We start from the raw sequence: 143,176 nt of genomic DNA on the forward strand, positions 1-143,176 counted from the left end.
TGAAAATAAATGCCACTAAGAGACTGCTGAAACTCAGGGCTGGTGCTGTGGCATAGCAGGTAAAGCCGTTGCCTGCCATGCTGGCATCCCATATGGGTGCCAGTTCTAGTCCCAGATGCTCCACTTCTGATCCAGGTCTCTGCTATGGCCTGGGAAAGCAGCAGAAGATGACCCAAGGCCTTGGGCCCCTACACCCATGTGGGAGACCCAGAAGAAACTCCTGGCTCCTGGCTTCAGATTGGTGCAGCTCCAGCTGTTGCAGCCATCTGGGGAGTGAACTATCAGATGGAAGACCTTTCTCTTTCTCTCGCTATCCCTCTCTCTTTCTCTGCCTCTCCTTCTCTGTCTGTGTACTCTGACTCTAAAGTAAATAAATAAATCTTTAAAAAGAGACTGCTGAAACTCTTAAGAGAGTTTGGTAAAGTTGCAAGATATGAAATCAACACACAAATATCAATACCCTTTGTATACACAGAAAAATGCCATGGCAGAGAAAGAACATGTAAGATCAGTATCATTCACAATAGCTACAAAATATTTCAATACCTTGAAATAAATTTAACCAAGGATGTCAAAGTTCTCTATAATGAAAATTACAATATATTAAAACAAGAAATCAAAGAAGACACAAAAAAATGGAAGAACCTTCCACGCTTGTAGATTGGAAGGATTAACATAATCAAAATGCCCATACTATCAATAGCAATTTACATATTCAAAGTTATCCTAAAAACAGATAAGCAAAAAAAAAAAAAAACTCAAAGTGGTCCAAATCAAAGTACCAATGACATTCTTCTCAGATCTACAGGAAACAATGTTAAAATTTGTGTGGAAGTACAAGAGACCCCAGATAGCTAGAGCAATTGTAAATGAGAAAAAAAAGCCAGAGGCATCACAATAACAAACTTCAAGTTATCTTGCAAGGCACTTATGTTCAAAACAAGCCTGGTACAGGCACAAAAATAGACATATAACCAAGGGAACAGAATAGAAACCCCAGAAATCAATCCACACCTCCATAGCCAACTAATCTTTGACAAAGGAACTAAAATTGATCCTTGAAGAAAGGCCAGTCTCTCTCTTTCTTTTTTAAAAATGATTTATTTATTTGAAATTCAGCATTACATACAAGAGAAGGAGAGGGAGAGAGAGAGAGAGAGAGAGAGAGAGAGAGAGAGAGAAAGAGAGAGGTCTTCCATCTGCTGGTTTACTCCCCAATTGGCTGCAATGGCCAGAGCTGCTCTGATCTGAAGGTAGGAGCCAGGAGTTTCCTCTGGGACTCCCACAAGGGTGCAGGGGCCCAAAAGCTTGGGCCATCCTCCACTGCTCTCCCAGGCCATAGCAGAGAGCAGGATGAGAAGTGGAACAGCTGGGATACGAACTGGTGCACATATGGGATGCTGGCACTGCAGGTGTTAGCTTCACCTACTACAAAGGCATTGGCTTTTCCAGCTATGCCACAGTGCCAGCCCCCAGGCCAGTCTCTTCAACAAAGTGTTGCAAGATGATTGAATCTCCACATGAAGAAGTATGAAACAAGACCTCTATCTTATATGTTATAAAAAATCAACTCAAATGGATCAGGGATCTAAATCTTTGATCTGATACCAGCAAATTACTAGGGAACATTGCAGAAATTTTGGCATAGGCAAAGACTTCTTTGAGAAGACCCAGAAGCACAGGCAATAAAAGCAAAAATAAACAAATAGGACTACATCAGGCTAAGAATCTTCTGTACTGCAAAGGAAACAGCAAAGTGAAGAAGCAACCGATAGAACAGGAGAAAATATTGCAAACTATGCAACTGATAAGAGATTAATATCCATAACCTATAAGAGCTCAAGAAACTCATCAAAAGAAAATGAACAATCCAGTTAAGAAATGGGTAAAGGACTCGATCAGGCATTTTTCAAAGGATGAAATTCAAATGGCCAACAGACACCTGAAAAATACCCAGGATAATAGCCATCAAGGAAATGAGAACAAAAACCACAATGAAGTTTTCCCTCATCACAATTAGAACAGCTACTATATTAAAATCAATAAACCATAAATGTGAGTGAGGACGTCAGGGAAAAGCTGGGAATGTAAACTGGTACCGCCATTGTGGAAGACAGTATGAAGATACCTCAGAAATCTGAAAACAAATCTACCATATGACCCAGCCATCACACTTCTGGGAATTTACCCAAAAAATGAAAGCAGCATATGAGAGAGTTTATCCGTACCCCTATGTTTAATACAGCTCAATTTGCAGTAGCTAAGCTACAGAATCAACCCAGATGCCCATCAACCAATGTTTAGATAAAGAAAATGTGGTACATATAAACTATGGAATGCTACTTAGCCATAAAAAACAATGAAATTTTGTTGGTTGCAACAAAATGGATGCAACTGGAATCCATTATACCTAGTGAAATAAACCAGTCCCAATGAGAAAAAAAATGTTTCCCATGATCTGTGGTAACTCACAGAGTACAAAAATGTAATGTATATGAGTGAAATGGACATTTTGTGGTTTGATTATTGTTTATAGCTCTTGTCTCTACCTTTGAAGAACAGTGTTTTGTTTGTTTCTCCTTCTTACTGCTTGTTACATGTGACTTGTTACTACTTGTGTTAGTGGGGGGTTAAGCTTATGATTATAAAATAAACTGAAAGTAAGTCACTGCAAAAATTAAAAGAAAGAGTAAGAAAGGAATGATAAGGGAGGGTAGAGTAGGAAGTATCACAATGCACCTAAATCTGCATATGTGAAATACATGAAATTTACTCAACTTTTATAAGTTTAAAAATTATTTTAAAAACCCAAAGTACTGAGTTTCTTAAAAAATGTTAAAACTATCACTCCTTCAAATGTCACTTACCTACTGGCAATGTTGGTTATTTTTTCATCCCTAACTTCCCCCAAATAACTGCAAGTCATATAAGATCAGAAGCCATTTCTCCCTTTCATACCTTACGTCATCCCTCACTCCATCCCAACACCAATGGTGGTATTTCAATATATATGGTCACTAATACATTCCACAGCAAGTAAAGTAAATGTGATCCTAAAAGTTATTGAGATTTTCCTGTATGCTTTATTTTAAGCACTTTAGAAAGATTAGCTGCTTTATTTCTCACATTTATCCTAGGAATTGCAGCTTTTAATGCCTCCATTTTACACATGAGAAAACTGAGATTCATTAAGTAACCTAAGGAACAAGTGAATGACAGAGGCAGAATGAAAACCCAGATGGTTGAGTCCAGGTTCCATGCTGCTACTCCACATGGGCTCTGAAGGGGCCTATTTATTGAACTCTGTAACTGTGTGGCCAGGTTCCTACAACCTGAATTCTGATTTGGAAGAGCTCAAAGGAGGAGTGAAGAGGAGGCAGACATTGAAGGGGAAACACCTGCAGCCGTGAAGCTGGATCATGTCTTCTGTGACAAGGACAGCAACTTCCACACTTCCAGAACGACCCTGATCCCAGAACCCTGACAGAAGAGGCAAAGCAGCTCAGAGAGCAGTGAGTTGTCTTTGAGCCAGGTGATTAAACCCCTCTGATTTTGCTGGCCCTTATCATAATCCAACTGGTCTAGATGCTACCCCTTGTGCAAGCCTAAGCTGGAGCTTCCTGAGGAACTTCTGGGCCTCAGAGAACATGGCCAGGAGCTTCCCAAAGCGTATGAATGGAGGCACAATCCGGACAGTGCAGACCTTGGCTCCTGCCATCAAAAACAGTGCAGTGTCCACTGCCCACCAAGACAGTCCCTGGGGCCAGCACCAACAAGGAGTCTCGCTGAGTATCAGAGGCAAGAAATAGGTGGCAACAGCCATGCAGGTGACAAACAGGCAAACAGGAGACCATTTTCCTTCCTTCTGACCAAGCTACCCTGAATATCCTTGTCCAGAAATGAAGTGAGTTCCAGCCACCTACTGCCAGTCTTCAAGGGGGGGTGATGGTGCTGTGGGAAAATTCCCTGTGATGAAACTCCAGAGTGCCCCTGTCCAGGACACAGTGACCAAAAAGCTTGGTAAAACCAAGGGCCAGTGGACCAGAGTCCCTTCCTCAGGGAACCCCAAAACCAAAGACCTGGAGCTCAGACAATAGTGAGAAGAGCAGAAACAGTTCTTCAGGGAGGGAAGGGCCCCAGATGGCCAACTCAGCCCCCAGCTTGGGTTCAAACCCTACTGGGAGGGAGTTGATTACAGAGAGTAACCCTAGGCTTATCCTGACCTGTTCTCAGGTGTCAAAGGCTTCTCCCAGGCCAGACATCAACCTTCCAGTTCCCTCTACTCTAGACACCAGATTCCCTACATGTCAAGCAGCAGACACAGTCCCAACAAGCAACAGTGATCATGTTTCCCAATGCAAGTAGAAAAGAGGCCGCATGAAGCACCGCAGCTCAGAAGCCCAAGAAGTGGGTCATGGGCCTCTGAAGCACAATCCTTCTAATCAATAGTTCCCACCACCTCCTGTGAAAACGTAGTCCATGAGTAAAACCAGATGCAGGCCTTGGTGGGCAAGGTCCTGATGGAGTTGCTGAAGCAGGAAAGAAATGACCATGGACATCACCAAGATCAGCAAGAATGACCACAGGAGCTGCAAAGCAGGAGCTTCCTGGGTCCTGTTGGCAACGAAGGCCCCCGGGAGCAAGCAGAAGCAGAAGCCGAAGGCTGGGGAAGGTGGAGATGGTGCCGGTTCCCAAGAAAATGCCTCTAGGATTCCAAGAGGAAACAAAAAAGCAGTGCAAGTGGTAATGGCAAAGAAAAAATGAAACTCCAGAGTGCCTGGGAGTGTCTGACACCCACGGATCCAGGGACAAGCCATAAGGGGATTTGGGAATGGTGAAGATTAAGGGTGGAGGTCAAAGCAACCTGAAAACAAGGAGAAGCAATCTAAAAAGGAAAGACAAAGGACAGCACAAAATGGAGAAGCACAAAGCAAAAAGAAAACCTTCATCCCACAGCACAAATATAAATTTCCCAAATCCAATATAACAAATATAAAATAGGAAAACTCTAAATTAAACTAAGCAAGTTGAATCACAATTTAAAGACTACCAACCAATAAAAAGTTACAGAAACAAAATTTAAGTTTTAGAAATACAAAATATTCCAAACATTTAAGAAAAAAAAACAGGCACACTTATATTTCCCAGACATGCCAAGGTAGAAATAAGCACAGAATATTTTCACATATTTTAGAAAGCCAGCATTACATTGATTATAATGCAAATTGATCAGAACTTGAAATATGAATTAAGTGTAAGCCTGTCTTTTAAAAACACATGCATATCTCCTTAGTAGTTTTATAATAAATGAAATACATATGAAAATAAAATGAATAACAAGTGAGATAGAAGAAAAATGCAAGAGGTGGTAACATTTTGAACAAGCCATGTAGATTGTCCAGGTAGTTGAAAAATTCAAGAAAATCACATGACCATTTAGATTGAATGTTGAAAAGCATTTAAAAAATTCACTGGAGGGTGAACCAATGGCAAAGGAAGACCTTTCTCTCTGTCTCTCTCTCTCACTGTCCACTCTGTATGTCAAAAAATAAAAAATAAATAAAAAAAATCAGCATGTAATCAAAAAAAACTTACTGGCTTTTTAGTAAAAATAAACTGTGGCTTCCCTACTGTGATCAAGGTTGTTTAAAAGGATCCTACAACAAACAACATAATTAATACGGGATCATTGACAGATTTCTCCCTTTAGAAACCTAGACCAGCTGACTCCACTGTCTCCAACTTCATCTTTTTTCATTCCATATGCATTTATTCCAAATAGAATTAATATATTTATACTGAAAAGTCAGGCATATGAAATTCACATATGCACTTGTCTGCATTAGCATAGAGTTAGTGAACCTAAGAATCCTTAATTCCAGGCTGTGGTACATTTTTTTTTTTTTTTTGTCTCCAGCTTCTTACTGGAGGAGTAGTCGGGGGAGGGGGAAAAGAACAAAAGGAAAAAATAAGGTGTAAAGATCAATTTCTAAGCAATAAAATCTCAGTATATTGGAGATCTTTATTTAGAGAGAATCCATAAAATCTAAAAACAAAAACTGATACATGAATTGAACGAGCTTTCAGGAAAGATCAATATCTTTAAAATCCACTAGATTACCAAGCACCGGCAAGAAACAAATAGAAGATATTAAAGGTCAGTAGGCAGAGTAGAAAACATATATTGACAGGAGGGAAAAAAAAGGCTTCAATTATGTGATGCCTTTAAGCATTCTTCAAATCAATATTAAAACATGATACAAACGGCCCAACAGAAAAATGAGCAGAAATACAAAGCAAAAGCCCCTAAGCCAAGAAGCAGAATTTTAACTCACCTGAAGCAGGTGACCGCCAGCTGCAGCCAGGATCCGCCTGTGAGAAGCACGGGGAGACCCCGGGGCGACCCCAGCGGGTGGCAGGTGCACCACGCGGAGAGGAGCCCAGGAGGAGGGCAGGGGGCCGCTTCCCACCTCTCCTGATTCACACCAAGCACAGACCAGTTAGGGAGCCACGCCTTGGAGGATGCTGATTGGCTGAGTCTTTTGTGACGCTGTGGGCGCCCCCGTCCAATCAGCCACGGTGATGTCATCACGCGGGATCTTGATGTCACAGTGGTGTTAGAGTTCCTAGGCAGAGCGAGTTCCTAGGAGATGGCCGCGCTGCTGAGAAGCTAAAGAGCCAAGTCGGGGTCTGCGCTCTCCACCTTCACAAGCTGGGAGTCACCGGGTACCTGGGAGCTGACGACCGCGACATGGTGAGTGTGTGGGCCCGGGGGTCCCGACAGGGGGAAGCGGAACCAGTGGAAGCTGCCTGGGACCCCGGACCCCTTCCCTGGCACCCGGGACCCCCGACGCCCAGCCATACCAGGACACCTGGGACCCACGACACCCAGCCTCTTCCCTGGTACCCGGGACCGTTGACGCCTGGTCCCTCCCTGGCACCCAGGAACCCCGACCCGTTCCCTGGTACCCATGACCCCCGACATCCGGCCCCCTCCCTGGCACCCCGGATCCCCAGAGCCCGGCCCCTTCCCCGACGCCCAGCCCCTTTCCTAGCACCCATGACCCCTGATGCCCAGCCCCTCCCTGGCACCTGAGACCCCCGACCCCTTCCCTGGCACCCATGACTCCCAACACCCGACCCCTCCCTGTCACTTGGGATCCCAGAACCCGTCCCCCTCCCTGTTATCTGGGACCTCCTACCCCCTCCCTGGCACCCATGACCCCAGACACCCCGCCTCTTCCCGACGTCCAAGATCTCCCTGGCTCCCACTGCCCCGACGCCTGGGCTCTTCCCTGGCAAACGGGACCCTCGACGCCCGACCCTCCCTGGCACCAGGGACCCTGAAGCCCAGCACCTCCCTTGCACCCGGGACACCCGATGTCCCACCCCTCCCTTTCACTTGGGATCCATGACGATCGGCCTCCATCCTTGCACCCAGGACCTTGACGCCCGGCCCTTTCCCTGGCACCAAGAACCCTCAATGCCTGGCCCCTCCCTGTCACTTGGGACCCTAGATGCCCAGCCCCTCCCTGACACCCGTGACCCCCGACAGCCAGCCACTTCTGGTACCCTGGACCCCAGATGCCCAGCCCCTTCCCTGGTACCCAGGACCCAAATCACCCGGCTCCCTATTGGGCCCCAGGATCCCTAACACGTGGACCCCTCCTTGAAACCCGTGATCCCTGAAGCCCGGCTGTCCCTGGCACCCAGACCCCTGACGCCCAACCCCTCCCTGGCACCCAGGACCCCCAACCCCCTCCCTGGCACCCGTGGCCATGACGCCAGGCCCCTCCCTGTCCCTCAGGACCCCAGACGCCCAGCCCCCTCCCTGGCAATGAAGATGCCTGACCATTTCCCTGTCACTGGGACCCCTGATGCCCGGCCCCTCTCTGGCACCCAAACCTCAATGCCCGACACCTCCCTGGCACCCTGGACAGCCAACAACCTCCTGGCACCCGGGACCATTGACAACCAGCCATACCAGCACACCCGGGACCCATGACACCCAGCCTTTCCCTGGCACCTGGGACTGTCGACGCCCGGTCCCTCCCTGGCACCCGAGAACCCCGACCCATTCCCTGGTACCCGTGACCCCGATGTCCAGGCCCTCCCTGGCACCTCGGATCCCCAGAGCCCAATCCCTTCCCTGATGCCCTGCCCCTCCCTGGCACCCGGGACCCCTGATGCCCAAATACTCCCGGGCACCCGAGACCCCCAACCCCTTCCCTAGTACCTGTGACCCCTGACTCCCGGCCCCTCCCTGTCACCTGGGACCCCAGACACTCAGCCCCTTCCATGGCACCTGGAACCTCCAACTCCATCCCTGGTACCCAGGACCCCCAACGCCTGGCCCCCTCCCTGGCACACAGAACCCTCAATGCCCAGCCCCTTCCTGGCACCCGGAACCTCTGACCCCTTCCCTGGCACCAGGGACCCCTGACACCCAACCCTCCCTGGTACCCGGGACCCCTGATGCCCGGTCCCTTCCTTGGCACCATGGACCCCCATCACCCGGCTCCATAGTGGGCCCCAGAATCCACAATGCCTGGCCTCTCCTTTCACCCAGGGCCCCTGACGCCTGGCCTCCTCCCTAACACCCATGACCCCCCGACATCTGGCCGCCTCCATGGCACCCATGAACCCTGGCGCCTGGCCCCCTCCTTCTCACCCAGGAACCCTGACACTCAGCCTCCCCTGGCACCCTGGACCCCCAATGCCCAGCCCCTTCCCTGGTACCCGGGATCCCCATCGCCTGGCTCCCAACTGGGACCCAGGATCCCTGATGCCTGGCCCCCTCCTTGACACCCATAACCACTGAGGCCGGCCCCTTCCCTGGCACCCAGGACTCCTGACACCCAACCCTCCCTGGCACCTTGGACCCCCAATGCCTTGCCCCTCCTTGTCACTTGGGACCGCAGATGCTCAGCCCCCTCCCTGGCACCCGTGACTCCCAATGTCTGGCCCCCTTCCTGGCACCCAGGGACCCTGCCACCTGGCCCCTTCCATGGCACCCAGGACCCCTGAGGCCCAGTTGCTTTCTTGGCACCCAGGATTCCCACCGCCCGGACCCTTCCCTGGTACCCAGGACCCCCAATGACCAGCCCCCTTTCTGCACCTGGTACCCCAACGCCCAGCACCTCCCTGGCACCCGAGACCCCCGACCCCCTCCCTGGAACCCATGACCCCCGACACCCGGCCCCTTCCCTGCACCCGGGACCCCGACATCCAGCCCTATCCCTGGCAACCTAACATTGACACCCAGCCCCCTCCCTGGCACCCATGACCCCTGACACCTGCCCCCCTCCTTGACACCCGGGAACCCTGATGCCCGGCCTCCCCCCAGGCACACTGGACCCCCAATGCCCAGCCCCTTCCCTGGTACCCGGGACCCCCATCGCCTGACTCCCTATTGGGCCCAGGATCCCTGACATGTGGACCCCTCCTTGAAACCTGTGACCCCCAAAGCCCCGCCATCCCTGGCACCCGGACCCCTGATGCCCGACCCCTTCCTGGCACCCGATACCCCCAACCCACTCCCTGGCACCCGTGAACCATGATGCCCGGCCCCTCCCTGGCACCTGGGACCCTGACGCCCGGCCCCTCCCTGGCACCCGGGTCCCCCATCTCCTGGCTCCCTCCTGGGCTCCAGGATCCCCAATGCCTGGCCCCTCTTGACACCAAGGACCTCTGACGAACGGCCTCCTCCCTGGCATCCCAACGTCCAGTCCCATCCCTGGCACCATGGACGTTGACACCCAGCCTCTTCCCAGGCACCAGGGACCCTGGACACCCTCCCTGGCACTCGTGACCCTGTCGCCAAGCCCTCTCTGCCATTCGAGACCCCTGACGTCTGGCCCCCTCCCTGGCACCCCTGATTCCCAATGCCTGGCCTCTTCCCTGACGTTCAGCCCCTTCCCTGGTACCTGGGACCCCCATTGCCTGGCCCCTCACTGTCTCTCAGGAGCCCAGAAGCCCAGGCCCCTCCTGGGCACCCGGAACCCCCATCACCCGGCACCCTCACTGTCACTTGGAACCCCTGAGGGCCGGTCTCCTCCCTTGCAGCTGGGACCCCTGATGTCAAGCCCCTTCCCTGGCACACAGGACCCTCGATGCCCATCCCCTCCCTGTCACCCTGGACCCCTTGCGCCCGGCCCCTCCCTGGAACCCAGGAAACTTGACGCCTGACCCCACCCTGGCACCTGGGACCCCCAACCCCCTCCCTGGCACCTGTGACCCCCGACTCCCGTCCCCTCCCTGTCACATGGGACCCCAGATGCCCAGCCTCCTCCCTGGCACCCTGAACCCCCGATGCCCACCCCCTTCCCTGGTACCCAGGACTCAAATTGCCCAGCTCCCTCATGGGCCCAGAGATCCCTGATGCCTGGACCCCTCCTTGAAACCCCTGACCCCCGACATCCGGCCTCCTCCAAGGCACCCGGGACCCCTGACACCTGACCGCTACCTTGCACCCGGGACCCCCAAACCCCTCCCTGGCACCCCTGATCCCCAATGCCTGGCCCTTTCCCTAATGCCCAGCCACTTCCCTAGTACCCAGGACCCCCATCGTCCAGCCCCTCACTGTCTCTCAGGACTCCAGAGCCCAGGCCTCTCCTGGGCACCTGGTACCCACATCGCCTGGCCCCCTCCCTGTCACTCAGGACCTCTGATGCTCAGTCTCCTCCCTTGCACCTGGGACCCCTGATGCCCAGCCCCTTCCCTGGCACCCAGGACTCTCGACACCCATCTCCTCCCTAGCACCCAGGACCCTTGATGCCTGCCCCCTCCCTAGCACCCAGGACCCTCAATGCCTGACCCCTCCCTGGCACCCAAGACCCCGACCCCCTCCCTGGCAGCTGTGTCCCCGGACGCCCAGCCCCTCCCTGTCATTCGGGACCACAGACACCCGGCCCCCTCCCTGTTACCTGGGACCTCCAACCCCTTCCCTAGCACCCATGACCCCAGACACCCGGCTTCTTCCCCCGATGTCCAAGATCTCCCTGGCTCCCAAGACGCCGATGCCCGGCCTCTTCCCTGGCTCCCGGGACCCTGACGCCCAGCCCCTCCCTTGCACCCGGGACACCCAATGTCCAGCCCCTCCCATTCATTCAGGACCCATGACACCCGGCCTCCACCCTTGTATCCAGGAACCGTGACGCCCAGCCCTTTCCCTGGCACCCAGGACCCCTGAAGCCCAAACCCTCCCTGGCACCCGTGACCCCGGACACCTGCCCCCCTCCTTGACACCCAGGAACCCAGATGCCCAGCCTCCTCCCTGGCACCCTGGACGGAAATCACCTGGCTAAGTCCTGGGCCCAGGAATCCATGACGCCTGGAACTCACCTTGAAACCCGTGAACCCCAACGTCCAGCCACCTCCATGGCACCTGTGACACCCGATGCCCAGCCCTCCCTGGCACCTGGACCCTTGAAGCCCGACCCCACCCTGGCACCTGGGACCCCCAACCCCCTCCCTGGCACCTGTGACTCCTGACGCCAGGCCCCTCCCTATCTCTCAAGACCCTAGATGCCCGGCCCCTCCCTGGCATCCGGGACACCTAAAGCCCGACCCATCCTGGCACCCGAGACCCCCGACACCCTCCCTGGCATCCGTGAACCCTGATGCCTGGCCCCTCCCTGTCAGTGGGACCGCAGACGCCTGGCCCCATTCTGGTACCCAGGAACCCATCGCCCAGCTCCCTCTGGGCCCCATGACACCTGAAACCTTCCCTGACACCCGTTACCCCCAATGTCCGGCCCCCTCCCTGGCACCCATGACCCCTGACACCTGCCCCCCTCCTTGACACCCGGGAACCCTGACGCCCGGCCTCCCCCCAGGCACACTGGAACCCCAACTCCCAGCCCCTTCCCTGGTACCTGGGACCCCCATCACCCGGCTCCCTATTGGGCCCCAGGATCCCTGACGCGTGGACCCCTCCTTGACACCCAAGACCCCTGAAGCCCGCCCATCCCTGGCACCCGGACCCCTGATGCTCGACCCCTCCCTGGCACCTGGGACCCCTAACCCCCTACCTGGCACCTGTGAACCATGATGCCCAGCCCCTCCCTGTCTCTCAGGACCCCAGATGCCCAGCCCTCTCCCTGGCACCCGGAACATCGACTCCCAGCCTCTTCCCTGGTACCTGTGACAAATGACCCCTTCCCTGACACGTGGAACACCCGATGCCCGGCCCCTCCCTCGCATCCAGGGACCCCTGATGCCCAGCCCCTCCCTGGCACCCGGGACCCTGATGCCAGGCCCCTTTCCTGGTACCCGGGACCCCTATTACCTGGCTCCCTCCTGGGCTCCAGGATCCCCAATGCCTGGCCCCTCTTGACACCAAGGACCCCTGAGGAATGGCCTCCTCCCTGGCACCTGTGACCCCTGACACCTGGCCCCCTTATTGTGACCCGGGAATGCTGACGCTCACCCCCCGGCACACTGGACCCCCGACACCGAGCCCCTTCCCTGGTACCCCGGACCCTCATCACCCAGATCCCTACTGGCCCCGGGATCCCTGACGTCTGGCCTCCTCCTAGACACCTGTGACCCATGTCGCCCAGCCCACTCCCTGGCACCCAGGACCTTCGATGCCTGGGCCCTCCCTGGCACCTGGAACGTCGACTCCCAGCCTCTTCCCTGGTACCCAGGAATCCTGACCCCTTCCCTGACACTCGGGATCCCTGATGCCAGGCCCCCTCCCTGACACTCAGGACCCTCAACGCATGGTCCCTCCCTGGCACCTGGGATCCCTGACAATGACCCCTCCCTTGCACCCGGGACCCCCAACTCCTTCCCTGACACCCGGGACACCTGATGTGCGGCCCCCACCCTGGAACCCAGGAACCCTGCCGCCGGCCCCCTTCTGTGGCACCCAGGACCCACGAGGCTCAGCTGCCTCCCTGGCACCCAGAACTCCCACTGCCAGGCTCCTTCCCTGCACCGGGGACTCAGACGCCGGGTCCCTCCCTGGCACCTGGGACCACCGACCCCCCTCCCTGGCACCCATGACCTCTAAGTCCAGCCTCCAGCCTGGCTCCCGTGACCCCTGAAGTCTGGCCCACTCCCTGGCACCCCAGGCCCCCAACACCCAACCACTTCCCCTATGCCCAACACATTCCCTGGTACCCGGGACCCACACCATCCGGCACCTTATCAGGCACCCAGGACTCCCGATGCCCGGCACCTCACTATCACTGGGGACTCCAGATGCCAGGCCCCCTTACTGGCACCAGGGACCCGTGATGCCTGGCTCCTCCCTGGCACCCGGGGCTGTTGACAACTGGCCCTACCTGGCACCTGTGACTTCCGACACCTGGCCCTCCATGTCGCTTGTGACTCCCGATTTCCAGCCCCCTCCCAGGCACCCGGGATCCCTGACACCGGACACCTTCCCTGAAGCCCAGCCCTTCCCTAGTACTCGGGACCCCCCATCCCTGGCCCTCTCCTTGTCTCAGGGGACCCCAGAAGCCTGGGGCCCTCCTGGGCATCCGGGACACCTGACATCCAGCCCCTCCCTGTCATGTGGGACCCCAGACGCCAGGCCCCCTCCCTGTTTCCCGAGACGCCCGACCCCCTCCTGGCACCCATGACCCCAGAGGCCCGGCCCCTTCCCTGGAACCCGAGAATCTGACGCCAGGCCTCTTCCCTTGCAACTAGGATCCTCGATGCCAGGCCCCTACCTGACACCCAGGACCCTGACACCTGGCCTCTTCCCTGGCAACCGGGACACCTGACGCTTGGCCCCTCCCTGGCACCCAGGACTCCTAATGCCCGGCCCCTCCCTAGCACCCGTGACCCCGGACGCCCGGCCTCTTTTCTGGCACCCTGGACCCCAGATGCCCAGCCCTTTCCCTGGTACCCAGGACCCAAATCGCCTGGCTCCCTATTGGGCCCTGGGATCCCTAACACGTGGACCCCTCCTTGAAACCCGTGACCCCCGAAGCCCAGCCGTCTCTGGCACCCAGACCCCTGATGCCCAACCCCTCCCTGGCACCCAGGACCCCCAGCCCCCTCCCTGGCACCAGTGGCCACGACACCAGGCCCCTCTCTGTCTCTCAGGACCCCAGATGCCCAGCCCCCTCCCTGGCAACCGAGATGCCTGACCACTTCCCTGTCAGCGGGACCCCTGACGCCCGGCCCCTCTCGGGCACCCAGAACTCAGTGACGCCCAACACCTCCCTGGCACCCGGGACACCTAACAACCTCCCTGGCACCCGGGACCCTCGACGCCCGGCCACACCAGGACACCCGGGACCCATGACGCCCAGCCTCTTCCCTGGCACCCGAGACCGTCGACACCCAGTCCCTCCCTGGCACCTGAGAACCCCAACCCATTCCCTGGTACCCGTGACCCCCAACGTTTGGCCTCCTCCCTAGCACCCCACATCCCTAGAGCCTGGCCCTTTCCCCGACGCCCAGCCCCACTCTGGCACCCGAGACCCCTGATGCCCAAACACTCCCTGGCACCGAGATCCCCGACCCCCTCCCTGGTACCCGTGACCCCCAATGCCTGGCCCCTCCCTGGCACCCTGGACCCCTGATGCCCAGCCCCTTCCCTGGTACCCAAGACCCAAATCACCCAGCTCCCACCTGGACCCAGGGATCCCTGATACCTGGAACTCTCCTTGAAACCCATGAACCCCGATGTCCAGCTGCCTCCATGGCACCCGTGACACCAGACGCCTGGCCCTCCCTGTCACCCGGACCCCTGAAGCCCAACCCCTCCCTGGCACCTGGTACCCCCAACCCCCTCCCTGGCACCCGTGACTCCTGACGCAAGACCCCTCCCTGTATCTTGGGACCTTAGATGCCTGGCCCCTCCCTGGCACCCGGGACACCTAACGCCTGACCCCTCCCTGGCACCCGTGAACCCTGATTCCTGGCCCCTGCTTGTCAGTGGGACTGCAGACACCCGGTCCCTTTCTGATACCCCGGACCCCTGACACCCGGCTCCTTCCCTGGCACCCGGGACCCTCGACCCCTTCCCTGTTACTCAGGACCCCAGAGGTCTGGCCATCTCCCTGGCACCAGGACACCAATGCCCAGCCCCTCCCTGTACCCGGGACACTCGACCCCCTCCCTGGCACCTGTGACCCCAGACATTCAGTCCCCTCCCTGACACCCTAGACATTGATGCCCGCCTCTTCCCTGGCACCCAGGCCCTTCACACCCGTCCCCTCCCTGGCACCCATGACCCCATCATGCAGACCTCCCTGTCACTCGAGACCCCCAACGTCCGGCCCCCTCCCTGGCACCCCTGAAGTCCATTGCCCAGCGCCTTCCCTGACGCCTGGCTCCTTCCCTGGTACCCAGGACCCCCATCTCCCAGCCCCCTCCCTGACTCCAAACCCCTGATGCCTGGCCTCCTCCCTTGCACCCTGGACCCCTGATGCCTGGCGCCTTTCCTGGCACCAAAGAACCTCGACACCCATCCACTCCCTGGCACCAGGGACCACTGACGCCTGTCTGCTCCCTGACACCCGGGACTCCTGACCCCTTCCTGGCACCTGGGACCCATGTCACCCAGCCCCCTCACTGGCACTCAGTAACACTGGGCCCAGATCTTTCCCTGGCACCTGGGACCCCGATGCCTGGCTCCTCCCTGGCACCCAGGACCCTGAACACTCGGCCTCCTCCCTGACACCCAGGAACCCTGCTGCCTGGCCCCTTCCGTGGCACCCAGGACCCATAAGAGTCGGCCGCCTCTCTGGAACCCAGGACTCCCACCTCCCGGCCCCTTCCATGCACCCAGGACCCCGACGCCAGGCACCTCCCTGGCACCGGGGACCAGTGACCCCCTCCCTGGCACCCATGACCTCGAAGTCTGGCCTCCACCCTGTCTCCTGTGACCCCCGAAGTCTGGCCCCCTCCCTGGAACTCCAGACCCCCAATGCCCAGCCCATTCCCTGACACCCAACCCATTCCCTGGTACCCGGGACCCACACCATATGGCCCCTTCCTGGGCACCCGAGACTCCCGACGCCTGGCCCCTCACTGTCACTGGGGACTCCAGATGCCAGGCCCCCTTACTGGCAAAGGGGACCCGTGACGCCTGGCCCCTTCCCTGGCACCCAGGACCCTTGATACCCGGCCCTCCCCGGCACCTGTGACTCCTGATGCCTGACTTCCATGTCACTTGGGACCCCCGAATTCCGGCCCCCTCCCAAGCACCTGGGATCCCTGATGCCCGGCCCCTTCCCTGATGCCCAGCCCTTCCCTGGTACTCTGGACCCCCATCGTCTGGCCCTCTCCCTGTCTCTGGGACCCCAGAAGCCCAGGCCCCTCCTGGGCATCCGGGGCACCCGACATCCAGCCCCTCCCTGTCACTCCGGACCCCAGACACCTGGCCCCCTCCCTGTTACCCGGGACGCCCGACACCCTTCCTGGCACCCATGACCCTAGACACCCGGCCCCTTCCCCGATGCCCAGCATATCCCTGGAACCCAAGAATCTGATGCCTGGCCTCTTTCCTTACAACTAGGACCCTCGATGCCAGGCGCCTCCCTGGCACCCGGGACCCTGACGCCTGGCCTCTCCCTGGCACCTGGTACCCTCAACGCCCGATTCCTACCTGGCATCCGGGACCCTGGATGCCAGGCCCCTCCCTGGAGCCCGGGACGCCTGATGCCCAAACCCTCCCTGTCACCCAAGACCCCCGACTCCCTCCCTGGCACCCGTGACCCCCGACGACCGGCCCCTCCCTGTCACTCAGGACACCAGACGACCAGCATCTTCTGGGACCCAAATCGCCCGGCTCCCTCCTAGGCCCAGGGATCTCTGATGCCTGGATCCCTCCTTGAAACCCGTGACCCCCGATGTTCTGCCATCCTGGGCACCCAGACCCCTGATTCCTGACCCCTCCCTGGCACCCGGGATCCCCAACCCCTCCCTGGCACCAGTGGCCCCAACGCCAGACCCCTCCCTGTCTCTCAGGAACCCAGACGCCCAGCCCCCTCCCTGGCAACCGAGATGCCTGTCCACTTCCCTGTCACTGGGACCCCTGACGCTGGCCCCTCTCTGGCACCTGGACCTCAATTCCCAACACCTCCCTGGCACCCAGGACCCTCAACAACCTCCTGGCACCTGGGACCCCTGACTTCCGGCTCCTCTCTCTCACTTGGGACCCCAGACGCTCAGCCCCTTCCCTGGCACCTGGAACCTCCAACCCCTTCCCTGGTATCCGGGACTCCCAACACCCGGCCCCCTTCCTGGCACCCAGGACCCTTGACACCCAGCCCCCCAACCCGGCACCCGGGACCCCTGATACCCAACCCTCCCTGGTACTCAGGATCCCTGACGCCTGGCCCCTTCCTTGGCACCCGGGACCCCCATCGCCCGGCTCCCTCCTGGGCCCCAGAATCCCCAATCCCTGGCCCCTCCTTGACACCCAGGACCCCTGAATCTTGGCCTCCTCCCTGATACCTGTGACCCCTGACGTCTGGCCCCCTCCATGGCACCCATGAACCCTGACACCTGGCCCCCTCCTTGTCACCCCAGAACCCTGACACTCAGCCTCTCCCTGCACCCTGGACCCCCAACACCTAGCCCCTTCCCTGGTACCCGGGACCCCCATCACCTGGCTCCCTCCTGGGCCCCAGGATCCCCGAGGATGCCTGGACCCTCCTTGACGCCCAAGACCCCTGATGCCTGGCCTCCTCCCTGACACCTGTGATCCCCAATGTCCGGCCCCCTCCATGGCACCCATGAACCCTGGCGCCTGGCCCCCTCCTTGTCACCCTGGAACCATGACACTCAGCCTCCCCTGGCACCCTGGACCCCCAATGCACAGCCCCTTCCCTGGTACCCGGGACCCCCATTGCCCGGCTCCCAGCTGGGCCCCAGGATCCCTGATGCCTGGCTCCTCATTGACACCCAAGACCCCTGATGCCCGGCCTCCTACCTGGCACCCTTGACCCCGGATGTTGGCCTTCCCTGTCTCTTGAGACACCCGACATCCAGCCTCTACCTGGCACCCCTGATCCCGGATGCCTGGCCCCTTCCTGACGCCCAGCCCGTTCCCTGGTACTCAGTACCCCCCTTGCCCAGCCCCCTCCCTGTCTCTCAGGACCCAGGAAGCCCAGGCCAATCCTGGGCACCCAGGAACCCCGAAGTCCAGCCCCACCCTGTCACTCGGGGCACCTGATGCCTGGCCTATTCCCTTGCACCAGAATGCCTGATGTCCAGCCCCTTCCCTGGCACCCAGGACCCCTGATGCCCATCCCCTCCCTGGCATCCAGGACCCTCGATACATGACCCCGCCCTGGCTTCTGGGATCCCCGACCCCTTCCCTGGCACCTGTGACCCCTGACACACGGCCCCTCCCTGTCACTTGGGGCCCCAGATGCCCAGCCCCCTCCCTGGTACCCAGGACCCCTGACCTCTTCCCTGATATCCGGGACCCTCGTCGCCTGGCTCTATCCCTGGCACTCAGAAACTCTGGGCCCAGATACTTCCCTGGCACCCATGACCCCAGTTGTATGGCCCCCTCCCTGGCACCCAGGACATTGCCGCCCAGCCTCTTCCCTGGCATCCGAGACCCTCGATGCCTGGCCCCTCCCTAGCACCTGGGATCCACAACCCCCTCCCTGGCACCCTTGACCCCGGATGTTGGCCCTCACTGTCACTTGACACACCCATCCTGCCCCTACCTGGCACCCCTGATCCCAGACACCCAGCCCCTTCCCAGTGCCCAGCCTTTTCCCTGGTACCCAGTACCCCTGTTGCCCAGCCCCCTCCCAGTCTCTTGGGACACCAGAAGCCCAGGCCAATCCTGGGCACCCAGGAGCCCCCAAGTCCAGCCCCACCCTGTCACTTGGGACACCTGACGCCTGGCCTATCTCCTTGCACCGGGACCCCTGACACCTGGCCCCTTCCCTGGCACTCAGGACTCTTGATGCCCATCCCCTCCCTGGCACCCAGAACCACTGATGCCCATCCCCTCCCTGGCACCTGTGACCCCTGATGCCTGGCCCCTCCCTGGGACCCCAGATGCCCAGCTCCCTCCCTGGCACCCGGGACCCCTAAACCCCTCCCTGGCACCTATGACCCCCAACACCCAGCCCCTCCCTGTCACTTGGGGCCCATGACGCCTGGCCCCCTCCATGGCACCCTGGACCCCTGATGCCTGGCCCCTCCCTGGAACCCAAGACCCCCAACCCCCTCCCTGGCATCCATGACCTCCGACACTCAGCCCCTCCCTGTCACTCGGGACCCCAGATGCCCAGACTCCTCCCTGGCACCCTGGACCCCCGACACTCAGCCCCTCCCTGGTACCCAGGACCCCCATTTTCAAGCTCCCTCCTGGGCCCCAGGATCCTGAGCACCTGGCCCCTCCTTGACACCCAGGACCCTTGACGCCCAGCCTCCTCCCTGGTACCTGGGAACCCCAATGCCAGCTCCCTGCTGGGCCCTGGGATCCCCGACACCTGGCCCCCTCCTTGACACCTGTGACCCCTGATGTCTGGCCTCCTCCAAGTCACCCGTGACCCCCAACACCTGGCCATCCCTGGCACCCAGGACCCCTGACAGCTGCCCCTCCCTGTCTCTAGGGACCCCAGATGCCTGGCCCCTCCCTGGCACCCAGAACCCCCAACCCCATCCCTGGCACCCATGACCCCTGACTCCCAGCCCCTTCCTGTCTCTCAGGACCCCAGACGCCTGGCCCCCTCCCTGGTACCAGGGATCCCTGATGCCAGGCTCCTTCCCTGGCACCCTTGACCCCAGACTCCTGGCCCCTTCCTGTCTCTCAGGACCCCAGATGCCTGGCCCCCTCCCTGGTACCAGGGACCCCTGACGCCAGGCTCCTTCCCTGGCACCCGGGACCCCTGATGCCCAGCCTCCTTTCCTGGTACCTGGGACTCCCATCGCCTAGCTCCCTAATGGGCCCTGGGATCCCTGATGCCTGGCCCCCTCCTTGACACCCATCACCCCCGACACCGGCCCCTCCCTGGCACTCAAGTCCCCAGACGCCTGGCCCCTCACTGCTTCCTGGGACCCCTGACACCTGACCTCTTCCCTGGCATCCGGGACCCCCAACAACTGGCCTCCTCCCTGGCCCCCCAGGCCCCAGACTCCCAGCCCCTTCCCTGGTACCTGGGACCCCTGGCAACTGGCCCCCTCCCTGGCACCCCAGACCTCAGACTTCCAGCCCCTTCCCTGGTACCTGGGACCCCCATCGTCCAGCTCCCTTTTGGGCACCAGGATCCCCAATGTCTGGCCCCCTCCTTGGTACCCAGGACCCCTGACGCCTAGCCTCCTCCCTGGCACCTGGGACCCTCGACGCCCGGACGGACCCTCCCTGGCACCCTGACCCCAACGCCCAGCCCATCCCTGGCACCCAGGACCCCCAACCACCTCCCTGGTACCTGTGACCCCTGACACCCGACCCCCTTGACACCCATGACCCCTGATGTCCGGTCCCTTCCCTGACACCAAGGAACCCTGCCACTCAGCACTTTCCCTGACACCCAGGACCCCCGAAGCCTGGCCCTCTCCATGGCATCTCGGAACCCCGATGCCCCACCCCTCACTGGCACCCGGGTCTGCCGACCGCCTCCCTGGCACCAGTGACCCCTGACATCTGGCCCCATCCCTGGCATCCGGGACCCCTGACCTGGCCCCCTCCCTGGCATACCGGACCCCCAATGCCCAGCCCCTTCCCTGGTACCTGGGACCCCTATCACCCGGCTCACTCCTGGGCCTGGTGACTCCTGATGCCTGGCCCCCTCCTTGACACCTGGGACTCCTGATGCTCGGCCTCCTCCCTTGCACCCTGGACCCCCAACGCCCAGCCCCTCCCTGGTACCCAGGATCCAAATCGCCTGGCTCCCTCCTGGGCTCAGGAATCCCTGACGCCTGGACCCCTCCTTGAAACCCATGACACCCGACGTCCGGCCGCCTCCCTGGCACCCGTGACCCCGGATGCCTGGCCCTCCCTGGCACCCGGGATCCCTGATGCCCAACCCCTCCCTGGCACCTGTGTCCCCCCATGCCCGGCCCCTCCCTGTCTCTTGGGACCCCAGATGCCCAGCCCCTTCCAGGATGCCCGACCCCTCCCTGGTACCCAGGACGTCGATGCCCAGCCTCTTCCCTGACACCTGTGACCCCTGACGCCCGTCCCCTCCCTGGAACCCTGGACTCCTGACCCCCTCCCTGGCACCTGTGACCCCCGACACCCAACCCCTCCCTGGCACATGGGATGTCGACACCCGGCCTCTTCCCTGGCACACAGGACCCCTGACCCCTTCCCTGACACCTGTGACCCCTGACGCCTGGCCCCTCCCTAGCACTCAGGACCCTCGATGCCCGGCCCCTCCCTGGCACCTGGGACCCCTGATGCTTGGCCCCCCGGCACTTGGGATCCCTGACCCCTTCCCAGACACCTGGGACCCTCTATGCCTGGACCCCTCCCTGGCACCCAGGACCCTCGAAGCCCGGCCCCTCCCTGGCACCCAGGACCCCTGACGCCTGACTCCCCTTGCACCCAGGACCCCTGTCACCCTACCTGGCACCCATGACCTCCGACACCCAGCCCCTCCCTATCACTTGAGACTGCAGACACAACCCCTTCCCTGATACCCAGGACCCCTGAAGCACGTCCCAATCCCTGGCATCCTGGACCCATGACGCCAGGCCCCTTCCCTGGTACCCAGGACCCCCATTGTCTGGCTCCCTCCTGGGCCCCTAGGATCCCAAGTACCTAGCCCCTCCTTAACACCCAGGACCCCTGACACCCAGCCTCCTCCCTGGCACCCATGACCCCCGATGCCCAGCGCCTTCCCTGGTACCCAGGAACCCCAATGCCAGCTCCCTACTGGGCCCTGGGATCCCCGACACCTGGCCCCCTCCTTGACACCCATGACCCCTGATGCCCGGACCCCTCCGAACCCAGGACCCTCAATGCCCGGCTCCTCCCTGGAACCTGGGACCCCTGTCACCCAGCCTCTCCCTGGCACCTGGGACCCCAACACCCAGCCCCTCCCTGTCACTTGGGACTGCAGACGCCCGGCCCCCTCCCTGGCACCCATGACCCCTGATTTCTGGCCCCCTTCCTGATGCCCAGGACACCCGCCGCCAGGCCCCCACCCTTGCACCCAGGAACCCTGCCACCTGGCCCCTTCCGTGGCTCCCAGGACATCCAAGGCCTGGCTGCCTCCCTGGCACCCAGGACTCCCACCGCCCAGCCCCTTCACTGGTACCCAGGACCCTTGATGCCCATCCCCTCCCTGCACCCGGGACCTCGATGGCCAGCCCCTCCCTAGCACCCGGGACCCCCGACCCCCTCCCTCGCACCCATGGCCCTGATGTCTGGTCTCCACCCTGGCTCCTATGACCCCCGAAGTCCAGCCCTCTCCCTGGCACCCCGGGCCCCTGACGCCCAGCCCCTTCCCTGATGCCCAGCCCCTTCCCTGGTACCCAGGACCCCCACCACCCGGCCCCTTCCTGGGCACCCAGGACTCCCAATGCCTGGCCCCTCCCTGTCACTCGGGACCCCAGATGCCTGGCCCCGTTACTGGCACCCGGGACTCGTGACCCCAGGCCCCTTCCCTGACACCTGGGACCCCAAAGCCCAGCCTCTTCCCTGGCACCTGGGACGCCTGACACCTGGACCCTCCCTGTCAACCGGTCCACAATGCTTGACCCCTCCCTGGCACCCAAGACCCTCGACCCCCTCCCTGGCACCCATGACCCCTGATGCCTGGCCCCTTCCTGTCATTCAAGACCTCTGACTCCATGCCCCCTCCCTGCTACCCAGGACCCCTGACACCTGACCCCTTCCCTGGCACCTGGGACCCCAAGGTCTGGCCTCCTCCTTGGCACCCGGGACCCCCGACAACTGGCCCCCTCCCTGGCACCCCGGACCCCAGACGCCCAGCCTCTTCTCTGGTACCTGGGACCCCCATCGCCCGGCTCCCTTTTGGGCACCAGGATCCCCGAAGCCTGGCCCCACCCTTGGCACCTGGGACCCCCAAGGCCCGCCCCTCCCTGTCACTTGGGACCTCAGATGCCCAGCCCTTTCCCTGGCACCCAGTACCCCAACATCTGGCCCCCTCCCTGGCACCCAGGACCCTTGATGCCTGGCCCCCTCCCTGCAACCCTGGACCCCCTGCACCCAGCCCCCTCCCTGGTACCTGGGACCCCCAGCGTCCAGCTCCCTCCTGGCCCCATCCTTGACACCTGGGACCTCCATCGTTCTGCCCCCTCCCTGGCACCCATGACCCCTGATGCCCGGCTCCAACCCTGGCACCAGGACCCCCACCGCCCAGCCCCCTCATGGCACCCAGGAGCCCAAAGCCCAGCCCCCTCCCTGGCACCCGGGACCCCCCCACACCTGGCCCCTTACCTGCTTGCAGCGACTTCGTGGCCCTGGAGCCATCCCTGGGCAGCTGTGTGGAGGCAGCCCTGTGTCCTCCTTCCTCAGTTCCTCCTTCCTTCTACACTGGGACCTGATTCCCCCGAGATTCTAAATATGTGGGCAGCAGGGTCTCCTCCAGGATGCTGACCTCTCAGCACAGATGTTTCTGGAAGGTCTTGCTCTGTTTTCTGTTTCCAGTAACACAGTAACATGGATGGGGTGAGATAAAGGCAAAACTGTTATCTGACTCGGGGTTTTTGTCCAGGGTTTAGAGGGGCAGGAGGACCCTGTACTTTGGCACTTGGGTATCACCTTAACCCTTACTGTTCCCTCAACCAGCTGCCATCTGTCTTTGCACTTTCAAAATAGAAAGTTTGGCTATGCAAATTTATGAGTGTTTTAAAAATTATTTCTGTTCCATGAAAGCCTTCTCAATCCTAAAGATATATCTAGTTTACTAAGTTATTTGGAGATTATATTTTAATATAGGAGCTTGTTTACTTTCGCTTGTTTTAAAATTTTCAAGTATTGTTGGAGTATGGTTGACAAAATTTGTGCATATTCAAGGTATGCAACCTGATATTCTGATATGTGGGGGCCTTTTGAAAAGTTATGGAGAATTCACATTATCTTTTAATCCCTTTTTGTACTGGAATAATCCCAGCCTTTTTTTCATAACCTTTTTGGAGTCCTCTTTTACATGTACATTATGAAGTGATTAGGATAATCTAACATATGCATCTCCTTTCATTGCTATGTTTTTAAGAGAATACATAAGATATTACCAAGTTGTGAGTATGTAATAGCATATTCATATAGTAACGGTGTTGAGTATTAAGATCTGGAGTGGTTAATTTATCTCATAACTGCAAATGTGTGCTCAGCTAACATTTTCCCATTTCCTTCACTCTCAGCCCTGACAGCCACCACCCTGTTCTATGATTAAGTGTGATTTTCTTAAATTCCACATGAGTGAGATTGTGGGGCATTTATCTTTCTGTGCCTTGTTTCAAATAGCCTCATGTCCACATTCATGTTTTTGGATCCATGTTTTGACAACATGCAGAATTTCCTATTTTATGAGAGTATTTGTTTTTATCAACACTCAATACTAGTACATATTTATGGGGTGAAATGTAATATTTGATACATGCTCACTTTTTTGTATTTATTTTTTATTTAGTAAATATAAATTTTCAAAGTACAGTTAATGGATTACAATGGCTTCCCCCCCCATAATTTCCCTCCCACTCATACTCCTCCCATCTCCCGCTCCCTCTCCCATTCCATTCACATCAAGATTCATTTTCAATTATCTTTATATACAGAAGATCAGTTCAGTATATATTAAGTAAAGATTTCATCAGTTTGCACCCACACAGAAACACAAAGTGTAAAATACTGTTTCAGTACTAGTTATAGCATTACTTCACATTGGACAACACACTAAGGACAGATCTCACATGAGAAGTAAGTACACAGTGACTCCTGTTGTTGACTTAACAATTTGACACTCTTGTTTATGACATCAGTAATCTCCCTAGGCTCTAGTCATGAGTTGCCAAGGCTATGGAAACCTTTTGAGTTTGCCGACTTCGATCTTATTCCAACAGGGTCATAGTCAAAGTGGAAGTTCTCTCCTCCCTTCAGAGAAAGGTACCTCCTTCTTTGATGACCTCTTCTTTCCACTGGGATCTCACCTGCAGAGATCTTCCATTTAGGTCTTCTTCTTTTTTTTTCCAGGGTGTCTTGGCTTTCCATGCCTAAAATACTCTCATGGGCTCTTCAGCCATATCCAAATGCCTTAAGGGCTGATTCTGAGACATGCACACATTTTAATGATCAAATTAGGATAATTGGAATCCATCACTTCATATATTCAAGATTTATTTGCAGTGTGAACATTCAAAAGTCTTTCTTCTAGCTATTTAGAAATATACAATATATTACAGTTGACAATTGATACTCTACTGTGTAATAGAACACAGGAAAGGGGGCTGGTGGTGTGGCACAGTGGGTTAAAGCTCCAGCCTGCAGTGCCAGCATCCCACATGGGAACCAGTTTGAGTCCCAGCTGCTCCATTTCCAATCCAGCTCTAGGCTATGGCCTGGGAAAGCAGTGGAGGATGGCCCAAGTCCTTGGGCCCCTGCACCCACATGGGAGTCCTGGAAGAAGCTCCTGCCTCCTGGCTTCAGATCAGCACAGGTCCAGCCATTGCAGCCATCTGGGGAGTGAACCAGTGGATGGAAGTCCTTTCTCTCTGGCTCTACCTCTCTATAACTCTTTCAAATAAATAAAATAAATCTTTTTTTTAAAAAAAAGAACACAAGAAGGATTATTTTTACAATAAGGAAAATACTTTTTCAATAAAAGTAAACCTTTCTGAGCTTTAATTAATTCAATTTTAATTTTTTTTTATTTTAAGCATTTTTTGAGAAACCTAATTAACCTTGAAGAAACCAAAAATGATACATCTGTTAATACACGAAAACAAAGTAAATCTTTGAGAACAAGTTTTACTATTAACTCTCATAATCCAACTCTTTGAGGACAGGGGTCCTGGATGGGAAATTAGTGCACAGCAACTCCTGTTGTTAATTTAACAATTAATGCTCTTATGTATGTGGTCAGTGATCACCCAAGGCACTTGACATGCTCTGCCTACGCTGTGAAAGCATTTTTTAAAAAAGATTTATTTTATTTATTTGAAAGACAGAGTTACAGAGAGAGGTAGAGACAGAGAGAGAGGTCTTCCATCTGGCTGTTCACTCCTCAGATGGCCACAACGGCCAGAGCTGTGCCAATCTGAAGGCGGGAGCCAGGAGCTTCTTCTGGGCCTCCCACATGGGTACAGGGGTCCAAGGACTTGGGCCATCCTCCACTGATATCCCAGGCCATAAGCAGAGAACTGGATTGCAAGAGAAGCAGCTGGGACTAGAACCGGCACCCATATGGGATGCTGGCGTTTCAGGCCAGGGCTTTAACCCACTGCACCACTTCACCGGCCACAAGTGGAAGCCTTTTGAGTCCACTAACTCCTTCCGTATTTAGACAAGGCCATGAGCAAAGTGGAAGTTCTCCCCTCTCTCAGAGTAAAGTACTTCCTTCTTTGATGACCACTTCTTTCCACTGGAGTCTCACCCAGTTAGGTCCTTCATGTAGGACACTTTTTGCCACAGTGTCTTGGCATTCTATGTTTGAAATACTCTCATGGGATTTTCAGCCAGACCAAAATGCGTTAAGGGCTGATTCTGAGCCCACAGTGCTACTTGAAGTGATTGTCATTCTATGAGTCTGCTGTGTGGACTGCTTCCCATCTTGGAGCATTCACTCCTTTTTAATTCTATTATTATTACCAAACACTTAATCCTATTTATATAATCATTTTAACACTTAATCCTCTCTATATGATCACTTTAACACTTAATCCTACCCATATGTTCAATTTAACACTTGAAGTGCTGTTTTTTCCCACCTAGCTCAAGGGGACTTGGGGTCCCATGGCAAGTTTTTAAACTGTACCCTGAAAAGTAGGTCTGTAATAATGTATGGAGAACTATACAGTTTTACAGATATAAACTTCATAATTTCACAATTAAAACATTAGGAACCTGGTGATTCTTCCCACTGTGCCTGCCCTCCCATCCACACTCCCACCCCCTTCCTCCTCCCTCTCTTATTCCCACTCTTATTTTTTACTAACATTTATTTTCGATTAACTTCCTACACATATGATTATATCTATATTAAGCAAAAAGCTCAACAACTAGCATGGAAAAAAAACTGTTCCTCTGTAGTCGAGACAAGGGCTGTAAAAAGTCATTGCTTCTCAAAGTGTCAATTTTACATCTATACCTTGCCTATTAGGTGCTCTATTAGTTACCACAGGTCAGGGAGAACATATGGTATTTCTCCCTGTGGGACTGACTTATTTCACTAAGTGTGATGATTTCTAGTGTCATCCATTTTGTTGCAAATGATTAGATTTTTTTATCACTGTGTAGTATTCCATGGTGTACATATCACATAATTTCTTTATCCAGTCTGCAGTTGATGGGCATTTTTATTGATTCAGTGTCTTAGCTGTTGTAATTGAACTGCAATAAACATAGGGGTGCAAATAACTCTTTCAAATGCTGATTTCCTTTCCTTTGGGTAAATTCCCAGGAGTGGGCTGGCTGTGTCATAGGGTGGGTATATATTCAGATTTCTGAGGTATCTCCATACTGTCTTCCATAGTGGCTTTGCCAGTTTACTCTCCCACCAACAGCGGATTAGGATGCCTTTTCTCCCACATCCTCACCAACATTTTCTGTTTCTTGATTTCTGTATGAAAGCCATTCTGAAGAAGGTGAGGTGAAACCTCATTGTGGTTTTGATTTGCATTTCCCTGATGGCTAGTGATCCTGAACATGTTTTCATGTGTCTGTTGGCCGTTTGGATTTCCATTTTGAAAAATGTGTTTAAACCTTTACACATCCTTTAATTGTGTAGTTTGTTTTGTTGTTGTTGAGCTTCTTGATCTCTATATATTCTGGTTATTGATATTTTATCAGTTGCAGAGTATGCAAATTGTTCCTCCCATTCTGCTGCTTGCCTCTTCACTATGCTGAGTATTTTGCAGTATAGAAACTTCTCAATTTGATGTAATCCCATTTGTGAATTTTGGTTTTGATTGCCTGTGCCTCTGGGGTCTTTTTCAAGAACTCTTTGCCTATGCCAATGTCTTGCAGGGTTTCCCCAATGTTCTCTAAGAATTTGATGGTATCAGGTCATAGATGTAGATATTTAGTCCATTTTTGAATGGATTTTTGTGTAAGGTGTAAGGTAGAAGTCCTGCTTCCTACTTCTGCATTTTGAAATCCAGATTTCCCCAGTACCATTTGTTGAAGAGACTGTCCTTGCTCCATGGATTGATTTTAGCTCTGTTGTCAAAGATAAGTTGGTTGTAGATTCTTGGATTGATTTCTGGTGTTTCTATGCTGTTCCATTGTTCTATTCATCTGTTTTTTATCAGTACCAGGCTATTTTGATTATTACTTCACTGTAGTATGTCTTAAAATCTGGTATTGTGATGCCTCCCACTTTGTTTTTGTTGTATAAGATTGCTTTAGCTATCCAGGGTCTCCTATGTTTCCATAGGAATTTCAGTATCACTGTTTCTACATCTGAGAAGAATGTCCTTGATGTCTTGAGTGGTACTGCAATGATTCTGTAAATTGCTTTCAGTAGTACGGGCATTTTCATGATATTGATTCTTCCAATCCATAAACAAGGAAGATTTTTTTCCATTTTTTTGTATCCTCTTCAATTTCTTTGTTTGATGTTTTATAATTCTCATTGTAGAGATCTTTGACATCCTTGGTTAAATTTATTCCAAGCTATCAGATTTTTTAAGGCTATTGTGAATGGGATCAATCTTGGAAGTTCTTTCTTAGCCATGGAATTGTCTGTGTATACAAAGACTGTTGAATTTTGTGTATTAATTCTATATCCAGCTACTTTGCCAAACTCTTCTATGAGTTCCAATAGTCTCTTAGTGGAGTCTTTTGGATCTACTATATACAGAATCATGTCATCTGAAAATAGGGATAGTTTGACTTCCTTTTTCCCAATGTATCTCTTTGATTTATTTTTCCTGCCTAATGGCTCTGGCTAGAACTTCAAGGACTATATTGAGCAGGCATGGTGAGAGCGGGACTCCATGTACGGTTCTGGATAATGGTGGAGATGCTTTCAACTTTTCCCCATTCAATATGATGCTGGCCATGGGTTTGTTATAAATTGCCATGGTTGTTGAGGGATGTTCCTTTTATACCCAATTTGCTTAGAGTTTTCATCATGAAAGGGCATTGTATTTTTTATTTATTTATTTATATTTTTTGACAGGCAGAGTGGACAGTGAGAGAGAGAGACATAGAGAAAGGTCTTCCTTTTGCCGTTGGTTCACCCTCCAATGGCCACCGTGGCCGGCACACGGTGGCCAGCGCACCATGCTGATCCAATGGCAGGAGCCAGGTACTTATCCTGGTCTCCCATGGGGTGCAGGGCCCAAGTACTTGGGCCATCCTCCACTACACTCCCTGGCCACAGCAGAGAGCTGGCCTGGAAGAGGGGCAACCGGGACAGAATCCGGCACCCCGACCGGGACTAGAACCTGGTGTGCCAGCGCCGCAAGGTGGAGGATTAGCCTAGTGAGCCGCGGCGCCAGCCAGGGCATTGTATTTTATCAAATGCTTTCTATGAATCTGTTGATTAATTATATGGTTTTTTGTTCATCAACTTAACGTGATGTATCACATTGATTGATTTATGAATGGTGATTCATCACTGCATATCAGTGGTAAATCCCACTTTGTTCAGGAGAATGATCTTTCTGATATGTTGCTGGATTTGGTTGTCTAGTATTTTGTTGAGGATTTTTGCATCTATGTTCATCAGGGAAATTGGTCTATAGTTCTCTTTCTCTGTTGTATCTTTTTCAGGTTTAGGAAGTAAGGTGATGGTGGCCTTTTCTTTGTTTGGAGCATCTTTATTATTGATTCAATTTCTGTCTTGGTAATTGGTCTGTTTAGGTTTTCTATGTCTTCATGGCTCAATTTAGGTAGGTTGTATGTGTGGAGGTATCTGTCCATTTGTTTTGTGTTTCCCTGTTTTTTGACATACAGCTCTTTGTAGTAATTTCTGAATTCTTTTTTATTTTTGTGGTGTCTTTTGTTACATTTCCTTTTCACCTCTAATTTTATTGATATGAGTCTCCTGTGTTCTTTTTGGTTAGTTTGGACCAGTGATGTGCAAATTTTGTTTGTTTATTTGTTTTCAAAAAACCAGCTCTTCATTTTGATGATCCTTTGTATACTTTTCAATTTTGTTTATTTCTTTAATTTTAATGATTTCTTTACTTTTACTAGAATTGGGTTTGGTTTGCTTTTGTTTTCCTAGGTCTTTGAGATGCATTAATAGCTATTTTATTTGGTGCCTTTATAATTTCTTGATGTAAGCTTCAACTGCTGTAAATTTTCCTTTTAGCACTGCTTTTGCTGTATCCCATAATTTTGATATGTTATATCATCATTTTCATTAATTTCCAAAGATTTTATCTCTCTTGATTTCCTCAATGACCTACTGTTCATGCAGGAGCATTTTTTTTCAGTCTCTGTGTGTTGCCATATATTGTAGACATTCCTGAGTTGCTGATTTCCAACTTCATTCTATTGTGGTCAGAGAAGAGGCATGGTATGATTTTGATTTTCTTTATTTTGCTGGGACTTGCTTTATGGCCTAGCATGTGGTCAGTCCTAGAGAAAGTTCATGCACTGGTGAGAAAAATGTTTATTCTGCAACTGTGGGGTGAAAAGTTCTGTAGATATCTGTTAGATCCATTTGGTCTATTGTGTCAATTAAATCTGCTATTTCCTTGTTGATTTTCTTTTTTAAATGATTCTTTTTTTGATAGGTAGACAGTGAGAGAGAGAGACAGAGAGAAAGGTCTTCCTTTTTCCATTGGTTCACCCCCCGCCATGGCCACGGCGGCTGGTGTGCTGCGGCCAGCACACCGCACTGATCTGAAGCCAGGGCCAGGTGCTTCTCCTGGTCTCCCATGTGGGTGCAGGGCTCAAGCACTTGGGCCATCCTCCACTGCACTCCCGCGCCACAGCAGAGATGCTGGACTGGAAGAGGAGAAACCAGGACAGAATTCAGCACCCTGACTGGGACTAGAACCTGGTGCATCAGTGCTCCAGGCGGAGGATTAGCCTAGTGTGCCGCGGTGCCGGCCTCCTTGTTGATTTTCTATCTCATTGATCTGTCCATTGCTGAAAGGGTTATTGAAGTCCTCCATTACTATGGTATTTCAGTCTATGCATCCTTTTAGGTCTTTCAATGTTTCTTTTAAATAGCCAGGTGTCCTGTAACTAGGTGTGCATACATTTATAATAGTCATGTCTTCCTGTTGAATTGATCCTTGATCATTACATAGTGCCCTTCTTTGCCTCTTTTAATAGTTTTTGTGTTAAAGTCTATTTTCTCTGATATTAAGGTGGTTACACCAGCTATTTTTGGTTTCTGCTAGGATGCAGTATCTTTTTCCATCTTTTCATTTTCAGTCTATGTGTATCTTTATTGGTGAGATGTGTTTCTTGTTGGCCATAAATAGATGGATTTTGCTTTTTAAACCATCCAGCTAGTCTGTGTCTTTTAACTGGAAGGTTGAGTCCATTTACATGCAAGGCGACTATAAGAAATGATTTGGGGTTGCACACGGCCTTAGTGTACAGCCCTGGTGGGCACCCCTCCATGGGAAGATGAGGAAGCTCTGAGAACAGGGGAGGAAGAGGATGAAGACAAGGAGGAGAAGGTGGGAGACAGCAAAAGCTGGGGACCCGCTCCATGCCTCAGCCTCTCACCCCTCCCCCAGCCTTTCTCTTGCCACCTTCTCACATTATGGCTGGTGCCTCAGCTTTGTGTGAGGAGATGGTGTAGCCCCCAGCCCACTGAAGGAAGAGCTGGGCACTTGTTTCATGGCTCCTAGCTGCATCCCCTACCCCTGGAGCAGAAACTCCCTTAGCTCATGCCTCCTACATCTCCCAGCTGCTGAGGAAGCCTTGGCACTGCCGGAACCATGAGTTACTAGAGCATCTCTCAAGCAATCTCTCAATCTGCTGTGATGGTTTATGATGATTCTAGTAAGAAGCTGGTGGCTTTGCTGGGTTTAGCAGATTTCACATCTATCACCATGCAGGCAATAGCACATTCAGAACCATCAAGTTGTGATAAATTGTGCCATTCCTAAAGGGTTGAAATACAGTCAAGCTACACAGACCTTCCACCAGTGGTGAGATGCTAGACAGGTGTATGATCTCAACTTTGGCAGCAAAGAGGATGCCAGTGGCTGCACAAGTACCATGACACATGGCTTAGAATCATTAAATTCACAAGAAACAGGGCCAACATTGCCTAGACAAAATTCACCACAACCTGCCCAAGTTCAGAATGGCCCAGTAATCAATGCTGTAGGCTTTTGAAGATGCCACCATCATTAGGAAATGGGGGGGGCAGAAAAACTTGTTCATAAAATGATTTATACCAGGGGTGGCATTTGGCATAATGGTTAAGGTGCCTGCACCCCTATCAGAGTGACTTGATTCCGTGCCCAGCTCTGGCTCCTGATAGAAGCCTTCTTGCATTAGAACACTAGCAGACAGTGGTGATGGCTCAAGTGCTTGAGTTCCTGCCACCCACATGGGAAAACTGGTTTGAGTTCTGGCTCCTAACTTTGGCCTGGCCCAGCGCCAGCTGTCATAGGCATTTGGGGAGTAAACTAGTGATGGGTGCTCTCTTTGTCTCTCTGCCTCTCAGTTTGTTTCTTTCCTAATAGACTCTTCTTCTTATCTCAAATAATGGTCTTGTCTTTACAATCTTACATTGTCTCATGATGGTGTTATCATTTTCAGAAGTGTTTGATTAATCATTTTTATGAAAGGCAGTGTGACAGAGAGAGAGCTACCCTCTGGTTCACTCCCCAAATGCCTGCAATAGCCAGGGCTGGGCCAAGCTGCAGCCAGGAGTCAGGGACTTCATCCTGGGTCTCCCATGTGGGTGGCAGGGGACCGAGCACTTGGGGCATCCTCTACTGCCTTCCCAGGGAAGGGAAGCTTCAGCAGGGAGCTGGATTAGAAGTAGAGTAGCTGGGACTCAAACCAGTACTCCAGTGTGGGATGCCAGCATCTCAGATGGTGGATTAACCCACTGTACCATAACACCAGCCCCAGAGAAAGAAAATTTTTAAACAAAAAGATGAGCACATTGGTGGGAGTAACCGTAATGCATTAAAAAAAGGATTTAATTAACTTATTTGAAAGAAATACTGAGAAAGAGAGAGAGAGAGGCATTCTATCTGCTGGTTCACTCTCCAAATGGCTGCAACAGCCAGGGCTTTCTCAGGCAGAAGCCGAGAGCCAGGAGCTTCTTCCGGGTCTCCCACGTGGGTGCAGGGGTCCAAGGCCATCTTCTACTGCTTTCCCAGGCACATTATCAGGGAGCTGGATCAGAAGTGGAACACCCAAGACTCAAACCAGTGCCCATATGGGATGTTGGCACTGCAGGCAGAAGGCTTAACCTTCTACACTACAGTGCCAGCCCCTATCATGCCATTTTTTTTTAAAGGCACCAACAATAAGCTTCCTCAGGCACCCTTTTCATCATGCTAACCCTGTGCTTGAGAGCCTAGGATGGCTTCTTGCTCATCAGCTTGTCAAATCTATATCTACATCCCAGTCTCCACACAGAATCTCCCATTAGCTTCTGCTTCCTAGCCTACAAAGGTGATTTGTTTACGTCCCATACAGATAGTAATGATCTGCTCTTTCCTGCCTGAGTCTGTGTCCTCACTCTGCCTGAATCCTCTCTGTCCTTCAAATCCATTTTAAATAAGAAGTCTCCCTCAGAGACAAATTTAACTAATCCTAGCCAATCTGAACACTTTATGTTCCCGGAGTTTCTATGTCCCTTCTGCGGACCAACACATTTTAAGTCACATCCTGTGAACACCCGCCACAGAAGCAAGTTTAATAAAATGGGCAGACCATGCCCAGGGATCCTTTGTATTTTCCTGTGGAACCCAGTTCAGAACCTGCATAACCTACGTACACTACACTGCGGGCCGGTCGGGACATTATGGTATCCAAAGATGCTTAGGAACCAATGAGAATGGGATGCAAGGGGCCTCCAAAAGGGGCCTTCGTGCTGGTTTTCTGGAGGTGGTTGGGACTGGTCCCCCACTGCTACAGAAACACGGCTGTGTCCTTTATCTGCGCAGCCCTCCCCCGCCTAAGGCAGCGAGGACACGGCCAGCAGTGCTCTTGGAAGAGGGGAGCCTGTTCTAGCGCCCAGTTTTCCACGTTACCCCGGGAGGACCAATTCTCGCAGAGGAACAAGGAGGCACTCCAACCTCTTCCCCAGGATTTACACCCAACATGTATGCAGGAAGGCAAACTACAAACACCGCCCCGCCGCTCACCACCACGGACACACGTGCACGCCCAGCCCCACAGAGCAGATCACATGCCTGTGCGCCCGCGCTCAGAGTCCCCTCCCCGGGCCCAGGAGATGCCCCAGGCCCGCGGGGCCAGAGAAGAGCGCTTCTCTATAGCGGGATAGGAGGTCCTCCCGCCCTGGCGGAAGCGCCCTGTGCCAGCCGGGCCAACTTCGCTTTCGTCCTGGGAACATCTGGAGCGGACTGGGAGGGGCGCGCACCCGGGATGAGCGCGGATTGGCTGCGCTGGAGGAGAGAGGCGGGGCCTGGGTGAGGGGCGGGGCTCCCTGGCCCCTTTAAAGTCTTGACGCGGGAGGCGGTTCCTGCACCCGCTTTCTCCACCCCCACCCCCAGCCTCAGAGCCGCGTTCTTGGACCCGGCGCATCCGGCCTGCCCTGGACTTCTGATTTCGGTGAGTTCCAGGCCTACTTCGATTTAAACGGCGACAATGGGGCGGTGGCGGGGGTCTGTAAGCTCTGGCGGAGCCTGGGGTTGTGGAGGGTGAGTCTCTGGCGGCAGCCCTGGGTCCGAGGGGGCGCCAGGGCTTTCTGCTCGCACCTGGCTGCGCGCCCCTCGCTCCGCTGCACTCTCCCCTCGCCAGGTGGGGGTCACACTGGGACTTGTCCTCCCCACCTCACCCCGCCGCCCCCCCCCCACGCTATCCTCGGGCACACTCTGAGGCCCCATAAGTGAAACTTTCGGGAGTGGAGGATGCTCCGGGGGCCTGCCTCCCTCTTTGAAAGACTGACCTTGTCCCAGCCGTGCACCCCACCCATCAGGTGCCGCTTGGCGGAGAGGGGGTGTATGTGTGTGTGCTGGAGGGTGGTGGTGGGGTGCTGTCCTCAAAGCGCAGGCGCGGGAACCAGCCTGGGGCTCCTCTGCGCACTCCTTCAGTCCCCGTGGCCGGGGGCAGCTGTGGGGGAGGCAGGAAGAGGCCAAGAGAGACCCGGTGTTCACGCGCGACCCTGCCGAGGTTTCACAGGGCTGCATGCTGAAGAGAAGCTGAGGGAGGGAGGCAGGGGATGGGGGAAGCGCTTGGGAAACAGGCCCACAGGTCCTGGCTGCCTTGCTAGAAGAATGCAGAGAATGTATCTGTGCCAGGCACTCCCTTGGCTCAGCCCCACTAGGAAATCGACCCCAGCTCCTCTCTCCTTCCCCAAAGCCCTGGCACTGCCCCAGGGGCACAGAGAGCCCTCACTTCCCAGGGGCCTGGTTTTCCAGGCTGCTCAGGCCTGCATCACTGAACCCATCCAAGCCTGCTGCTTGCTAGAGGCCTGCCTGCCTGGGGAGCCAGGGGTCCCCCAGCTGGAGAGGCGATCCCTTTATTCCCTCCTTACTGCTAAGCCCCCAGCCCGGGGTGGGTCCTCCTTGCCAGCCAGAGGAAGTGGTTTGCAGCAAGAGGTCTGGGAGAGGCAGTGACAGGGTCGGCGTCTAACCATTGTGTGCTCAGTTCTTTGGGGAGAAGGAATCTAGTGCCAGGACTTGGCTGCAGACAGACCAAGGGCCTGCTGGTTACCCACCCCCCCCCCCTTTTTTTTTGTAGATTCCTTTTCTGGCGATCAGAGAGACACAAAATTCACTTCTCAAATTGATACCTTCTCCCCCTTTCCCGCCCTCCCCTCCACAGTTTGGGATTAGTGGTTTCTTGACCCCCAGAAAAATCAAGTGTATTCCTGTCTGGGGAGATGGATACTGTCCTGTATAGTTCAAGTTTGTTCTCCAAGTCTGTGTTCTGCGTCTGGGGTGGCTTCAGCCCTTCCAGTGTCTTTCTGCAGTTCAGTGCTTCCTGGGAGACATGGAAAGGTCAGAGAGGCCCCTGCCCTAGGCTGCAGGCACTAAGGCTCTTTTTCACCAGCACATCTCAGCAGAGGCAGTCGGAAACACACGTGCTCGGGTGCAAAATGCTGTCAGTTCAGACTGAGTCAGGGGCTCTGCTCTGGGTTCCTGCTCTTCCAAGCTTGCTGTGTGACCTTAGCCACCATAGATTCCTCTCTGGGGCTCATTTGCATCCATTTTTTTTACAGGCAGAGTTAGACAGTGAGAGAGAGAGAGAGAGAGAAAGGTCTTCCTTTATTCTGTTGGTTCACCCCACAATGGCCACTGCGGCTGGGATGCTGCGGCTGGCGGACCGTGCTGATCCGAAACCAGGAGCCAGGTGCTTCTCTTGGTCTCCCATGTGGGTGCAGGGCCCAAGGACCTGGGCCATCCTCCACTGCACTCCTGGGCCACAGCAGAGAGCTGGACTGGAAGAGGAGCAACCTGGACAGAATCTGGTGCCCCGACCAGGACTAGAACCCGGGGTGCCTGCGCTGCAGGAGGAGGATTAGCCTAGTGAGCTGTGGCACCGACCAGTTGCATTCATTTTTAAAACCCAGCGTCTGGACTAGAAAGCGCCTCCCTTCCACATCTTGGCCTTGAATTGAGGGGGGAGAAAGCTCTTCTGGGACCAGGGTGCTGGGTGATGTGCGTGCATCTAAATCACAGTTACTTGGAATGAGAACTTGGGCATGGCCGGTGCCATGGCTCAAGGGGCTAATCCTCCACCTTGTGGCGCCGGCACACAGGGTTCTAGTCCTGGTCGGGGCACCAGATTCTGTCCAGGTTGCTCCTCTTCCAGTCCAGCTAGTCCTGGTCGGGGCGCCGTATTCTGTCCCAGTTGCCCCTCTTCCAGGATAGCTCTCTGCTATGGCCCGGGAGTGCAGTGGAGGATGGCCCAAGTGCTTGGGCCCTGCACCCCATGGGAGACCAGGAGAAGCATGTGGCTCCTGGCTTTGGATCAGCATGGTGCGCCAGGCACAGCACACCAGCTGTGGCGGCCATTGGAAGGTGAACCAATGGCAAAAGGAAGACCTTTCTCTCTGTCTCTCTCTCTCACTGTCTCACTGTCCACTCTGCCTGTCAAAAAAAAAAAAAAAAAAAGAAAGAGAGAGAGAGAGAACTTGAGCAGACTCCCTGCTCCTGCCCAAGAACAGCCATTGTTCTGCTCTTCCCTGGGCTATGAACTCCTGCTGGCTGAGGTTTAGCCCACCCATCAGGGCCTCTGGAGAGACATACTGACCCAGCTAGTCTTTGAATTGGGCCTTTGGGGAGGGGTTGAGAGAGGAGGAGGCAGCCAGGGGCAACAGGGTAAGCAGATTCCCAGGAGACAGTTTGCATCTCAGCTGTTGGGACTTGTTTTAGGATCTGGGCCAGGGAACATAGCACAATCATCCACCCTCTTAGGAAAGGAGGGTCCCACTGCTCTTGCCCATCCCACACCCTGGCCCTACCCAGCTCACCTCTGCACTCACAGCCCCAGCTCCCAAGCTGGCCAGCCTGCTAGGTACTGCCATGCCTGCCATGCCAGCCCCACCGCAGCCAGGAGAAGCAGCCCTTGCCCTACCTTTGCCAGCCTGCTTCTTGCAGGTTGGGACTTGCTCTCCAGCCCAAGAGCCAAAGACCTTTGCTGCTCTGTTTGCACCCTTGGACCCGCAGGTGAAGGGGAGGAGGTGGTTAGAGAGGCCCTGGGGTTAGACACAGGGCATGTTTTGCATTACTTTTTCCTCTATTGGCTCTTTGGGGAAAGCCCTGCTGCCTATGGGGGTATGTAGGTTAGACCCAAGGAAGCGGCCCTCACAGCTGTGAGCTCTCAGGGGGGATAATGGAAGCTCCCAGAAAATAGTTAATGGTGGAGGGTCACCTATTGCTAGGCAGAGCTGCTGTTCCCTCCTGCAGTGTGGCTCTGAGGCTCGCCAGCCAGAAGCCTGTTAGAAGCAAGAGAAAGGACTCTTGCCTGATAGCCGAAGCGGGGTTCTTGGCCCCATTGCTCCTGGATCACTGGATCCACTTCTCCTTGCACGGATGTCCTTTCTTGCTCCTGTTTCTCCCAGCCCCTACCCCAGTCCACAACCAGTACCACCGGCCGGCCATCACCCCAACTCAGCAGGCTCCTCCAGAACTTAGTCTGGCTGCACTAATGGACTGATTGGATTTTCTATCTTTGGAGCTTGGGATTTCCAGTTGAACATGCAAATTTATGTAAATCAGTCTGGGATCTGCCACTGCATCAAAACAACCTGGAGCCACAGACTGGAAGGGATCCTGGAGACAGACTCCACCACCCTTGTGCTAAGAATGGAGGCACTGAAGGCCAGAGGGGGACGTGACTCATGCAGTGGTGAGCGTAGGAGGCAGGACTCCTGACTGCGGCCTGTAGTTTCACGTGATACCAATCTGCCTTAATTTTTCACTCATGAGGGAGATTTGGGCAAATGTTGCCTGCAGTTGCAGAAATCTGGGCTCTTGAAGGGTCAGAGTGTTACACAGGGTCCCCAGGAGCTCTGTCAGCTAACATGCTCGAGAAAACCAACTTTAAATTCCTTAGGACAAGACTCTTCATACTTGCCCCAGACACTGTTCTGCAAGGTTGGAGGACAAGGTCATTGCTTTGCTGCCTGTTTTGGCCCTTAGGGTCCCCCAGGGCTGAGCATGTGTCTGTCCCCACCATCTGTCACAGTACCAGGCGCGTGGTAGGTTTTGGGTGGATCTGCACTGCAGGTTCTCCTGCTGCTTCCTGTGTGGCCACAGTGGTGAAAGATCTTTCGCCTTCTGTGACTCTGCCTATCATGGCTATCAGCCAGCTGGGCCTCCTGCAGGAGTGACCAGAAAGGAGAAGGACCTCATGATTCTAGGATCAGTGCCAAGGATAGAAGAGGTTTGCAAAGACAGGCTGGGGTCTCCAAGAAGCAGTCTTCCAGGTCTATTTTTCTTAATTAAATTTAAAAAATTTACAAGAGAGACAGGAGTGTTCTTTCCTCAAATACCCACAATGCCCCTGGCTCAGGGCTGAAGCTGGGAGCCAGGAACTCACTCCAGATCTCCCACATGGGTAGCAGGAACCACTACCTCTCAGAATCTGCATTAGCAAGAAGCTGGAGTCTGGAATGGAATTGGGCATCGAACCCAGGTTGTCTGATATGGGGCCCAGGTGTCCTAACTACAGACTAAACGGCCACCCCTTCCCCACTTTTTTAAAGGTGTATTTATTTATTTGAAAAGCAGAGTGATGGCACAGGGAGGGTGGGTCTTCTATCCACTGGTTCATTCCTCAAATGGCCCGGGGCTGGGCCAGGCTGAAGCCAGGAGCCAGGAACTCCGTCTGAGTCTCCCACATGGGTGTCAGGGTTCCAAGCATTTGGGCCATCCCCTCCTGCCTTCCCAGGTGCATTAGCAAGGAGCTGTATCAGAATCAAAACAGCCAGGAATCAACTAGCACTCTGATACGTATGCCAGCATTGTAAGCAGCGGCTTAACTGGCTGTACCATAACGCCAGTCCTTCTGCCCCACCACCCCCTCTGATTTCTTTCTTGACCTGAGCCACCTTCCTGGCTGCAAGTACCCTCCACAGTCCCCCCACTCATGGACTGTGCCTGTGGCATGGCGCTGCTTGGAGGGCTGAGTCCTCCCTTACCCTGGGCTCCTGAGCACACAGTGAAGACTGCAGGGCTGCCCAGGCAGCCTGCTGTGCAACCCCTTGGGACCAGGGTGCGTGAGCTCAAGAACTCCCAGCCCAGGTTGCTGCAGGAAGGAGGCTTGGGACACATATGTGGAGCCTCTCCTCATCTTCTCCCCAAGCCCAGGTCTGGATGGCTCTGGAGTACATGTCCCTGTCATCAGCATCTTCCCAACACACAGCAAGTGTAGAGCTGGTCCCTTGGGGTTCCCACGGCCCAGCAGCCCTTGGCACCCATAGCCTTGGATCTGTGTGAGGGGAACTGCTCCCCCGGCCTCAGTTTCCCAGCCATTGCTCACATCACTGGGGTGTGGCAGCCTCTCAGTCATTACCGTTTTCTCAGCTCTGGGAGTCACGCAGATGAAAGAGGCCTGGGGAGGCCAGGCTGTTATTAAGGTGAATTTTCATTGCTATTTTCACTGATTTCTGAAAACCCAGCAGCTGCTGGGAAACAGCCCGTCGGGCACAGCACCCTGAACCTTAAGGCCAGTCCTTGCTCTCTTGGAGTGCTCCAGCAGCACCAAGCTGTTAGACAAAAATGTGTAGAGATTGTAAAGGGACAGAAGCCCAGTGCTGCTGCACCTGCCGTGGCCTGCAGGGCTGGGGGCCTGGGCTTCAGCTCTCACTCTCCTGTAGCTCTGTGGCCCCCGGGGCCCTCCAGGTAGGGGGTGAAATTTTCCTAGACAGGGCTGTGAGGGCCCCCTGGAACTCCTGTAGTGTGGCCCTGAGGTTTAACAGCTGCAGCTCCCAGGGCCTGGAGCCCACCTCCTGCCCAGCTAGCTTGATGTGGGGCCTGCAATTGCCCTTTTGTGCAACTGTCTGCTGAGACACCCCTAGAACCTGTCCACAGCAGCCACAGGCACTTGCAGGAATCATTCATCCTGCCTCACCCCCACCTGCCCCAACCAACCCCCCTCTGCCTCTGCCCTTAACTTTCTCCCCATCCCCAGGGAGGTAGAAGGAACCCAGCTGTCACCCCAGCAGAAGCCACCCTGACCTACTCCTGACTCATGGAGAGGCCCACAGCACACCCTGGGGGTAGCAGGGCCTCGCTCTCAGCCCAGGGTGAGGTCTCAGGGACGAACCGAAGTGGAGGTGCTGACATCCCCTGGTCTGATCTCCACGTGCCTCTGGCCACAACCCCACAACTGCTCTCTTGTCCCAGGGCCCTGTCCCCACCTCCTCCTGTAGGAAGAGGATGGAAAGCCACAGCTGGGAGCCTTACAAATCTCCTGGTTGAGTGGTTTGATTCCTTTAAGGTTTTATTTTTTTCCCACTGGATCATTTTTTAGATTCTTTAACATAGTTTAGAAATTAAAATGGTATCAAAAGGCATGCACTGAGAAATCCCATTCCCATCAACATCCTCTCCAGCCCCATGGTAACCACTTATTGTTTTCTTATATGTCCCTCCAGTTTCTTTACACAAAGACAAATAAAACTATGGACTCTTTTTCTCCTACTATTATCCAAAGCACCACAGTCTGTCGCCTGTCTGCCGGCAGCACCCAGCTGTGCACGGATCTTTCCCACAGCCCCTGTCAAGTCCCCAGTTTCTGGCTGTCGTAGTCTTTTCAAGCTGCCGTAACAAAATGCCATAAATCAGTGGCTGATAAACAGCAGACATTGATTTCTCAGTTTTGGAGGCAGAGAAGTCCAAATATGAAGGCATGGGCAGCTTGGATGTCAGTGATGGCTCACGAAGAGATGCCAGAGCTGGTTCACTGCCCTCCCTTGATGGAAGGAGTGAGGTCTCTTGGGTACAGATTTCATTCATGGATGGACAGGGCACTGTCCCCATGATCCAGTCACTTCCCATATGAGTTTTGGGGGGACAGATGCATTCAGACTGTGACACCAGCCTTACCACCCATCCCCAGGCCCCCCAAGTGGATCCCAAGCCATGAGTAGGGTTCATCCGCCTTCATGCACTGAAATTCCTTCCAAGGCCAGGATTAAGGCCCAAACCAGAGGTCTCAAACTACAGGCAGCCCATTCATTCCATCAGCAGAGACTTTAGAATCTCCTGCATGGGGCCGGTGCGGTGGCGTGGAAGATAAAGCCACTGCCTGCAGTGCTGGCATCCCATATGGGCACTGGTTCAAGTCCCGGCTGCTCCACTTCCAATCCAGCTCTCTGCTATGGCCTGGGAAAGCAGTGGAAAATGGCCCAAGTCTTTGGACCACTCCACTCGTGTGGGAGATCCAGAGGAAGCTCCTGGCTCCTGGCTTCCGATGGCTACAGCTCTGGCCATTGTGGCCAATTGGGGAATGAACCAGCAGATGGAAGACCTCTCTCTCTCTCTCTGCCTCTCCTTCTTTCTCTGTGTAACTCTTTCAAGTAAATAAAACAAATCTTTAAAAAAAAGAGTCTCCTGTGTGCCAGTCTAAGGATATAATGGTGACCCAAAGGTCCCCATTAATCAAGTAATTATACAGTTATTATACTGCAGGCGTGACAGGAAGGGAAAGGACACGCGCACCTGGGCTGGGGGCTGGAGTCAATGGCACAGACAGCGCCACATGACCTGGAACACTGCTGTTTCTCAGCCTGATTTCTTTTGTTTGTTTTTAAGATTTATTTAATTTTAAAGTCAGAGTTAGAAAGAGGCAGGGATGTGCTGGGGGCCTTGAGTTTTATTGCATCCAAAACAAGAGGACCAGATGATAATGCCTCCACTAATGCCTCCGCCCTCATCCCCACCATACAGCCTCTTGAAGCTGGAGCTTTGCTCTCCACTCCACTGAGGGGAAGTTGGGGTGGGGAGTGTTTGCTTCTCATTTCCTCTGTAGACTGCACCTCTCTTCCTGTCCCTCAGGAGAGAGAAGAAAGCTAAGGCTCTTGGCTTCACTGTTCCTTTCTCTCTCCTCCCCCACTGCCTTCCTGGGAAGTTTGCAGGCCTTGTGTGGAAAGGCAGCATCAAAGCCAGGAGCTCCTCCCCGGTGGCTCTGCTGTGCTCTGCAACCTGGTGGGAGTAAAGCTTGGAGGAATGGGTACTGGGAGCAGGCGTGAGGGACTAGGAAGATATTTGCCCAAATCTGAGTCTGCAGGTGCAGCCCGACAGGCCATAAGCCCTTTCTGGTTCTCAGATCTGAGCGCAGGTGGCTGAAGCTCCAGCTGTCAGCTCTGCTGTCGCCTCTGCTGTCCCCCTCTGCCAAGACTCTACTGTGGCACCCGGCAGCTAGCCCTGGTTACACCCAGAACATGGTGAAGTTGTGAGAGCTTTGAGTCCACCAGAGGATAGGAGAGGAATACTGGCTTGAGCCACAGAGCAGGAAGCACTCACCTTGAAATGCCCTCAGATCCTGCTGCCCTGAGTCACTGTTTTTGTGTCTACCCATGGTTTCTGCCTCCTTTCTCTGTGTCTGCCTTTCTTTCTGCCTGGAGAGGCTCCTTCTGCTTTCTCTCACAAAGATCTAAACCCTGTCTATCTTTAAGGGCTCTGTGTTTCCCTCCTGATTTTAAAAATCCTCCCAACACCTGCATTTGTGGAACTTCCCTCACAGTACAACTCTTTACTTACATGTCCTTTTTTTTCTTAAATTGACTAGCATTGTGTATATTTATAGCATACAACATGATATTTTGATATATATATACATGTGTGTATTACACAATAGCTAAATCAGGCTAATTCATATAGTAACATCTATTCTCTCATATACTTTTTTGTGGTGAGAATGGGGAAAATTCGTTTGTTGGCAATTTTCAAGTGTCTTCCATATTCACTCTGCTCACCATGCTGTGTGGTTCATCTCTTAAACTTATCTCCAGTTGAAAGTTTGTGGCCTTTGACCAATGTCTCCCCCATCTGACTGCCAGACTGCAACTGACCATCAGTCTGTTCTCTTCTGTGGCTGAATTGGGCTTTCGTAGACATGTAAGTGAGATCATATAGCCAGTATTTGTCTTTCTGTGTCTGCCTTATTTTCTTTTTATCTATGCTGTCACAAAGGACAAGATTGCCTTCTTTTTTTAAAGCTGACTAGTATTCTTTGAGACATATATACCACACTTTCTTTCTCTATCATTTGTCAGGAGGCACTTAGGTTGGTTCATAGTGTGAGTGAAGCTGCAATGAACATCAGACTGTAGATATCTCTTTGACATACTGATTTCAATTCCTTTGGATGTATACCCAGTAATGGGATTGCTGGGTCATATGTTCTGAGGAGCCTCCATAATTTTTTCCATAATGGCTGCTTTAATTTACATTCCCAATAACCATGTGCAAGCATTCCCTTTTCTCCACATTCTTGCCAACAATTATCTTTTGTCTTTTTGATAATAGCTCTTCAAACAGGTGGGAGGTGATGTCTCATTGTGGTTTTAATTGATTTCTCTAGTGATTAGGGATGTTGAGCTTTATTTTTTTTTCTTGTAGCTGTTGGCTGTTTGTTGTGTTTTTATCTTTTTTTAAATTTATTTTTATTTATTTGAAAGGCAGAGTTACAGAGAGACTGGTAGAGAGAGAGAGAGAGAGAGAGAGAGAGAGAGAGAGAGAATCTTCCATCCACTGGTTTCACTCCCCAGATGGCTGCAATGGCCAGGGCTGTACCAGGCTAAAGCCAGGAGCCAGGAACTTCCCAGTTCTCCCATGTGGGTGCAAGGGCAAAAGTACTTGGGCCATTGTCAGCTGCTTTTCCATGTACATTAGCAGAGAGCTGGATTGGAAGTGGAGCAGCTGGGACTTGAACCAGCATCCATATGGGTTGTCTGCCTCCCAAGCAGCAGCTTTACCACAATTCCAGCCCTATTTGTTGCTTTTGAGAAATGTCCAGGTCAGGTTCTTTGCCCAATTTTTTAAACTGGGTCGTTGGATTTCTTGTTATTGAGTTGAATTCCTTATATAATGTTGGCTGTTAACTGTTTGTCAGATGTTTGGCTTGCAAATATTTTCTCCCATTCCACAGGTTGTCTCTTCACTTTGTTGATTGTTTCCTTTGTTGTGAAAAACTGTTTGGTTTGATATAATCTCATTGGTCTATTTTTGATTAGTGTCTGTGTTTTGGGGTCATGCCCACAAAAAATCATTAAGACCAGTATCGTGGAATATTTCTCTTATATTTTCTTCTAGTAGTTTTATAGTATCAAGTCTTATGCTTAAGTCTTTAACCCATTATGAGTTCATTTTTTTTTGTACAGTGTGAGATAAAGGTCTAATTCCATTCTTTTGCTTATGGGTATCCAGTTTTACCAACACTTTATTTTTATTTATTTGAAAGACAGAGAGACAGAGACATAGAGAAGTCATCCATTTGCTGGTTCACTCCCCATATGTCCACAATAGCCAGGGCTGGGCCAGGCCAAAGCCAGGAGCCAGGAACTCAGTCAGGGTCTTCCTTGTGGGTAGCAGGGACTTAGCCCTCACTTGCTGCCTCCCAGGATGATAGTTAGCAGGAAGCGGGAATAAGGAGCTGAACCAGCACTCAAATCCAGGCACTCTCTTGCATGACATAAGGGCATACCAGGTGGTGTCTTAACTTCTACACCAAATGCCCCCATCTCCAGTACTGTTTGTAGAAGAGACTATTCTTTCTCCATTTTGTATTCTCGACATTTCTGTTCAAAAATCAGTTGAATGTAGATGTGTGTTCTGTACTCTTTATCATTTGGTATCTGCTTTTATGCAACATGCTGCTGATTACCGTAGCTTTGTACGAGACTTCAAATCAAATAGTATGATGCCTCCAACTTTGTTCTTTTTGTTCAAAATTACTTTGGCTGTTTGAGGTCTCTTACAGTTCTTATGAATCTTTTAATAGATTTATTTATGTATTTGAAAGGCAGAATTACAGAGAGGGAAGATGGGAGGAAGGGAGAGAGAGAGAGCGAGAGTGCAAGCAAGCTTCCATCTGGCCCCAAGTGGCCCAAGGATTAGGGCTGGGCCAGGCCAAAGCCAGGAGCCAGGAACTTCTTCTGGGTCTCCCACATGGGTTCAGGAGCCCAAGGACTTGGGCCACCTTCTGCTGCTTTCCCAAGTGTGTTAGCAGAGAGCTGAATTGGAAATGTGGTGGCCAGGAAACTAACCAGCACCCATATGGCATGCTGGCCTCATGGATGGTAGCTTAACGCACTATGTTACAACACCAGTCCCCCTCCATATAAATTTTAGGAATTGTTTTTTCTATTTCTGTGAAAAATGTCATGGGACTTTTGATACGGATTGTATTGAATCTGTATATTGCTTTGGATAGCATGACTGTTTTAACAATATTGAGTTTCTAATCCATAAGATGGGATATCTTTCTTTCTTTGTGTCCTTTCCAATTTCTTTCATCATTGTGTTTTAGTTTTCAATGTAGAGATTGTTCACCTCCTGGGTTAAATTTATTTCTGAGTGTGCTATTATTTTGTAGCTATTGTATATGGAATTTTCTTAATTGCTTTTTTAATAGCTCATTGTTGATGTGTAGGAAATGCTACTGATTCTTTACTCTTTCCAAATTAAAAAAAATATGAGAGAGAGTGAGAGAGAGAGAGGAGGCTATCATGCACTGGTTAACTTGGAGAGAGAGAGAGAGAAAGAGCTCTCATCCACTGGTTCATTCTCCAAAGGCCTGCAGTCATTGGGGGCACTGGGCCAGGGCCAGGGCCAGGAGCCAGAAACTCAATCCAGGTCCCCCATATGGGGGTCAGCAACCCACTTACATGAGCCATCACTGCTGCCTTCCAGAGTCTGCATTAACAAGAAGCTGGAATCCTCAGTGGGAGCTGGTGCTGTAACTCAGGCACTCCAGGAGCAGATATGGGCATCCCAAACAATGTCTCAACACTAGCTCAGATGCCTGCACTGAAATACTACTGATTTTTTGTACCTGCCTGTTTAGTCCCTTACTAGACTAAAAGCACCAAGAAATCCAAAAAAAGAGCTGCCCCTTCTCTGAATTGCTCCCCCAACTGATACCCAGCGTTGAAGCTCATATGAGCCATTTTAGAATGGATAAATTAGTCCTCTTTGCCTAACTAGGAGATACCACAGGACAGTCAGCAAGGCTTGGGAGTGGGTGAACAGCTTCAAGAAGGCCATCTCAATGTCAAGGACAGATCTGAAGATGCCCCGTGCCTGTCCCTCAGCATGGTTTGTCACATGGGGATGAATGGGGGATCTCTAGGAGGACCCTGTGAGCCCAGTGTGTTCTCTTAGCTGTCCTGTCTTTCTGGTTTTTTTCTGGTTTGAATGAAAGCAAATCACCCATCCCTGGGTGGGGCAGGGTAAGTGGGGGCATGGGTCAGGGGTCTCTGGGCCTCAGACTCCTTGTCAGGAGTGGTGCACTGGCTGGTGCAGAACATCCAACAATACAGGCAGGGAGTTTTTCATGGAGCTCCCACCCCCACAACAGGAGGACTGAAGAGCAGCATGCCTTCCGCTTTGAAACACGGGTCCTACAGGCACTTGCAGAAGAGAGGTCTGTGTGCATTGCCTGAGCCCAGGAAACCTTTTGTGAAAGAATTGTTTTGGGGCCAGACCACAGCGAGACTTCTTGGTTACTCCCAAACAGTAGGAGATTGTGGATGATTAAAGTTGGAGGGACACAATCAGATCGATAGTTTTAGAAGCATGCTCTGATAGCACTTCTTGGAAGAGTAGTTATGGCAGGGAAAACACAAGCTAAGCACGGGACATCTTATGGTGTCAGAAAGCAAGGATGAAGGGTCAGTGCTGTGGTGCAGTGGGTTAAAGCCCCAGCCACAGCATGGACATCCCATATGGGTGCAGTTTTGAGTCCTGGCCACTCCACTTCCAGTCCATCTCCCTGCTAATGTGCCTGGCAAAGCAGCAGAAGATAACTCAAGTCCTTGGGCCCCTGCATCCACATGAAGACCCAGAAGAAGCGCCTGGCTCTTGGCTTCCGATCAGCACAGCTCTGGCCATTGTGGCCATTTGGAGAGTGAACCAGCAGATGGAAGACCTCTCTCTCTCTGTCTCTACCTCTCTCTGTAACTCTGTCTTTCAAATAAATAAAATAAATCTTTAAAAAAAGACAAGAAAGCAAGGATGCACTCAGGTGACAGTGGAGATGTGTGAGAAGTGCACAGAACCGACCTGAATGAATTCTCAGTGGCCAACGCTGGAATTCAAGCTATGAAATAAGTGATGATGTCATTGGATTATAACCCAAAGAACAGAATCCATATCCAGCGAGTCCATGCAAATATAAATGTCTAATCAAATGAACGGAGGTCGAGGCACAATTCTTCCTTACAGAAAACTTCCAGTTTACAAATGTAAAAGGAGTGGGGAAAATGGAAAATCATCATTAGCACACTGACAATTATTGCCACCAGCAAGATCCATGGATCAATCCTAAAATTAGCAGGTAGAAATTGGAGAAGCAAGATACTTGCATGGTCTCAAAGTATTGCCCCTCAACATATGTGTTACAGAAGGAAAAACAGCAAACTTGACAATGGCCAGCCCCGTGGGAGACACCTCCCGACTGAAGGATCACGGGTAATCCACTGTCTTGACATAATGGACATCCCTGGGGGGGGCACTGCTTCACCTCCATGCTAGCCCCCTTCCCCAGAATCCATAACCTCAGACTCAAACTGGACGACATTCTCCAAAATGCCAGCCAGCTCCCTCCGGCAGCGTCAGCTGATAGAAGTAGAGGAGAGAGTTGGGGAACAGTCATGAATTCATGGTAGGAGAACCTGGGGACTGTACAATGTGGCATCCTGGATTGGATCTTGGAACAGAACCTCAGTGGAAAAACTGCTAAGAGCCAAGTAAAGTCTGTGGCTTCATTTTCTAAAAATGGTTCTGCTAAAGAAAGATGTGTAGAACAGGGAGAAGAACATGCTACTGTGCTTCATTCAAGCATGTGTGTGTGCATGTGTGTGTGTGTGTGTGTGTGTGTACACGGAAGGGTGATGTTTGTGTAGACACCTCCAAGGGAGATAGATGATCCATCATCTGCTCAACATGCTGGGTCATCTGAACCGCTACAAACAGCCCCACAGTGAAATGCCACTTTGCAATTACTGGGGTGCCTGGAATCAGAAAAGCAGGCAATAGGGGTTGGTGTTGCGGCACAGTGAGTTAAGCCGCCGGTTGCAACACCAGCGCTTCATATCAGAGCACTGGTTTGAGTCCTGGCTGCTCCACTTCTAATCCAGCTCCCTGCTAGTGTTCCTGGGAAAGCAGCAGAAGCTGGGCCCGAGTGCTTGGGCCCCTGCATTGGCATGGGAGACCCACATGGAGTACTTCACTCCTACAGTTGACTGGTGATATTGTGCATGTAGGAGTATTTCCATTGATACTAAAACCCCTGAACTATAGATTTTAGATGGGTGGATTGTCTGCGATGTTGCAAGGCTTTCTGAAAAATTCAGGATGCAGTGGCCACCTAACACCTGAGAAGGCTGTGAAGATGGAAAGCTATTGGTTGGGTTTACCATTGTGGTAGTTACTGCGCTTTTTTCATTGGAGAAGTTTGGCTTGGAGTGGGGGTGGGGGTAGAGGTGGTGTGTTGCTGTTTGGCCTAAGCTTAAAGATGCTTGGGGCTCCCAGGAGAGGGCTGCCTCTGGCTGCCCACTCCCGCTTGCTGTGCCTTGCTGACCCCAAGAGGCAGCCCAAGTAACTGGGTTCCTGCCACCCATGTGGGAGTCTGGATTGAGTTCGTGGCTCCCAGCTTCAGCCCAACCAAGCACCAATTAATTGTTGGGGGGCATTTGGGAAATGAGCCTGTGGAAGGAAGGTCTCTGCCTGTCTCCTAGCTCTGCCTCTCAAATAAATTTATCAATTTAAAAATAGTTTTAAAAAATCCAGAGAAGTTTGTCTTTGGAGGGCAGAAGAAGACAGTATCTGGAGAAATGTCACAGGATGATTTTTTAAAAAGATTTATTTATTTGAAAGTCAGAGTTACGGGGCCGGTGCCGTGGCTCACTAGGTTAATCCTCCACCTGGGGCACTGGAATCCCATATGGGCACCAGGTTCTAGTACCAGTTGCTCCTCTTCCAGTCCGGCTCTCTGCTGTTGCCCAGGAAGGCAGTGGAGGATGGCCCAAGTGTCTGGGCCCCTGCACCTGCATGGGAGACCAGGAGGAGGCATGTGGCTCCAGCCGTAGCAGCCATCTGGGGGGTGAACCAATGGAAGGAAGACTTTTCTCTCTGTCTTTCTCACTGTCTAACTCTATCTGTCAAATAAATAAATTTAAAAAAAGAGTTACACACAGAGAGAAGGAGAGGCAGAGAGACAGAGAGGTCTTCCATCCAACTGGCAGCAATGGCTGGAGCTGTGCTGATTCGAAGCCAGGAGCCAGGAGCTTCCTCTGGGTCTCCCAGGTAGGTACAGGGGCCCAAGGACTTGGGCCATCCTCTATTGCTTTCTCAGGCTACAGCAGAGAGCTGGATCTGAAGTGGAACTGCTGGGGCTCGGACCAGTACCCATATAGGGTGCTGGCACTGCAGGTGGCAGCTTTACTCGATATGCCAGTGCTGGACCTGGGATGATTGTTTTCAAGGTGAGAGATGCCTGAGAAGTTACGGCCAATGGCAGAGACCCCTTCACGGAGTGGAACCCTTTGGAGAAGGGAGGTCTGGGGCAGGGGATCTGACCTTGGCTGGGGCAAGGGCAGCCCCCTGCAGTCGTTGGAGATGAGTCAGAGAGAGGGCCCATGGTTGGGTGGGGATGGTGGCAGGAGGCTTCTGGGGTTCCCCTCAACTGACAATATGCCTCTGGGGGAAGAGAAAGGGCTCTGAGAAGTTTGAGGACAGTGGAGAAGGGTGCAAGAGAGCTGCTGTCACAGAGAGCCATGGGAGCCAGGTGGGACCGGGGTGGGCATGGGAAGCTTTCTTCTGGCACAGAAGAGAGCGAGAAGCAGTGTTCAGTCCAGTACAGAGAAGACAGCTGTATGTGGCTTTCCAGAGCTAAACTCGGCACTCAGTTCCTCCCTTAGCCACATTCCAGGTGCTCAGTAACCACAGGTAGCTCCTGGCTGCCATATCGGCCACAGACCACACACTTCATCATCACAGAAAGTTCCATGGACAGCCCTGTTCTAGAAAAGCAATTTTCTAACTTTGTTTACCTCTCCTGGACTTAGGGAGCTATGCTGGAACTGAAGAGTTTTAAACATCTAGTAAATTCATTTAAAAGTAACAATCAAAAGGCTCGTTACACTTCAACACATTTTATGAAAAGCGTATATATTTTCCTGGATAGGTGTTTGGCATAGCAGTGAAGATGCTATTTGGAATGCCTGTGTCTCAAATCAGAGTGCTTGGGTTTGAGCCCTGGCTCCACTCCCAATTTTAGCTTCCTGCTAATGTGCACCTGGGAAGGCAGCAGATTCCAGTCTTGGGTCTCTGCCAGCCATGTGGGAGACCTGGCTAGAGGTCCTGGCTCCTGACTTCAGCTTGGCCCAGCCCTGACTGTTGCAGGCATTTGGAGAGTGAACCAGTAGGTAGGAGATCTTTGTCTTTCTGTGTTTTTGTTTTTCTTCTTTCAAATAAATACCTATAATATAGATTGTATATAAATATATACACATATTTTCCAAAAACAAATTGAAAAAGTGAGAAGACCATCACTACTCTTCATTTTATTGTTGTTGTTTTTAGGATTTATTTTAGTTATTTGAATGAGTTATAGGCCGAGAGAGGTCTTCCATCTGCTGGTTCACTCCCCAGATGGCTGAAACAGCTAGAGCTGAGCCAATCTGATCTGGAGCCAGGAGCCAGGAGCTTCCTCCAAGTCTCCTGCATGGGTGCAGGGACCCAAGGATTTGGGCCATCTTCTACTGCTTTCCCTGGTACATTAGCAGGGAACTGGATTCACAGTGGAGAGCTGGTGCCCACATGGGATGCTGGCACTGCAGGCTGGGGCTTTAGTCCACTGCTCCACAGCGCCAGCCCCACTGCTCTTTGTTTTTGAAAATCTCTCCTATCTGACTTAGCAGAAGGTGGCTGGATTCTGACATTTACTTCTGAGTTCAGTTAATTGTGTTTTCACAAAACATGGCCTTTGTGCATTGGTGAGAGAATGCGAGTACCAAGGCTGATCATTTGGGTCACACTTCTGGAACCATGGTTCCGTCTAGACCAACCTTACCCTTGGTCAGAGCCTGAAGGGACTGAGCAATGGGCTGGAAGTCACAGCAGTCATGACAGATGGCAGAGTTTGGACTTAGATGCTGGGGCCTCAGTCCCCTAGGCCGGGCTAAGATGGGCTGGCTGGGCAGCTGGGCTGCAGAGCCCCTAGTGTAGGGCCCTATAAATAAACCCATTGTATCAGAGCCCTTCCCCTCTCCCCACCCCAGCAGCTGCTATGTTTGTAGTTGGATCATGCTGCAGACAGGGAACTAGAGGGCTCAGGGAGAGGACACGAGGGACATGGAACCTGGAAGGCTTTGGGGACAGCCACAGCCTGGAAGGGCAGAGACAGGTCTTTGCGGGTTTGGAAAAACCCACATCACAGTAACCCAGGTTCCTGGAGTGCCCACAAAGAGGAAGTTGCAGGAGTGTGCAGCTGACCCCTTCCCCAAGATCAGCCTCTCTCAGATGATGTCTCCCAGGGCCTGTTGGAAGGAAGGAGATTGTCCTTGCCCTCCCTCCATGTGGGGGAGGAGACAGCTGGAATGCTTAGGGCTGCTGGGATGCCCTGGGCCAGGGATTGAGTGGCTGGGCTGCTCCCAGGCTGGAGCAGCCCTGGGAGCCTTTGCACCCCTGCCCACAAGCCCAGGGCTGCTCCTGGCTACAAAGCTGGATGTGGGTGCAGGAGTCACTGTTTACAAGTGCACTCCTGGGCGTGACAGCCCTGGGACAGGGACAGGAGCAGATTCCAGAAGGCAGCTGGGGAGGCAAGTGGAGAGGCTGGGGCAGCTTTAACAAGTCTCTGCCTTCCACAGCTGCCTGCCCCTCCCCCAACCCTGCCCCTAGGGAACTTTAGGGGGAACAGCTGGTGAGTGAGGGCTCCTAAGGGACCAGAGGATCCACGAGGGGGCAGTGGTGGGGCACAGGCTTGCTGACTGTTGTGTCTCTGGGCCCTGCTCCAGGCATGGACTCTTGTTTCAGGGAGGGGTCCTGCCTGTGCCCTGGCTAGGGGGCTGGGAGCTGCAGAACCCCCCTCCTTCCCTGCTGGCTGCCTGAGACCCTGGAAGCTTCAGTCCTCTTCTGGCTAGAAAGGGGGAGAGGCAGCGGGGCCTGACCAGGCTGAACCCAGGGCTGCCCAAAGGTCCCCTCAGCACTTGAGGTCACCTCCCTGTGAATCAGGCCTTGGTGGGGGAGGGGCCCCACGGTGCTGTGGCCCAGAGAAGCCTCTAGGGCAAGGGGAGCCCTGCAGCCTGGTTGGGGTCTATGTTTCCGACCCAAAGTGTCAGGTACGCAGTGGGGACCCCTGGAGCCTGGGGTCTATGGAGCTTGGAGACTGTGAGCAGGAGGAGTTGGGGGTCCCCAGGGAGGAAGAGGGTGCTCAGCCTGGGAGGGGCAGCCACACCCGACAGGACAGCCATGGGGCACCTGGCCTGGGACCGCTGGCTCACAGCCTGGGAAGGGCCAGATCCCCACCGGGGTCAGGTCTGGAGCTCCAGGTGGTGGTGTCCTAGCTATGGGTGCTCCCTAGATGAGGACCCAGGAAGCTGTCTTTGAGCCACCAGGAGCCCACCCTCTGGCCCCGCCTCTCTCCTGTGAGCCCTCTGCGGCCCAGGCTGCCTGCGTGCCCTCTGCTGGGGCAGTGCTGCACACACAGGCAGGGCCAGGGCCTGATTCACAGCCTTCCCTCTGCAGGCTCCAACCTGACACAGAAACTCACGAAGGAATCAGAGGGCCTCCCCCAATTGCGGGGTTCCACGTGTTGGGGCGCCAGCGTGGGATTCCACCCTCAACACAGAACTGCTCCATGCAACATCTATGGTCCCTGCCAGGCCTCAGGGTCCAGGCCTCCCTCCCAACCTGGATGCCTTCCTATTTCTTAAAATTATTTTTTAAACCATGCTCACACTTTTTTTTTTTTCTTTCCGGTTTTGTGTGAAGAACACAAAACCTCGGGCTCCCCCTACCTTTATGTGTGTGTGTGTGTGTGTATGTATGTGTGTGTGTGTGTGTGTGTAATGTTTGTCTAAATTTCTGTTTGTTTATTTGAGTGCCAGTCAGAGAGGGAGGGTTCACTCTCTGATGCCCAAAACAGCCATGGTTGGACTGAACCAGGAGCTGGGAGAAGGGACTCAGTTCAGGTCTGCCACGTGAATAACAGGAACCCAGTGACCTGAGCCATCACTGCTGCCTCCCAGGGTGCAGATGAATAGGAAGCTGGAACCAGGAGCCAGGGCTGGGATGCAAACCCAGACACTAGGATGTGGGATGGAGGCGCCTTAACCCCTCCCACTGCTGCTGCTTCCCCCACCCACCCCCACACACTCCCCATCTTTGTCTTGGTCCTTCTCTGGGCCATGAACATTGTGATGCTCATCCCAGACCCTGCCCTCACCTTGCCAGTTTTCTTCCTCCCTCTACTCCACAGCACCCCCCCACCTCTCCCCAGCCACCTCCTTCCTATCCTGGAAGTTTCCATTAGGGAAATAAATGTTGAGGGATTGAGGGGAAAGTTAGTGATCAACAGGGGCAGCCTCTGTGTGGGCAGGGATGAGGGTGATGGTGGTGCAGAGGCCAGATTTTAGGGTGCCAATGGTGGTGGGGAGCTGGCTGTGTGGGGGAATAACCTAAAGCCACTTTTGGTTTAACACCTATTTGTGTGTTGGAAGGAGGATTTTTTTTAAAGATTTATTTATCTGAAAGAGTTACAGAGAGAGGGAGAGCCAGAGAAAGAGGTCTTCCATTCTGTTGCTTCACTCCCCAAATGGCCAGAGCTGAGCCAATCTGAAGCCAGGAGCCAGGAGCTTGTTCCATGTCAGATGCAGGGGACTAAGGACTTGGGGCATCTTCTTCTGTTTTCCCAGGCCATCCAGAGAGCTGGATCAGAAGTTGAGCAGCCGGGACTCGAACCAGCACCCATATGGGATACCAGCACTGCAGGCTGGGGCTTTAACTGTGCCACAGCACCGGCCCCAAGGAAGGAGGATATTTCTTAAGGAGGATATTTCTTCACTGGTTTATTTTCCAGGCCTCTGCATTTCTAAACACAATCACGTTATGAACACACACCGAGTTGTGCATGACACATTTTTATGATGTTAAAATAACAATGGACTTTCGATTGTTGTGGAGTGGTAAGTCAGCCTCGCACAGTGTCTCCTTCAACAAGGGTTTTCAGAATCCCCCCGTGCCGCCATGCTCCTCATAACCAGGAAGAAGTGCTCCCCCCTTGTCACCTCTGGTCTCAGGCACTCCAGCTGCCGCATCCCCCCATAGGGTGGGAGGCAGAGGGCAGAGAAGACTACAGTTCCACAGGAGTATAAAAAAGGGATAAAAACAATAATTAAGTACAATTAAGTACAATTAAGTACATAATTATTGTTTTTATCCCTTTTTATACTCCTGTGGAACTTTAGTCTTTCACTTTTTACTTGTTGAATAGCAAAGTCAGTAGTGAATTAAACCTGCGATTAAAGAGTGGAATTAAGTTTTGTCTTTGAAAAAATTAAAGAATAAAAAGAAGGAAGTGAATGGATGGAGGGAGGGGGAAGGGAAATATGGTTATCACCAGATTTGTAGCTATGAAATACATGAAAGATCCCTTTATACTAATAAAATTTTTAAAATATAATTAAACTGCTTAGCATTTCCATGACTTAAGAGACTGCAAATTTTCTGTATTTTTAAAGGTGTTTAAAAACTATTTATCTATATCCATTACATCTCTTTGTGATCCTATTTCTGCTTCTACTGAAATTTTCATTGATAAACACAATTATCAAAATACAATGTGTGTTGAAATTACACATTTGTCTATTTTTCATATTATATTTGAATTTGTTACTACTACCTGAGTAAATTGTCAATAAACTAATTTATGTCAGTCTTTCCATAGAGGCTTCAGGCTATCCTAGTTTTCTTTATCAGTTTTAGGCCATCAGTTCTATAAATTAGGAAGGTGTCCAATCAAATATTATGTTCATAGTATCTGAGCACAATCTATGGCTGATTTCATCTCTCTGATTAGCAGGAGATTGCATTTTAGCCTTATGGACATTCATGTAAACTGAAATACAATTTCAGTGTAGAAATGTAGGATTTTGTTTGGTCTTCAAAATCATTGAGCTCACTTTTTTTTTTCCAAAATATTCTAATCTAGACCAGTTCCAGCCCTGTGAACATGACATAAATTTTCATTGTGAGGTCATCATCAGCTCCAACATTCTATAAGCTGTCCTGGAAACCTTCAGATTCACAGTGCCTCAGAGACATCTTAGTCAAGGGTAATGATTCTCCACAAGTGTGTGTGTGTATGTGTGTGTATACACATATATATATATATATATATGGGCACATATTATCATTGTACCTTTCGTGGTGATAAAACTTTTGACTTTTTTCTGGTGGCTTATATGAGCGTAAATAAACTTTTTATTAGTGATTGTTTTTAATTTTGTTTTATTTATTTGAAAGACAGAGTTACAAGGAGAGTTAGAGACAGAGAGAGGAGTCTTATATCCTAGTCACTCCTCAAATGGTCACAATGGCCAGAGCTGAGCCAGGAGCCTCTTCTAGGTCTCCCATGTGGGTTTTCAGGGGCCCAAAGACTTGGGCCATCATCTGCTGCTTTCTCAGGTTCATTAGCAGGGAGCTGGATTGAAAGTGGAGCAGCCAGGACTTTAATCAGTGCCCATATGGTATGCTAGCACTGCAGGCTGGGGCTTTAACCCACTGGTGCCACAGAGCCAGCCCCTATTGATATCTTCAAAGTAGAGCTAAGATGACAGTATCTTTAATTTAAGAGGTTTTCTTTTTATTGGTAACTGACATGGTATTTTTTTTGCTTATTGTTGACTTTTTTTCTGTTATTTCTCAAGTTTTGTGTATATCTAATACATATTGCTTCGCCCAATTCTCTTGTGTTTGTCTTGCTATTATTGCTCCTACTTTGTTGCTTACTGCTATTTCCCATCATCAGAATATAGGTTATATACTCACATGCATATTCCTTTTTTGATTTTTTTATGTTTTATTAATATAAGAAAACAGATTTAAGGGGCTGATGCTGTGGTGCAGCAGGCTAACTTCCTGGCCTGCAGCGCTGGCATCCCATATGGGCGCTGGTTTGAGACCCGGCTGCTCCACTTTCGATCCGGCTCTCTGCTATGGCCTGGAAAAGCAGTAGAAGATGGCCCAAGTCCTTGGGCCCCTGCATCCACATGGGAGATCCAGAGGAAGCTCCTAGCTCCTGGCTTCAGATCGGCACAGCTCTGGCAGTTGTGGCCAACTGGGGAGTGAACCATCAGATGGGAGACCTCACTCACTCTCTCTCTCTCTCTGTGTAACTCTGACTTTCGAATAAATAAGTCCTTAAAAATAGATTTAATGTATTTCATAGTTACGGTTCTAAGAAGACCACCATGCTTCACCCTCCCTCCCTTAATTCTCTCTTTTCCTTTTTTTCTTTAACTTTTGCAATAAAATACTTTCAATTTACTGTATAATTACAAGTATAATGCACCACTACCATAAGGTTTAACAAGTAAATAGTAGAAAGGTCACTTTTATTTCTATAATATGTATACATCAATGATGTGTAGTATAAGTCAATCCTAGTACATAGAACTATAGATAATCATGGTAAACTTTTATTGTGGCTTCATAAATTTCACAAAAACTTAAATTTTCAAAAATCTATGATTTTAAACATTTTCTGGGAGTAAAATAATTTATGAGACTCTTAACAAATATCTTCATATCTGCTGATCACACTATTATTTAACCTGTATATTATTAAATATGTATTATTTTATTTATCATTTTTAATGCACTTCTGTGAACTATTTTTATCATTAGTATCTGATTGTGAATCAGTCATGCTATTATTCATCCCAGGCCCTCTTGGGGGGCTTTCTCTTTGTGACATGGACTTGATGGAAATAATCTAAAGTGTCTTTGCAACTATTTCGTGTCCCCAGATTCTTAGAGTCATCTTGACCCATTCAGTATTTCTTAGTCCCCAGGGGGTATATTATTTTAGTTTGGCTGAAATTCTAGAGGATTATCAATTTAACTGCCATGTTGAATGTTCAAAGCATAGCTGTAAATATGAATATTGTTCTCTATGATGCTCCTGGTAATTTCCAAGATCTTTGCTTTATTTCCATTCACTTTTCCCCCTTATTTTCCACTTTAAAGATAACTCAATGAACTATTTTTTAACAAATTCTCTTTTATGTGTTTATCACTGTATTATTACCCCTAAAAAATAACAGTTCTACCCTCAGTAACCTCAATGTAATTTATATTCTAATAAGCAAAAAAGTTTTTAAGCTTTACTTTGTATTTGAGTTTATTTTTTATTTTTTAAATTTTTTACAGGCAGAGTTAGACAGTGAGAGACAGAGACGGAGAGAAAGGTCTTCTTTATTCATTGGTTCACCCCCCAAGTGGCTGCTACGGCTGTCGCGCTGCCCCGATCCGAAGCCAGGAGCCAGGTGCTTCCTCCTCTCCCATGTGGGTGCAGGGCCCAAGGACTTGGGCCATCCTCCACTGTACTCCCCGGCCACAGCAGAAAGTTGGACTGGAAGAGGAACAACCAGGGCAGAATCCGGCACCCCAACCAGGACTAGAATGCGGGGTACCGGTGCTGCAGGTGGAGGATTAGCCTAGTGAGTGAGCTGTGGCGCTGGCCCTGTATTTGAGTTTCTGATATTTCCCAATTATATCATCAAATCATAGTGCATACCAGTGCTATCACCCTGAGCATGTGACCATGTTTGTTAGCTTTTCATTGTGCTGTCAATTCACTCCAAATTCTGGAACAAGCAATTTCTATCTTCAAAACTTCTCAGAGACATCTAGGGCCAGAGTACTCTTTGCTTCAAGGATGCTTTTCACCCTTTACGGATTTTTTATGGGATTACTTTCCTATTGATATTGAAATTTACTAGTGCTCATGTTGTCCCTTTAAGATCACTCTGGAAAGGGCAAGATCTGTTCTGGATTTTAGTTCCTGCAATTTTTTATATGATTTTGATTATATTTCTAGGCATTCATTGTTTCTGCCAAAATACTTTATTCACTCATGGTTATCACAACATCATTTTATTATAAAAATTACACCCATCCATTTTTGTCTTTGAATTCAAAGATATTACCTACATATAATTTCTATAATTTCATTTTCTTAGTGTATCTTGATCTAGCATCAAGAGCCCATAAACAGCTTTGTGGGCTTTCTCACTGTAAGATTATTAGCCCTCTGAAAAATGTCTAAGTTGTCTTGGAATCCTTCATGTACACAGTATCTCTGAAAGGTTTATCACCAAAGTATTTGTTCATGCTATGAGAATCACACATTTTTAAACTATTTTGTGGTTTTAGGGAACTCCGAATTTATCACTGGTACTGAAATTTTTGAAAGCATCAGTCAACACAAGACAATACCACAGATATTATCCTGGTAACTGCCCTGATGTTTACTTGATTTAACTTTTTTAGCCTTTTTGTAATTATCTAATTATTATTTAATTGTAACAGAAGATTGTGTAACAAATTGCTTTTATTGTCTCTTACTCTACCATTGCTCCTATACTACTTACAGTAATTAGCATATAATTGTAACAGCTGTATTCTTTTTTATTGGTGCTTTTTGCTTAATTAACCATGAATGCAGACCAGGGGCCCTAGCCCCAGCCCCAGCTGGGCTGACAGCAGCCAGGCACACAGAGGGAGGGGAGGGGCCAGGGGCTGTCTGTTCCCATTGTAGACAATGTTATTTAAAAAATAAACTTTAGAATAACACCTTTTCGCTCATCTGGGGGGGGGGGGAGAAGTGGAAGGGGCATTATTTCGATAGGTCCATTTCTTAAAAAAAGGAAAGAACAGGGAACCACAGGACGCACGGATGTGATGTGCATATACACACATTTGCAAAGACCGTATGTACAGCTGACTTAGGTCTCAGAGATGGAGGGGGGCATGCAGACAATTGCTGGAGACATGCACCCACCACTGGATCCTGCTGCCCCTCTCCAGCAAGACAACACCCACCCATCCAGTGCCAACAAGGCCTCATTTCTCTATGACCCTGAAACTCTCGCCACCAAAGAGGCAGAAGCCCCCACCTCCACCCTGGAGCTGGTGCCCCAGGTGGGCTGGGCTGGCTGGGCTCTCTGCCATCCATGCCTCCCAGGGAGCTCAGGGTACATCACCCCTTCTGCAGGGGTCCCCCACCCATGCCAGACTCTGGCCCACCGGCCTGCTGAGGGCACAGAAGCAGTCAACACTCCTGCAGCTAAGAGGAGGGGCAGATGGGATCCACAGGTTCCCAGTGCCCGCTGCCCCCTGCCAGCCCCTGGCAGGTGTCCAGCATGGGCTGTCCTGCCTCAGCCTGCAGCAGGCACAGTCACACGTCCCCTTGGCAGCAGGGGTCTTGGTCTCTTGCTTCAAAGGGGTCCAGAGAAGAAAACTCCAGCCGAGGATGGAGGCTGCCCCCCTGCTTGTCTGTCTGGCTTAGAAAAACTTCTCCAGAGAAGAAACCTGGGAGGAGACAGGCTCAGAGACAAGGTGGGAGAAGACTCGCTTTTGTCTTGTTTTGTTTTGTTTGCAAGGTGTGTGTGGTTGTCTCGTGTGTGTCTGTGTATGTCTGCTGTGTCAGGCGGGAGTTCTTGGCGGTGCTTCCAGAAGCCTTGAGGACACAGTTCCCCGGGGTGGGGCCTACAAGGCCCAGGTGAGCATGAGGAAGGGGAGTGCGGTCAAGGCAGCTGACAGCCTGGCTCGGCTGAGGCCTGAGTTGGGTTTGATCACCTTTCTGCTTCCTGGGATGATGTCTGTCATCAGCTCCCTGAAGCCCAGGCTCAACTCTGGAGCTGTTGGCCTTCAGCCCCTGCTCCTGGACAGAAGGGCAGGTGGTCATGGCGCTCATGCCCAGGCCAGTGCTGTCACTTAAGTCATCCAGCAGAGAGAGCGTCTTCTCCACCTGAGGGGCCTACGTGGCCAGGAACGGGGGTCCTTCAGGGACACGCTCACATCTGTGCCGTTGCCAAAGGCCTGGATGACACCCTGGAGGCACAGGTTCTCGGTGAAGTCCCTCAGGAACCTCTCACAGTCCTCCTCCACGTTCCCTTGCTGTGGCAGCTGCACCACACCAGTGGGGCTGGAGTCCATGTAGTAGGGTATCATGTTTTAGCCGACCATGCCTGTATAGGAGCCCAGACACGCTTGGTAACTGTCCCCTGGGCAGCAGTTGAGTGGCCAGTAGGAGGCTCGACAACTGGTGTGGAAGTTGGCCAGCCTGGACTGGCACAGGTGGTCAGTGCAGCTCAGGGCATGCAGGTCCAGGCAGGTAGGCGCTCCTTGTCCTCGTAAGAGCAGCTGGGCAGCATGGTCTGGCGGCGGCACTCAGTGCATGCCTGGTCTCAGCAGGAGCAGAGGAGCATGTGGTAGGTGTACTCGCTGGGCATGTGAAGACCTGGCGCAGGGCCTTGTGGCACTGGTGACGGCTGCAGCACTCCGAGGGCGAGCTCCTGGGTTGAGGATGGAGATGTAGGAGGAGCGCAGCTTCTTGCAGTTGCCGTTCAGGTTGCTGGCCTGGTTGCTCTTGGCGCTTACCGCCGGCTCTGCCCCTGTCCCTGAGAAGAGGAGGCAAGCCTGAAGACGTCGGAGAGGTGGGAGGTGACCGGCTGGCAGGGAGAGGCCTCCTAAAACTCCTCCCCCTCGGTCAGCCCCGGGTGGAGGCTCCAGTAGATCTGCAGGCACTGCAGCTCCTTCATGCCCCACTTGCAGCGGCCGTCTCACAGTGGGCTCTCCTGCAGCACCTCCAGGGCCGCCTGGCACTCCTTGTGGGCCAGCCCGGGGTTGTGGTCGCGGCCCGCCAGGCACTGCCACAGTGTGCGGTAGCTGGAGCTGCAGTCGGATTCTGCTCCGCACAGCTCAGTCGCCTGGACACAGTCACCGGGGTGACAGCATGGAGCTCAGCCCTTGCGGGGAGGAAGGGCTGGCCAAAGAGCGGAGGGTCTTGGCTAAGAAGAGGCAGAAGGCCTTTGTCAAGATCACGTTAAATAAATCCCACAGTTTTTTTTGTTTGTTTGTTTTTTCTTTTTGGCTTTCTCCCTGGTGCCTGGGCAGGAAACTCACTGGCTCACCCCTACCCGTCCTGCTGGGGCGCAAACCCACCCACCCAAGCCTCTGCACCCTCCTCCTCCTCCCCGTCCTGACCCCACCCCGTGGTGTCAGCTGATTGCTATCACTTGTATGAATCATCAATATCCTAGGGACAGCCAATTACAACAATATGATATCAACGAAATGAAAATTTCTATTTGTTAACAATTTTATGTACACAGCTTTTAAAATCTTGTCCAGTATTATAATTTTCACATTCCAGGTCATATATTTTTAAATATTTCTTTAGTTCTGATAACCCACAGATTATCCTATTGTTTCGAACTCGGTGATGTAGTGCTGCTTACAAGTATGCTTCCTTCAAGATTCATTGGATATTCTGCAAAATTTCACTTTATGTTTCATTCACTTCTGTTTTCCCTTGAATACTGATGCAAATGTAGTGAAGTTTTTCACCAAGTGGTCATCATAATTGGTTGTCTTCCACCTATAAATTGAGTTTTTACTTACAATAAACAATATATATTAACAACTGCAACCCTTTTGTATTTTTAGGTTTATCTTTGAATTTATTTCCAACAGATGTGTACATCATATATATTCTGTCAGCCACTCCTCCCACTGTGCACCTCAGGACATCTTGCTCACATTTTAATTGTGAGACCACTGACACTAACTCTCTCCAAGCCACTGAATTACACACATTGCTCAGAACCAGCATAGTCTAATGGAACAATGTTCTCATTACTGGCTATATATGTTTTCTCTATTCCTCAGTTCTACATAACAGTGCCTTCCATTATTACATTTTAAAGAGTATCTCTAGGAGCTAGTGTTTTGGCATAGCAAGTAAAGCTGCAAACTGCAGCACTGACATCCCACATGGGCACCAGTTCATCACCCAAGTGCTCCACTCCTGATACAGCTTCCTGCAATTGGCCTGGGAAAGCAGCAGATGATGGCCCAGCTTTCTGGGCCCTGCCACCCTTGTGAGAGACTTGGAAGAAACTCCTGGCTTTGCTTGGGGCCAGTGCTGGCCATTATGTCCATCTGGGGAGTAAATAGCAGATATAAATTCTCTCTCTCTCCTTCTCCCTCTGTAACTCCTTCAAAATAAATAACTAAATTTTGAAAAATAAAGAGTATCTCTAGATATAAATACTTTTCCTTGAAAAATGTCCTAATTATTGCCATGATCTTTATTTTAAATACATATGGAGGCCAGCACTATGGGGCAATGGGTTAAAGCACCAGTCTGCAGCACTGTCATCCCATTTGGGTGCTGGTTCAAGTTCCAGCTGCTCCACTTCTGATGCAGCTCTCTGCTATTGCCTGGGAAAGCAGTACAAGATGGCCTATATCTCTGGGCCCTTGCACTCATGTGGGAGACCTGGATGAAGTGCCTGGCTTCAGGTTAGCACAGCTCTGGATGTGGCGGTCATTTGGGAAGTGAACCAGTGGATGGAAGACCTCCCTCTCTCTCTCTCTGGATCTACCTCTCTCTGTTAACTCTTTCAAATAAATAAAATAAATCTTAAAAAATACATATGCCCTTTTCTTTTTTGTAATTGTAAAATAATATTTTTACCAAGTTCTGGTTTTTATATCTGCTTTTCATAGTATTATTGTCCCTATCAATAATAAAGTCTATTTATAGAAATGAAATATCATTTTTGAGCACTGTATATCTTTTGTGCATTTGTTCATCTCTGAATTTACTGCTACCACTTGGATATATAATCATTCATGATGTTTCAGATAAATGGATTGTCCTTCCTTGAATTATCTTCATTAAGTTTTTAATTATCCATTTTAATGCAATCCTAGCACTTACAAACTTAGTCCATCTTTCATTGTGGAATGAACAAACCAAAAATTTTGCTAAGGTTTCTTGGTTGCTTCCATATGTACCCCCCATGAGAACTGCCTTTTACCAATATAGTAAACCTATCTTTTTTTTTAAAGATTTATTTATTTATTTGAAAGTCAGAGTTACACAGAAGGTTGAGAGGCAGAGAGAGAGAGAGAGAGAGAGAGAGAGAAAGAAAGGGGGAGGGGGGAGGGAGGGAGGGAGGGAGGGAGAGAGAGAGAGAGAGAGAGAGAGAGAGGTCTTCCATCACTGGTTCATTCCCTAGATGGCTGCTACAGCCAGAACTGCACCAATCCAAAGCCAGGAACCAGGAGCTTCTTCCCAGTCTCTCATGTGGGTGCAGGGGCCCAAGGACTTGGGCCATCTTCTACTGCTTTCCCAGGCCATAGCAGAGAGCTGGATCAGAAATAGAGCAGCTGGAACTTGAACCGGCGGCCATATGGGATGCCAGTGCTGCAGGCTGGATCTTGAACTGGTGCCCATATGGGGGGCCGGCGCTTCAGGCCAGGGTGTTAACCCACTGCACCACAGTACCAGCCCTATGCTAAATCTGTCTTTTGAGTTGATATAGGTTTTGACTTTTCTGGTGGTCTAGAGGACTGTAAGTAACTCTATGGTTACTGATATTTTATAAACATAGATTTAGATGCTCATGTATTTCATTAGTGATTTTAATAGTAAATGACATAAATGTTCCTTGATTTTCCTAAATTTATTATTTTCTCAAATTTAAAGTGACTGTTAGACCTTTAAGTTCACCAAATTACCTCATATCTTCCACCATATTGTTGCTCTTTTTTTATTTCTGACAGGCAGAGTTAGAGAGAGAGAGAGAGAGAGACAAAGAGAAAGGTCTTCCTTTTCCATTGGTTCACCCACCAAATGGCCGCTATGGCCACGAAATGCGCCGATCTGAGGCAGAAGCCAGGTGCTTCCTCCTGGACTCCCATGCGGGTGCAGGCCCAAGAACTTGGGCCATCCTCCACTGCCTTCCCAGGCCACAGCAGAGAGCTGGAGTGGAAGAGGAGCAACCGGGACAGAATCCAGCGCCCCAACCGGCACTAGAACCTGTGGTGCCGGCACCACAGGCGGAGGATTAGCCAAGTGAGTGGCGGTGCTGGTCACCATATTTTTGCTCTTTAACATATTGCTTTATGCTACTTCCGGTAATCAGTGTATAACTTATATGGTAACGTGCATACTATTATTTTGTTTAGATATTCTTTTACTTGAGAATATCAATTTTATCCTTCACTTAGCCTATCTAGCAGAGAACCTCAAATCATCCTGCTTGTAGGTTTCATTGTGACATCATGAAATCAATGAAAATTCTCTAAGTTTTATTAAAATATTCACATACACTTTTCCAGAATTGTCTCATGCTGCTTTACGCATTCTACATTTCCAGGTGATATTGCTCAGTATGAAGATAAGAGAAAAATGAATGAATACTTTTATATAAATATATGGTAACTTTCCCATTAGCTATACACTATTTATTAAGAATACAAATATATATTGAGAATCCACGCTATGTAAGATATTGTAGGCTCTGAGGATAGACAAAATTACTGTTATTATTCAGGTTAGAGTCTAGTGGAGAAGAAATGAAAGTAAAATTACAATTCTAAATTTAGGTAGTTTATCACGATAACAGAGTTTAATGAGAGAAAGAATTACAATTAGAATTAGAGAATTAGGCCAGCTCCACAGCTCACTTGTCTAATCTTCCACCTACAGTGCCGGCAGACTGGGTTCTAGTCCCAGTTGCTCCTCTTCCAGTCCAGCTCTCTGCTGTGGCCTGGGAAGGCAGTGGAGGATGGCCCAAGTGCTTGGGCCCTGCATCCGCATGGGAGACCAGGAGGAAGCACCTGGCTTCTGGCTTCAGATTAGCGCAGCGCACCGGCCATAGCTGCCATGTGGGGGGTGAACCAACGGAAAGGAAGACCTTTCTCTCTGTCTCTCTCTCTCACTATCTAACTCTGCCTGACAAAAGAAAAAAAAAAGAATTAGAGAATGAATTAGAATTGAATTAGAGAATTCAATCTACACCAGACCCAGGGAAGATTTTCCTAAAGGTAGGATAAGTAGACTGAAAAATAAAGGATAGGCACAAAGCAGTTAAGAAAAGGGAGTATCCTAGCCAATCTGTAACAGTGCTGAAGCTCAAATGCAGTTTGCTTGTGACCAAGATAAAGTAAGGGCTGTTTATCTTCCTACATGAAACAATAAAAAAAACTGCATTATACACATTGTCCATAATAATGGGCCTCAAGAAACAAAGACAATACCTGAAAGCCAGAAAAGAAGTGAAGTAGGCCTCACACACTCCACAGCTCCTTCTAGAGAGAGATTCTAGACCACAGCGGAAGGAGCTGAGGCAGTGTCTCCCTGACTCCCTGAGCAGATGTGATGAAGCTGAGCATCTGGGAACACAAAGGCAGTCCCATATCACAGGGAAGAATACGGGGGAGGAAAAGGCAGGAATGAGGAAGAACCAGGAACTGTGGAGGGCCATCTTTGAATTCTAAACCAAGTCATTTACAGTGCACGCCCATCAGAAAACACCCAAATACTGTGGGTGGGACATTACAGGAAATTGTGCCTGGTGCCCATGTAGTGCTGCACTTAATCATCCATTCCTACCAGCCAGACTGAAAACTCCATCGTCAGAGAACAGTGAAGAGAGCAATAATAAATGTTTTTGCCTTAGGAGTAGGAGATTACTCATGGGCTAAGCATGGTTATGATCCACATAACAAATAAGACAAGACTGGAAAAGATGAACCTGTTTATAAGGAACTGAACTGCATCAAAAATCAGTCTGGAAACAGGTAAGTGGAAGCATGAAAAATTTTTTAATAACCTACAGTTGTAAATATATACATTTTTAATAACCTACAGTTGCAAATATATAAATCACAGTGCCAGTGATTGTCACTACACTAGATGGAAATTAACATAAATTACACATCATAAAAAATGTGTTCATCTTGGAGACAGTGCTGATCTATGATAAAACTTCAAGTGATTAATACAAGCCCCCAAAATGGAGAGGGAAATATCTGAAGGAAAACAGCAATTTTTTTTATAAATTTAATGAATTATAATCTTACACTGGCAGGAAGGGTGTAACAGGACAAGGAGAAAATATTGTATTTTTATTATATATAATGTGCTATGGTGTTACTTCCAGGTAGAATACTATAAGTTGAAATTTGTTAATATTGGTAAAGCAGCTACTAAGGTATCAAAATAAAAGATTTTAATTAATAATTCCTCCTAAAATAGAAATATAACTCAATAATAAAATAGTAATTGGGGTTGGCAGTGTGGCTCAGGGGGTGAAAGCCCTAACCTGCAGCACTGGCATCCCATTTGGTCATCAGTTCAAGTCCCAGCTGCTTACTTCTGATCCAGCTCCCTGCTGATGGCCTGGGAAATCAGTAGAAGATGGCCCAAGTGCTTGGGCTCTTGCACCTGTGTGGGAGACCCAGAAGAAGTTCCTGGCTCCTGGTCTCAGATCAGCTGAGTTCTGGCTGTTGTGAGCATTTGGGGAGTGAACCAGCAGGTGGAAGCCCTCTCTCTGTACCTACCTGACTCTGTAATTGTCTTTCACATAAATAAAAATAAATAAAATAATAATCTAAAATAAAGCAGAATGGTGTAACAAAATATGGAATTAAAAGAAAGCAATATTATGACAGATAAGTTGAATTACATAAACAATCATTTTAAAAGGAAGTGGTCTAAAATCTCAATAAAAAGTCAAATGATTAGACAGTACAGAGAAAATAAGATGAATTATATAGTCTCTATCAGATATATTCATTAAATGTAAAAACACAAATTCATTTAAAATGGAAAATATTTGCCACACTAACATTTGACAAATCAAAACTGAGGAATATGAGCTTTTGCAAGGTGTATTTAATAACCAAAACTACCATGAGGAATAAAAATGTCATTTCATATTTACAAGCAGTTCAATTAATCAAGACAATGCAATAATCCTAAAATTTTTACATCAAATAGAGTTTCAAAATGCATCTTGTAAAATAAGATAGAGTATTTAAAAAGAAAAAAAATTGCAAGTATCATCTGTTATCCCAGTACATTTTATTCAGCAAATAACAGAATGAGTCAGAAGAAAATCTCCAAGAATACGCAGGTGAAACCATCACTCTCAATTTACCAAAATAGATGTAGGCCATAAAACAAATATTAATTACAGGATACTATCAAAATGATAGTATACAAATTATATTCTATGACTACAAACCAAATCCAAAAGAACTGTCACACTCAAGTATCAGGAAAACCCTGAAGTTCGTAGCAACACAGGACACATTTCTGTAAAACTGAGTCCAAGACTTAATGAAGACATTAGAAGGTATAAATGCTGAATGAAAATACAACATTAGAGCATCTGTGTAATGTCTGTAAGGTATTTTCAGAAGTTTGTTATAAAAACACACCTTGGGGCTGGTGCTGTGGCATAGCGGGTAAAGCCGCAGCCTGCAGTGCCAGCATCCCATATGGGTGTCAGTTTGAGTCCCAGCTGCTCCACTTCTGATCCAGCTCTCTGCTGTGCCCAGGTGCTTGGGTCCCTGCACCAATGTGGGAGACTCCAAAGAAGCTCCTGGCTTCTTGATTCTGATCGGCACAGCTCTGGCTGTTGCAGCCAATTGGGGAGTGAACCAGTGAATAGAAGACCTCTCTCTCTCTCTCTCTCTCTCTCTCTGCCTCTCCTTCTCTCTCTATGTAACTCTTTCACATAAGTAAATAAATCTTTAAAAAAACACACTGAAGAGAGAATTGAATTTTCTCTGAAATTTTTGAAGCCCCCTCATATAAGAATTGTCTCAAATCACTTACCTTGATTCCCACCTAAGGAAACTAGAATAAGAGCAAATTAAACCCCAAACAACAGGTAGAACACGAAGATGAACATCTGCTGTGGTCTGATCAGAGCACTAAATGCTTACGGTGGTCAAGAGGGAATGGGGGTTATCACGGGGTGAGGCTGTGAGGTGGCCAGGTGTGTTCAGCAACCTCACAAAACAGATCCATTGTGCGTCTTTTCATTTATCCACTTGAAGATTCTGGGAATGTCAGACACCAGACCCCTGATGCACCCCAACTTGCCAGGCCCATCATCTGAGAACCCACTTCCGCATCCGCTGTGAGCCCATTTCTGTGGTTTATAAACTACCAGGGCTATGATAGCTCTCCAGAGCCGTCCAAATAAACTGCAGTCTCAATGATAAATTCAAGGATGTGGTCCTGCAAGTAGCGCCCCCAGCACAGACAACAAGATCAGCCCTGCGGGGACTGCAGCCTGGCCCTGGGTGGCTCCCGCGCCTGTGGGTGAAGGTGCCCCCTAGTGGTCGTGTCTCATGGGCTTGTGCGCTGCAGAGTATAAAACGGAGACAGGAAATTGGGGGTGCCCTTGAGCCTATGCATCACTTGTCCTATGGCAGGAGAATGAACCGCTTGAGATGCCCACACAGCTACTCCTTACGACCTGTACAGTGCTGGCTTTGAGGCCTCTGCCCCAGGGTCATCCCCTGGCTGCTGAGAATTCACCTCAGACACAGGCAAGGATGCCCCTCAGCACTGCACCGTGCAGCACACAGTTTGTCAGCGAGCATGGCATCCCCATGAAGAATCTGCACCAGTGCCGCTCAGCCACACAACCCATGCAAACATGCCTGTCTGTCCCACATCCACACATGAGCCAGTGCATAGCCAATTTCATTGTGAGATGTGAAAAAAGTCAATAGAATTTGAAAAAAGTAGGAAAAAATCAATGTAACAAACCCTGTGTGGAAACTAATAAAGATAATTAATATCTGTCCTATCTAGTTAGGTTGATCAGAATAAAACAAAAAGACATATTATTAACAGAGAAAATTACCAATAAATAAATAAATACTTAAAACAAATTTGAGAGGATACAAAGGTTGTACACAGAGAAGATAATTCAGTAACAGTGACAACACAGAAGCAAGCTGAAGCAATGGACCAGAACACATGCTGATGGCCGGCGCTGCGGCTCAATAGGCTAATCCTCCACCTGTGGCACCAGCACCCCGGGTTCTAGTCCTGAAAGTACAGAGAAAAATGTGAAACCATAAAACTCCTCTTACACAGATGTGCCTAATGAGAATCTTCTTAAAACTTCCACTTGACAAAGGCATTTACAAATGTTATTAATTTTTTCTGTAAGCTAAAAGCCATGTCTTTAACATGGTATCAAGGACACAAAGTTCTTAAGGATTAGAATTAATTTTTTTATTTATTGAAAGAGAGAGAGGAGACAGAGAAGACAGAAAGATGTATCTCCCATCTGCTAGTTGACCACCCAAATGGCCACAATGGCCAGCACTGCTCCAGGTCAAAACCAGGAATGTGCAACTCCACCCAGAATTCCCACATGGCTGGCAGAAGCCCAACCACATGGACCATCTGCTACCATCCCAGACACATTGATAGGGAGTTGTAATGGAAGCAGAGAATCTAGGATTCAATCGGGCACTTAGATATGCAATGCCTGCATTGCTGCAGTGGCTTAAGCCAGTAGAACACAACACCAGCTCCAGATTATTTTAATTTTACATCTGGATCATTCAATGATCTTCTACCTATGAAATTCTACAATAGAAAAATATTTATCTTTCAGATTATCCAGATCCAAACATTCATAGCATATTATTAGAGAAATGGGTGTCATATTTCTTAAAATGTCAGTGCCCTGAAAGCCACCCTAATAATAATGGTATTTAGGTACAAGGCCACATTCTGGTAATTTACGTGTAATTTTTATTAAACTACTTTCAATTTAAAAGATCCCTATTGCTGAAGCAAGAACCTAGGCTATATAATTTTAATTCTTCTGGAAAAATCTGTGGGTTTTGTTTAATTTTATTTATTTATTTATTTGAAAAAGACAGTGAGCGAGAGAGAAAAGGTCTTCCTTCCACTAGTTCACCCCCCAAATGGCCACTACAGCCAGAGCTACACCTATTCAAAGCCAGGAGCCAGGTGCTTCCTCCTGGTCTTCCATGCGGGTGCAGGGCCCAAGCACTTGGGCCATCCTCCACTACCCTCCAGGGCCACAACAGAGAGCTGGACTGGAAGAGAAACAACCGGGACTAGAACCCAGCACCCATATGGGATGCCGGCACCACAGGTGGAGGATTAACCAAGTGAGCCACACACAAGACCCAAAATCTTTTTTTTAATTATATTTAAGGTATGCAAGCTTCATGTATTTCATATATACAGATTTTGGAACACATTTTAAGTCAATTAATACAGTAAGGCTGTCAGTTATTCATGAGGCCATTTCCGTGGCTTAAATCTCCAAGCACAAGCCACCTCTCTCCCATTCACAACCTTTTCAGTAACTGCTCTCCATACTTCTCATTTTAAAATAAATGGCAAAAAGAGTAGGATGCATGAATACTCCTTAATAATATAAACAATTAGGGAAAGTGGCTTATAAGGCAAAAGCTCTAAACATGATAGGATAATGAATTTGTATTCTGAGAAAACTGTTAATCATAGGATAATGGGAAGTTTTACTAACAGGATGCTTCAAATGTAAATAACTGCAAAATATTGTTTGTAAAGGTTAGATTTGTCTCTGAAGTTCATTTTAAGGATTATAATAATGATTATAATGGACAATATAAAAACTGGTTTTTAAGACTTTAAAATAATAATTTGTGAATTAATACAATGTATTTTTCTATTCACTAAAACAGAAACATAGAAAAATTATGGAGGTCCATACAGAAAATGATACAAAGTGATTCCAGTTAAGAATACGCAACATCAAGCATAGGCATTGTGGCACTGCTGGTTAAGCTACCACCTGTGATGCTGGCATCCTCTATTGGAGCTGGTTTGGGTGCCTAAAGCCTCACTCCTAATCCAGCTCCCTGCTAATGTTAATTCTAATGCTTCCAGCAGCAGAGGATGGCCTAAGTACTTGGGCTCCTACCACCCCAATGGGAGACTCAGATTGGGTTCCAGGCTCCTGGATTCAGCCTGGGCCAACCAAAGCCATTGTGGTCATTTGGGGCAATAAACCGGAAATTGGAAGATCTGTCAATCTCTCTCTCACTCTGCTTTTCAAATAAAATATATTGGTAACAAACAAAGGAAAAGCAACATCAAAAATTGTGAAAATCATTTGTGACCTTTCAAAAATATCTATTTGTAAGTCAGAGTTACGGGGGGGGGTGGAGGGAGGGAAGGGGGGAGAGAGGGAGGGAGAAACACAAAGGTCTTCTCTGCACTAGTTCACTCCCCAAATGGCTATAACAGCTGAGTGTGGGCCAGGCTGAAGCCAGGAACCAGGAGTTTCTTTCAGGTCTCCCACATGGAGGTAGGGGCTCAAGGACTCAGACCATTCTCCCCTACTTTCCCAGGTACATCGCCAGGGAGCTGGATGGGACTTAAACAGGCACCCATGTGGGATGTGGGCACTGCAGATGGTGGCAGAGCCCACTGCATCAAGCACTTCCCCCTATTTATTTTAGAGATGGAGCCAGAGAGAGAGAGAGAGAGAGAGAGAGAGAGAGAGAGATCTTACATTCTCTGGTTCACCCCCAAATGGCTGCAGTATCTGGGACGAGACTGGGCCAGCCAGAAGCCAGGAGCTAAGGGTTTCATCATGGTCTCCCGTATAAGTGAAGGGTCTCAAACACTTGTGTCATCCTCTGATGCTTTCCTGGGTGCATTAGCATCAGCTGGATTGGATTTGGGGAATGAACCAGTGGATGGAATACTGTCTCTGTATCTCCCTCTCTCTGTAACTTGGCCTCTCATATAAATAAATAAACTAATTCCAATTCATGTTAACTATTTAAACCAACTGAAAAAACTGGATTCCTCCCAAACTCCTGTTAAGCAGTTAGCATGATCTTAATTATAAAATCAGAAAAAGATACAAAGAAAATGAACTGTAGACCAATATCTCTGATGGGCATAGATGCATACATCCTCAACAAATTACTATCCAATAGAATCCATCACCACGTCAGAAAGATCACTCACCCAGACCAAGTGTGATTTATCCATCATATGCAGGGATTGTTTAATATGTGCAAATTAATAAATGTGATACATCATATTAGCTAATTGAAGAATGAAGACCATATGTATGATTATCTCAATAGATGCAGAGAAAGCATTTGATGAAACACAAAATCCTTTCATGAGGCCGGCGCCGCAGCTCACTAGGCTAATCCTCCGCCTAGCGGCGCCGGCACACCGGGTTCTAGTCCCGGTCGGGGTGCCGGATTCTGTCCCGGTTGCCCCTCTTCCAGGCCAGCTCTCTGCTGTGGCCAGGGAGTGCAGTGGAGGATGGCCCAGGTGCTTGGGCCCTGCACCCCATGGGAGACCAGGAAAAGCACCTGGCTCCTGGCTCCTGGCTCCTGCCATCAGATCAGCACGGTGCGCCGGCCGCAGCGCGCCGGCCGCGGCGGCCATTGGAGGGTGAACCAATGGCAAAAGGAAGACCTTTCTCTCTGTCTCTCTCTCACTGTCCACTCTGCCTGTCAAAAAAAAAAAAAAATCCTTTCATGATAAAATTTTAAGCAAACTGTGTATAGAGGGAGCATTTCTCAACACAATCAAGATAATATATGACAAACCAACAGTCACCATGATACTTTTGGGTAAAAAGCTGGAAGTATTTTCACTGAGATTCAGAACCAGACAAGGATGCCCTCTTTCATCACTGCTATTCAATACAATTCTGGAAGTTTCAGCAAGAGCCATTAGACAAAAAGAAAGAAAAGGTGTAAAATTGGAAAAGGAAGACATCAAATGATCCTTGTTTGTAGATTATATGATCTGATACATAGGGGAACCAAAAGAATCCACTAAGAGATTATTGGAATTCATAAGAGAAATTTGCAAAGTTACAGAATATAAAATCAACACACAAATTTCAAAAGCTTTTATATACACAAACAATGTCATAGCTGAGAAAGAATTTGTAAGATCAGTCTCATTCACCATAGCTATCTCGCGGCCCCCGCCAGCCAGGTCAAGGCCCGGGGGCGCTGGCAGGAGCCCAGAGCAGACCCGGGGCACAGGCAGGAGCCGGGCCGGCCCCCAAGTGCCCACTCGGCCCGGGGTCGGGGGGGAAAGGGGGAGGTAGTCCCTGTGCCTCACGACGCCCACCGAGGAGGCCATGTACTGCTTCTATGGCTATGATGAGGCGCCCTCCTCAAACGGGCTGCCTGGCGGCGACCGTCCGCCATCCCGCGGGCCCTGAGCGGGGCGGGAAGGAGGCCCTGGCCCCAGCCAAGGCGGCTGCTCCGGCCCAGCCGCCCCCTGGCCCAGCCCCGTCTGATCGCCGATGAGACCCCACCTTGCTATTCTCTGAGCTCCTCGGGCAGCTCCCTCAGCGAGCCCGAGCTCTGTGAGCCGCCGGCCAGCCACCTGGGAGGCCCGGAGCCCACGGTCCCCCAGGCCCCCCGCCAGGGAGCCGGTGTGACAGCTCCCCCAGCCCGCGCTTGGAGGAGGCGCTCCCGCGCTGCTGCATTGGCTCAGTCATGCCCAGGCGCCGGCCCCCGGCCTCTGGTCCCCCGCGCCGCAAGGCCCCGGGCTGTCGGGCAGGATGAGTGGCCGGCAGAAGCGCCCCGGGACTGCGGCGAGGAGGCGGCCGGCTCAGACCGGGCTCCGACCTGGACAGCGTCGAGTGGCGCCAACTCCATCGTCACGTGGCTGCACCAGGCGGCCACAGCGGCCCCCGCGAGGCCTCCTCCGAGTCCCACTCGCTCCTGTCCCTGGGGTCTGCTCTGTCCACGGGCCCCTCCCTGCAGCTATCCAAGCGCAGGAGCGGGCGTCAGCTCGGGGCCGGGGCCGGGGCGGGCAGTGCCCGGCGGCCGGAGAAACGGAGCCTGGCCTCAGCCAAGAGCGCTCGAGCCCCCGGGTCCCTGGCGGCCCGGAGAAGCCGCACACTCAGTAGGTAGCGGCGGGGGTGCCGGCCATTCTCCAGGGGCGGACAGTGATCTACGTGCCCAGCCCGGCCACCCGGCCCCAGCCCAAAGCTGTCCCTGGCCCCGGGCCACACTGAGGAAGGCGGCGGAGCCCCCCAGCCCGGCACAGCCAGCAGCCGCAGGCAAGGCGCCAGCGCCCGGGCAGCAGCGCTCTCGAGCCTGCACCGGCAGGGCAAGATCTCGGAGCTGGCGGCGCTGAGCCATCACCCCAGGAGCGCCACCCACCCTGCTCCTCTGGCCAAGACCCCTTCTTCAAGCTCTTCCCAGACCTCGCCCGCCTCTCAGCCTCTGCCCAGGAAGTCGCCCCCCGCCACCCCAGCTGCAGGGTCTCTGCCCGGCCCGGCAGCCCCCCGCGTGCCCAAGACGCCAGAGCGGGCCCTGCTGGCCAAGCACCACAAGACCCAGAAGTCGCCAGTTCATAAAGAGGCCGGCCAGGCGCGGGCCGCCGCCGCCGGACAGACCCGCCCCAGAGCCGAGCCCCAGAGACCGCGAGGGGGCAGCGGGGGCGCGTGGGGGCCGACTGGGCCTGGTGCGTGTGGCCTCCGCCCGCTCCAGCGGCAGCGAGTCCTCGGACCGCTCGGGCTTCCGGCGCCAACTGACCGTCATCAAGGAGTCGCCCGGCTTGCTGCGTCGCTGGCGCACGGAGCTGCTGTCCGACTCCGCCTCCACCTCCCAGGACGCGTCGCCCCGCCGCGGCCGGCCCGCGCTCCCCGCCGTCTTACTCTGCTCTTCGCGCTGCGGCGAGCTGAGGGCGGCCCCCGGGCAGCAGGCGACCCGGCCAGGGTCCGGTCCCGGCCCCGGCCCACGCCCGCGCGCGCCCTGGCGCACCAGCTCCAAAAGCCCTTCGCGCCTGCCCGTGCGCGCCCCCGTGCGGCCGGAGGTGGTCAAGCGCTGCTCCTACCTGCCCCACCTCAGCTTGGTCCGCAGGCCCAATGGCGGGGCCCCAGGAGCCCCCCCAGCGCAGGACCCCAGTGCCGCGGGAGCGATGGCTAGGTGCGGCCACTGCCCAGGGTGGTAGCGCCAGGCAGGACGTGGCGGCGCATCTGGGACCAGGACGTCGCGCACATCCTGCGCAGCACCCTGCCCGCCTCGGCCTTGTTGCTCTGGGTCGCCTCGCCCGAGGAGGGCCCCGCCGCGGAAGACCCATGAAGCCTTGGTGCAGACAGAAGAGGTGTCCCAGTCAAAGACCACCGCCAGCGCTTCCCAGCCTGGAGAGCAGGGAGCAGCCCCCCGCCCCAACCGGCGCCCCGGCCGCCCTCCTGGGCAGCGACATGCATGGGCCGGTGCCGGACAAGGGCCCTGCCTCCGCGCCCTTCACCCTTCGCCCACGAGGGCTTGGGTATCGCTGTGGGGGGGCTTCCCTGCCAGCTGGCATGGCTCCCCGAGCCACGCAGCACGTGTCCCGCCCGTCAACTATGTCCCCAGCCCCATGGCGGCGGCCATGGCCACCATGGACTCTGCCTGGGAGAAGGCCCCAGCCCCTGCCCCCGCCGGCCTCCTGGAGTAGGCCCCCGCCAGCCTCCTGGAGTAGGCCCCCGCCAGCCTGGCGGATGCTGTGCAGATGCGCCTAGCAGGCCAGCTCACCGCGGCCTCACCTCGCCAAGGCCTCCTCTCAGAAGGGAATGGGGTGCAAGTGCCCGCCCTAGAGGCGACCCCGGGGGAGCCACTGCTGCAACCCCAAGGCTCACCCGGCCGAGGGGAGGGAGCAGGCTCAGGAGGCGGGCTGGGGCTGTCACCACTGAGCAGAACAGGAGCCTGTAATTACTGCTCCTGCTAATTCCTTAATGAGGGCTCCACCAGTTGGTTTCCCCTCCCAGCCTCAGCTGGGGGAGCAGGGGTGTGGGCTGGAGCCCAGACAGCGCCCTGGGGGGCCCGAGGGAAAGGTGGCAGGGAGGGGAGGGGGCTGTCAGGCTACCCTGGACCCTCACCCACCCACAGGGGGAGGCTGGAGGACAGCAAGCTTGTGAGAGGGACGGGGTTCCTCCGGGGATGCTGGGGTTGGGCTAACCCTGCTGCCCTGGGATGCCACTGCCCGGCCAAGGCACAGTGGGCAAGGCAGGCATGGGGCAGAAGGGCGCCTCGCTCTATGCCTCCCTCCCAGCTTCCTCTGCATGGACCACGTGGACAGCACAAGGACCACGGGACCCCAGGGCCATCACAGCCCAGGGACCAGAGCCTCATCACACCCCAGGAGCCTGAATGCAGCAGGAGAGGGGGCCCCGCGGCCCTGCCCACCTCCACAGAGGAGCGCGCTGCAGAGAGAGCCGGCGACCTCTTTCCTGCAGAATTTGGCTGGGGGAAGGGAACCTACAGGTGGCTGCCCAGCAGGGCTACCCCCTCACCCCATCCCCCAGGAGGGGGCTTCACCTGCTGTATCCTGTGCTCCACACCCTTGGGCCTTGGCCAGACAGCCGCAGGCAGCCGCCCGAGCGGGCACCCCTTCAGGCCCCAGCCGTGCCCCACAGGACACAGCCCAGGAGGAGCAGGGGTGGTCCCCAAGCTCCGGGGTGCACCCCAGGTGCCACGCACTTCCTTCTAGGCCACGGCTGCCAAGCAGGGGTCCTGGGGAGCGTGGGCAGCCGGCCAGGAGATGACCAGCAGCAGGGGTGAGGCAGTGCCTGAGGCCTCTGCACACAGGGACTGCTGGGTGTCCCCAGGCCTGGGGCTCAGGGCTGCTCCCAGAGCAGTGAGGGGGAAACGCAGGCACAGCTCACCCCGCCCAGCGTGGGGAGATCACAGAGTGACCTTTGGGCAATGGAGCTGAGGCGGGGCTGCAGGCCCTGTCCTGGGGACCGGGTCTTGCCCAGCCCCTGACCCTGGACACCAGTACCCCCCCCAGCCATTCCCAGGGCCACTCAGAATGGGCGGCCACTTGGCGGCCTTCCCTCCGCCCACCCACCTGTTCCTCATGCCCTGCAGCATCTGTCCCACGTGTACTTAGCACAGCGCCCCCCCGCCAGCACCCCATGTAAAGCTGCGGGTTCGCAGAAGGACCACGACCCCCCGCACCCATGTCCCACAGCTTTAATAAATGGAGCTGTCCAGTCGCCTCTTGCTGCATAAGTGGGGCGGGGCGGGCCTCCCACGCTGGCCACGAGCAGGGAGGCCAGGGGTCCCCGCTGGCCCGGGAAGACTGTCCCACTGGGGCGTCTCTGTCCGGCTCCTTCCTTGGCTGTGGCCCAGGCTCTGTCAGGCCCGACAGTGCCCAGTGGGCTGGGGGGGGGGTCTCTGCCCCGGCTGAGCGGCTGTGGCTGGGGTCTCTGAGGCTCAGGCAGCAGAAGAGAAACTCCTGTGGCCCTGGGGCTCGGCCCTGCCCCTCGGGACGCAGAGAACCGGGGGCCGGCGTGGCCTCTGTCCCAGGGAGGGCGTCCAGCTCCTGGCCTGTGGCCACTCTGCTGTCCGCTGCATCAGCCTCTCCCACGGTGACGAAGGGGTGGCTCCTGCCCAGGAGTGGCAACATGAGGCCTGCCAGCCCCCGCCAGGACAGCTGGCTCCCCCTCTCGGCCAGGGAGTGGTGCGCCGGGCTACCGCCAGGCAACGGAGCACAGAGTGGCCCCATGAGATGGGCAGAGTCCGCTGGGGGGAGCTGGTCCTGGGTGCCCACACAGGGTCCGCTGGGGGGAGGTGGTCCCAGGTGCCCACACAGGGTCCGCTGGTGGGAGGTGGTCTCAGGCACCCATACAGAGTCCAGCCTGGGCCCAGGGTGGGGAAGGGCTCAGGTCAGCTGGAGGAGGCACCAGGCAGCACCGTGCACATCACGTGGCAAATGTCCAGCTCCAGCTCAGCACTGGCTCACCGCAGGCCCTGGTATTGCTGCCTCAGCCCCTTGCCTGCCCGCTGCAGCTGTGCTTTGGCAGCCATCTAGGCCCGGCACTGCTGGTACTGCCACTCCTGCTGAGCCTCAGGGTCCTCACTCTTCCTGGGGTCTCCTGGGAGGTCTGGGACAGCATGAGGAAGAGTCAGTTGTGAGGGAACCCCCGAGACCAGAGCCACCCAGCAGGAGGGAGCCCAGCCTGGGGACGCGGGTGCCTGTAGACCCCTGTACAGCACAAGCCCACCCTGGCGGCCTGGGCGCCCCACAGTCACTCTTGGGGGCCCATACATGACCTGGCACCTCACATGCCAGCCGAAGCACACCAATCTCAATAGCGGGGTCCCTGCCACCCACATGGAGCTCTGGGTTCCCACGTACCTGCTGTGCTCGTCTATCAGATTGTTCTAGAAATGCTCTCCTCAGCAATGATGGAAACAGCAGGGCCCACACCAGGGCTGCCGGCTGCCACCAGCAGGGAACCGGATCAGATGCCCTGCAGCCCAGATCACAGGTGGCGGCTTCGCCCCCTACGCCACAGACCCGGCCCTCTCAGGGCCCTGTCCCTGAGGAAGGCCAGGGCCAAGGGTGGCTCCGAGAGATGGACAGGGCCTGTTGTGGGGGGAGCAGTCCTGGGCACCCACACAGCCCAGCTGGCGCCCTGGCCAGGGAAGAAGGGCCCAGGTCAGCCCGAGGCAGCAGAATGTAATTTGTTTTTTTTTGCCAAATGGGCTGTGGCACTTCCTAGGAAGATGCACCCCGAGCGAGACTGCATGGGGGGTTGTAGGGGAGCATGGCCATGACCCTCAGAGGCAGCGATGGGACAGCAGTGTGCCAACACACATGGTCCACGATCCCCCCATGCGGTCCATGACCCCCACACACACCTGGTGCAGACCCCACACAAGTGGTCCACAATCCACACACACACACGTGGCCCACAATCCCACACAAACACACACATGGTCCACGACCCCCCCACACATGTGGTCCATGACCTCCCATGTGGTCCAGGTCCCTCCTCCAGGGCTGGAGCAGCAGCAGGAAGACAGGCAGCCTGGCCCCACCTGGTCAGCAAACACATTTTGCTGAAAGGAGGGAGTGGGTCCGCTCCTGTGGCGCTACAGCCGCCAGCTCCTCCCTGGCCATGGCCGGGAACCTGGCCTCGAACCTCGGCCGGACACCTGCTCGCTACAGGAGACTCGCAACAGACAAAAGGCAGCCGGTGACTGAAACACAGCTCAGCCCGAGTTCCGCCAGGTGCCCTGTCCCACAGAACCTCCGGCAGACGGCAGCAGCCCATGGCGATGCTGAGCAACCCTGCGTCACACAGAGCACGGCACAGAATGTGGTAGTACAGCTGGGGTTGTTTAATTCATCTGACAGGAGAGAGAGAGAGAGAGAGAGAGAGGGAGAGATGGAGGGAACAGGGAAGGAGGGAGGGGGAGAGAGAGAGAGAGGGAGAGAGGGAGAGAACAGGGAAGGAGGGAGGGGGAGAGAGAGAGAGAGGGAGAGAGAGAGAAAGAGGGAGAGAGGGAGAGAGAGATCCTCTATCTGTGGTTAACTCCCCAAACGGCCACAACAGCCGGGGCTGGGCCAGGCCGGAGCCAGGTGCTCCCTCCGGGTCCCACGAAGGCACAGGGCCCCAGTATAACTTAATTCTAAAAAGTAGGCTCCCAGGGCCAGCACTCTGGTGTAGCAGTAAAGCTGCTGCCTGGGACTCTGGCATCCCATAGGGGTGCCAGTTCAAGTCCCGGCTGCTCCACTTCTGATCCAGCTCTTTGCTGTGCCCTGGGAGAGCAGTGGAGGATGCCCCAAGTGCTTGGGCCCCTGCACCCACGTGGGAGACCCGGATGGAGCTCCTGGCTCCTGGTCAGCCCAGTTCCTGCTGCTGCAGCCATTTGGGAAGTGAACCAGTGGACAGATCTCCCTCTGTCTCTAATGTCTTTTTCAAAAAAGAAAGAAAGAGAAAGCACAGTAGGTTCCCATAGAATCCTCAGGCCTCGGTCCACTGGGCGTGTCTGGGGAGGGCGGGGCCGGCACTCTGGGTCCATCTGGGCCCAAGGCTCAGTACAGCTGAGCACCACAGAGTCCACGCCGATTCTGCATGCGGAACCCTGTCCTTGCACACCCCACTTCTCAGCTCCACCCCAGGCCGGGTCGGAGACCCCTGTGACCTCCACCATGGCCCCTGTCCCATGGCACGCTCCCCTTCCGTTAATGGTGCCAATGCCTTCCTCGGCCCCAGGCCCATGCAGCACAGGACCCAAGGTCCTGCCCAGCCACCGCTCCTGGGGCCTCGGGTCCACCCCCTGCCCTGCCCCGGCCCGAGCCCCCTACCTTCCAGGGCCAGCGCGGTGAAGACAGGGTCTTGGGCCAGTGCCCTGCTCATGTCCTCCAGGATCTGCTCCACCGTGGGCAGCACCACGCGCTTCTTGGCCTTGGAGCCCATGCCTGCAGGTGGCAGACAAGGCCATCACAAGGCGCGTCCCCATCTTGGCCACTGCCTGGTGAGGCCGTGCGCACCTGGGGAGCCTGCCCTGCCCTGACCGCAAGGGGTCACGGGGAGCCAGGCTGGGACCCCGCCCTGGCCTCCTGGTCCCGGCGAACCACAACAGCCAGCCCATGACTCACCAGGCGGCAAAGTATTATTACAATAAATGAAATAATAAAGGAAAACATAATAGGTCAATTACAAGCAAGAGATAATAAAAAAATACAAGAGTTGTCAAGGTTCCCAAAAAAGCCATCCAAATAGGTGAAAAATGCAAAAAGACAATCATGTGATTGTTTAGATTACATGTTGAAAATATTTAATAAAACTCAGCATCTAATAAAAAAACCTTATATCAGTGAAAACAAGCAGAAAGTAACTTCTTCAGTTTGATCAAGATTAAAAGAAACCTACAAAAACCAACACAACTAATACAGAATCATTGAAAGCTTTTCCCTGGATGTAAGCCTACACCCAGACGCCACCACTCTTTCTTTTCAATTTTCTATTGTAAGGGTAATCAGGGAAATAAAATGGCAAAAAATGTGTGAAGTTTAATTTATAAGGAATGAAATTGTGTATATATATATATATATATACACATACACACAAAGAATTATATAGGATGACACTTAAGCACCTAAATAATTCATAAAATCTAATAATAAATACAACTGATAAATAAATTTAACAATATTACTGGAAAGATTAATGCATAAAATCCACTAATTACTAAGTACCAGCAAGAAACATACAGAAAATAATATTAAAGGTCAAGAGGCAGACTAGAAAACAAATATCTAGGAGAGATGAAAAAAGGATTGACTTTGTAATATCTGTAAATATTCTCAATATTAAAAACCCCACAGAGAAATGAGTCAGCAATATGAAGAAAATGAAAAAGACCAAAGCCAATAAATAGCCAATACTCTCTAACTCACCTAAGCAGGTTACTGCAGCCTCCAGGTGGGATTCTCCCAGGAAGACCCGTGGGGAGGCAGGAGGGTCCCAGCAGGTGTCAGGATCCTGCTGGTGAAAGGGTGCAGCCCTGGAGGAGGCCCTTGGCCCCTGAACCCAGACCTCACCTCTCTACTTATCTGGAGTGGCCTGGAGTTCCCGTCCCTGCTGTGAACGATGCTGATTTGTTGCATCTTCTGAGTCCTGTGTGCTGACAGCTATGTGAGCTGTCCGATCAGGCGCAGTGACGTCACTGCCACATAATCACACTGGATTGTGACACCACAGAGTTCTAAATTTCTGGAGGAGAGAGGTCCAAGGAGGGGTCTCTGCCACTGGGAGACTCGAGGCCCTGTGTGGCATCCGCTGTTCTCTGACCTTGTCCACCACAACACAGCCCATCTTGGATGCCCGGGAATGGTGAGTGTGTGTGGCCAGGTGTCCAGAGTGGGGGAAGGGGAAGCTGGTGGTACCTGATGGCAGGACGTGGGCTCCCAGAGGGTGTCTCTGGAACCTTGGGCCCCATCTCACTGTCAGCACAGCACTTCCCTGGGTTCCCTGTGGTCTACAGGGTGGGGCCTGGACTGGCACCCAGGACCCAGGCACCCTGCCCCTTCCCTGTTAGCAGAGAAGTCTGGGCCCCAGAGCCATCTGTGGGGAGCTGAGTGGCAGCAGCCCCGCATCTCCCTGATTGTGCAGTGTGAACAGAGTGGTCACTAGGGAGCAGCAGTGCTGTGTGTGTGGGCTTTATGCACTGCATGTGAGGAGCTGTCGTCTATGGGGTCCCCAATTCTCCTTTCTTCCCATGCAGGAAACAGGGTCTCAGTTCCAGGACCTGGCCTTTCTGAGTAGCTTTCTAGGAAATACCCCAGTAGTTCTAGTATGTGGAATTATTAACTAGAAACAGTGTAGACTGCCTAACAATTTCTAAAATTTACAAGGGGGTTGAAGTTGTTTACATTTATTAAACAGTTTTTATGTGAGACTGTCAAGAAAACTTGAGAAAACTTCTACTTTATTACACACAATCCATTTGTTTAGAGATCATATAAATAGATGTTTTTGCACTGATATTTGGTAAATAATGAAAGATTTCCCATGAGACTTTTTGTAAAGGAATTAGGACACATATTAGTTTCTCATTTGATGTCTTCATTTTTAAATATTGTTTATAGCCATTCACTATATTCCCACTAAACTAGGGTCTTTTTGCATTTTATTTGTTAAACTTTTCTTTGGTGAATATTAAGACTTTTTTTACTGTAAAGTGTATTTAAAATGTTATCTCAAAAACTAAAGAAAAAATACAAGGAAGAAGAGTGGGAGAGCGAGAAGAAGGATATATCATTATGCTTTTAGAATTGTGTATACAAACGATATTGCATCTGTTTAAAAAACTACCAATTCAGCTGGTGCCACAGCTCACTAGGCTAATCCTCCGCCTACGGCACCAGCACCCCGTTTCTAGTCCCAGTTGGGGCACCGGATTCTATCCCGGTTGCTCCTCTTCCAGTCCAGCTCTCTGCTGTGGCCCGGGAGTGCAGTGGAGGATGGCCCAAGTGCTTGGGCCTGCACTTGCATAGGAGACCAGGAGGAAGCACCTGGCTCCTGGCTTCGGATCAGCACAGGGTGCCAGATGTACGGGCCATTTCGGGGGTAAACCAATGGAAGGAAGATCTTTCTCTCTGTCTCTCTCTCTCACTGTCTAACTTTGCCTGTCCCAAAAAAAAAAAAAAAAAAAAAAAACAGCAACAACATCAAAAAAAACCAAAAACAAAAACTACTGATTTGACAAATATTTAAATATGCAATTTGGCAAATATTTAAAACAAAATGAGGCCGGCGCTGTGGCTCAATAGGCTAATCCTCCACCTAGCGGCGCCGGCACACCGGGTTCTAGTCCCGGTTGGGGTGCCGGATTCTTTCCCGGTTGCCCCTCTTCCAGGCCAGCTCTCTGCTGTGGCCCGGGAAGGCAGTGGAGGATGCCCCAAGTGCTTGGGCCCTGCACCCCATGGGAGACCAGGAGAAGCACCTGGCTCCTGCCTTTGGATCAGTGCGGTGCGCCAGCCGCAGCACGCCAGCTGTGGCAGCCATTGGAGGGTGAACCAATGGAAAAAGGAAGACCTTTCTCTCTGTCTCTCTCTCACTATCCACTCTGCCTGTCAAAAAAAAAAAAGTGAGACATTGTAGATACTTTCATTTTGATTATCATTCTTATCTAGGAGATCAGAAAGCAATCCTATCTTCTCATAATAAAATATCCTAATATATTAGAGTGGATAGAGTTCTTGGCTCCTGGCTTCAGTATGGCCCAGTTCTGGCCATCGTGGCCATTTGGAGAGTGGACCATCAGATGGAAGATCAGCAAAGGTCCCAGAGGACATGAACAGACCATTTAGAATGTCAGTGCATGCCAAGGTTGGGTCTCTGCAAGCCACAGGCTCCCTGCTCCTCTGTCCTGCCCCAGTCACTATTAAACCATTTAGGGAGTAAGAAGCAAAATTATGGGGCAGAGACGTGGGCACGGAGGATACTCACAGAGAAGGGAACCCCAAACTCTTAGCTCCTGCCTCTCTGCTATGCAGATATGGTGGTCACTGTGGTGCTGTAACAGCCGGTTAGGGACAGGGTGGCCATGTGGACCTTGGTGAGAAGTGAGACGACCACTGTGCCCAGGCATCCTGCAGAGATACAGGGCCCCGATTCTGAGGGTGGCAAGTAGGCCAACACTGCTTCACCTCACACTGTCACTCCCACACAGGGGCGGGCAGGAGCACTTGGCCCCTGTGAAACTGCCCTGCCAGGTAGATCAGAGGCCTGTGGAGCTGCGAGCATGCCACAGGGAGACACAACAGAGCCAAACTGGACAGAGAAAGTAGCACCTGCCATGCTGTGTGCTGAGCTCTTTGATTCATTGGTGACTTCGCGCCTGACCTCCCCATGGGACTGGCTGCCAGGCTTGGTAGAGGAAGTCTGTCTGAGAACCCCGTGGCCAGGAAAGGGCTTCCTTGACTGACCCTACTTGCTGCGCAGAATTTTGGCACTAAATTACACTGTTTCGTTAAAGCTTTATTTTACATTTATTGGTTTACTGTACTCAGAACCACACATTACTTGGGGGAAGGTGGAGAAGCAGGGTGGCATGCACCTGTGCAGCCTGGAATGTGACAATGGAATTGAGGAGTGACTAACTGGTGGTTACTTGTTACATGGTGGCACAGCTGCTCAGTCTCAAGTGCCTGTTAAATTGTGAGGTGTCACAGAGTCAAAAACATTATGGAAAAATAAAGTACGTATCTGTCTAGACTTGATACTGGTATAATATTTTCATTTGATGTAGTCTAATTTATATTTTATTTATTATTTTTAAAGATTTATTTATTTATTTGAAAGTCAGAGTTACACAGAGAGAGAAGGAGAGGCAGAGAGAGAGAGAGGTCTTTCATCCACTGGTTCACTCCCCAACTGGCTGCAACGGCTGGAGCTGCACCAATCCAAAGCCAGTAGCCAGAAGCTTCCTCCAGGTCTTCCCACATGGGTGCAGGGACTCAAACACTTGGGCCATCTTCTACTGCTTTCCCAGGCCATAGCAGAGAGCTGGATCAGAAGCAGAACAGTCCAGACTAGAACCAGCGCGAATATGGGATACTGACACTGAAGGTGGCAGCTTAACCTGCTACACCACAGGGCCAGCTCCTAGTCAAATTTATATTAATCTTTCCTTCTGTCCAGTACATCCATAAAGCTTCACTTAATTTTGTCTTATTTTCAATAGCTAAACATAATTTTTATCTTTTTCTTTGAGGCAGCCTTTGGAGAGATGACCCTCACATTAATCTAATCAGGACTCTAGTTTTAGTGATTTCGATATTTTGTTACTCCTGGATTCTACTTTGCTTTTCTCTCCTACTGAATCTTCATCAAAAAAGGCCCAACAGGGCCTGGCACTGTGCCTCAGTGGGTTAGGCCATGGCCTGATGTGCTGGCATCCCTTATGGGTGCTGGTTCATGTCCCAGCTGCTCCACTTCTGATCCTGCTCCCTGCCATTGCATCTGTGAAAGGTGCTGAGGATGGCCCAAGTACTTTGATCCCTGCACCCACGTGCGAGACTGGAAAGAAATTCCTGGATCTTGGCTCTGGCCGGTCTGGGCCTTGGGCATTTCGGCAATTCTGGGAGTGAACTAGCAGATGGAAGACATCTCTCTCCCCCACCCCCATTCTTCCCTTTGTAACTGCTTTTCAAATAAGTCTTAAAAAATAAAGACCCAGCATTTGCTGAGGTCTGAATTTCTAGTCACTTCTTTATGCTCTCCATTCCCCTCTTTTTGAAATAGAATTTCTGTAAGAGTTTGCCACGCATTTGCTGCCATTTTATGTGGGTGTGGTGGGAGCAGTAAATTTGATGTTGGTTTCACAGATATAAAGATGGAGAGGGATGAGGCAAGGAACTATACTCCTATCAGTTCATCAGAGAAACCTTCTTCAACCTATACCCCCACCCCACCCCAGGGGCTCATGTCTTTGCCATTTTCTAAATTAACTCTATCTCTCAAAAGGTCCCTATGCAATTATAGCATTCATCCAAGGGCTGTCTTTTCAGTCCCTGTGAATACCATCAAAGGATTTAGATTGTAAAATTAAATGTAATTCCTCATAACTTTTTTTAAAAATATGTAAGTCTTCAGAGAGGTATATGTTTTCCGATGAATAGAAGGATTTGTTTTACTATTATTTACCCCAACCTGTCTAGATTAGAGGATAAAATTGTTCTCTGACTCTTAATTTGAAAGATGTATATTGAAATGACTTGTTCTTTGTCTTAGTGTCTTAATATACATGTTTATATATATATATATCTGCTTTTGCTATCACATATATACATACATTACACACACATATATCTGAGGATACTTCAAAAAATTGTGAGAAAATAGAGTTAAAAGAATTCTGGCACAGGCCTTGTGGCACAGCAAGCTGGACACTACTAGAGACACCTGTATCCAATACTGGAGTGCTGACTGAAGTCCTGGCTACTCTTTTTCTTTCTTTTTTTAAAGATTTATTTATTATTTGAAAGGCAGAGCTACAGAGAGACAGAAGGAGGGAGGGAGGGAGGGAGGGAGGTAGGGAGAGAGAGAGAGAGAGAGAGAGAGAGAGAGAGGTCTTCCATCCAATGGTTCACTCCCCAGATGGCTGCAATGGATGAGCCTGGCCCGTCTGAAGCCAGGAGCCAGAAGCTTCCTCCAGGTCTTCCCACACAGGTGCGGGAGCCCAAGCACTTGGGCCGTCTTCCACTGCTTTCCCAGGCTACAGCAGAGAACTGGATCAGAAGTAAAGCAGCCAGGTCTCAAACTGGCACCCATGTGGGATTCCAGCAGTGCAGGCGGTGGCTTTACCTGCTATGCCACAGCGCCGGCCCCCTGGCTACTCTATTTCTGATTCTGCTCCTTGTTAATGAATCCTGGGAGACAGCAGATGATGCCAAATACTTGTGCATCTTTCACTCATTTGGGAGCCCAAGATCATCATCCTGGCTCCTAGCCTTGGCTAGGACCAGCCCTGGCTGTAGCAGACATTTAGGAAGTGAACCAGAGAATAAAAGATCTGTTTCCCCTTCTCTCTTCTCTTTCTCTATCTAACTTTTCAAGTAGCTGAAAATAAACTCCACTGTGAGAGACACTGTGGGAAGTAGCTGAAAATAAACGCCACTAAGAGACTGCTGAAACTCAGGGCTGGTGCTGTGGCATAGCAGGTAAAGCCACTGCTTGCCGTGCTGGCATCCCATATGGGTGCCAGTTCTAGTCCCAGCTGCTCCACTTCTGATCCAGGTCTCTGCTATGGCCTGGGAAAGCAGCAGAAGATGACCCAAGGCCTTGGGCCCCTACACCCATGTGGGAGACCCGGAAGAAACTCCTGGCTCCTGGCTTCAGACTGGTGCGGCTCCAGCTGTTGCAGCCATCTGGGGAGTGAACTATCAGATGGAAGACCTTTCTCTCTCTCACTATCCCTCTCCTCTCTCTCTCTGCCTCTCCTTCTCTGTCTGTGTACTCTGACTTTAAAGTAAATAAATAAATCTTAAAAAAAGAGACTGCTGAAACTCTTAAGAGAGTTTGGTAAAGTTGCAAGATATGAAATCAACACACAAATATCAATACCCTTTGTATACACAGAAAAATGCCATGGCAGAGAAAGAACATGTAAGATCAATATCATTCACAATAGCTACAAAATATTTCAATACCTTGAAATAAATTTAAACAAGGATGTCAAAGTTCTCTACAATGAAAATTACAATATATTAAAACAAGAAATCAAAGAAGACACAAAAAAATGGAAGAACCTTCCACGCTTGTAGATTGGAAGAATTAACATAATCAAAATGCCCATACTATCCATAGCAATTTACATATTCAAAGTTATCCTAAAAACAGATAAGCAAAAAAAAAAAAACTCAAAGTGGTCCAAATCAAAGTACCAATGACATTCTTCTCAGATTTACAGGAAACAATGCTAAAATTTGTGTGGAAGTACAAGAGACCCCAGATAGCTAGAGCAATTGTAAACAAGAAAAAAAAGCCAGAGGTATCACAATAACAAACTTCAAGTTATCTTGCAAGGCACTTATGTTCAAAACAAGCCCGGTACAGGCACAAAAATAGACATATAACCAAGGGAACAGAATAGAAACCCCAGAAATCAATCCACACCTCCATAGCCAACTAATCTTTGACAAAGGAACTAAAATTGATCCTTGAAGAAAGGCCAGTCTCTCTCTTTCTTTTTTAAAAAAGATTTATTTGAAATTCAGCATTACATACAAGAGAAGGAGAGGGAGAGGGAGAGAGAGACAGAGAGAGAGAGAGAGAGAGAGAGAGAGAGGTCTTCCATCTGCTGGTTTACTCCCCAATTGGCTGCAATGGCCAGAGCTGCTCTGATCTGAAGGTAGGAGCCAGGAGTTTCCTCTGGGACTCCCACAAGGGTGCAGGGGCCCAAAGGCTTGGGCCATCCTCCACTGCTCTCCCAGGCCATAGCAGAGAGCTGGATGAGAAGTGGAACAGCTGGGATACTAACTGGTGCACATATGGGATGCTGGCACTGCAGGTGTTAGCTTTACCTACTACATAGGCATTGGCTTTTCCAGCTACGCCACAGTGCCAGCCCCCAGGCCAGTCTCTTCAACAAAGTGTTGCAAGATGATTGAATCTCCACATGAAGAAGTGTGAAACAAGACCTCTATCTTATACGTTATACAAAAATCAACGCAAATGGATCAGGGATCTGAATCTATGATCTGATACCAGCAAATTACTAGGGAACATTGCAGAAATTTTGGCATAGGCAAAGACTTCTTTGAGAAGACCCAGAAGCACAGGCCATAAAAGCAAAAGTAAACAAATAGGACTACATCAGGCTAAGAATCTTCTGTACTGCAAAGGAAACAGCAAAGTGAAGAAGCAACTGATAGAACAGGAGAAAATATTGCAAACTATGCAACTGATAAGATATTAATATCCATAACCTATAAGAGCTCAAGAAACTCATCAAAAGAAAATGAACAATCCAGTTAAGAAATGGGTAAAGGACTCGATCAGGCATTTTTCAAAGGATGAAATTCAAATGGCCAACAGACACCTGAAAAATACCCAGGATAATAGCCATCAAGGAAATGAGAACAAAAACCACAATGAAGTTTTCCCTCATCACAATTAGAACAGCTACTATATTAAAATCAATAAACCATAAATATGTGTGAGGACATCAGGGGAAAGCTGGGAATGTAAACTGGTACCGCCATTGTAGAAGACAGTATGAAGATACCTCAGAAATCTGAAAACAAATCTACCATATGACCCAGCCATCACACTTCTGGGAATTTACCCAAAAAATGAAAGCAACATATGAGAGAGTTTATCTGTACCCCTATGTTTAATACAGCTCAATTTGCAGTAGCTAAGATACAGAATCAACCCAGATGCTCATCAACCAATGTTTATATAAAGAAAATGTGGTACATATAAACTATGGAATGCTACTTAGCCATAAAAAACAATGAAATTTTGTTGGTTGCAACAAAATGGTTGCAACTGGAATCCATTATACCTAGTGAAATAAACCAGTCCCAATGAGAAAAATGTTTTCCATGATCTGTGGTAACTAACAGAGTACAAAAATTTAATGTATATGAGCGAAATGGACATTTTGTGGTTTGATTATTGTTTACAGCTCTTGTCTCTACCTTTGAAGAACAGTGTTTTGTTTGTTTCTCCTTCTTACTGCTTGTTACATGTGACTTGTTACTACTTGTGTTAGAGGGGGGTTAAGCTTATGATTATAAAATAAACTGAAAGTAAGTCATTGTAAAAATTAAAAGAAAGAGTAAGAAAGGAATGATAAGGGAGGGTAGAGTAGGAAGTATCACAATGCACCTAAATCTGCATATGTGAAATACATGAAATTTACTCAACTTTTATAAGTTTAAAAATTATTTTAAAAACCCAAAGTACTGAGTTTCTTAAATGTTAAAACTATCACTCCTTCAAATGTCACTTACCTAATGGCAATGTTGGTTATTTTTTCAGCCCTAACTTCCCCCAAATAACTGCAAGTCATATAAGATCAGAAGCCATTTCTCCCTTTCATACCTTACATCATCCCTCACTCCATCCCAACACCAATGGTGGTATTTCAATATATATGGTCACTAATACATTCCACAGCAAATAAAGTAAATGTGATCCAAAAACTTATTGAGATTTTCCTGTATGCTTTATTTTAAGCACTTTAGAAAGATTAGCTGCTTTATTTCTCACATTTATCCTAGGAATTGCAGCTTTTAATACCTCCATTTTACACATGAGAAAACTGAGATTCATTAAGTTACCTAAGGAACAAGTAAATGACAGAGGCAGAATGAAAACCCAGGTGGTTGAGTCCAGGTTCCATGCTGCTACTCCACATTGGCTCTGAAGGGGCCTATTTATTGAACTCTGTAACCATGTGGCCAAGTTCCTACAACCCGAATTCTGATTTGGAAGAACTCAGAGGAGCAGTGAAGAGGAGGCAGACATTGAAGGGGAAACACCTGCAGCCATGAAGCTGGATCATGTCTTCTGTGACAAGGACAGCAACTTCCACACTTCCAGAAGAAAGACCCTGATCCCAGAACCCTGACAGAAGAGGCAAAGCAGCTTCAGGGAGCAGTTAGTTGTCTTTGAGCCAGGTGATTAAACCCCTCTGATTTTGCTGGCCCTAATCATAATCCAACTGGTCTAGATGCTACCCCTTGTGCAAGCCTAAGCTGGGAGCTTCCTGAGGAATGCCTGGGCCTCAGAGAACATGGCCAGGAGCTTCCCAAAGCGTGTGAATGGAGGCATGATCCTGACAGTACATACCTTGGCTCCTGCCATCAAAACCAATGCAGTGTCCACTGCCCACCAAGACAGTCCCTGGGGCCAGCACCAACAAGGAGTCTCGCTGAGTATCAGAGGCAAGAAATAGGAGGCAACAGCCATGCAGGTGACAAATAGGCAAACAAGAGTCCATTTTCCTTCCTTCTGACCAAGCTACCCTGAATATCCTTGTCCAGAAATGAAGTGAGCCCCAGCCACCTACTGCCAGTCTTCATGGGGGGTGATGGTGCTGTGGGAAAATTCCCTGTGATGGAACTCCAGAGTGCCCCTGTCCAGGCAACAGTGACCAAAAGCTTGGTAAAACCAAGGACCAGCGGACCAGAGTCCCTCCCTCAGGGAACCCCAAAACCAAAGACCTGGAGCTCTGACAATAGTGAGAAGAGCAGAAACAGTTCTTCAGGGAGGGAAGGGCCCCAGATGGCCAACTCAGCCCCCAGCTTGGGTTCAAACCCTACTGGGAGGGAGTGAATTACAGAGAGTAACCCTAGGCTTATCCTGCCCTGTTCTCAGGTGTCAAAGGCTCCTCCCAGGTCAGACATCAACCTTCCAGTTCCCTCTACTCTGGACACCAGATTCCCTAGATGTCAAGCAGCAGACTCAGTCCCAACAGGCAACAGGGATCATGTTTCCCAATGCAAGAAGAAAAGAGGCCGCATGAAGCACCACAGCTCAGAAGCCCAAGAAGTGGGTCATGGGCCTCCGAAGCACAATCCTTCTAATCAATAGTTCCCACCACCTCCTGGGAAAACCTAGTCCATGAGTAAAACCAGATGCAGGCCTTGGTGGGCAAGGTCCTGATGGAGTTGCTGAAGCAGGAAAGAAACGGCCATGGACATCACCAAGATCAGCAAGAATGATCGCAGGAGCTGCAAAGCAGGAGCTTCCTGGGTCCTGTTGGCAACGAAGGCCCCCAGGAGCAAGCAGAAGGAGAAGCTGAAGGCTGAGGAAGGTGGAGATGGTGCTGGTTCCCAAGAAAATGCCTCTAGGACTTCCAAGGGGAAACAAAAAAGCAGTGCAAGTGGTAATGGCAAAGAAAAAATGAAACTCCAGAGTGCCTGGGAGTGTCTGACACCCACGGATCCAGGGACAAGCCATAAGGGGATTTGGGAATGGTGAAGATTAAGGGTGGAGGTCAAAGCAACCTGAAAACAAGGAGAAGCAATCTAAGAAGGAAAGACAAAGGACAGCACAAAATGGAAAAGAAGAAAGCAAAAAAGAAAACCTTCATCCAACATCCCCAAGACATCATCCAGGAGAATAAGGAGATGGCAGACAAGTAGGAGTTGTGAGGAGTCTGTGGCACAGGTGCATAACCAAGTGGGGAGCATCCTCATGTCTACAGGCTGGAACTGCATTTTTAACTCCAGTCTCTCATAGCAAAGTCTGGCCAGCCTCAGGGGCTGGATGCTGGACAAGCTAGTGAGCCTTAAGGGAGGCTGGTCCAATATGAAAGTGTTTCCTGATCCCTTGACCTTACCCTACTTCTCCTAACACAGAATGTTTTGTACAGATGTGCTCAGTGGGTGAGTGTGTGTGTGTGTGTGTGTGTGTTGTTGTCAAAGCCAACGTGCCCAAAGACCTCAGGACTTCCCATTACCCTGTTTTACTTTGTCTCTGACAGGTCCTCAGGATTTCTCCTTGGTTTCAGTTTTACCATTGTGGTGTTTTTTTTAAGAAATTGGAAAAATCATTAAAAGAAAAAAAGCCTTCAATACATTTGTCTAACTGAACATTAGAGCTCAACAACACAGCACATTGTAAAGAATCACTTGCTTGACCTCACGATTTTTTGGCTGATGATGGGGAGCTGTGACTTGCTCCCACCACCCAGAATTGCAAGAGAGTATCATAACATAGATTATGAGCAATGGAAAAATCACAATTAAAACTGTGAATATGGCTTCCATTGAATATGTATAAAATCTGTTCTGTGTATCAGGCACAGGAATGGAAACACATGTAGCCAATATGCACATGCAAGTGGAAACACTGGGAGGCCTGCAGGGTCTGCACACACAGGGTTTGGAAAGAGAAGAGGAAATCCATGGGCTGGGATAGATACAGAAATTATAGCCTTAAGTGAGTATATTAGAATAAAATACTAAAAATCAATCATCACAATTCCCTTTTAACAATTGAAAAGAAAAAAATCATGAAATTACATGAAATAAAGACAAGCAAAAAGATAACAGGAGATATGAAATGCTTTTTTTCGGTTTTCTTTATACTCAGAAGATTAACCCTACAGTGAGTAAGAGTTCAACAAATAGTATGAGGAGAAAAAAATTCCTCAACTACAGAGACAAGGGCTGTAAACAGTCATCAAAGCTCAAGATGTCAATTTCACTCCTACAGATTACATTTAGATGCTCTGTTAGTTATGACAGATTAGGGAAAACACAGTATTTGTCTTTTTGGGACTGGCTTATTTCACTAGGGATAATGGTCTCTAGTTGCATCCATGTTGTTGCAAAAGACAGGATTTCATTTTTTTTTTACCACTGAGTAGTATTCCATAGTGTATAAATTCCATAATGTGAAATGCTTATTAAAAAGTACCACAAACACGGATATACTTTTTAATGTTAACAAAATTAATAAACCATGAGTAAAAGTAATTAAGGAAACTGTGGGGAGCAACTCGGACTAGACTAAGTTACTGGAATTAAGACTTATTCTATACATCTGCTCTCCCACAATATGGCGCTGGGAGAGGAGGAAACAGCTTCTACACAGCTGCCTCCAGTTCAACCAATAAGCAGCAGGACCTGCTCCTGATTGGAGGAGAGCAGCGTGTGGGTAGCAGAGTTGGGATTGGTGGAAGAGGACTATAAAGGAGGAGAGAGACAACATGCACCAGGAACATCTAAGAGGAACATCTATCTGAAGGAACACCTGTGCAGCCCCCGAGAGAGCCGGCCGGCGGTGTGCTGCTCCCCCGCGGAAGTGGGGAATGTGGCAGGGGGAACCGCCCTTCCACGGAGGTGGAAGGGTCGGTAGCCAACCCGGGAAGAACCAGCAGCAAACCCCGGGAGGGCCGAGCAGACGAAAGAACAGCGCAGGGTCCTGTGTCACTCCTCCACGAAGAGGGGGAGCGACAGGAAACACAGGGAAAAGTAACACTGATGTCCAGTTTCAGATATTAAAACAAGTCTTTACAGAGAATATAGCCTAGTCAAGATGCTAGAAAAAATTTTTTGTAAAACTCAGGAGTAAAATTTGACCAGAGATAATAATCTACTACATTTCAGAAATCAAATTCCCACAGCACAAATATAAATTTCCCAAATCCAATATAACAAATATAAAATAGAAAAACTCTACATTAAACTAAGCAAGTTGAATCACAATTTAAAGACTACCAACCAATAAAAAGTTACAGAAACAAAATTTAAGTTATAGAAATACAAAATATTCCAAACATTTAAGAAAAAAAAACAGACACACTTATATTTCCCAGACATGCCAAGGTAGAAATAAGCACAGAATATTTTCACAATTTTAGAAAGCCAGAATTACATTGATTATAATGCAAATTGATCAGAACTTGAAATATGAATTATGTATAAGCCTGTCTTTTAAAAACACATGCATATCTCCTTAGTAGTTTTATAATAAATGAAATACATATGAAAATAAATTCAATAACAAGTGAGATAGAAGAAAAATGCAAGAGGGGTAACATTTTGAACAAGCCATGTAGATTGTCCAGGTAGTTGAAAAATTCAAGAAAATCACATGACCAATTAGATTGAATGTTGAAAAGCATTTAAAAAATCAGCATGTAATTTAAAAAAAAAAAACTTACTATTTTTTTGGTAAAAATAAACTGTGGCTTCCTTACTCTAATCAAGGTTGTTTAAAAGGATCCTACAACAGACAACACAATTAATACGGGATCATTGACAGATTTCTCCCTTTAGAAACCTAAACCAGCTGACTCCACTGTCTCCAAATTCATCTTTTTTTATTCCATCCTCATTTATTCCAAATAGAATTAATGTGTTTATACTGGAAATTCGGGCATATGAAATTCACATATGCACTTGTCTGCATTAGCATACAGTTAGTGAACCTAATAATCCTCAATTCCAGGCTGTGGTACATTTCTTTCTTTCTTTCTTTCTTTCTTTCTTTCTTTCTTTCTTTCTTTCTTTCTTTCTTTCTTTCTTTCTTTCTTTCTTTCTTTTTTTTTTTTTTTTTGTCTCCAGCTTCTTACTGGAGGAGTAGTAGGGGGAGGGGGAATAAGAACCAAAGGAAAAAATAAGGTGTAAAGATCAATTTCTAAGCAATAAAATCTCAGTATATTGGAGATCTTTATTTAGAGAGAATCCATAACATCTAAAAACAAAAACTGATAAATGAATTGAACGAGCTTTCAGGAAAGATCAATATTTTTAAAATCCACTAGATTACCAAGCACTGGCAAGAAACAAATAGAAGATATTAAAAGTCAGTAGGCAGAGTGGAAAACATATATTGACAGGAGGGAAAAAAAAGGATTCAATTATGTGATGCCTTTAAGCATTCTTCAAATCAATATTAAAACATGATACAAATGGCCCAACAGAAAAATGAGCAGAAATACAAAGCGAAAGCCCCTAAGCCAGCAGAATTTTAACTCACCTGAAGCAGGTGACCGCCAGCTGCAGCCAGGATCCGCCTGCGAGAAGCATGGGGCGACCCCGGGGTGATCCCAGCGGGTGGCAGGTGCACCACGCGGAGAGGAGCCCAGGAGGAGGGCAGGAGGCCGCTTCCCACCTCTCCTGATTCACGCCAAGCACAGACCGGTTAGGGAGCCACGCCTTGGAGGATGCTGATTGGCTGAGTCTTTTGTGTCGCTGTGGGCGCGCCCGTCCAATCAGGCACGGTGATGTCATCACGCGGGATCTTGACGTCACAGTGGTCTTAGAGTTCCTAGGCAGAGCGAGGTCCTAGGAGAGGGCTGCGCTGTTGCGAAGCTAAAGAGCCAAGTCGGGGTCTGTGCTCTCCACCTTCACAAGCTGGGAGTCACCGGGTACCTAGGAGCTGAGGACCCCGACATGGTGAGTGTGTGGGCCCGGGGGTCCCCACAGGGAGGAAGCGGAACCAGTGGAAGCTGCCTGGGATCCCGGACCCCTTCCCTGGCACCCGGGACCCCCGACGCCCGGCCATACCAGGACACCCGGGACCCACGACACCCAACCTCTTCCCTGGTTCCTGGGACCGTTGACACCCTGTCCTTCCCTGGCACCCAAGAACCCCGACCCGTTCCCTGGTACCCATGACCCCCGACATCCGGCCCCCTCCCTGGCACCACGGATCCCCAGAGCCCGGCCCCTTCCCCGATCCCCAGACGCCCAGCCCCTCCCTGGCACCCGGGGCCCCTGATGCCCAGCACCTCCCTGGCACCTGAGACCTCCGACCCCTTCCCTGGCACCCGTGACCCCCGACGCCCAGCCCCTCCCTGTCACTCGGGATCCCAGACACCCGTCCCCCTCCCTGTTACCTGGGACCTCCTACCCCCTCCCTGGCACCCATGACCCCAGACACCCCACCTCTTCCCGACGTCCAAGATCTCCCTGGCTCCCACTGCCCCGACGCCCGGCCTCTTCCCTGGCAAACGGGACCCTCGACGCCCGACCCTCCCTGGCACCAGGAACCCTGACGCCCAGCCCCTCCCTTGCACCCGGGACACCCGATGTCCCGCCCCTCCCTTTCACTTGGGACCCATGACGCTTGGCCTCCATCCTTGCACCCAGGACCTTGATGCCTGGCCCTTTCTCTGGCACCCAGGACCCTCGACGCCTGACCCTCCCTGGCACCAGGGACCCTCCACGCATGACCCTCCCTGGCACCAGGAACCCTGATGCCCAGCCCCTCCCTTGCACCCGGATCCCATGATGCCCGACCTCCATCCTTGCACCCAGGACCCTGACGCCCAGCCCCTCCCTGGCACCTGTGACCCCTGATGCCCGACCCTTCCCTGGCACCCATGACCCACGATGCCCAGCCTCTTTTCGGGCACCCTGGACCCCAGATGACCAGCCCTTTCCCTGGTACCCGGGACCCAAATCGCCCGGCTCCCTATTGGGCCCCGGGATCCCTGACACGTGGACGCCTCCTTGAAACCCGTGACCCCTAAAGCCCGGCCGTCTCTGGCACCCAGACCCCTGATGCCCGACCCCTCCCTGGCACCCGGGACCCCCAACCCCCTCCCTGGCACCCGTGGCCACGACGCCAGGCCCCTCCCTGTCTCTCAGGACCCCAGACGCCCAGCCCCTCCCTGGCAACTGAGATGCCTGACCATTTCCCTGTCACTGGGACCCCTGACGCCCGGCCCCTCTCTGGCACCCAAACCTCAATGCCCGACACCTCCCTGGCACCCAGGACACCCAACAACCTGGGACCCTCGACGCCCGGCCATACCAGGACACCCAGGACCCATGACACCCAGCCTTTCCCTGGCACCTGGGACTGTCGACGCCCAGTCCCTCCCTGGCACTCGAGAACCCCGACCCGTTCCCTGGTACCCGTGACCCCGATGTCCGGGCCCTCCCTGGCACCTTGGATCCCCAGAGCCTGGTCCCTTCCCTGATGCCCTGCCCCTCCCTGGCACCCGGGACCCCCAACCCCCTCCCTGGCACCCGTGACCCTCAATGCCCGGCCCCTCCCTGGCACCCTGGACCCCTGGCACCCAGCCTCTTCCCTGGTACCCAAGACCCAAATTGCCTGGATCCCACCTGGACCCAGGGATCCCTGACACGTGGACCTCTCCTTGAAACTCTTGAACCCCAACGTCCAGCCGCCTCCATGGCACCTGTAACACCCGACATCCGGCCCTCCCTGGCACCTGGACCCCTGAAGCCCGACCCCTCCCTGGCACCTGGAACCCCCAACCCCCTCCCAGGCACTCGTGACTCCCAACGCCAGGCCCCTCCCTGTCTCTCGGGACCCTAGACACCCAGCCCCTGCCTGGCACCCGGGACACCTAATGCCCGACCCCTCCCTGGCACCCGGGAACCCCAATGCCCGCCCACTCCCTGTCAATGGGACCACAGAAGCCCAGCCCCTTTCTGGTACCTGGAACCCCTGATGCCTGGCCCCTTCCCTGGTACCCGGGACCCCTGACTCCAGTCCCCTTTCCAGGTACCTGGGACTCCCATCGCCCAGCTCCCTCTGGGCCCCGTGACACCTGAAAACTTCCCTGACACCCTTTACCCGTAACGTCCGGCCCCCTCCCTGGCACCCGTGACCCCTGACACCTGCTCCCCTCCTTGACACCCGGGAACCCTGACGTCTGGCCTCCCCCCAGGCACGCTGGAACCCCAACTCCCAGCCCCTTCCCTAGTACCTGGGACCCCCATCGCCCAGCTCCCTGTTGGGCCCCAGGATCCCTGATGCATGGACCCCTCCTTGAAACCCGTGACCCATGAAGCCCAGCTGTCCCTGGCACCCAGACCCCTGACGCCCGACCCCTCCCTGGCACCCGGGACACCCAACCCCCTCCCTGGCACCAGTGACCCATGATGCCCGGCCCCTCCCTGTCTCTCAGGACAGCAGACGCCCAGCCCTCTCCCTGGACCCGGAACATTGACTCCCGGCCTCTTCCCTGGTACCCGGGACCCATGACCCCTTCCCTAACATGCGGTACCCCCAACGCCCAGCCCCCTCCCTGGCACACAGCACCCTCAACGCCCGGCCCCTCCCTGGCACCAGGGACCCCTGACGCCCAGCCCCTCCCTGGCACCAGGGACCCCTGACGCCCGGCCCCTCCCTGGCACCAGGGACCCCTGACGCCCAGCCCCTCCCTGGCACCAGGGACCCCTGACGCCCAGCCCCTCCCTGGCACCTGGGACCCCTATCGCCTGGCTCCCTCCCTGGCACCCAGGACCCCTGACGCCCAGCCCCTCCCTGGCACCCAGGACCCTGACGCCCAGCCCCTCCCTGGCACCCAGGACCCCTATTGCCTGGCTCCCTCCTGGGCTCCAGGATCCCCAACACCTGGCCCTCCTTGACACCAAGGACCCCTGACGCATGGCCTGACCCCCGAAGCCTGGCCCCTCCCTGTTACTTGGGACCACAGACACCCGGCCCCCTCCCTGACACCCGTGACCCCCTATGTCCGGCCCCCTTCCTAGCACCCAGGACTCCCGCTGCCTGGCCCCTTCCCTGGCACAAGGGACCCTCGACCCCTTCCCTGTCACTCAGGACCCCCGAGGTCTGGCCCCTTCCCTGCACCCAGGACCCCGATGCCCAGCACCTCCCTAGCACCTGGGACCCTCAACCCCTTCCCTGTCACTCAGGACCCCTGAGGTCTGGCCCCTCCCTGGCACCTAGACCCTGACACAGCCCCTCCCAGGCACCCGGGACCCTCGAACCCCTCCTTGACACCTGTGGCCCGACATCGGGCCCATTCCCTGACACCCTAGACTTTGACACTGCACCTCTTCCCTGGCACCCGGGACCCTCGATGCCCAGCCCCTCCCTGGCACACGGGACCCCTGATGCCCGAATGCCTCCTGGAATCCAGGACACCTGACGTACAGCCCCCTCTCTGGCACCCCGATCCCTGGTGCCCAGCTCCTTCCCCGACGCCTAGCTCCTTCCCTGGTACCCAGGACCCCCATCGCCCAGCCCCCTCCCTGTCTCCAAACCCCTGATGCCTGGCCTCCTCCCTTGCACCCTGGACCCCTGATGCCCGGCGCCTTCCCTGGCACCAAAGAACCTTGACACCCATCCCCTCCCTGGCACCAGGGACCACTGATGCCTGTCCACTCCCTGACACTCGGGACCCCCGACCTCTTCCTGGCACCTGGGACCCACGTCACCCAGCCCCTCACTGGGCCCAGATCCTTCCCTGGCATCCGGGACCCTGACGCCTGGCCCCTCGCTGGCACCCGGGACACCCAACCCCTTCCCTGACACCCGAGACACCTGATGTCCGGCCCCCTCCCTGGCACACAGGACCCTCAACACCCGGCCCCCTCCCTGACACCCAGGAACACTGCGGCTGGGCCCCTTCTGTGGCACCCAGGACCCACGAGGCTCGGCCACCTCCCTGGCACCCAGGATTCCCACCACCCGGCCCCTTCCATGCAACCAGGACCTTGACGCCGGGCGCCTCCCTGGCACCGGGGACCAGTGACCCCCTCCCTGGCACCCATGACCTCGAAGTCTGGCCTCCACCATGTCTCCTGTGACCCCCGAAGTCTGGCCCCCTCCCTGGAACTACAGACACCCAACGCCCAGCCCATTCCCCAACGCCCAACCCATTCCCTGGTACCCGGGACCCACACCATCCGGCCCCTTACCGGGCACCCGGGACTCCTGACGCCCGACCCCTCACTGTCACTGGGGACCCCAGACACCAGGCCCCCTTACTGGCACTGGGGACCCTGACGCCCAGCCCCTTCCCTGGCACCCAGGACCCTTGACACCAGGCCCTCCCTAGCACCTGTGACTCCTGAGGCCTGACCCTCCATGTCACTTGAGATCCCCGACTTCCGGCCCCTTCCCTGGCACCTGGGATCCCTGACACCCGGCCCCTTCCCTGACCCCCAGCCCTTCCCTGGTACCAGGACCCCCATCGCCTGGCCCTCTCCCTGTCTCAGGGGACCCCGGAAGCCCAGGCCCCTCCTGGGCATCCGGGACACCCGACATCCAGCCCTTCCCTGTCGCTTGGGACCCCACATGCCAGGCCCCCTCCCTGTTACCCGGGACACCCGACCCTGTCCCTGTTTCCCGGGATGCCCGACCCCCTCCTGGCACCCATGACCCCGGATGCCCAGCCCCTTCCCTGACACCCAGCATCTCCCTGGAACCCAAGAATCTGATGCCAGGCCTCTTCCCTGGCAACTGGGACCCTCGACACGAGGCCCCTCCCTGACACCCAGGACCCTGACACCCGGCCTCTTCCCTGGCACCTGGGACCCTCGACACCCACCCTACCTGGCACCCAGGACCCCTGATGCTTGGCCCCTCCCTGGCACCTGGGACCCCTGATGCCCAAACCCTCCCTGTCACCCGAGACCCCTGACCCCCTCCCTGGCATCCATGACCTCCGATGCCCAGCCCCTTCCCTGGTAGCCAGGACCCAAGTCGCCTGGCTCCCTCCTGGGACCAGGGATCCCTGATGCCTGGACCCCTCCTTGAAACATGTGACCCCCGATGCCCAGCCAGCCCTGGCACCCAGACCCCTGATGCCCGACCCCTCCCTGTCACTGGGACCCCTGACGCCTAGCCACTCTCTGGCACCCGGACCTCAATTCCCAACACCTTCCTGGCACCCAGGACCCCCAACAACCTCCCTGGCTCCCAGGACCCCCAACTCCCAGCCCCTCCCTGTCACTTGGGACCCCAGACGCTCAGCCCCCTCACTGACACTCAGAACCTCCGACACCATCCCTGGTACCCAGGACCCCCAACGCCTGGCCCCCTCCCTGGCACCAAGAACCCTCAATGCCCGACCCCTCCCTGGCACCTGGAACCTCTGACCCCTTCCCTGGCACCAGGGACCCCTGACACCCAACCCTCCCTGGTACCCGGGACCCCTGATGCCCAGTCCCTTTCTTGGCACCTTGGACCCCTATCGCCTGGCTCCCTCCTGGGACCCAGAATCCACAATGCCTGGCCTCTCCTTTCACGCAGGGCCCCTGATGCCTGTCCTCCTCCCCGACGTCCGGTCACCTCCATGGCACCCGTGAACCCTGGCACCTGGCCCCCTCCTTCTCACCCAGGAACCCTGACACTCAGCCTCCCCCAGCACCCTGGACCCCCAACACCCAGCCCCTTCCCTGGTACCCAGGACCCCCATCGCCTGGCTCCCAACTGGGCCACAGGATCCCTGATGCCTGGCCCCCTCCTTGACACCCATGACTGCGCTGAGGCTGGCCCCCTCCCTGGCACCCAGGACACTCGGCGACCGGCCCTTCCCTGGCACCCGGGACCCTGGACACCCGGCCCCTCCCTGGCACCTTGGACCCCCGACGCCTTGCCCCTCCTTGTCACTTGGGACTGCAGACGCTCGGCACCCTCCCTGGCACCCGTGACTCCCAATGTCCGGCCCCCTTCCTGGCACCCAGCGACCCTGCCGCCCGGCCCCTTCCACGGCACCCAGGACCCCCGAGGCCCAGTCGCTTTCTTGGCACCCAGGATTCCAACTGACTGGCCCCTTCCCTGGTACCCAGGACCCCCAATGCCCGGCCCCCTTTCTGCACCCGGGACCCCGACACCCAAAACCTCCCTGGCACCCATAACCCCCTCCCCCTCCCTGGAACCCATGACCCCCAACACCCAGCCCCCTCCCTGCACCCGGGACCCTGAATTCCAGCCCTATCCCTGGCAACCTGGACGTTGACACCCAGCCCCATTCCTGGCACCCATGACCCCTGACACCTGCCCCCCTCCTTGACACCCGGGAACCCTGATGCCCGGCCTCCCCCCAGGCACACTGGAGCCCCAACGCCCAGCCCCTTCCCTGGGACCCAGGACCCCCATTGCCCAGCTCCCTATTGAGCCCCAGGATCCCTAACGCGTGCACCAATCCTTGAACCTGTGACCCCCAAAGCCCCGCGGTCCCTGGTACCCAGACCCCTGACGCCCGACCCCTTCCTGGCACCCGATACCCCACACCCCCTCCCTGGCACCCATGAACCATGATGCCCAGCCCCTCCCTGTTTCTCAGGATCCCAGATGCCCAGCCCCTCCCTGGCACCTGGAACATTGACTCCTGGCCTCTTTCTTGGTACCCGTGACAAATGACCCCTTCCCTGACACGTGGTACCCCCGATGCCCGGCCCCTCCCAGGCACCCAGGGACCCCTGATGCCCGGCCCCTTCCCTGGCACCCGGGACCCTGATGCCCAGCCCCTTCCCTGGTACCCAAGACCCAAATCGCCCGGCTCCCACCTGGACCCAGGGATCCCTGATGCCTGGAACTCTCCTTGAAACCCATGAACCCCAATGGCCAGCCGCCTCCCTGGCACCCATGACACCCGTCGCCCGGCCCTCCCTGGCACCCAGACCCCTGAAGCCCAAACCCTCGCTGGGACCTTGGACCCCCAACTCCCTCCCTGGCACCCATGACTCCTGACGCCAGACCCCTCCCGTCTCTCAGAACCTTAGATGCCCAGCCCCTCCCTGGCACCCGGGAATCCTGATGCCCTCCCTGGCACCCGTGAACCCCGATGCCTGGCCCCTCCCTGTCAGTGGGACTGCAGACACCCGGCCCCTTTCTGATACCCTGGACCACTGATGCCAGGCCCCTCCCTGGCACGCTGGTCCCCCATCTCCTGGCTCCCTCCTGGGCTCGAGGATCCCCAACGCCTGGCCCCTCTTGACACCAAGGACCCCTGACGAACGGCCTCCTCCCTGGCACCCCAACATCCAGCCCCATCCCTGGCACCATGGACATTGACACCCAGCCTCTTCCTGGGCACCAGGGACCCTCGACACCCTCCCTGGCACTCGTGACCCTGTCACCATGCTCTCCCTGTCATTCAAGATCCCCGACATCTGGCACCCCTGATCCCCAATGCCTGGCCCCTTCCCCGACACCCAGCCCCTTCCCTGGTACCCGGGACCCCCATCATCTGGCCCCTCACTGTCTCTCAGGACTCCAGAGCCCAGGCCCCTCCTGGGCACCTGGGACCCACATCGCCCGGCCCCCTCCCTGTCACTTGGGACCTCTGACGCCCAGTCTCCTCCCTTGCACCTGGGACCCCTGACGCCCAGCCCCTTCCCTGGCACCCAGGACTCAGGACACCCATCTCCTCCCTGGCACCCAGGACCCCTAATGCCCGTCCCCTCCCTAGCACCCAGGACCCTCAATGCCTGACCCCTCCCTGGCACCTGAGACTCCTGACCCCCTCCCTGGCACCCGTGTCCCCGGATGCCCAGCCCCTCCCTGTCATTCGGGATCCCAGACCCCCGGCCCCCTCCCTGTTACCTGGGACCTCCAACCCCTTCCCTAGCACCCATGACCCCAGACACCCGGCCTCTTCCCCCGAGGTCCAAGATCTCCCTCGCTCCCAAGACCCCGATGCCCGGCCTCTTCCCTGGCACCCGGGACCCTGATGCCCAGCCCCTCCCTTGCACCCGGGACACCCAATGTCAGCCCCTCCCATTCACTCAGGACCCATGACGCCTGGCCTCCAGCCTTGTATCCAGGAACCCTGACGCCCGGCCCTTTCCCTGGCACCCAGGACCCTCGACACCTGACCCCTCCCTGGCACCCGGGACCCCTGATGCCCAAACACTCCCTGGCACCTGAGACCCAGACCCCCTCTCTGGCACCCGTGACCCCTGACACCTGCCCCCCTCCTTGACACCCAGGAACCCAGAAGCCCAGCCTCCTCCCTGGCACCCTGGACCCCTGACGCCCAGCCCCTTCCCTGGTACCTGGGACCCAAAAGCCCGGCTAACTCCTGGCCCAGGGATCCCTGACGCCTGGACCTCACCTTGAAACCCATGAACACCAACATCCAGCTGCCTCCCTGGAACCCGTGACACCTGATGCCCAGCGCTCCCTGGCACCCGTGACTCCCGACGTCAGGCCCCTCCCTGTCTCTCAGGACCCTAGATGCCCGGCCCATCCCTGGCACCTGGGACCCCTGATGACCAAACCCTCCCTGGCACCCAAGACCCCCAACCCCCTCCCTGGCACCCGTGACCCCCAATGCCCAGTCCCCTCCCTGGCACCCGTGACCCCTGACACCTGCCCCCCTCCTTGACACCCTGGACCCCTGACGCCCAGCCCCTTCCCTGGTACCAGGGACCCAAATCGCCTGGCTCCCTATTGGGCCCCGGGATCCCTGACACGTGGACCCCTCCTTGAAACTGGTGACCCCTGAAGCCCGGCCATCTCTGGCACCCAGACCCCTGATGCCCTACCCCTCCCTGGCACCCAGGACCCCCAACCCCCTCCCTGGCTGGCACCTGTGGCCGCGATGCCAGTCCCCTCCCTGTCTCTCAGGACCCCAGACGCCCAGCCCCCTCCCTGGCAACCGAGATGCTTGACCACTTCCCTGTCTCCGGGACCCCTGACGCCCAGCCCCTCTCTGGTACCCAGACCTCAACGACGCCCAACACTCCCTGGCACCAGGGACACCTAACAATCTCCTTGGCACCCGGGACCCTTGACGCCCGGCCATACCAGGACACCTGGGACCCACAACGCCCAGCCTCTTCCCTGGCACCCGGCACCGTCGACGCCCGGTCCCTCCCTGGCACCTGAGAACCCCAACCCGTTCCCTGGTACCCATGACCCCCGACGTTTTCCCTCCTCCATGGCACCCGGGACTATGACCCCTTCCCTGACACCGGTACCCCCGATGCCTGGTCCCTTCCCTGGCATCTGGGACCCTGACGTCAGGCTCCTTTCCTGGTACCCAGGACCCCTACCGCCTGGCTCCCTCCTGGGCTCCAGGATCCCCAACGCCTGGCCCCTCCTTTACACCAAGGACCCCTGACGCCCGGCCTGCTCCCTGGCACCCATGACCCCCGACACCTGTCCCCCTTATAGTCACCCGGGAATGCTGACACTCACCCTTCCCAGCACACAGAACCCCTGAAGCTGAGCCCCTTCCCTGGTACCCAGGACCCCCATCACCCATATCCTGGGATCCTCGATGCATGGCCCCCTCCTTGACACCTGTGACCTGTGTCCCCCAGCCCACTCCCTGGCACCCAGGACCTTCGATGCCCGGGCCCTCCCTGGCACCTGGAACGCCAACTCCCAGCCTCTTCCCTGGTACCCGGGAAACCTGACCCCTTCCCTGACACCCAAGATCTCTGATGCCAGGCCCCCTCCCTGGCACCCAGGACCTTCCACACATGGTCCCTCCCTGGCACCCGGGACCGCTGACGCCCGACCCCTCCCTGGCACCTGGGATCCCAAACCCATTCCCTGACACCTGGGGCACCTGATGTGTGGCCCCCTCCTTGGCACCCAGGACCCTCGACATCTGGAACCCTCCCTGGCACCCAGGAACCCTGCTGCCTGGCCCCTTCTGTGGCACCCAGGACCCATGAGGCTCGGCCAACTCCCTGAAACCCAGGACTCCCACCTGCTGGCCCCTTCCCTGCACCCGGGACCCAATGCCGGGCCCCTCCCTGGCACCTGGGACCACCGAACCCCTCCCTGGCAACCATGACCTCGAAGTCTGGCCTCCACCCTGGCTCCCGTGACCCCCAAAGTCTGGCCCCCTCCCTGGTACCCCAGACCCCCAACACCTGGCCACTTCCCTGACGCCCAACCCCTCCCCTGGTACCCAGGACCCACACCATCTGGCCCCGTACCGGGCACCTGGGACTCCCGACGCCCAACCCCTCACTGTCACTGGGGACCCCAGACACCAGGCCCCCTTACTGGCACCGGGGACCCGTGACGCCTGGCCCCTTCCCTGGCACCCAGGACCCTTGACACCTGGCCCTCCCTGGCACCTGTGACTCCCAACACCTGACATCCATGTCACTTGGGACCCCCAACTTCCGGCCCCCTCCCAGGCATCCGGGATCCCTGACACCCGGCCCCTTCCCTGAAGCCCAGCCCTTCCCTGGTACCCTGGACCCCCATTGTCTGGCACTCTCCCTGCTCTGAGGAACCCAGAAGCCTGGGCCCCTCCTGGGCATCCGGGGCACCCGACATCCCTCCCCTCCCTGTCACTCAGGACCCCAGACACCCGGCCCCCTCCCTATTACCTGGGACACCCGATCCCCTTCCTGGCACCCATGACCCTAGACACCTGGCCCCTTCCCCGATGCCCAGCATATCCCTGGAACCCAAGAATCTGAAGCCTGGCCTCTTCCCTTGCAACTAGGACCCTCGACGCCAGGCGCTTCCCTGGCACCCGGGACCCTGATGCCTGATCTCTTCCCTGGCACCTGGTACCCTCAATGCCCGATCCCTACCTGGCACCAGGGACCCCTGATGCCAGGCCCCTCCCTGGAACCCAGGACTCCTGATGCCCAAACACTCCCTGTCACCCAAGACCCCCGACCACCTCCCTGGCACCGTGACCCCTGACGCCTGTCCCGTCCCTGTCACTAAGGACCCCAGATGCCCAGCATCTTCTTCTGGCATCCTGGACCCCCGATGCCCAGCCCCTTCCCTGGTACCCGGGACCCAAATCGCCCAGCTCCCTCCTGGGCCCAGGGATCTCTGATGCCTGGATCCCTCCTTGAAACCTGTGACCCCCGATGCCCGACCTTCCCTGGCACCCATACCCGATTCCCAACCCCTCCCTGGCACCCGGGACCCCAACCCCCTCCCTGGCACCCATGGCCCCAATGCCAGGCCCCTCCCTGTCTCTCAGGAACCCAGACGCCCAGCCCCCTCCCTGGCAACTGAGATGCCTGACCACTTCCCTGTCACTGGGACCCCTGACGCTGGCCCCTCTCTGGCACCTGGACCTCAATTCCCAACACCTCCCTGGCACCCAGGACCCTCAACAACCTCCCTGGCACCTGGGACCACTGACTTCCGGCTCCTCTCTCTCACTTGGGACCCCAGACGCTCAGCCCCTTCCCTGGCACCTGGAACCTCCAACCCCTTCCCTGGTATCTGGGACTCCCAACGCCCAGCCCCTTTCCTGGCACCCAGGACCCTTGACACCCAGCCCCCCAACCCGGCACCCGGGACCCCTGATACCCATCCCTCCCTGGTACCCGGGATCCCTGATGCCCCTTCCTTGGTACCTGGGACCCCTGACGTTTGGCCCTCTCCATTGCACCCATGAACCCTGACACCTGGCCCCCTCCTTGTCACCCCAAAACCCTGACACTTGGCCTCCCCCTGCACCCTGGACCCCCAACACGCAGCCCCTTCCCTGGTACCCGGGACCCCCATCACCTGGCTCCCTCCTGGGCCCCGGGATCCCCAACGCTTGGACCCTCCTTGACGCCCAAGACCCCTGATGCCTGGCCTCCTCCCTGACACCTGTGATCCCCAATGTCCGGCCCCCTCCATGGCACCCATGAACCCTGGTGCCTGGCCCCCTCCTTGTCACCCCAGAACCCTGACACTCGGCCTCCCCCTGCACCCTGGACCCCCAATGCCCAGCCCCTTTCCTGGTACCTGGGACCCCCATTGCCCGGCTCCCAGCTGGGCCCCAGGATCCCTGATGCCTGGCCCCTCCTTGACACCCAAGACCCCTGATGCCCAGCCTCCTCCCCGGCACCCTTGACCCTGGACGTTGGCCCTCCCTGTCTCTTGAGACACCCGACATCCGGCCCCTACCTGGCACACCTGATCCTGGATGCTTGGCCCCTTCCTGATGCCCAGCCCTTTCCCTGGTACCCAGTACCCGCCTTGCCCAGACCCCTCCCTGTCTCTCGGGACCCAGGAAGCCCAGGCCAATCCTGGGCACCCAGGACCCCCGAAGTCCAGCTCCGCCCTGTCACTCAGGGCACCTGATGCCTGGCCTATTTCCTTGCACTGGAACGCCTGATGCCCAGCCCCTTCCCTGGCACCCAGGACCCTCGATGCCCGTCTCCTCCCTGGCACCCGGGACCCCTGATGCCCATCCCCTCCCTGGCATCCAGGACCCTCGATACATGACCCCGCCCTGGCACCCGGGATCCCCAACTCTTCCCTGGCACCTGTGACCCCTGACACTCAGCCCCTCCCCGTCACTCGGGACCCCAGATGCCCAGCCCCCTCCCTGGTACCCAGGACCCCTGACCTCTTCCCTGATACCTGGGACCCTCGTCGCCTGGCTCTATCCCTGGCCCTCAGAAACTCTGGGCCCAGATACTTCCCTGGCACCCAGGACCCCCGATGCCCGACCCCCTCCATGGCACCCATGCCCCAGATGTATGGCCCCCTCCCTGGCACCAAGGACATTGCCACCCGGCCTCTTCCCTGGCACCCTTGACCCTGGATGTTGGCCCTTTCTGTCACTTGACACACCCATCCGGCCCCTACCTGGCACCTCTGATCCCAGACACCCAGCCCCATCCCAATGCCCAGCCTTTTCCCTGGTACCCAGTACCCCCATCGCCCAGACCCCTCCCAGTCTCTTGGGACCCCAGAAGCCCGGGCCAATCCTGGGCACCCAGGACCCCTGAAGTCCAGCCCCACCCTGTCACTCGGGACACCTGATGCCTGGCCTATTCCCTTGCACCGGCACCCCTGACACCTGGCCCCTTCCTGGCACCCAGGACCCTTGATGCCCGTCCCCTCCCTGGCACCCAGAACCACTGATGCCCATCCCTTCCCTGGCACCCAGGACCTCTGACGCCCGACCCCTCCCTGGCACCTGGGATCCCCGACCACCTCCCTGGCACCTGTGACCCACAACGCCCGGTCCCTCCCTGTCACTCGGGACCCCAGATGCCCAGCTCTCTCCCTGGTACATGGGACCCCTGACACCCAGCCCCTTCACTGGCATCCAGCACACTCAGTGCCCGGCCCCTCCCTGGCACCCGGGATCCCGAACCCCTCCCTGGCACTCATGACCCCCGAAGCCCAGCCCCTCCCTGTCACTTGGGGCCCATGACGCCCAGCCCCCTCCCTGGTACCTGTGATCCCTGATGCATGGCCCCTTCCCTGGCACCCAGGACCCTTGATGCCCGGCCCCTCCCTGGCACCCGAGACCCCCGAACCCCTCCCTGGCACCCGTGACCCCTGACACCCAGCACCTCCCTGTCACTCGGGGCCCCAGATGCCCAGACTCCTCCCTGGCACCCTGGACCCCGACACCCAGCCCCTCCCTGGTACCCAGGACTCAAATCGCCTGGCCCCCTCATGGGCCCAGGGATCCCTGAGGCCTGGACCCCACCTTGAATCCCGTGACCCCTGATGTCTGGCCTCCTCCAAGGCACCCGTGACCCCCGACACCTGGCCTTCCCTGGCACCCAGAACCCCTGACGCCTGGCCCCTCCCTGGCACCCAGGACCCCCAACCCCATCCTTGGCACCTGTGACCTCCGACTCCCGGCCCCTTCCTGTCTCTCAGGACCCTGGAGGCCTGGCCCCCTCACTGGTACCAGGGACCCCTGATGCCAGGCTCCTTCCCTGGCACCCGGGACCCCTGACACCCAGCCTTCTTTCCTGGAATCCCCATCTCCTGGCTCCCTAATGGGCCCTGGGATTCCTGATGTCTGGTCCCCTCCTTGACACCCATCACCTCTGACACCCGGCCCCTCCCTGGCACTCAAGTCCCCAGATGCCTGGCCCCCTCCCTGTTTCCTGGGACCCCTGACACCTGACCCCTTCCCTGGCACCCGGGATCCCTGACAACTGGCCCCCTCCCTGGCGCCCCAGACCCCAGACTCCCAGCCCCTTCCCTGGTACCTGGGACCCCCATCGCCCAGCTCCCTTTTGGGCACCAGGATCCCCAACATCTGGCCCCCTCCTTGGCACCCAGGACCCCTGACGCCTGACCTCCTCCCTGGCACCTGGGACCCTTGACGCCTGGATGGACCCTCCCTGGCACCTGGACCCCAACGCCCAGCCCATCCCTGGCACCCAGGACCCCCGACCACCTCCCTGGTACCTGTGACCCCTGACACCCGACTCCCTTGACACCCGTGACCCCTGATGTCTGGCCCCTTCCCTGACACCAAGGAACCCTGCTGCCCAGCACTTTCCCTGACACCCAGGACCCCCGAAGCCTGGCCCCCTCCGTGGCATCTCGGACCCCCAATGCCCCGCCCCTCACTGGCACCCGGGTCTGTCGACCGCCTCCCTGGCACCAGTGACCCCTGACGTCTGGCCCCCTCCCTGGCACCAGTGACCCCTGACATCCGGCCCCCTCCCTGGCATCCGGGACCCCTGAAGCCTGGCCCCCTCTGTGGCATACCAGACCCCCAATGCCCAGCCCCTTCCCTGGTACCTGGGACCCCTATCACCTGGCTCACTCCTGGGCCTGGTGACTCCTGATGCCTGGGCCCCTCCTTGACACATGGGACTCCTGATGCTTGGCCTCCTCCCTTGCACCCTGGACCCCTGACGCCCAGCCCCTTCCCTGGTACCTGGGATTCAAATCGCCTGGCACCCTCCTGGGTTCAGGAATCCCTGACGCCTGGACCCCTCCTTGAAACCCATGACACCCGACGTCTGGCCGCCTCCCTGGCACCCGTGACCCCGGATGCCTGGCCCTCCCTGGCACCCGGGACCCCTGACGCCCAACCCCTTTCTGGCACCCAGGGCCTCCCACCCCTCCCTGGCACCTGTGACCCCCAATGCCCGGCCCCTCCCTGTCTCTTGGGACCCCAGATGCCCAGCCCCTTCCAGGATGCCTGACCCCTCCCTGGTAACCAGGACGTCTATGCCCAGCCTCTTCCCTGGCACCTGTGACCCCTGATCCCTTCTTTGACACCTATGACCCCTGACACCCGACCCCTCCCTGGAACCCTGGACCCCTGACCCCCACCCTGGCACCTGTGACCCCTGAAACCCAACCCCTCCCTGGCACATGGGATGTCGACACCCGGCCTCTTCCCTGGCACACAGGACCCCTGACCTCTACCCTGACACCTGTGACTCCTGATGCCTGGCCCCTCCCTAGCACCCAGGACCCTCAATGCCCGGCCCCTCCCTGGCTCCCGGGACCCCTGATGCTTGGCTCCCATGGCACTTGGGACCCCTGACCCCTTCCCAGACACCTGGGACCCCCTATGCCTGGACCCCTCCCTGGCACCCAGGACCCTCAAAGCCTGGCCCCTCCCTGGCACCCAGGACCCCCGACACCCGGTCCCTCCCTGTCACTTGGGACTGCAGACACCGGTCCCCTCCCTGATACCCAGGACCCCTGAAGAACGGCCCAATCCCTGGCATCCTGGACCCATGATGCCAGGCCCCTTCCCTGGTACCCAGGACCCCCATTGTCTGGCTCCCTCCTGGGCCCCAGGATCCCGAGCACCTAGCCTCTTTTTAACACCCAGGACCCCTGACGCCCAGCCGCCTCCCTGGCACCCATGACCCCCAATGCCGAGCCCCTTCCCTGATACCCGGGAACCCCAATGCCAGCTCCCTACTGGGCCCTGGGATCCCCAACACCTGGCCCCCTCCTTGACATCTGTAACCCCTGATGCCCGGACCCCTCCAAACCCAGGACCCTCAATGCCCGGCTCCTCCCTGGAACCTATGACCCCTGTCACCCAGCCTCTCCCTGGCACCTGGGACCCCAAACACCCAGCCCCTCCCTGTCACTTGGGACTGCAGATGCCCGGCCACCTCCCTGGCACCCATGACCCCTGATTTCCGGTCCCCTTCCTGATGCCCAGGACACCTGCTTCCAGGCCCCCACCCTGGCACCAAGGAACCCTGCCTCCCGGCCCCTTCCATGGCACCCAGGACATCCAAGGCCCGGCCGCCTCCCTGGCACCCAGGACTCCCACTGCCCCGCCCCTTCGCTGGTACCCAGGACCCTTGATGCCCGTCCCCTCCCTGCACCCGGAACCTTGATGGCCAGCCCCTCCCTAGCACCCGGGACCCCCAACCCCCTCCCTAGCACCTGTGGCCCTGATGTCTGGTCTACACCCTGGCTCCCATGACCCCCGAAGTCCGGCCCCCTCCCTGGCACCCTGGGCCCCTGATGCCCAGCTCCTTCCCTGATGCCCAGCCCCTTCCCTGGTACCCAGGACCCCCACCGCCCGGCCCCTTCCTGGGTACCCAGGACTCCCAATGCCCGGCCCCTCCCTGTCACTCGGGACCCCAGACGCCCAGCCCCCTTACTGGCACCCGGGACTCGTGACCACAGGCCCCTTCCCTGACACCTGGGACCCCAAATTCCAGCCTCTTCCCTGGCACCTGGGATCCCTGACACCTGGACCCTCCCTGTCAACCGGTCCACAATGCCTGACCCCTCCCTGGCACCCAAGACCCTCGACCCCCTCCCTGGCATCCATGACCCCCGATGCCTGGCCCCTTCCTGTCATTCAAGACCTCTGACGCCATGCCCCTTCCCTGCTACCCAGGATCCCTGACCCCTTCCCTGGCACCTGGGACCCCAACATCTGGCCTCCTCCTTGGCACCCGGGACCCCCGACAACTGGCCCCCTCCCTGGCACTCCGGACCCCAGATACCCAGCCGCTTCTCTGGGACCTGGGACCCCCATTGCCCGGCTCCCTTTTGGGCACCAGGATCCCTGACGCCTGGCCCCATCCTTGGCACCCGGGACCCCCAAAGGTCCGGCCCCTCCCTGTCACTTGGGACCTCAGATTCCCAGCCCCCTCCCTGGCACCTAGTACCCCAACATCTGGCCCCCTCCCTGGCACCCTGAACCCCCTGCACCTAGCCCCATCCCTGGTACCTGGGACCCCCATCGCCCAGCTCCTTTCTGGGCCCCGGGATCCCTGACTCCTGGCCCCATCCTTGACACCTGGGACCCCCATCGTTTAGTCCCCTCCCTGGCACCCATGACCCCCGACGCCCGGCTCCAACCCTGGCACCAGGACCCCTACCGCCCAGCCCCCTCCCTGGTACCTGGGACCCCCCCCACACCTGGCCCCTTACCTGCTTGCAGTGACTTCGTGGCCCTGGAGCCATCCCTGGGCAGCTGTGTGGAGGCAGCCCCGTGTCCTCCTTCCTTGGCTCCTCCTTCCTTCTACACCGGGACCTGATTTCCCTGAGGTTCTAAATATGTGGGCAGCAGGGTCTCCTCCAGGACGCTGAGCTCTTAGCACAGATGTTTCTGGGATGTCTCGCTCTGTTTTCTGTTTCCAGTAACACAGTAACATAGATTGGGTGAGAGAAAAGCAAAACTTTTATCTGACTCGGGGTTTTTGTCCAGGGTTTACACGGGCAGGAGGTTCCTGTACTTTGGCACTTGGGTATCACCTTAACACTTACTGTTCCCTCAACTGGCTGCCATCTGTCTTTGCACTTTCAAAATACAAAGTTTGGCTATTCAAATTCATGAGTGTTTAAAAATTATTTCTGTTCCATGAAAGCCTTCCCAATCCCAAAGATATATCTAGTTTACTAAGTTATTTGGAGATTATATTTTAATATAGGAGCTTGTTTACTTTTGCTTGTTTTAAAATGGGGGAAAGTTGAAAGCATCTCCACCATTATCCAGAACCACACAAGGAGTCCCACTCTCACCATGGCTGCTCAATATAGTCATTGAAGTTCTAGCCAGAACCATTAGGCAGGAAAAATAAATCAAAGGGATACATTGGGAAGAAGGAAGTCAAACTATCCCTATTTCCAGATGACATGATTCTGTATATAGTAGATCCAAAAGACTCCACTAAGAGACTATTGTGACTCATAGAAGAGTTTGGCAAAGTAGCTGGATATAGTATCAATACACAAAAATCAACAGTCTTTGTATACACAGACAATTCCATGGCTAAGAAAGAACTTCCAAGATTAATCCCATTCACAATAGCCTTAAAAATTCTGATAGCTTGGAATAAATTTAACCAAGGACGTCAAAGATCTCTACAATGAGAATTATAAAACATCAAAGAAAGAAATTGAAGAGGATACAAAAAATGGAAAAAATCTTCCTTGTTTATGGATTGGAAGAATCAATATCATGAAAATGCCCATACTACTGAAAGCAATTTACAGAATCATTGCAATACCACTCAAGACATCAAGGACATTCTTCTCAGATGTAGAAACAGTGATACTGAAATTCCTATGGAAACATAGGAGACCCTGGATAGCTAAAGCAATCTTATACACAAAAACAAAGTGGGAGGCATCACAATACCAGATTTTAAGACATACTACAGTGAAGTAATAATCAAAATAGCCTGGTACTGATACAAAAACAGATGAATAGAACAATGGAACAGCATAGAAACACCAGAAATCAATCCAAGAATCTACAACAATTTATCTTTGACAACAGAGCTAAAATCAATCCATGGAGCAAGGACAGTCTCTTCAACAAATGGTACTGGGGAAATCTGGATTTCAAAATGCAGAAGTATGAAGCAGGACTTCTACCTTACACCTTACACAAAAATCCATTCAAAAATGGACTAAAGATCTACATCTATGACCTGATACCATCAAATTCTTAGAGAACATTGGGGAAACCCTGCAAGACATTGGCATAGGCAAAGAGTTCTTGGAAAAGACCCCAGAGGCACAGGCAATCAAGGCCAAAATTCACAAATGGGATTACATCAAATTGAGAAGTTTCTATACTGCAAAAATACTCAGTGAAGAGGCAAGCAACAGAATGGGAGAAACAATTTGCATACTCTACAACTGATAAAAGATCAATAACCAGACTATATAGAGATCAAGAAGCTCAACAACAACAAAACAAACTACACAATTAAAGGATGTGTAAAGGTTTAAACAGACATTTTTCAAAATGGAAATCCAAATGGCCAACAGACACATGAAATAATATTCAGGATCACTAGCCATCAGGGAAATGCAAATCAAAACCGCAATGAGGTTTCACCTCACCCCCTTCAGAATGGCTTTCATACAGAAATCAAGAAACAGCAAATGTTGGTGAGGATGTGGGAGAAAAGGCATCCTAATCCGCTGTTGGTGGGAGTGTAAACTGGCAAAGCCACTATGGAAGACAGTAGGGAGATACCTCAGAAATCTGAATATAGACCGACCCTATGACACAGCCAGCCCACTCCTGGGAATTTACCCAAAGGAAAGGAAATCAGCATTTGAAAGAGTTATTTGCACCCCTATGTTTATTGCAGTTCAATTACAACAGCTAAGACACTGAATCAATAAAAATGCCCATCAACTGCAGACTGGATAAAGAAATTATGTGATATGTACACCATGGAATACTTCACAGTGGTAAAAAATCTAATCATTTTCAACAAAATGGATGACACTAGAAATCATCACACTTAGTGAAATAATTCAGTCCCACAGGGAGAATTACCATATGTTCTCCCTGACCTGTGGTAACTAATGGAGCACCTAATAGACAAGCTATAGATGTTAAATTGACACTTTGAGAAGCAATGACTTTGTACAGCCCTTGTCTCGACTATAGAGGAACAGTTTTTTTCCATGCTATTTGTTGAACTTTTTTTTTTTTTTTTTTTTTTTTTTTTTTTTTTTTGACAGGCAGAGTGGACAGTGAGAGAGAGAGACAGAGAGAAAGGTCTTCCTTTGCCGTTGGTTCACCCTCCAATGGCCGCCGCGGCCGGCGCGCTGCGGCCGGCGCACCGCGCTGATCCGATGGCAGGAGCCAGGAGCCAGGTGCTTTTCCTGGTCTCCCATGGGGTGCAGGGCCCAAGCACCTGGGCCATCCTCCACTGCACTCCCTGGCCACAGCAGAGGGCTGGCCTGGAAGAGGGGCAACCGGGACAGAATCCGGCGCCCCGACCGGGACTAGAACCCGGTGTGCCGGCGCCGCTAGGCGGAGGATTAGCCTAGTGAGCCGCGGCGCCGGCCCTATTTGTTGAACTTTTTGCTTAATACAGAGATAATCATATGTGTAGGAAGTTAATTGAAAATAAATATTAGTAAAAAATAAGAGTGGGAATAAGAGAGGCAGGAGGAAGGGGGTGGGACGGGGATGGGAGGGCAGGCACAGTTGGCAGAATCGCCAGGTTCCTAATGTTGTAATTGTGAAATTATGAAGTTTATAACTGTAAAACTGTATAGTTCTCCATACATTATTACGGACTTACTTTTCAGGGTACAGTTTAAAAACTTGCGATGGGACCCCAAGTCCCCTTGAGCTAGGTGGAAAAAAACAGCACTTTAAGTGTTAAATTGAGCATATGGGTAGGATTAAGTGTTAAAGTGATCATATAGAGAGGATTAAGTGTTAAAATGATTATATAAATAGGATTAAGTGTTTGGTAATAATAATAGAATTAAAAAGGAGTGAATGCTCCAAGATGGGAAGCAGTCCACACAGCAGACTCATAGAATGACAATCACTTCAAGTAGCACTGTGGGCTCAGAATCAGCCCTTAACGCATTTTGGTCTGGCTGAAAATCCCATGAGAGTATTTCAGACATAGAATGCCAAGACACTGTGGCAAAAAGTGTCCTACATGAAGGACCTACCTGGGTGAGACTCCAGTGGAAAGAAGTGGTCATCAAAGAAGGAAGTACTTTACTCTGAGAGGAGGGGAGAACTTCCAATTTGCTCATGGCCTTGTCTAAATATGGAAGGAGTCAGTGGACTCAAAAGGCTTCCACTTGGGGCTGGTGAAGTGGCGCAGTGGGTTAAAGCCCTGGCCTGAAACGCCAGCATCCCATATGGGTGCCGGTTCTAGTCCCAGCTGCTTCTCTTGCAATCCAGTTCTCTGCTTATGGCCTGGGATATCAGTGGAGGATATCCTGTACTCATGTGGGAGGCCCAGAAGCAGCTCCTGGCTCCTGCCTTCAGATTGGCACAGCTCTGGCTGTTGTGGCCATTTGAGGAGTGGACAACCAGATGGAAGACCTCTCTCTCTGTCTCTACCTCTCTCTGTAACTCTTTCAAATAAATAAAATAAATCTTTTTTAAAAAAATGCTTTCACAGCGTAGGCAGTGCATGTCAAGTGCCTCGGTGATCACTGACCACATACATAAGAGTGTTAATTGTTAAATTAACAACAGGAGTTTCTGTGCACTAATTTCCCATGCAGGACCCCTTGTCCTCAAAGAGTTGGATTATGAGAGTTAATAGTAAAACTTGTTCTCAAAGATTTACTTTGTTTTAGTGTATTAACAGATGTATCATTTTTGGTTTCTTCAAGGTTAATTAGGTTTCTCAAAAAATGCTGAAAATAAAAAAAATGAATTAATTAAAGCTCAGAAAGGTTTACTTTTATTGAAAAAGTAATTTTCCTTATTGTAAAAATAATCCTTCTTGTGTTCTTTTTTTTTTAAAAAGATTTATTTTATTTATTTGAAAGAGTTAGAGAGAGAGAGGTAGAGCCAGAGAGAAAGGACTTCCATCCGCTGGTTCACTCCCCACATGGCTGCAATGTCTGGAGCCTGATCTGAAGCCAGGAGGCAGGAGCTTCTTCCAGGACTCCCATGTGGGTGCAGGGGCCCAAGGACTTGGGCCATCCTCCACTACTTTCCCAGGCCATAACCTAGAGCTGGATCGGAAATGGAGCAGCTGGGACTCAAACTGGCTCCCATATGGGATGCCGGCACTGCAGCCTGGAGCTTTAACCCACTGCACCACAGCACCAGCCCCCTTTCCTGTGTTCTATTACACAGTAGAGTAACAATTGTCAACTGTAATATATTGTATATTTCTAAATACCTAGAAGAAAGACTTTTGAATGTTCACACTGCAAATAAATCTTGAATATATGAAGTGATGGATTCCAATTATCCTAATTTGATCATTAAAATGTGTGCATGTCTCAGAATCAGCCCTTAAGGCATTCAAATCTGGCTGAAGAGCCCATGAGAGTATTTTAGGCATGGAAAGCCAAGACACCCTGGAAAAAAAGAAGAAGAAGACCTAAATGGAAGATCTCTGCAGGTGAGATCCCAGTGGAAAGAAGAGGTCATCAAAGAAGGAGGTACCTTTCTCTGAAGGGAGGAGAGAACTTCCACTTTGACTATGACCCTGTCTGAATAAGATCGAAGTCGGCGAACTCAAAAGGCTTCCATAGCCTTGGCAACTCATGACTAGAGCCTAGGGAGATTACTGACGCCATAAACAAGAGTGTCAAATTGTTAAGTCAACAACAGGAGTCACTGTGTACTTACTTCTCATGTAGGATCTGTACTTAGTGTGTTGTCCAATGTGAAGTAATGCTATAACTAGTACTGAAACAGTATTTTACACTTTGTGTTTCTGTGTGGGTGCAAACTGATGAAATCTTTACTTAATATATACTGAATCGATCTTCTGTATATAAAGATAATTGAAAATGAATCTTGATGTGAAAGGAATGGGAGAGGGAGCTGGAGATGGGAGGGGTATGAGTGGGAGGGAAATTATGGGGGGGGAAGCCATTGTAATCCATTAACTGTACTTTGAAAATTTATATTTACTAAATAAAAAATAAATACAAAATGTGAGCATGTATCAAATATTACATTTCACCCCATAAATATGTACTATTGAGTGTCAATAAAAACAAATAATCTCATAAAATAGGAAATTCTGCATGTTGTCAAAACATGGATCCACAAACATGAATGTGGACATGAGGCTATTTGAAACAAGGCACAGAAAGATAAATGCCCCACAATCTCACTCATGTGGAATTTAAGAAAATCACACTTAATCACAGAACAGGGTGGTGGCTGTCAGGGCTGAGAGTGAAGGAAATGGGAAAATGTTAGCTGAGCACACATTTGCAGTTAGGAGATAAATTAACCACTCCAGATCTTAATACTCAACACCGTTACTATATGAATATGCTATTACATACTCACAACTTGGTAATATCTTATGTATTCTCTTAAAAACATAGCAATGAAAGGAGATGCATATGTTAGATTATCCTAATCACTTCATAATGTACATGTAAAAGAGGACTCCAAAAAGGTTATGAAAAAAAGGCTGGGTTTATTCCAGTACAAAAAGGGATTAAAAGATAATGTGAATTCTCCATAACTTTTCAAAAGGCCCCCACATATCAGAATATCAGGTTGCATACCTTGAATATGCACAAATTTTGTCAACCATACTCCAACAATATTTGAAAATTTTAAAACAAGCGAAAGTAAACAAGCTCCTATATTAAAATATAATCTCCAAATAACTTAGTAAACTAGATATATCTTTAGGATTGAGAAGGCTTTCATGGAACAGAAATAATTTTTAAAACACTCATAAATTTGCATAGCCAAGCTTTCTATTTTGAAAGTTCAAAGACAGATGGCAGCTGGTTGAGGGAACAGTAAGGGTTAAGGTGATACCCATGTGCCAAAGTACAGGGTCCTCCTGCCTGTCGAAACCCTGGACAAAAACCCCAAGTCAGATAACAGTTTTGCCTTTATCTCACCCAATCCATGTTACTGTGTTACTGGAAACAGAAAACAGAGCAAGACCTTCCAGAAACATCTGTGCTGAGAGGTCAGCGTCCTGGCGGAGACCCTGCTGCCCACATATTTAGAACCTCGGGGGAATCAGGTCCCAGTGTAGAAGGAAGGAGGAACTGAGGAAGGAGGACACGGGGCTGCCTCCACACAGCTGCCCAGGGATGGCTCCAGGGCCAAGAAGTCGCTACAAGCAGGTAAGAGGTCAGGTGGGGGGGGTCCTGGGTGCCAGGGAGGGGTCCAGGCATAGGGGGTCCCAGGTGTCTGGGAAGGGGTCAGGGATCCCAAGTGCCAGGGGGGCCAAGCATCAGGGGTCCCGGGTGCCAGAGAGGGGCCAGGCATCGAGGGTCCTGGTTACTAGGGAGGGGCCAGGCATCAGGGGTCACAGGTATCAGGGAAGGGTTCAGGGGTCCTGGGTGCCAGGGAGGGGCAGGGCTTCGAGGGTCCTGGGTGCTAGGGAGGGGCCGGGCGTCAAGGGTCACAGGTGTCAGGGAAGGGGTCAGGGGTCCTGTGTGCCAGGGAAGAGGCCGGGTGTCGACATCCCATGTGCCAGGGAGGGGTTGGGTGTCAGGGGTCACAGGTGCCAGGGAGGGGGTCAGGGGTTCAGGGTTCCAGGGAGGGGTCGGATGTCAGGGGTCACAGGTGTCAGGGAAGGGATCATGGTTCCCAGGTGCCAGGGAAGAGGCTGGGCGTCGACATCCTGGGTACCAGGGAGGGGTCAGGCGTCCTGGAAGGGGCTGTGCATCTGGGGTCCCGAGAGACAGGGAGAGGCCGGGCATTGGGGGACACAGGTGCCAGCTAGGGGTTGGGAGCCCTGGGTGCCAGGGAGGGGTTGGGCATCAGGGGTCCCGGGTTCCAGGGAGGGCCAGGCTTCCGGGGTCACGGGTGCCAGGGAGGCGGCCAGACGTCAGGTGTCATGGGTTTCAAGGAGGGGTCCAGGCGTCAGGGATTCCTGAGCCCAGGAGGGAGCCAGGCGATTTGGATCCCGGGTACCAGGGAAGGGGCAGGGCGTTGGGGGTCCAGGGTGCAAGGGAGGAGGCTGAGCATCAGGAGTCCCAGGTGTCAAGGAGGGGGCCAGGCATCAGGAGTCACCAGGCCCAGGAGTGAGCCGGGTGATAGGGGTCCCAGGTACCAGGGAAGGGGCTGGGCACTGGGGATCTGGTATGCCGGGGAGGGGGCCAGGCTTCAGGGGTCCCGGATGTCAGGGAGGGGGCCAGATGTCAGGGGTCACTGGTGCCAGGGAGGCGTTCGGCAGTCCCGGGTGCCAGTGAGGGGTGGGGCATCGGGGGCCAGGCTTCGGGGTTCCTGGGTGTCAGGGAAAGTGCTGGGTGGCAGGGTTCCTTGGTGTCAGGGAAGGGACCGGACATCAGGGGTCACGGGTGTCAAGGGGGTTGGGTGTTGGGGGTCACAGGTACCAGGGAGGTGGTCGGGGGTCCTGGGTGCCAGGGATGGGCTGGGCGTTGGGGTCCGGGTGCCAGGGAGGGTCCGTCCGGGCGTCGAGGGTCCCAGGTGCCAGGGAGGAGGCCAGGCGTCAGGGGTTCTGGGTGCCAAGGAGGGGGCCAGACATTGGGGATCCTGGTGCCCAAAAGGGAGGTGGGCAATGGGGGTCCCAGGTATCAGTGAAGGGGCTGGGAGTCTGAGGTCTGGGGTGCCAGGGAAGTTGCCAGGGCTCCCGGGTGCCAGGGAAGGAGTCAGGTGTCAGGGGTTCTAGGAAGAAGGGAGGGGGACAGGCGTCTGGGGACTTGAGTGCCAGGGAGGGGCCGGTGTCAGGGGTGATGGGTGTCAAGGAGGGGGCCAGGCATCGGAGATCCCAGGGCCCATTAGGGAGCCAGGCGATGGGAGTCCCAAGTACCAGGAAATGAGGCTGGACGTCAGGGGTCCCGGGTGCCAGGGAAGGAGCCTGGCGTCAGGGGTCTCTGGTACCAGGGAGGGCGCCATGCGTCTGGGGTCCTGAGAGACAGGAAGGGGCCGGGATTCAGGGGTCACGGGTGCCAGGGATGGGGTTGGGGGTCCTGGGTGCCAGGGATGGCCAGGTGTTGGGGGTCATGGGTGCCTTGGAGGAGGCCAGACATCAGGGGTCATGGGTTTCAAGGTGGGGTCCAGGCATCAGGGATCCCTGGGCCCAGCAGGGAGCCAGGCAATTTGAGTTCTGGGTACCAGGGAGGGGCTGAGTGTCGGGGGTCATGGATGCCAGGGAGGGGGTTGGGGGTCTTGGGTACCAGGGAGGGGCCAGGCATCAGGGGTCCCGGGTGCCAAGGAGGGGGCCGGGCGTCATGGGCCCCAAGTGATAGGGAGGGGCTGGGCATTGGGGGTCACGGGTGCCAGGGAGGGGTTCGGGGGTCTGGGGTGCCAGGGAGGTAGCTGGGCATCTGGGGTCCCAGGGAGGGGCCAGGCATCAGGCGTCACAGGTGCCAGGGAGGGGTCAGGGATCCCAGGGAGGGGTTGGGCGTCAGGAGTCCTGGGTGCCAGGGAGGGGATGGGCATCAGTGGTTCTGGGTGCCAGGGAGGGGATGGGCATCAAGAGCCCTGAGTGCCAGGGAAGGGGCCAGGTGTCAGGGGTCCCGGTTCAAGGGGATAGGCCAGGCGTCAGGTGTCCCAAGTGACAGGGTGGGGCTGGACTTCGGGGGTCATGGGAGACAGGGAGGAGACCAGACATCAGGGCCACGGGTGCGAGGGAGGGGGTCGGGGGTCCCGGGTGCTAGGGAGGGGCTGGCCATCGAGGTCCAGGTGCAGGGAGGGGACGGGCATCAAGGGTCCTGGGTACCAGTGAAGGGGCTGGGCGGTGGGAGTCCTGGGTGCCAGGGAGGCGGCTGGGCCTTGGATGTCCTGGGTGCCACGGAAGGGGCCGGGCGGCAGGGTTCCTAGGTGCCAAGGTGGGGGCCTGGCAGCAGGTGTCCTGGGCGTCAGGAAGGGGACTGGAAATCAGGGGTCATGGGTGCCAGGGAAGGGGCCGGGCGTCTGCAGTCCCAAGTGACAGGGAGGGGCTAGGTGTTGGGGTCCCGGGTGCCAGGGAGAGGCTGGGTGACAGGGGTCCCAGGTTCCAGGGAGGAGCTGGGCATTGAGGGTCCTGGGTTCGGAGGGGTCTAGGCATCAGGGGTCACGGGTGTCAAGGAGGGGGCCAGGTGTCAGGGATCCCAGGGCCCAGTAGGGAGCTGGCATTGGTTTCCCGGGTACCAGGGAAGGGGCTGGGCATCTGGGGTCATGGGTGCCAGGGAGAAGGCTGGGCGTCAGGGGACCTGGGTGTTAAGGAGGGGCCAGGTGCTCGGGATCGTGGGGCCCAGGAAGGAGCCAGACATTGGGGGTCCTGGGTACCAGGGAAGGGACCTGGAGTCATGGGTCCAGGATGCCAGGGATTGGGCCATGCTTCAGGGGTCCCGGGTATCAGGGAGGGGACCGGTGTCTGCAGTCCCAAGTGACAGGGAGGGACCGGGTGTCGGGGGTCATGGGTGCCAGGTAAGGTGTCAGGGGTCCTGGGTGCCGAGGGGGATTGGGCATCAGGGGTCCTGGGTGCCAGGGAGGGGCCAGGCTTCGAGGGTCCTGGGTGCCAGGGAGGGGTCCAGGCATAGGGGGTCCCAGGTGTCTGGGAAGGGGTCAAGGGTCCCAAGTGCCAGGGGTGCCAAGCATCAGGGGTCCCGGTTGCCAGGGAGGGGCCGGGCATCAGGGGTCACAGGTGTCAGGGAAGGGGTCAGGGGTCCTGGGTGCCAGGGAGGGGCCGGGCTTCGAGGGTCCTAGGTTCCAGCGAGGGGTCCAGGCATAGGGGGTCCCAGGTGTCTGGGAAGGGGTCAGGGATCCCAAGTGCCAGGGGGGCCAAGCATCAGGGGTCCCGGGTGCCAGAGAGGGGCCAGGCATCAGGGGTCACAGGTGTCAGGGAAGGGGTCAGGGGTCCTGGGTGCCAGGGAGGGGCAGGGCTTCGAGGGTCCTGGGTGCTAGGGAGGGGCCGGGCGTCAAGGGTCACAGGTGTCAGGGAAGGGGTCAGGGGTCCTGTGTGCCAGGGAAGAGGCCAGGTGTCGACATCCCATGTGCCAGGGAGGGGTTGGGTGTCGGGGGTCACAGGTGCCAGGGAGGGGGTCAGGGGTTCAGGGTTCCAGGGAGGGGTCGGATGTCAGGGGTCACAGGTGTCAGGGAAGAGATCATGGTTCCCAGGTGCCAGGGAAGAGGCTGGGCGTCGACATCCTGGGTACCAGGGTGGCATCAGGGTCCTGGAAGGGGCTGTGCATCTGGGGTCCCGAGAGACTGGGAGGGGCCGGGCGTTGGGGGTCACAGGTGCCAGGGAGGGATTGGGGTCCCTGGGTGCCAGGGAGGGGTTGGGCATCAGGGGTCCCGGGTGCCAGGGAGGCGGCTGGACGTCAGGTGTCACGGGTTTCAAGGAGGGGTCCAGGCATCAGGGATTCCTGAGCCCAGGAGGGAGCCAGGCGATTTGGATCCCAGGTACCAGGGAGGAGGCCCGGGTGCCAGGGAGGGTCCATCCGGGCGTCGAGGGTCCCAGGTGCCAGGGAGGAGGCCAGGCGTCAGGGGTCCTGGGTGCCAAGGAGGGGGCCAGACGTTGGGGATCCTGGTGCCCAAAAGGGAGGTGGGCGATGGGGGTCCCAGGTACCAGGGAAGGGGCTGGGAGTCTGGGGTCTGGGGGGCCAGAGAGGGGGCCAGTTGTTGGGGCTCCCGGGTGCCAGGGAAGAGGTCAGGTGTCAGGAGTCCCAGGAAGCAGGGAGGGGGCCAGGCGTCTGGGGACTTGAGTGCCAGGGATGGGCCGGGTGTCGGGGTGATGGGTGTCAAGGAGGGGGCCAGGCATCAGGGATCCCAGGGCCCATTAGGGAGCCAGGCGATGGGAGTCCCAAGTACCAGGAAAGGTGGCTGGGTGTCAGGGGTCCCAGATGCCAGGGAAGGAGCCTGGCGTCAGGGGTCCCTGGTACCAGGGAGGGGGCCAGGTGTCTGGGGTCCCGAGAGACAGGAAGGGGCTAGGAGTCGGGGGTCACGGGTGCCAGGGATGGGGTTGGGGGTCCTGGGTGCCAGGGAGGGGCCGGGCATCTGGGGTCCCTAGAGACAGGGAGGGGCCAGGTGTCGGGGGTCCTGGGTGCCAGGGAGGGCCAGGTGTCGGGGGTCCTGGGTGCCAGGGAGGGCCAGGTGTCGGGGGTCACAGGTGCCTTGGAGGCCAGACATCAGGGGTCACGGGTTTCAAGGTCGGGTCAGGCGTCAGGGATCCTGGGCCCAGGAGGGAGCCAGGCGATTTGAGTCCTGGGTACCAGGGAGGGGCTGGGTGTCGGGGGTCCAGGGTGTCAGGGAGGAGTCTGGGCATCTGGGGTCCCGAGTGACAGGGAGGGCCTGGGTGTTGGAGGTTACAGGTGACAAGGAGTGAGTCAGGGGTCTTGGATGCCAGGGAGGGGCCAGTCGTCAGGGGTCCCGGGTGCCATGGAGGGGCCGGGCATCAAGGGTCCTGGGTGCCAGGGAAGGAACCATGCATCAGGGATCACAGGTACCAGGGAGGGGGCCGGGCATCATGGGCCCCAAGTGACAGGGAGGGGCTGGGCGTCGGGGGTCCTGGGTGCCAGGGAAGGAGCTGGGCATCTGGGGTCCCGAGTGACAGGGAGAAGCCAAGCGTCGGGGGTCACAGGTGCCAGGGAAGGGGCCAGGTGTCAGGGTCCCGGTGCAAGGGAATAGGCCAGGCGTCAGGTGTCCTGAGAGACAGGGCAGGGCTGGACTTCGGGGGCCCTGGGTGCCCGGGATTGGCCTGGGCTTCCTGGGTCCCGAGAGACAGGGAGGGGGCTGGGCAAGAGGGGTACTGGGTACCAGGGAAAGGGCTGGGCGTCAGGAAGGGGCCAGGCATCCGGCATCAGGGGTGCCAGGTAGGGGCCGGATGTCGGGTGTCTCAAGAGACAGGGAGGGCCAACGTCCAGGGTCAAGGGTGCCGGGGAGGAGGCTGGGCATCAGGGGTCTTGGGTGTCAAGGAGGGGCCAGGCATCAGGGATCCTGGGGCCCAGCTGGGAGCCGGGCAATGGGGGTCCCGGGTACCAGGGAAGGGGCTGGGTGTTGGGGGTCCAGGGTGCCAGGGGAGGCCGAGTGTCAGGGTTCTGGGGTGACAAGGAGGGGGCCAGGCGCCAGGGTTCATGGGTGCCATGGAGGGGGCCGGACATTGGGGATCACAGGTGTCAGGGAGGAGGCCAGGCGTCAGGGGTCTTGGGCGTCAAGGAGGGTCCAGGCGTCCAGGATCCTGGGGCCCAGGAGGGAGCCGGGTGATGGGGGTCCCGGGTTCCAGGGAAGGGGCTGGGTGTTGCGGGTCCAGGGTGCAGGGGGGAGGCCGAGTGTCAGGGTTCTGGGGTGACAAGGAGGGGGCCAGGTGTCAGGGTTCATGGGTGCCATGGAGGGGGCCAGACGTCACAGGTCCCAGGTGCCAAGGAAGGGGCCAGGCATCAGGCCTCCCGGGTACCAGGGAGGGATGGGTATCAGGGGTCCCAGGTGCCAAGGAAGGGGCCAGGCATCAGGCCTCCCAGGTACCAGGGAGGGTTGGGTATCAGGGGTCCCAGGTGCCCGGGGGGGGGGGCTGGGTTTCAAGGGTCCTGGGTGACAGGAAAGGGGCCGGTCGTTGGGAGTCCCGGATACCAGGGAAGGGGTTGGAGGTTCCAGGTGCCAGGGAAGGGGCTGAGCGTCTGGGGTCCCAAGTGACAGAGAGGGGCCAGAGGTCAGGGGTCCCGGGTGCCAGGGAGGTTGTTGAGGGTCCTGGGTGCCAGGGAGGTGTTAAGAATTGAGTTCCAGGTGCCAGAGAGGGGCCAGCGTCAGGGGTCCCAGTGACAGGGAAGTGGTCAGGCATCTCGGTTGCCAGGGTGGGGGCTTGGCGTCTGGGGTCCTGAGAGACAGGGAGGGGCCTGGCGTTAGGGCTCTGGGTGCCGGGGGGGGGGGTTAGGTGTCCCGGGTGTCAGGGAGGGGTCGGGAATCAGGGGTCTGGGTGCCAGGGATGGCCGGGCATCGGGGGTCACGGGTTTCACAGATGGATCCAGGCATCCGAGACCCCTGGGCCCAGGAGGGAGCCGGGTTTTTTGGGTCCCGGGTACCAGGGAAGGGGCTGTGCATCGGGGGTCCAGGATGCCAGAGAAAATGCTGGGCGTCTGGGGTCCTGAGTGACAGGGAGGAGATGAGAGTCGGGGGTCACGGGTGCCAGGGAGGGGGTCGGGGGTCTTGGGTGACAGGGAGGGTTTGGGCATCAGGGGTCCTGGGTTCCAGGGAGGGGCCTGGTATCAGGGGTCCTGGGTGCCAGGTAGGGGTCGGGCGTTGAGGGTACCAGGTGCCAGGGAAGAGGTCGGGTGTCAGGGTCCTGGGTGCCAGGGAAGCACCTGGCATCGAGGGTCCTAGTTGCAAGTGAAGAGGCCAGGCATCAGATTCTTGGGTTCCAGGCATATGCTGGGCATCGGAGAAGCGGTCGGGTGTCTAGGGTCATGGGTGCCAGGAAGGCGATTGGGCGTCCCGGGTAATAGGGAGGGGGCCAGGTGTCTGGGGTCCTACGTGATAGGGAGGGGCTGGATGTCGGCTGCCCCGGATGCCCAGGAGGGGCCCAGGCTTCTGGGGTCCCCAGAGACAGGGAGAGGGCCAGACAATGGGTGTCCAGGGTACCAGGGAAGGGCTGGGCATCAGGGAAGGGGCCGGGTGTCAGGGATCCCGGGTGCCTGGGAGGGGGCCGGAAGTCGGGGGTCCCAAGTGACATGGAAGTCAGGTGTTGGGAGTCACAGGTGCCAGGGAGGGCCGGGTGTCGAGAGTCCTGGGTGCCAGGGAAGGGGCCAGGCATCACGGGTCCCCAGTGCCAGTAAGGGGGCCTGGCATCTGGGGTCCCCAGTGACAGTGAGGGTTCGGGCGTCAGGAGTCTCGGGTGCCCAGGAAGGGGCCAGATGGTGTGGGTCCCAGGTACCAGGGAATGGGTTGGGTGTTGGAGAATGGGCTGGGCATTGGGGGTCTGGAGTTCCACGGAGGGGGCCAGACTTTGGGGGTCACAGGAGACAGGGTGGAGGCCAGACTTCGAGGTCATGGGTGCCAGGGAGAGGGTCATTGGTCCCGGGTGCCAGGGAGGTTCCTGGCATCGGGGTCCTGGTTACAGGGAAAGGGCCGGGAGGTGGGAGTCCTGGGTTCCAGAGAGGCGGCCGAGCCTCGTGGGTCCTGGGTGCCACAGAAGGGGCCCGACGGCAGGGTTCCTGTGTGCCAGGGAGGGGGCCAGGCAGCAGGGTTCCTGGGTGTCAGGGAGGAGGCCGAGTGTTCAGGGTCCTGGGTGCCAGGGAGGGGGCCAGACATCAGGAGTCCCGGGTATCAGGGAAGGGGTTGGGTGTCCCGGGTGCCAGGGAGGAGCCAGGCATTGGGGTCCCGGGTGCCAGGGAAGGATCTTGGCCAAATGTTCCTGAGTGCCAGCGAGGGGGCAGGGTGGTTTGTCCCAGGTGCCAGGAAGGGGTCGGGGGTTCCAGCTGCCAGGGAGGGGACGGGAATTGAGGGTCCTTGGTGCCATGGAAGGTGCCGGGCATCAGGGGTCCAGGGTGCAAGGGAGGAGGCCAGGCATCAGGGATCTGGAGAGACATGGAGAGGACTAGGTGATGGGGGGTCCTGGGTCCCAGGGAAGGAGCCAGGCATCAGGGAAGGAGCTGGGCGACGGGCATCAGGGGTGCCAGGGAGGGGGCCGGATGTTGGGGGTCTCGAGTGACAGGGAGGTCCACATGACGGGGTCATGCGTGCCAGGGAGGGGACGGGTGTCAAGGGCCCAGGTGCCAGGGAAGAGGCGGGGCATCAATGTCTAGGGTGTCAGGGAGGGGACCGAATGTCTGGGGTCATGGGTGCCAGGGAGCGGGTCGAGTGTCCTGGGTGCAGGGAGGGGCTGGGCATTGGTCTCCTGGTGCCAGGGAGGGGCCAGACCTCTGGGGTCCCAAGTAACAGGGAAGGGGTCGAGGGTCCCGGGTGCCAGGGAAGGGGCCAGTTGTCAGGGTTCCAAGGGTATCAGAAAGGGGCCGGGTGTCTGCGGTCCCACTGACTTGGGGGGGGGCGGGCATCGGGGTTCACAGGTGCCAGGAAGGGGTCAGGCATTAGGTGTCCCGGGTGCCAGGGAGGGGCCAGGCATTGGGGGTCACGGGTACCAGGGAAGGGGTCGGGGATCTCGGTGCCAGGGAGTGTTTGGGCATCAGGGGTCTCGGGTGCCAGAAAGGGGCAGGGGGTCGGGGAAAGGGCCAGGCTCTGGGGATGCGGGGTGCCAGGGAGGAGGCCAAACGTCGGGGGTCATGGGTACCAGGGAACGGGTTGGGGTTCTCAAGTGCCAGGGAGAGACCGGGTGTCAACGGTTCCGGGTGCCAGGGAAGAGACTGGGCGTTGTGGGTCCCGTGTGTCCTGGTATGGCCGGGCGTCAAGGGTCCCGGGTGCCAGGGAGGTTGTTAGGTGTCCCGGGTGGCAGGGAGTGTTGGGCGTCATTGAGGTCTGGGTGCCAGAGAGGGGCCAGGCGTCAGGGGTCCCGGTGACAGGGAAGTGGTCAGGCATCTCAGTTGCCAGGAAGGGGGCTGGGCGTCTGGGGTCCTGAGAGACAGGGAGGGCCTGGTGTCACGGCCATGGGTGCCAGGGAGAGGGTTGGGGGTCCTGGGTGCCAGGGAGGGGTCAGGCGTCAGGGGTCTGGGTGCCAGAGATGGCTGGGCTTCTGGGGTCATGGGTTTCAAGGACGGGTCCACGTGTCAGGGATCCCAGGGCCCAATAGGGAGCCGGGCGATTTGGGTCCTGGGTACCAGGGAAGGGGCTGGGCATCTGGGGTCCAGGGTGCCCAAAAAGAGGCTGGGCGTTGGGCGTCATGGGTGCCAGGGAGGGGCCAGGCATCAGGAGTCCTGGGTGCCAGGGAGGGGCCAAGCTTCAGGGGTCCTGGGTGCCAGGTAGGGACTGGAGGTCCCAGGTAACAGGGAGGGGGCTGGGTGTCAGGGTCCCGGGTGCCCAGGGAGGGGCGTGGCCTCGAGGGTTCTAATTGCAAGGGAAGAGTCCTGGTGTCAGATTCTCGGGTTCCAGGGAGATGCTGGGTTTCAGGGAAGGGGCCGGGCATCTGGGGTCATGGGTGCCAGGGAGGGTCGGGCATCAGGTGTCAAGGGTGCCATGGAGGTGGCTGGACGTCGGGGTTCACAGGTTTCAAGGTGAGTTCCAGGCGTCAGGGATTCCTGGGCCCAGGACTTAGCCGGGTGATTTGGGTCCCAGGTACCAGGGAAGGGGCTGGGGGTCAGGGGTCCAGGGTGCCAGGGAGGAGGCTGGGCATCTGGGATCCTGGGTGTTCAGGAGGGGGGTAGGTGTCAGGGGTCACAGGTGCCAGGGAGGGGGCCGGTCATTGGTGGTCACGGGTGCCAGGGAGGGGGTCGGGGGTCTCAGGTGCCAGGGAGGGTTTGGTCATCAGGGGTCCCGGGTGCCAGGGAGGGGCCGGGCATCTAGGGTCCCGAGAGACAGGGAGGGGCCTGGCATCGGGAGTCACAAGTGCCAGGGAGGGAGTTGGGGGTCCCGGGTGCCAGGGAGGGGTCAGGCTTCAGGGGTCCGGTTGCCAGGGAGCGCTGGGCGTCAGGTGTCATGGGTGCCATGGAGGCGGCTGGCTGTTGGGGTTCATGGGTTTCAAGGAGAGGTCCAAGTGAAAGGGATCCCTGGGCCCAGGAGTTAGCCGGGCTTTTGGGTCTTGGGTACCAAGGAAGGGGCTGGGCGTCGGGAGTCCAGGGTGCCAGGGAGGAGGCTGGGCATCTGGGTTCCTGGGTGTCAAGGAGGGGGGCAGGTGTCAGGGGTCATGGGTGCTAGGGAGTGTTTGGGCATCAGGGGTCCCGGGTGCCAGGGAGGAGCAAGGTGTTGAAGGTCCTGGGTGCCAGGGAGAGGGCCGGGCGTCCGGGTTCCTGGATACAAGGGTGGAGGCCGGGCGTCATGGGTCATGAGTGAACGGGAGGGGCTGGACATCGGGTGTCCTGGGTGCAAGGGAGGGGCTGGGCATCAGGGTCCCGGGTGCCAGGGAAGAGGCCAGGCATTGGGGTCTTGGGAGCCAGGGAGATCTTGGACCTTGGGGGAAGAGGCCGGGTGTCTGGGGTCATGGGTGCTAGGGAAGGGGTTGGAGGTCCCAGGTAACAGGGAGGGGGCCGGGTGTCTGGGGTCCCGAATGACAGGGAGGGGCTGGGTGTCCGGGGAAATGGGTGCCAGGGAGGGGGCCAGGGATCTCGGGTGCCAGGGAGGGGTCAGGCATTGAGGGTCCTGGGTGCTAGGGAGGGGACGGGCATAAGGGGTCCTGGGTGCCAGGGAGGAGATGAGTGTCGAGAGTCCTGGGTGCCAGGGAAGGGGCTGGGCATCAGGGGTCCCAGGTGCAAAGGAGGAGACTGGGCATCAGAGGTCCCGAGTGACAGGGAGGGGGCCGGGCGATGGGGGTCCCAGGTGCCCAGGAGAGGCCTGGGCTCTGGAGTCCTGAGAGACAGTGAGGGGGCTAGGCGATGGGGGTCCCAGGTACCAGGGAAGGGGCTGGGCATCGGGGAAAGGGCCAGGCATTGGGGAGCAGGGGTGCCAGGGAGGGGGCCGGGTGTTGGGAGTCACGGGTGCCAGGGAGGGGTTTGGGGGGTCCCGGGTGCAAGGTAGCGGTCAGGCATCAGGGATCCCGGGTGCCTTGGAGGAGGCCGGATGTCGGGGGTCACGGGTTTCAAGGAGGGGTCCAGGCGTCAGGGATCTCTGGGCCCAGGAGGGAGCCAGGCGATTTGAGTCCTGGGTACCAAGGAAGCGGGTGGGCATCGGGGATTCAGGGTGCCAGGGAGGAGGCCGGGCATCTGGGGTTCCGTGTGACAGGGAGGGGAGGGGAGTCAGGGGTCACAGTGCCAGGGAGAGGGTCGGGGGTCCCGGGTGACAGGTAGGGGTCAGGCATCAAGTTTCCTGGGTTCCAGGGAGGGGCCGGGCATCAGGGGTCCAGAGTGCCAGGGAGGGGATGGGTGTCGAGGGTCCTGTGTGCCAGGGAAGGGGCTTGGCATCAGGGGTCCCAGCTGCAAGGGAGGAGACTGGCCGTCAGGGATTCCGAGTGACAGGGAGGGTGCCGGGCGATGGGGGTCCCAGGTGCCCATGAGGGGCCTGGGCTTCTGGGGTCCTGAGAGACAGTGAGGGGCCGGGCGATGGGGGTCCCAGGTACCAGGGAAAGGGCTGGGCGTCGGGGAAGGGGCCAGGCATTGGGGAGCAGGGGTGCCAGATGTCGGGGATCTCGAATGACAGGGAGGGCATGGCGGCAGGGTCACGAGTGCCAGGGAGGGTGTTGAGGGTCCCTGGTGCCCAGGAAGAGGCTGGGTTTCAATGTCCATGGTGCCAGGAATGGGGCTGGACATCAGGGTGCCAGGGAGGAGGCCGTTCCTCAGGGGTCCTTGGTGTCAACGAGGGGCCAGGCGTTGGGTATCCTGGAGCCCAGGAGGGAGCCAGGTGATAGGGGTCCCGGGTACCAGGAAAGGAGCCTGGCATCAGGGTCCTGGGTGCAAGGGAGGGGCCGGGCATCGGGTGTTCTGCATGTCAGGGAAGGGGTCATTTGTCACAGGTACCAGGGAAGAGGCCGGGAGTCGATGTTCCGGGTGCCAGGGAGAGGGCTGGGCGTCAGGGGTCCTGAGAAACAGGGAGGGGCTGGGCATCATGGTTCACGGGTGCCAGGGAGGGGGTTGGAGGTATCGGGTGCCAGGAAGGGGTCGGGCGTCAGGGGTCCGGGTGCCAGGGACGGCAGGGCTTTGGGGGTCACAGGTTTCAAGGAGGGGTCCACGCGTCAGGGATCCTAGGGACCAATAGGTAGCTGGGCGATGGGGGTCCCGGGTACCAGGGAAGAGGCTGGGCATTGGGGTTCCAGTGTGCCTGGGGGGAGGCCGGGCGTCAGGGTTCCCGGGTGTCAAGGAGGGGCCAGGTGTCAGGGGTCATGGGTGCCAGGAATGGGGCTGGGTGTCAACGTCCAGGTTGCCAGGGATAGGGCTGGAATTCAGGCTTCTGGGTGCAGGGAGGGGGCCGGGTCTTGGGGGTCATGGGTTCCAGGGAGGGGGTCGGGGGTCTCGGGTGCCAGGGAGGTGCTGGGCGTTGGGGTACCGGGTGCAGAAAGGGGGCCGGGCATTGGGGGTCCTGGGTACCACGGAAGGGTCCAGGCGGTGGGAATCCTGGGTGCCAAGAAAGCAACTGGGCCTCGGGGGTCCTGGGTGCTGTGGAAGGAGCCGGGCGGCAGGGTCCCTGGGTGCCAGGAAGGGGGCCGGACATAGGGAGTCATGGGTGCCAGGGAGGGGGCCGAGCATCTGCGGTCCCAAGTGACAAGGAGGGGCAAGGCGTCGGGGGTCCAAGGTGCCAGGGAGGGGCCGGGTGTCAGGGGTCCTGGGTGCCAGGGAAGGGCCAGTCGCCGAGTATCCTGGGTGCCAGGGAGGGGGCCAGCCTCAGCGGTCATGGGTGTCAAGGAGGGGCCAGGCGTCAGGAATCCTGGGGCCCAGTTGGGAGCTGGGCGATGGGGGTCCCAGGTACCAGGGAAGGGGCTGGGCGTTGGGGATCCAGGGTGCCGGAGGAGGCTGAGTGTCAGGGTTCCTGGGTGAGAAGGAGGGGGCCAGGCGCCAGGGTTCACGGGTGCCATGGAAGTGGCCGGACATCGGGAAGGAGGCCAGGTGTCAGGGGCCCTGGGTGAAAGGAGAGGCCAGCCATTGTGGATTCTGGGTCCCAGTAGGGAGCCAGGCGATGGGGGTCCAAGGTGCCAAGGAAGGGACTGGGCATCAGGGGTCCTGGGTACCAGGGAGGGTTGGGTGTCAGGGGTCCCTGGTGCCAGGGAAGGGGTCAGAGGTTCCGGGTGCCAGGGAGGGGTCGGGCATTGAGGGTTCTTGGTGCCAGGGAGGGGGCCAGGCGTTGGGGGTCCTGGGTACCAGGGATGGTGTCGGAGGTTCTGAGTGTCAGTGAGGGGGTTGAGCGTCTGGGGTCCCAAGTGACAGGGAGGGGCCAGGAGTCGGGGGTCCTGGGAGCCATGGAGGTTATTGGGGGTCCTGGGTGCCAGGGAGGTGTCGGGCATTGAGGTCCAGGTGCCAGAGTGGCCAGATGTCAGGGGTCCTGGTGACAGGGAAGTGGTCAGGCATCTCGGTTTCCGGGGAGGGGGCTGGGCATCTGGGGTCCTGAGAGACAGGGAGGGGACTGGCATTGGGGCCACGGGTGACAGGGACTGGCATTGGGGCCACGGGTGACAGGGAGGGGGTTGGGGGTCCCAGGTGCCAGGGAGGGGTCGGGAATCAGGTCTGGGTGCCAGGGATAGCTGGGCATTGGGGTTCACGTGTTTCAAGGAGGAGTCCAGGCATCAAGGATCCCTGGTCCCAGGAGGGAGCCAGGTGACTTGGGTCCTGGGCACCAGGGAAGGGGCTGGGCATTGGAGGTCATGGATGCCAGGGAGGGGGTCGGGGGTCTCGGGTGACAGGGAGGGTTTGGGCATCAGGGGTTCCAGGTGCCAGGGAGGGGCCAAGCATCAGGGGTCCTGGGTGCCAGGTAGGGTTTGGTGTCAAGGGTCCCAGGTGCTAGAGAAGAGGCCGGGTGTCAGGGTCCCAGGTGCCAGGGAGGGGCCTCGCATTGAGGGTCCCAGTTGCCAGGGAAGAGGCCTGGCATCAGATTCTTGGGTTCCAGGGAGATGCTGGGTGTCAGGGAAGGGGCTGGGCGTCCGGGGTCATGAGCACCAAGAGGGGGTCGGGCATCCCAGGAAGCAGGGAGGGAGTCAAGTGTCCCGGGTAACAGGGAGGGGGCCTGGCGTCTGGGGTCCCAAGTGACAGGGAAGGGCTGGATGTCGGTTGTCCCGGATGCCCAGGAGGGGCCTGGGCTTCTGGGGTCCCCTGAGACAGGGAGAGGGCCAGACGATGGGGGTCCCAGGTACCAGGGAAGGGCTGGGTTTCAGGGAAGGGGCCGGGTGTCAGTGATCCTAGGTGCCTGGGAAGGGGCCGGAAGTCGGGGGTCTCAAGTGACATGGAGGGCTAGGCATCAGGAGTCACAGGTGCTAGGGAGGGCCTGGTGTCAAGGGTCCTGGGTGCCAGGGAAGGGGCTGGGTGTCAGGGTCCCCAGTGCCAGTAAGGGGGCCTGGCGTCTGGGGTCCCCAGTGACAGTGAGGGGTCGGGCGTCAGGAGTCCTGGGTGCCCGGTAAGGGGCCGGATGGTGTGGGTCCCGGGTACCAGGGAATGGGTTGGGCGTTGGGGAATGGGCTGGGCGTTGGGGGTCTGGAGTTCCAGGGAGGGGTCCAGACTTCGGGGGTCACAGGAGACAAGGTGGAGGCCAGACTTCGAAGTCATGGGTGCCAGGGAGGGGGTCACTGGCCCTGGTGCCAGGGAGGCACCCGGCATCGGGGTCCTGGTTGCATGGAAGGGGCCGGGTGGTGGGAGTCCTGGGTGCTAGGGAGGTGGCCGAGCCTCATGGGTCCTGGGTGCCACAGAAGGGGCCTGACGGCAGGGTTCCTGGGTGTCAGGGAGGGGGCCGGCTGTTGAGGGTCCTGGGTGCCAGGGAGGGGGCTGGACATCAGGTGTCTTGGGTGTCAGGGAAGGGGTTGGGTGTCCCGGGTGCCAGGGAGGGGCCAGGCGTCGGAGTCCTGGGTGCCAGGGAAGGTTCTGGGCCCAGTGTTTGTGAGTGCCAGTGAGGGGGCCGGGAAACGTGGGTCCCAGGTGCTAGGAAGGGGTCGGGGGTCCCAGGTGTCAGGGAGCGGACAGGCGTCAGTGGTCCCTGGTGCCAGGGAGGGGATGGGTGTCGAGGTTCTTTGGTGCCAGGGAAGGCGCCAGGCATCAGGGGTCCAGGGTGCAAGGGAGGAGGCCAGGCATCAGGGGTTTGGAGACATGGAGGGGGCTGGGCGATGGGGGTCCTGGGTTCCAGGGAAGGAGCCAGGCATCAGGGAAGGAGCTGGGCGCCGGGGATCAGGGGTGCCAGAGAGGGCACCGGACATCGGGGGTCCTGGATGCTAGGTAGCGTTTGGGCGTCAGGGGTCCTGGGTGCCAGGGATGGGCTGGGCATTGAGGGTCCCGGGTGCCAGGGAAGAGGCAGGGCGTCAACATCTAGGGTGTCAGGGAATGGGCCAGATGTCTGGGGCCACGGGTGCCAACGAGGGGTTCGAGGGTCCCAGGTGCCTGGGAGGGGCTGGGTGTCAGGGTCTGGGTGCCAGGGAGGGGGCCAAACCTCGGGGGTCCTGAGTGACAGGGAAGGGGCCGGGCAGCGGGAGCCCTGGGTGCTAGGAAGGGGGCCGGACATAGGGGGTCACGGGTGTCAGGGAGGGGGCCGGGTGTCGGTGGTCCCAAGTAACAGGGAGGGGCCGGGCTTCGGGGGTCAGGCCATGCGTCAGGGGTCCTTGGTGTCAAGGAGGGCCAGGTGTTGGGGATCCTGGAGCCCAGGAGGGAGCCAGGCAATAGGGGTCCTGGGTGCCAGGGAGGGGCTGGGTGTCAGGGGTCCCTGGTGCCAGGGAGGGGCCGGGCGTTGAGGGTGCTGTGTGCCAGGGAGGGGCTGGGCGTTGAGGGTGCTGTGTGCCAGGGAGGGGGCTGGGCGTCAGGGGTACCGCGTGTCAGGGAAGGTGTCATGGGTCCCGGGTACCAGGGAAGAGGCCGGGAGTCAATGTTCCGGGTCCAGGGAGAGGGCTGGGCGTCTGCTGTCCTGAGAGACAGGGAGGGGCCGGGCATCGTGGGTCACTGGTGCCAGGGAGGGGGTTGGGGGTCCCGGGTGCCAGGGAGGGGTCGGGCGTCAGGGGTCTGGGTGCCAGGGACAGCTGGGCTTTGGGGGTCACGGGTTTCAAGGAGGGGTCCATGCATCAGGGATCCTGGGGCCCAACAGGGAGCTGGGCAATGGGGGTCCCGGGTACTAGGGAAGGGGCTGGGAGTTGGGATTCTAGTGTGCCTTGGGGGAGGCCAGGCTTCAGGGTTCCCGGGTGTCAAGGAGGGGGGCAGGTGTCAGGGGTCACGGGTGCCAGGGAGGGGGCCGGACATTGCGGGTAACGGGTGTCAGGGAAGTTTTCAGGTTTCACGGGGCCCAGAGGGAGCTGGGCGATGGGAGTCCCAGGTACCTGGAAAGGGGACTGGAGTCTGGTGTCCGGGGTACCAGGGGAGGGGCCAGGCATCAGGGGTTCCAGGTACCATAAAGGGGCCGGGCTTCTGTGGTCCCATTGACAGGGAGGGGGTGGGCATCAGGGTTCACGGGTGCCAGGGAGGGGGTCAGGAGTCCTGGGTGCCAGGGAGGGGTCGGACATTAGGTATCCCGGGTGCCATGGAGGGGCCGGGCGTCTAGGGTCCCGAGAGACAGGGAGGGGCCTGGCATCAGGAGTCACGAGTGCATGGGAGGGGGTTGGGGGGTCCCAGGTGCCAGGAAGGGGTCGGGCTTCAGGGGTCCGGGTGCCAGGGAGGGCCGGACGTCGGGTGTCACGGGTGCCACGGAGGTGGCTGGACGTCGGGGTTCATGAGTTTCAAGGAGAGGTCCAGGTGAAAGGGATCCCTGGGTCCAGATGGAAGCCAGGCGATTTGGGTCTCAGGTGCCAGGGAAGGGGTTGGGTGTCAGGAGTCCAGGGTGCCAGGGAGGGGCCGGGCGTTGGGGGTCACGGGTGCCAGGGAGGGGCAGGGCATCAGGGAAGGGACTGGGCTCTGGGGATCCGAGGTGCCAGGGAGGGCCCGGACATCAGGGGTCACGGGTACCAGGGAACAGGTCGGGGTTCTCAGGTGCCAGGGAGGGACCGGGCGTCGACAGTCCCAGATGCCAGGGAAAGGGCTGGGCGTCAGGGGTCCAGGGTGCCAGGGAGGGCCCAGACATTGGGGGTCATGGGTACCAGGGAACGGGTCGTGGTTCTCGGGTGCCAGGGAGGGACTGGGCGTCGACAGTCCCAGGTGCCAGGGAAAGGCTGGGTGTCATGGGTCCTGGGTGTTCTGGTATGGCCGGGCATCGAGGGTCCCAGGTGCCAGGACGTTGTTGGGTGTCCTGGGTGCCAGGGAGGTGTCGGGCATTGAGGTTTGGGTGCCAGAGAGGGGCCGGGCGTCAGGGGTCCCAGTGACAGGGAAGTGGTCAGGCATCTCGGTTGCCAGGGAGGGGGCTGGGCATCTGGGGTCCTGAGAGACAGGGAGGGGCCGGGCATCGCGGCCACGGGTGCCAGGGAGGGGGTTGGGGGTCCTGGGTGCCAGGGAGGGGTCGGGCTTCTGGGGTCACGGGTTTCAAGGAGGGGGTCCATGTGTCAGGGATCCCAGGACCCAATAGGGAGCCGGGCAATTTGGGTCCCGGGTACCAGGGAAGGGGCTGGGTATCTGGGGTCCAGGGTGCCCAAAAAGAGGCTGGGCGTCGGGGGTCATGGGTGCCAGCGAGGGGCTGGGCGTCAGGGTCCTGGGTGCAAGGATGGAGGCTGGGCGTCATGGAATCCTGGTGCAAGGGAGGGGCTGGGCTTCAGGGTCCCTGGTGCCAGGGAGGGTTGGGCGTCCAGGGTCCCGTTTGTCAGGGAAGAGGCCGGGCGTCGGGGCAGTGGGAGCCAGGGAGATACTGGACGTCGGGAAGAGGCGGGGTGTCTGGGGTCATGGGTGCCAGGGAGTGGGTAGGAGGTCCCAGGTAACAGCGAAGGGGACGGGTGTCTGGGATCCTGAGTGACAGGGAAGGGCCGGGCATCGGGGGTCACGGGTGCCAGGGAAGGGGTCGGGGGTCTCAGGTGCCAGGGAGGGGCTGGGCGTCTGGGGATCGGGGAAGGGGCCGGGCTCTGGGGATCCGTGGTGCCAGGGAGGAGGCCGGATGTCGGGGGTCTCGGGTACCAGGGAACGGGTCGGGGTTCTTGGGTGCCAGGGAGGGACCGGGCGTCAAGGGTCCCAGGTACCAGGGAAGAGGCGGGGCGTCGGGGGTCCTGGGTGTCCTGGTATGGCCGGGCGTCGGGGGTCCCGGGTGCCAGGGAAGGGGTCCGGGGTCCCAGGCAGCTTCCACTGGTTCCGCTTCCCCCCTGTGGGGACCCTCGGGCCCACACACTCACCATGTCGCGGTTGTCAGCTTCTAGGTACCTGGCGACTCCCAGCTTGTGAAGGTGGAGAGCGCAGACCCCGGCTCGGCTCTTTAGCTTCGCAGCAGCGGGGCCATCTCCTAGGACCTCGCTCTGCCTAGGAACTCTAAGACCACTGTGACGTCAAGATCCCGCGTGATGACATCACCGAGCCTGATTGGACAGGGGCGCACACAGCGTCACAAAAGACTCAGCCAATCAGCATCCTCCATGGCGTGGCTCCCTAACTGGTCTGTGCTTGGTGTGAATCAGGAGAGGTGGGAAGCGGCCCCCTGCCCTGCTCCTGGGCTCCTCTCCCCGCGGTGCACCTGCCACCCGCTGGGGTCGCCCCCGGGGTCGCCCCATGCTTCTCGCAGGCGGATCCTGGCTGCAGTTGGCGGTCACCTGCTTCAGGTGAGTTAAAATTCTGCTTCTTGGCTTAGGGGCTTTCGCTTTGTATTTCTGCTCATTTTTCGGTTGGGCCGTTTGTATCATGTTTTAATATTGATTTGAAGAATGCTTAAAGGCATCACATAATTGAATCCTTTTTTTCCCTCCTGTCAATATATGTTTTCCACTCTGCCTACTGAACTTTAATATCTTCTATTTGTTTCTTGCCGGTGCTTGGTAATCTAGTGGATTTTAAAGATATTGATCTTTCCTGAAAGCTCGTTCAATTCATTTATCAGTTTTTGTTTTTTGATGTTATGGATTCTCTCTAAATAAAGATCTCCAATATACTGAGCTTTTATTGCTTAGAAATTGATCTTTACACCTTATTTTTTCCTATTGTTCTTTTTCCTCCTCCCCCGACTACTCCTCCAGTAAGAAGCTGGAGACAAAAAAAAAAAAAAAAAAAAAAAAAAAGAAAGAAAGAAATGTACCACAGCCTGGAATTGAGGATTATTAGGTTCACTAACTGTATGCTAATGCAGACAAGTGCATATGTGAATTTCATATATTAATTCTATTTGGAATAAATGAGGATGGAATAAAAAAAAAGATGAATTTGGAGACAGTGGAGTCAGCTGGTCTAGGTTTCTAAAGGGAGAAATCTGTCAATGATCCCGTATTAATTGTGTTGTTTGTTGTAGGATCCTTTTAAACAACCTTGATCAGAGTAAGGAAGCCACAGTTTATTTTTACTAAAAAAAAAATAGTAAGTTTTTTTTTTTTAATTACATGCTGATTTTTTAAATGCTTTTCAACATTCAATCTAAATGGTCATGTGATTTTCTTGAAATTTTCAACTACCTGGACAATCTACATGGCTTGTTCAAAATGTTACCACCTCTTGCATTTTTCTTCTATCTCACTTGTTATTGATTTTATTTTCATATGTATTTCATTTATTATAAAACTACTAAAGAGATATGCATGTGTTTTTAAAAGACAGGCTTATACATAATTCATATTTCAAGTTCTGATCAATTTGCATTATAATCAATGTAATGCTGGCTTTCTAAAAAATGTGAAAATATTCTGTGCTTATTTCTACCTTGGCATGTCTGGAAAATATAAGTGTGTCTGTTTTTTATTTTTTTTCTTAAATGTTTGGAATATTTTGTATTTCTATAACTTAAATTTTGTTTCTGTAACTTTTTATTGGTTGGTAGTCTTTAAATTGTGATTCAATTTGCTTAGTTTAATTTAGAGTTTTTCTATTTTATATTTGTTATATTAGATTTGGAAAATTTATATTTGTGCTGTGGGAATTTGATTTCCAAAATGTAGGTGATTATTATCTCTGGTCAAATTTTACTCCTGAGTTTTACAAAAAATTTTTTCTAGCATCTTGAGTAGACTATATTCTCTGTAAAGACTTGTTTTACTACCTGAAACTGAACATTAGTGTTACTTTTCCCTGTGTTTCCTTTTTTTTAAATTTTATTTAATGAATATAAATTTCCAAAGTACAATTTATGGATTACAATGGCTTCCCCCACATACCGTCCCTCCCACCCACTACCCTCCCCTTTCCCACTCCCTCTCCCCTTCCATTCACATCAAGATTCATTTTCGATTATCTTAATATACAGAAGATCAGCTTAGTATACATTAAGTAAGGATTTCAACAGTTTGCTCCCACACAGAAACATAAAGTGAAAAATAATAGATGATTTTTTTTAAATGATGATGAAATCAGATCAGACCTATTGTCATGTTTAATCCCAGTGAGAGTCAAGTTGGGAGTTGATAATTTCTTTTTTTTTTTTTTACAGAGGATCAGTTTAGTATACATTAAGTAAAGATTTCAACAGTTTGCACCCCCATAGAAACACAAAGTAAAATATATTGTTTGAGTACTCGTTATAGCATTAAATCTCAATACACAGCACATTAAGGACAGAGATCCTACATTAGGAGTAAGTGCACAGTGACTCCTGTTGTTGACTTTATAAATTGACACTCCTGTCTGTGGCATCAGTAGTCTCCCTATGCTCCAGTCATGAGTTTCCAAGGCTAGGGAAGCCCTCTGAGTTCTCCGATTCTTATCTTGTTTAGACAAGGTCATAGTCAAAGTGGAGGTTCTCTCCTCCCTTCAGAGAAAGGTACCTCCTTCTTTGAAGACCTGTTCTTTCCACTGGGATCTGACTCGCAGAGATCTTTTGCCAGAGTGTCTTGGCTTTCCATGCCTGAAATACTCTCATGGGCTATTCAGCCAGATCCAAATGCCTTTAGGGCTGATTCTGAGGCCAGAGTGCTATTTAGGACATCTGCCATTCTATGAGTCTGCTGAGTATCTCACTTCCCATGTTGGATCACTCTCCCCTTTATTTATTCCATCGGTTAGTGTTAGCAGGTACTAGACTTGTTTATGTGCTCCCTTTGACTCTTAGTCCTTTCATTATGATCAATTGTGAACTGAAATTGATCACTTGGAATAGTGAGATGGCATTGGTACATGCCACCTTGATGGGATTGAATTGGAATCCCCCGGTATGTTTTTAACTCTATCATTTGGGGCAAGTCAGCTTGAGCATGTCCCAAATTATACATCTCTTCCCTCTCTTATTCCCACTCTTATGTTTAACAGGGATCACATTTCAGTTAATTTTTAACACTTAAGAATAACTGTGTATTAATTACAGAATTAAACCAGTCATATTAAGTAGAACAGACAAAAAAACTACTAAGAGGGATAATGTATTAAGTTGTTCATTAACAGTCAGGGCTATGCTGATCAAGTCACCGTTTCCCATAGTGTCCATTTCACTTCAGGAGGTTTCCTTTTTGGTGTTCAGTCAGTTGTCACTGATCAGGGAGAACATATGGTATTTGTCCCTTTGGGACTGGCTTATTTCACTCAGCATGATGTGTTCCAGATTCCTCCATTTTGTTGCAAATGACTGGATTTCGTTGTTTCTTACTGCGGTATAGTATTCTAAAGAGTACATATCCCATAATTTCTTTATCCAGTCTACCGTTGATGGGCATTTAGGTCGGTTCCAGGTCTTAGCTATTGTGAATTCAGCTGCAATAAACATTAGGCTGCAGACCGCTTTTTTGTTTGCCAATTTAAATTCCTTTGGGTAAATTCCAAGGAGTGGGATGGCTGGGTCGAACGGTAGGGTTATATTTAGGTTTCTGAGGAATCTCCAGACTGGCTTCCATAGTGGCTTGACCAGTTTGCATTCCCACCAACAGTGGGTTAGTGTCCCTTTTTCCCCACATCCTCTCCACCATCTGTTGTTGGTAGATTTCTGCATGTGAGCCATTCTAACCGGGGTGAGGTGAAACCTCATTGTGGTTTTGATTTGCATT

The 143,176-nt window shown here is 54.2% G+C and overlaps 2 long non-coding RNA genes and 2 pseudogenes across 3 annotated transcripts; 2 read left to right on the top strand and 2 right to left on the bottom strand.

Moving 5' to 3' along the window:
- The first annotated feature begins 6,088 nt into the window (after window positions 1-6,088).
- Window positions 6,089-56,585, top strand: LOC127488651 (uncharacterized). The gene is made up of 3 exons (XR_016224117.1): window positions 6,089-6,754; window positions 54,783-55,052; window positions 56,078-56,585. It is a non-coding gene; the product is annotated as an uncharacterized LOC127488651 (long non-coding RNA).
- A 1,619-nt stretch (window positions 56,586-58,204) lies between these two features.
- LOC149121354 (GDNF family receptor alpha-2 pseudogene) lies at window positions 58,205-62,642 on the bottom strand (annotated as a pseudogene).
- Window positions 62,643-67,049: 4,407 nt separating this feature from the next.
- On the bottom strand, window positions 67,050-114,249 carry LOC149121355 (uncharacterized). Of its 2 annotated transcripts, XR_016224115.1 has the most exons (4): window positions 114,054-114,249; window positions 96,240-96,641; window positions 81,092-81,205; window positions 77,611-78,878 (listed from the first exon to the last, which is right to left on the bottom strand). It is a non-coding gene; the product is annotated as an uncharacterized LOC149121355 (long non-coding RNA). The 2 variants fall into 2 exon arrangements; XR_016224116.1 differs by lacking the exons at window positions 77,611-78,878; window positions 81,092-81,205 and adding an exon at window positions 67,050-70,024.
- On the top strand, window positions 73,791-76,447 carry LOC149121356 (adenomatous polyposis coli protein 2 pseudogene; annotated as a pseudogene).
- Window positions 114,250-143,176: the final 28,927 nt, after the last annotated feature.

Source organism: Oryctolagus cuniculus, chromosome 17, assembly GCF_051225735.1.
Source record: "Oryctolagus cuniculus isolate XC-2025 breed Fujian yellow rabbit chromosome 17, ASM5122573v1, whole genome shotgun sequence".
Classification (NCBI taxonomy): Eukaryota; Metazoa; Chordata; class Mammalia; order Lagomorpha; family Leporidae; genus Oryctolagus; species Oryctolagus cuniculus.